Genomic DNA, 101,425 nt, shown 5'->3' on the forward strand with positions numbered 1-101,425 from the left:
CATGGAGGCACTACCAGGAGACAGGCCAGTACATCAGGAGACATGGAGGAGGCCGTAGGAGGGCAACAACCCAGCAGCAGGACTGCTAACTCCGCCTTTGTGCAAGGAGGAGCAGGAGGAGCACTGTCAGAGCCCTGCAAAATGACCTCCAGCAGGCCACAAATGTGCATGTGTCTGCTCAAACGGTCAGAAACAGACTCCATGAGGGTGGTATGAGGGCCCGATGTCCACAGGTGGGGGTTGTGCTTACAGCCCAACACCGTGCAGGACATTTGGCATTTGCCAGAGAACACCAAGATTGGCAAATTCGCCACTGGCGCCTTGTGCTCTTCACAGATGAAAGCAGGTTCACACTGAGCACGTGACAGTCTGGAGACGCCGTGGAGAACGTTCTGCTGCCTGCAACATCCTCCAGCATGACCGGTTTTGTGGTGGGTCAGTCATGGTGTGGGGTGGCATTTCTTTGGGGTGCCGCACAGCCCTCCATGTGCTCGCCAGAGGTAGCCTGACTGCCATTAGGTACCGAGATGAGATCCTCAGACCCCTTGTGAGACCATATGCTGGTGTCGTTGGCCCTGGGTTCCTCCTAATGCAAGACAATGCTAGACCTCATGTGGCTGGAGTGTGTCAGCAGTTCCTGCAAGAGGAAGGCATTGATGCTATGGACTGGCCTGCCCGTTCCCCAGACCTGAATCCAATTGAGCACATCTGGGACATCATGTCTCGCTCCATCCACCAACGCCACGTTGCACCACAGACTGTCCAGGAGTTGGCGGATGCTTTAGTCCAGGTCTGGGAGGAGATCCCTCAGGAGACCATCCGCCACCTCATCAGGAGCATGCCCAGGCGTTGTAGGGAGGTCATACAGGCACGTGGAGGCCACACACACAACTGAGCCTTGACTTGTTTTAAGGACATTACATCAAAGTTGGATCAGCCTGTAGTGTGGTTTTCCACTTTAATTTTGAGTGTGACTCCAAATCCAGACCTCCATGGGTTGATAAATTTGATTTCCATTGATCATTTTGGTGTGATTTTGTTGTCAGCACATTCAACTATGTAAAGAAAAAAGTATTTAATAAGAATATTTCATTCATTCAGATCTAGGATGTGTTATTTTAGTGTTCCTTTTATTTTTTTGAGCAGTGTATAATCTGTATGTAAACATAATGCATAATAATGACAATGGTACAATTAGGCAGTATGAGGCCAATGGTTTTAAGTTAATTGTCTTTTACATTCTTGTTCTTCCCTCTCCCAAAAAGTTGTTTAGAATAGATGTAACTCATCCCTCACCTTCCCTGCAGGCTTTATTCCTATTGGTTGACTGTAATTTGAGATACAAGATGCCCCAGCTGATTTAACCAACTCAACAACACGTGTTGTTGGCACCTCAGTGCTAGAAGTGTCACTACAGACCTCTTGGTTCGAATCCAGGCTGTATTACAACCGGCCGTGATTGGGAGTCCCATAGGGCGGCGCACAATTGGCCCGGCGTCGTCCGAGTTTGGCCGGTGTAGGCCATCATTGTAAATAAGAATTTGTTCTTAACTGACTTGTCTAGTTAAATAAAGGTTAAATAAAAATAAATAAAAAGCAGCCTCCGTTGGTTATGATAATGATGATTTGTGGCCACAGATGATTTGTTTCCGTTTATACCGATGTGGTTAGATGGGGTAGGCTTACAACAGCTCTATCTAGTGGTCGCGCCGGGGACAACAGTAACTGTTGTTGACAAACTGTAGCATTGTAGCTAAGCCTAACCCTAACCCTAACATTAACCTAATTCTCCTAACCTGCTACATGAATTCACCTGCGTTAGTTCTGCTGCCTTGAACCCAGAGCTTTCCTGGGTTGAACCCCAAGCTTTCCTATGTGGTTATGTGCAGTGGAGCTGATCAGGCTGAATTAACATAACACACTGTTATTGTAGCACATCCACATTCTCTCTTGGGACAGTTAAATCTGTGATGATAGCAGAGCAACAATAACGCTCCAACCAGGAACAAAACAAGTGTATTTATAGTCCCGTGTCTGTTATAGAACTGGTTCCAGACTCAATTATTCTGAACCAGAAAATATACGTCCTTTTGTTATTAAAATGCTGACTGTTAAAGTAGTAAAAAAATGTTTTATGTAACTGATTCTTTTTCACCAATACCAGGCCTCCCATTGCCAGTATAACAGCTAATGTTCTATGCAGTCCTAATTGTATTCCCTACAGTTGTGCTCTGCATCAGGGTTAAAATTCCTATTTATAGATTCATTAATTGACTTTTTCTTTCAGAGTGACGCTGTATTCTGAGATCCTCATGATGAAGTCAAGGACCACCTGCATTATGCTGATTGAGGTACTTCCTGCCCAATGTCCTTTATCATATTTGTACGATTGCGATTGTTTTATCTCAAAGTAAGACAATCAACACTTTTCTTGATTCAGATATTCCGGGCCTTTGGCGCTGTTCAAGGTCCTTCTGGCCATCTGGATCATGCCTACCATTGGCTGGCCTGGCTGCTTGGCCTGTCTACAGCACCCCTGCTGAGCTTTGTTACCTTCTGTTTTGTAAGTATTGTTACACTCTAGACCTGCCGTATCTATGGTTCCGAAACCAAATGGTTGAAATGCATCACTGAGGTGCATGTTACTGAACACATAGGTAGTGGATGAAGTGTGTTTCAGTATATGCATGTGTAAATGTCTGTATTCATGTCTGTGTGTGATACTGTGGCTGCCCAAGAGTGCCCGCTTCCATGTGCTTTCGGGAAATTGCTATGAAATCGTTAAGGCGCATCGTTGCTGACAACAGGAAAACCCTGCCCCATGGTGAACTTATTGCCAATAAACAGGTGAGACTGTATGATTGGTGTGGTGTGTGTGTGCATTCATGTTGGAAGTGTTAATCTGAGATCATCTTGCTTAGTTTATAACTGCGTTTGTGTATTCACAACACTTGCTTGGGTGTGTGCATTTTCCATATTTGCGAGGCAGGACGATCGTGGTAGGATCCAAGATCTCTTAACTCCTCATTATCGCAGAATAGCTATTCTCCTGTGGTTTATATGGTAAGTCCATTTTGCTCTCATTATTCTGGTATCTCATTAGCTCACCATCTCGATTCAACCAGTACATCCTCTCCTCACAGTTCTGAAATTGAAAACCAGTTGGGCCCTTCGTATGATCTCTGTGTTTGTATGGTTTCTGCCTCAGGTTTGCCAATGCCTTCTCCTACTATGGCCTGGTCCTCATGACCACTGAGCTATTCCAGGCAGGAGATGCATGTAGTGGTGAGTGATAGATGGTCTGCATGCTACTCTTTAAAATGTCGAAACTTCCCTTTTGATAGTCATAAGCAGAAACTCCTACACCGCCCTAACAATCAAACATGTAAAACAGTCTTGCAAAAGCACGCTCTTCTAGTTGCTCTTCTAGTACCTTTGACTTAATGTAAATGTTTTGTACATCCAGTCATCACACAAGCTGCCAAGAATGAGCCAAAATGCAACCTGGAATGCAACTACTTGACGTTAGACGACTACAAAAATCTACCGTGGACCACCTCCTAAAAGTAATTCAATAGAATGGAAGCTTGTGTTTTGCTGATATGTTGACTGTTTCTCAATGAGTAGAGCACGACGCTTGCAATGCCAGGGTTGTGGGTTTGATTCCCACGGGGGACCAATTCGAAAAAGTACCTAAATGTACAAAATGAGTGGGACATTCTGTATCTGTACGGCCATATCTGTTCATTTTTTATTCTGTCTCTGCAGGAGTTTTTGTGACGTTGTTTGTGATCGATCGGATTGGCAGGAAGAAAAGCATGGCGATGTGCATTCTGCCCCTGTACTCTTGTATTGGGAGGTAAGTGCTTTCTTCACCTTGGCCAGGTCCAAGATTTGAGAACTGTGGTAATCAAGGGCCTTAACTCTTAACTGACTCAGTTAACCCCTGATTGGCTGTAGAGACTACTCCCTTCTTCATTCCTGTTCTGCTGGCATTTCTCATACTCTCTCTCGCTACAGGGCTGCTCTCACAGTCTTCATCGCCAGAGCCTTCATCACTGGGGGATTCCAAGTTGCTTTTATCTGCACACCTGAGTTAAGCATATTTAAATTTTTTCCATCAGTAGATACTTGACATCTAAAATCTTGGATACTGCTGTTGAAGACATGAGGACGTTTTGTATCAACTATTCTTTCTTTAGGTATATCCCACAGCCACCACAGGTATGGGGATCAGGGCCTGCAATGGGATGGCCAAGGTGGGTGCCCTCCTAACTCCCTTTACGACACATTTAATAATGACCCGGTTTTAGATGGGGCGGCAGGGTACAAATCTGAGCTGACAAGGTACAAATCTGTTGTTCTGCCCCTGAACAGGCAGTTAACCCACTGTTCCTAGACCGTCATTGAAAATAAGAATTTGTTCTTAACTGACTTGCCTAGTTAAATAAAGGTTACATAAACAATATGTACTTAATTCAAATCTAAGATATCCTGCCCCCTCACCGAGGCCTGGGCCTGCAGGAGACTAGTCAAATCACAGCTGGTCAGGAAAAGACGTCAAGTGGCTCAGGTTTCACCAACACATGCCAGCTATGGATCAACCTATAACAGCTGATGAGGACAATAGGGTGTTGAGAGAAATGGATGCAACTTTATTATTCCCACTTCAGTCTTTTCAAGTCATGTCCCATGGATTCTACACAAAAAGGACATAAAATATATTTTTCAATAATTATTTAGATAATAATAACTTAAGAGAATGTAGATGGCAATAATGAATTCCTCCACATCATCTTCATTATAGCAATACAATGGGTGCATATCTGTGAAGGCGCAATATGAGTTCTAAAATGTGTGTACTAATTCCTTGCTAGTTCCTTGCTTAAATCTGTTAGCAAATAATATTCCCATGAATACATTTCATAATAAGTAGCCTTTGGTTTCCGTTGAGTGTAGTAGTCTCTAGTCTGGCCAGAGTCACCTTGACGACATTGGCCCAATGATAGCGCGCACGCAAACCGAAGCAGCCAATCATAGCATCCGGCAAAGTGTCAGAACAGAATCGCTTGTCATTTATGCTCTGCATGCAACCTGGCTGCGATGTATTTTGTTTGTCTGCACGATAAATGGTATATGACACAGATGGACAAAATTGCATACTTGCCTTTACAACTATTTACAAATGACTATTCTAAAACGAACTGTGAAGGATGGGCGAGTCAGAAGCCAGTGATGGGTTTATCAGGATGGTGAAATCAGAGGCAAGAAAGATTTAATGCGATCCTGAGCGTTTTCTCCTGTGCTACACAGGGTCAATCTAGGCGCATCTTGGCCCAGAGCAACGCGCCTACCTTCCCCCCATTCAAAGGTCTCCTCCTTTCCGTAGCAGTAGCCAGCCATGGCTCTGGTAACGCTACAGCGCTCTCCCACCCCAAGCGCAGCATCCACCGCCAGCACCAACGCGGGGGAGGTAAGTGAAACTGCGGGAGTTGTTCGCTACGTAGGCAGCGCCGTGAAGGAAACGCCGGGGATGTGCCCGATGCTCACGTCCCTCATCCACTAGGCCCAGCATTGCAGAGGACGCTTTCAGTTGTCAATATATTTTTTAGCAATTTAGTGACATATTATATCTAACACGGCAAGACTGTTTTGTATGGACATAATTTATTAGACTTTATGGAATCCATCCGTTTAGAATGGTGAAGTAGTCCAGCCCAGCGCTATTAGCTTCTAAACAAAATCTGAGCCGGTGATTAGTTACCAGAACAATGCATTAATTGCATGTGGCAGCATTTTATTTCTGCCTTCAGTTTTTGTGGTTTAAAGACCAATATGCGTTTATACAGCAAGGCAATTTAATAAAAGCATTATCTCAGGATTTTGCTTAGATTTTTAAGTCATTACATTTGTTTAAATTCCTTGCTTCAGCTTGCATATGGAATAGACTAATAGAGTGAGATTCATCAGTATTGTGCAGCTACTTGCCTAGTTATGTACACCATTACATCACTACTGAGTCAGGGATGTTGCTGTTGGTACCTGCTCGTTTCAATCACTGTCAAAATACTACTGTGGCAGGTGTGAGCTTATATTTCAAAACATATGAGATCATAGATAGTGACATGGTATGGCCAGTAGAGAGCGCTGATACACTTGCATTTAATATTGAATACAGTATATTACACGTTTTAAAACCTAACGTAAAGCATCTCCTTCATGTCCCATAAATTCACTGGTACATCACTCTGATCTTACTAATAAAGCACATGATGACTTTCAAAAGCAAATGAATCCATCATGGCTTGAATTCTATGGAGGCAGGCGCGCACACACACACACACACACATTGCTGTGCGCTGCAGAAATGATGTCATACTAATTACATCATTAAAGATACTGCTGCAGAAATGATTTTATACCGAGTTGGTGACCTACGTACCGTAGGTATATGTCTGTATACCTCTCTTTTATTTCTGAAAGTATCTAGATTACAATTGCTACTAGTGACTGAGTTAGTTTGAGCTATGCTATTAAATAGCCTCTTTGACATCAGATCCACAGATCAAGCGCAGTCTAGGCCTATGTGCTCTTTTCAACACTGTAACATGTCATGAAACGCAGAGAGAGAGTTTTATTCAGATCTCCTAATGCAACAAACAACCTCAACCACTCGGCCCTCAGGGAGCTACAGCATTGCTACTGGTACAGAAGGCCCAATGTCTAGCCTATATTTAGTTACTTGTCCCATGTAGATCAAGAGCATCACTTAGTGATGGTCTATATACCCATAACTCTAAAGGAAAGGAATCTCTGTCTCCACCAGTCAATGGGAATCTTCTGAGTCATTGTACTGTGACATTGTGATTAGGTATGGTAGCAAGGGGAGCATGGCAGGACATAGCAGGGCATATGGGTCATGTGCTGCTGTTGCGCAATGCATCCTACTGTACTGTCAGCACAGCCTTGATGGTAGGGTTTCTAGTAGGCCTACAGTGTATGTAACATTTCTGTCTTTCTCTTGCAGGAATTAGGGTGTGATGATGACCGGAGAGCAAATCAGAGGTAAGCCTCCCTCCCCTATTTTCTCCCTAAAAAAAACACACAAAAAACATATACAGTGGGGAGAACAAGTATTTTATACACTGCCGATTTTGCAGGTTTTCCTACTTACAAAGCATGTAGAGGTCTGTCATTTTTATCATAGGTACACTTCAACTGTGAGAGACGGAGAAAATCACATTGTATGATTTTTAAGTAATTAATTTGCATTTTATTGCATGACATAAGTATTTGATCACCTACCAACCAGTAAGAATTCCGGCTCTCACAGACCTGTTAGTTTTTCTTTAAGAATCCCTCCTGTTCTCCACTCATTACCTGTATTAACTGCACCTGTTTGAACTCGTTACCTGTATAAAAGACACCTGTCCACACACTCAATCAAACAGACTCCAACCTCTCCACAATGGCCAATACCAGAGAGCTGTGTAAGGACATCAGGGATAAAATTGTAGACCTGCACAAGGCAGGGATGGGCTACAGGACAATAGGCAAGCAGCTTGGTGAGAAGGCAACAACTGTTGGCGCAATTATTAGAAAATGGAAGAGTTCAAAATGACGGTCAATCATCCTCGGTCTGGGGCTCCATGCAAGATCTCACCTCGTGGGGCATCAATGATCATGAGGCAGGTGAGGAATCAGCCCAGAACTACACGGCAGGACCTGGTCAATGACCTGAAGAGAGCTGGGACCTCAGTCTCAAAGAAAATCATTAGTAACACACTACGCCGTCATGGATTAAAATCCTGCAGCACACGCAAGGTCCCCCTGCTCAAGCCAGCGCATGTCCAGGTCCATCTGAAGTTTGCCAATGACCATCTGGAGGATCCAGAGGAGGAATGGGAGAAGGTCATGTGGTCTGATAAGACAAAAATAGAGCTTTTTGGTCTAAACTCCACTCACCTTGTTTGGAGGAAGAAGAAGGATGAGTACAACCACAAGAACACCATCCCAACTGTGAAGCATGGAGGTGGAAACATCATTCTTTGGGGATGCTTTTCTGCAAAGGGGACTGGACGACTGCACCGTATTGAGGGGAGGATGGATGGGGCCATGTATCGCGAGATCTTGGCCAACAACCTCCTTCCCTCAGTAAGAGCATTGAAGATGGGTCGTGGCTGGGTCTTCCAGCATGACAACGACCCGAAACACACAGCCAGGGCAACTAAGGAGTGGCTCTGTAAGAAGCATCACAAGGTCCTGGAGTGGCCTAGCCAGTCTCCAGACCTGAACCCAATAGAAAATCTTTGGAGGGAGCTGAAAGTCTGTATTGCCCAGGGACAGCCCCGAAACCTGAAGGTTCTGGAGAAGGTCTGTATGGAGGAGTGGGCCAAAATCCCTGCTGCAGTGTGTGCTAACCTGGTCAAGAACTACAGGAAACATATGATCTCTGTAATTGCAAACAAAGGTTTCTGTACCAAATATTAAGTTCTGCTTTTCTGATGTATCAAACACTTATGTCATGCAATAAAATGCAAATGAATTACTTAAAAATCATACAATGTGATTTTCTGGATTTTTGTTTTAGATTCCGTCTCTCACAGTTGAAGTGTACCTATGATAAAAATTACAGACCTCTACATGTTTTCTTAAGTAGGAAAACCTGCAAAATAGGCAGTGTGTCAAATACTTGTTCTCCACCCTGTATTTGAATCTAGAGAAAGTTGTTTGTTTTCAAAGAACTCTTGCATTATGGTGACGTGATCTATATGAAAACATTGTTGCCCTCCCTAGGTGCCTGGCTAAATTACTACAGGCCTCTATGTCCAGCTACATATTGGGGGTCGAAGGTCAGCTATTATACATGACATGGCCAAAAGTATGTGGATACCCCTTCAAAAGAGTGGATTTGGCTATTTCAGGCACACCCGTTGCTGACAGGTGTATAAAATCGAGCACACAACCATGCAATCGCCATAGACGAACATTATCAGTTGAATGGCCTTACTGAAGAGCTCAGTTACTTTGAACGTGGCACCGCACCAGTCAACTGCTGTTGACTGGTGCTGTTATTGTGAAGTGGAAAAGTCTAGGAGCAACAACAGCTCATCTGTGAAATGGTAGGCCACACAAGCTCACAGAACGGGAATGCTGAAGTGCTTAGCGCGTAAATTCCAGGACTGGGTTACAGTAGGAAGCACCTAGGAATGTCCTGAAGAAATAACATGGACACTGGTGCTGAATTACACACATTGTAGATAAATATGAATAACGTAATACTAGTATTCAATAAATAGGCCCACACCTTAATGAGAGCTTGCAAAAGAGATGGAACATCTCACACCATTGCAGTCCATTACAGTTCACAAAGAATGTCTCCATCTGGGGACCCTTAAACACTGAGATGTAGGCCTAGTTGTATCAAGGGTAATAACGGTCCAACACTCAGTTACCATTCCCTTTAACCACCATTATACATTCCATCAAATCAGAAACACTATCCAGCTGTATTGCAGAGCTGGGAGGGGATAGCATAGGTGGAATCCTCTACTCAGCTACAGAAGGATGTGATGTCATGGTGTTGTTGTGCCGGGGATAATTTTGTTCTGGAGTTTCTTGGTAAGAGTTGATAAGACCTTTTTGGCCTTGCTGTTGTAGTTGGCCTAGTGTTGGCTGGACACTCAGTTCTCTAGTCCAGTGGTTCCCAAACTTTTTATGGTCCCGGTCCCCTTCAAACATTCAACCTCCACCTGCATACCCCCTCTATCACCAGGGTCAGCGCACTCTCAAATGTTTTTTCATCATTGTAAGCCTGCCACACACACTATGCAATCCATTTATTAAACATAAGAATGAGTGTGAGTTTTTGTCACAACCCAGCTCATGGGAAGTGACACCGAGCTCTTATACGACCAGGGCACAAATAATAATAATAAATCATTTTGCTCTTTATTTAACCATCTTACATATAAAACTATATTTGTTCATCGCAAATTGTGAATAAATCACCACAGGTTAATGAGAAGGGTGTGCTTGAAAGGATGCACATAACTCTGCAATGTTGGGTTGTATTGGAGAGAGTCTGTCTTAAATCATTTTCCACACACAGTCTGTGCCTGTATTTAGTTTTCATGCTAGTGAGAGCCTAGAATCCACTCTCACATAGGCACGTGGTTGCAAAGGGCATCAGTGTCTTAACAGTGCGATTTGCCAAGGCATGATACTCTGAGCGCAGCCCAATCCAGAAATCTGGCAGAGGCTTCTGATTAAATTCAATTTTCACAGAACCGCTTGTTGCGATTTCGATGAGGCTCTCTTGTTCAGATATCGGTAAGTGGACTGGAGGCAGGGCATGAAAGGGATAACAAATCCAGTTGTTTGTGTCATCGGTTTCGGGAAGGTACCTGCGTAATTGCGCACACAACTCACTCAGGTGCTTCGCTAAATCGCATTTGATATTGCCCGTAAGCTTGAGTTCATTTGCACACAAAAAAATCATACAATGATAGATGGAAAGACCTGTGTTGTCCTTGTTAATGCAGACAGAGAAGAGCTCCAACTTCTTAATCCTAGCCCCAAATTTGTCCCTCACATTGAATATAGTTACGGAGAGTCCCTGTAGTCCTAGATTCAGATCACTCAGGTGAGAAGAAACATCACCCAGACAGGCCAGTTGTGTGAGAATCTCGTCATCATTCAAGCGGTCAGACAAGTAAAAGTGATGGTCAGTAAAAACTTTAAGCTCATCTCTCAATTCAAACACCTGTGTCAATACTTTGCCCCTTGATAACCAGCGCACTTCTATATGTTGTAAAAGCGTTACATGGTTGCTGCCCCTATCATTGCATAATGCAGAAAATACATGAGAGTTCAGGGGCCTTGCTTTAACAATGATAATGTCTTTCAAGCTGTCAGGCATTCCCTTGGCAGCAAGAGCCTCTCGGTGGATGCTGCAGTGCACCCAAGTGGCTTCGGGAGCAACTGCTTGCATTCGCGTTACCACTCCACTATGTCTCCTTGTCATGGCTTTTGCGCCATCAGTACAGATACCGACATGAGCAGCAGCTACGTTTGGCTACATACAGACCGTTATTGGAATTCCCGCGAGAGAGTAATGGTTAATGTGATTGGATGTTAATTATTTGCCTAGGCTACCTGTAACTGACATTGTTGTTATTTCGCTGAACATTAGGTTGTTACATTTTATTTTGGGCAGTGAAACGAGGCTACTCAGGTGAGGGGGAAAAAAACTCACCCAAATGTATAGCCCCGTTGGAAAATATAAATGGACTGTTAGTATATATATATGTGTGAATCACATTTTTATTTGGCGTACCCCTAACAAGCATTGCGCTTACCCGAGTTTGGAAATACATGCTCTAGTCCAACCTGGTTGGGCCAAGGGAGTTTCAGCCGTACACAACAGTTTCCCCCATCCGCTAGACATGACACACACAGGGTGGGTTGAGATTATAACATTGATAAGGTAGATTACTTTCTTGGTGGTACAAGGCAGATAGAGGAATGTTTGAAAGGTGGTATAGGGAGCAATTTTGATTATGTCAAATCTTGCCACAGAGTTGCTTCTACTTGCAGAAAATGTAGGATGAGAGAAGGTAAAAACACAATAAAAAAAAATATTGATATTAGTGGTTTTGTGCCATTAAATATTTTGTTGTTAAAAGGCTAAAGCAAAGACATTTAACTTGATAGTGATAGATAGTCACCAGAGAAATGCTGCAGGGCGGAGCAGTCACACCATTGATTATTGGAAGTGGCCCAGTCCACATTAGCTCTGCTCATCTTGTCCTCTCTCAGACCCTAGGACCCAGTGATGTCACCAAGTCTACCTCTCTGGGGGCCATACTGTATCAGTCAGGCAGAAACCTGATCCACATTTACCCCCCAGCAGCCCTTGGTTGTCACAGTACCCTGGCTGCCTCAGCCAGACAGCCCAAGCACCAGACAGGGTTATGCAACAGCCAAGGAGAGAGGTTTGTGTGTGTGCAGACTTCAAAAGGGAAGATGTCCTTGGTGTGCGTCTAACGAGCATCTTGCGTAAATTGCTTCACACTGGCATTGGATATGTGTTCTGTGATGCAGTTATGGTTCATACAAAGTTGAATATGCCACTCAATGAGTAGCATGTTTCCTTTGGCTCAGTGGCTCATCAGAGATCCTCTGGGATCTTACATGTCAAATAGCATCCACTCACTCTACAGACGTGTGCTTTGTAGACTGAAGATGAGGCAAGCTAGATTCCCTGCCACCCAACCCAGCTAACGTGAAACATGCTTGAATGGTGCTTTTGTGTCGGGAGTTGCGGAGGGAGTTATGATTGCTCAAGCGTGTGCTGTGAGGAGGAGATGAGCTGCTGCTGATGGTCGGGAGTTGAGGCAGGAGGCAGAGCTGAACAGACGCAGCAGAATCTGAAGACTGATCCTCACAGCCCAGACGGACAGGAGGGAGAGACGGACGCACCAGACCAAGACAGGATACATCATCAGACTATTGAACCCAATCTGCACCTTTTTACAGGGGAAAAAGAAACCCAGGACTATATCACTTATTATACATTGGAAACCAAATTTGTTTTTGAGGCACACAATGCTTGTGAATGTATTTTTTGCACATGGATGTGCTAAGAAGCTATAAGGGCGGAGGAGATTTTGTGAGGAGGCCAGTAGACTCCAGAGAGCTACTGCGGGAGAGATCCAGAATCAGGATGCATCTTGTGGTGGAGCCTTCACAGGAAGCCATGCTTACCATGCTGCCTCACTTTGTGAAGAACACAGTCCTGAGTAAGAGAGAGATCTGGCGAATGTAAGTCCTCCACTCACTCAAGGACAGGCAATCCCGAGTGTATCTCTCACTGGCATTTCTACCTTGATAAGAGGTAGCACAATGGCGACAATGGTTTGAATGGTTGTCACTTGTAACTGTGCACCCTGCATTTTCTGTATACGGGTATTGTTTTTATGGCTGTCTATATTTCTTCTTGAGTGTTCTTTTTAGAAGTCTACTGTTCACAGCTGTCCTAATGTGAGTTTACACAGGCAGCCTAATTCTGATCTTTTTCCACTAATTCAACCAATCAACCAATCAGATCAGCTGTTTTGCCAATAATTGAAAAAATGATCAGAATTGGACTGTGTGTAAACTCGCCTTAGAAAGATGGGGACATGCTCTGATTGTTTTCAGTAATGGTGTAATGGACGGATCAACAGTAGCTGGAGCCTTTTCCATACAGCTTTGTCTTTTGGCCTATACATCCATCTGTGATTACTGCTATTCAGTTCATCCCATTTACAGTACATCAGACAACTTAAGATGAGCTGTTATGGTACCCTACCCAACTCTCTGACCTCTTGACTGAGGCCACCCTCATCTTTTTCAGGACATTCTGAAAAGGAACAATGCTACGTAACAGCGGGGCAGAAACAAAAGGTCTTGTGATGGACCCACTGTCATGCCATGCTTTGTTTGTGGTGGCAGAGCGAGAGGGCAGCCTGCCTGTTAACAAAGACTGGCTCTGTTCCTCCTGGTCAATGTTGTGGCCAGCAAACGCGCAGCTCTGTTCCTCCTGGTCAATGTTGTGGCCAGAAAACACCCAACTCTTTTCTTCCTGGGCATTGCTAAGTCCAAGGAAAAACTATATTTTATCCGGGGGTGGTCAGTGCCTCGAGCACAGGGGTTAGGGCAGTCGGGAGAGCCCATCTCTGGCCAGAGAAGGGTGGGATAGATGGTGATGGCTGAAGAAAGGCAGAGGAAATATTTCAGTGGTGGGCTCAATTATCTGCCCCAACGATAGGTCAGGGTACCTAACCACGTTCTGTCAGTTCATTATCTGAGGGAAATATTTTATAAAGGAAAGATCTGCTCACATTTACTTCCTGATGAATTTGGGAACATCCTTTCCTGCTAGTCACTAAACTTTGGAAAAGCAATTAACAGCCATCCCACCCTGCCTCTTCTTCCCACAGTAGCTCTGATCTCTGACTATGCACATTCTACATCTCCAGGTCATTTGTCTCCATTCCTGGACTAAAACAGCCTCACTCATTGACAAGTGAGAAGGATACTGTGGGTTGGACAGTTTAATTGAACCACATCAGCCTTAGGAGAGTCTGCAGCAGGGCATCCACATTCCACATGATCATTTTCAATTAATATGTTGCCTCCCTGACGTGAACGCACTGGTGATGGCATATTCTGTCAAATACATCATGGAAAGGAAAGTAGGCTATGGCTGGGTAGTTTTGTGACAACAGACATACTGTTCATCTGTGGATCTACTTAAATGGAGCACAACAAAACAGGGAAGAGAGACCAAGCAGGTGTAGGAAGGAGTGACTATTTCAAATGTCCTCTCAAATGTCTAGAGTAGAACGCCATGCTACTTACTATAGGTACTGTGGAGTGCAGTGTGCCACAGATGGTGCTTAAGCTGTTGAAGCAGTACAAGGATTTGTGCAAATCTCTATTCAGATATGCTGATGATCTGTTGCCTACTTCCAGTACAGTCTGTACTCTTTCTTTCACTTCGCTAATGAATGCTTCCCCTGTGTGTTACAACATCAGACCACTAGAAACCCTATTTTCCTGTCTGTTTCAGCCTCAGCGAGAGCTTCTTCATGGTCAAAGGAGCTGCCCTCTTCCTGCAACAGGGCACCAATGCACAGGGACCCAAGACCCCTACACACCACAAACACGCAGGTAAACACACTGGCACACCACAAACACGCAGGTAAATACACACTCTTGACACACACTGGGCCCATTGTTCATTGGCCCTGTTCACCCATGACTGCGTGGCCATGCATGCCTCCAACTCAATCATCAAGTTTGCAGACGACACTACAGTGTTAGGCTTGATTGCCAACAGCGACGAGACGGCCTACAGGGAGGAGGTGAGGGCCCTCTGAGTGTGGTGTCAGGAAAATAACCTCACACTCAATGTCAACAAAACAAAGGAGATAATCGTGGACTTCAGGAAACAGCAGAGGGGGCAGTCCCCTATCTACATTGACGGGACAGGAGTGGAGAAGGTGGAAAGTTTTAAGTTCCTCGGCGCACACATCACGGACAAACTGAAATGGTCCACCCACACAGACAGGGTGGTGAAGAAGGCGCAGCAGCGCCTCTTCAATCTCAGGAGGCTGAAGAAATTCGGCTTGTCACCAAAAACACTCACAAACTTTTGCAGATGCACAACAGAGAGCATCCTGTCGGGCTGCATCACCGCCTGGTACGGCAACTGCTCCGCCCACAACCGTAACGCTCTCCAGAGGGTAGTGAGGTCTGCACAACGGATCACTGGGGGCAAACTACCTGCCCTCCAGGACACCTACACCCCCCGATGTTACAGGAAGGCCATAAAGATCATCAAGGACAACAACCACCCGAGCCACTGCCTGCTATCATCTAGAAGGCGAGGTCAGTACAGGTGCATCAAAGCAGGGACCGAGAGACTGAAAAACAGCTTCTATCTCAAGGCCATCAGACTGACCATCACTAACATTGAGTGGCTGCTGCCAACACACTGACTCAACTCTAGCCACTTTAATAATGAAACAATTGATGTAATAAATGTGTCCCTAGCCACTTTATACAATGTTTACATACCCTACATTACTCATCTCATATGTATATACTGTACTCTATACCATCTACTGCATCTTGCCTATGCGGTTCGGCCATCGCTCATTCATGTATTTTTATGTACATATTCGTATTCATTCCTTTACACTTGTGTGTATAAGGTAGTTGTTGTGAACTTTTTAGGTTAGATTACTTGTTAGATATTGGTCAGAACTAGAAGCACAAGCATTTCGCTACACTCTCATTAACATCTGCTAACCATGTGTATGTGACAAATAAAATGTGATTAGATTTGTTCAGTGAACCGTGACAATGCCACTGCTAAAGTTCTATTTAAAGACAAGGTAATATTGTCTGAGGTTGGCTAGGCCTTTGTGATTGAGCCTGTGTTCAACCCATATTCACAGAAGGATTACCTGGCCATTGACTGCCCTCAAGGCAGGTACTTGTTTGCTTTTAGCTTTGATATGCTTGTCAAAGTAGGTCCAGATGTGACCCTAGAGCCTGCCTATGTAACAGTTTAACTTTAGTCCATTCCCTCGCCCCTACCCGGGCTCGGACTAGGGAGTGCACACATAGACAACTGACACAATCGTTACCCATCGCTCCACAAAAGCCGCGGCCCTTGCAGAGCAAGGGGATCCACTACTTCAAGGTCTCAGAGCGAGTGACGTCACCGATTGAAACGCTATTAGCGCACACCACCGCTAACCAGCTAGCCATTTCACATCGGTTACACTCACCCCCCTTTTGACCTCCTCCTTTTCAAGGGGCTTTATAGATCCTGCTTGTTTGATTTTTTTTCCCCCCCCATCAAGATGTTACATAAACTCACCAAGCTAGACTAACCAGCCTGCAGCACATATGATGTCACCTCAGTGGTGTGTGTATATGTACGGGTAGGCCTAGGTGTGTGTACCTGTGTATGATGCAGCATGCCTTATAGCAGGGTTGTTGTTGAGATTAGTTGGATTGGGGAGTCCTAACACACCCCACTCCTCCCCTATGATATGCAGGTTAATCACAAGATCAATGTGAGGATCACTCCAGATTTCTTGATTACATCACCAGACGTTCAAGTCCATGCTTAGCTCTGATGAACCTGGCATCCATTTATCTGTGGGTTTACATGTATGACAGACTGCTTCTGCATGTTTGTAAGGGTTTAGCCGAGGGTTGTACTTGAGATTAGATGTTATGGTACACCATTCCTATTTATTTACCCGTCTTGTCACGAGATGTTCAGGCTTTGCTCTGCAATGTGTAACTTCAATACAGACGTGTTGTTATGGCTGGTATTAAATCACCCTGCAGGTGGGCATAATCAGAGGTACCAGTCTAAGTAGGGGCCTGGATAGTAGAGCTGGACACAGTTATACAATATGTCTGATTATGAGGCTTGCTTGATCTGGATTATGGTATGCGGTTCTCTTCTCTCCCAGGTGACTTACCCCGACACCTGCAGGTAATGATTAACACCCTCCGCTCTGAGGACCACATTAAACTGGTGAGTCAGATCCCCATCTCAGATGTACTTACCATCCATTTTTATTGACAAACAAATGCTACACAGTGTAACTTGTTCTTACTGTACCCCAGGCTGTACGGTTAGAGAGTGGTTGGTCTGACCGTGTGCGGTACATGGTTGTGGTCTACACCAGTGGTCGACAGGACACAGAGGAGAATATCCTGCTAGGGATGGACTTCACCGATAAGGACAGGTACTCGTCTTTCCTCCTTAGCCAGCAGTATCACACTACACTATGGTTTGTTGTTATCATAGAGTAATCATCTATTCCGTTGCATAATTCCCAGTAAAAGCTGCTCTATCGGCATGGTGCTACCGCTATGGAGCGATACGAAGATCCATTTAGATGGAGATGGGTAAGTGCTACTCTTCTCCATACTGAGGATATAAAACATTAGGAACACCTGCTCTTTCCATGACAGACTGACCAGGTGACAGCTATGATCCCTTATTGATGTCACCTGTTAAATCCACTTCACTCAGTGTAGATGAAGGGGAGGAGACAGATTTAAAGAGGGATTTTTAAGCCCTGAGACATGGATTGTGTATCTGTGCCATTCATAGGGTGAATAGGCTAAACAAAAGATTTGAGTGCCTTTTGAACAGGGTATGGTAGTAGGTACCAGGCACACCGGTTTGTGTGTCAAGAATTACAATGCAGCTGGTTTTTCACGCTCAACAGTTTCCCATGTGTATGAAGAATGGTCCATCACCCAAAGGACATTCAGCCAACTTGACACAACAGTGAGAAGCATTGGAGTCAACATGGGCCAGCATCCCTGTGGAACGCTTTCGATACCTTGCAGAGTCCATGCCCCGACATATTGAGGCTGTTCTGAGGACAAAATTAGTGGGCTGCAACTCAGCATTAGGGAGGTGTTCCTAATGTTTGGTATACTCAGTCTATACCCTCACATAAATATACATGAAACTTTCCACAAAGGTACGGTATGTGTCACAGTGCATCCCACAGACATTAAGTTGCATATACAGTCGACCATGAAGTACCTCTGATCGTTTAGCCCTTCAAACAGCCCAGCCCTGTGACACAGAATGAGTTGCTCTGCCCTCCAGTGGGCAGTCCAGTCAACTACAGGCATTTTCAATTCTCCATGTGGCAGATGAGTTCTTGCTGAGCTGTTAGTCATCCCTCTCTGTGCTGGAGGAATGTTCCATTGGAATGTGTCCTGAATAGTCCCCTAAACCCTTGTAGCTCAGCCCCTGTTTGTGCACCCAGACCCCTCTCTCTAATCCTTCATCTTCTCTCTCCTCAGAGGATTTAGTGTGACCACAGGAGGACGATCGCATGTCTTCAAGCCTGTTTCTGTGCAGGCCATGTGGTAAGTGTCTGGTTGTTTTTGGGTTTGATACTGTATTTGGGTACTTCAAAATATAATTGTCTGGTGACCTTTATATTCCCTGAAACCATACAGTGACTGTACTCTACCATGTTGGTTCCATTTAAATATCAACAATCAACTTTGATACCGACCTCGCTGCCAGTTGTCCATGCACCATCTACTGGTCAATAGATGCCGCTATCATTACAATGTGCACTCATCATTTTCTCTGGGTTTGACAGGCTTTTAAATGTATTCTGAATTTCCTGCGTCATTAAAAATCAATGATGAAAAGACTGACTCTATAATCAGATAAGTGGAATAGCTTCTGAATAGTTGCTGTTGAGAACCTGTATTAAGACTGGGAGCTTCTTCTACCTGTGTGGCTTCAGGTCTGCGCTGCAGATCCTCCATAAGGCAAGCGATGTGTCTCGCAGGCACAACTACTTCCCCGGGGGCTTGGCCCTCACGTGGTTGGGCTTCTATGAGAGCTGTATCACCTCCGAGCAGAGCTGCATCAACGAGTGGAACACTATGACCGACCTGGAGACCATGCGGCCCGACTCACCTGCCATGTTCGTCGACCGGTAAGACCTGAATCGTCCATTTTCGTAAGATTCAATTAAGTCGTTTTTCTTATGATTCGTTCTAGTTGCAGTACCTTCTGAGATTGGTAATGTATGTCCATCAGGGTAAACCAGAGCCTTTCTTGTTTTAATCAAAAGTGATAAATGTGTTGGTTACATTCATAATTAATTCATTGATATATTGACATATGTTGTTATTCAGGCCAACGGAGAGAGAGAGAACCGAGTGTGCAATCAAAGCTAAACTACGCAGCATGATGATGTTCCGGGACCTGGAGAATGTCACTTCCAAGGAGGTATGTGTCGCCACTCACCAGGCTTTGTAGGGGCACACAGATCGGTTTGTTGGGGCAATTAACTCTGCATGAGATATAAGTACCATAGTGCAGCCTAATACCGGTTCTGTCCTCCCCCTCTCAGATCCGTGTGGAGCTGGAGCAGCATATGAGTTGTAACCTGAAGGAGTACAAAGAGTTCCTCGACAATGAGATGCTGCTGATCCTGGGTCAGATGGACAAAGCCACACTCATCTTTGACCACCTCTACCTGGTGAGAATCTTTCTCTAACTTTACATCCTGATTGTCTCTTTGTATCCCTGACACTAACTAGTAACTACACTCCTCCTCTCTAACCTCTGAACTACTGTCACAACTCTGTTACTGTAACCCTGGTGTAGGTAGTTTGACCTTTGTAACCTGAGCTTTGTAAGTTGTCTTGATATTCATTCCTCTGTGTTTGTCTTCTCTAGGGCTCTGAGTGGAATGCCTCCAATCTAGAGGAACTACGGGACTGTGGGTGAGTGGATGTCTCAAACACTAAAGCTATTTCACTAGAACTGCTCCCTAACCACCCCTGCTCCCTAACCATCAGCACTGGCTCACAAACAGTGTTTTATTATTCTGTATTCCCATACGAAGGACAATAGATGTATGTCAGGTCATTGATACATCTCTCCTTCATAAGACCTACCAATACAGAAAGGTTGGTTGTTGGAACACGGATAGCACTACTGAACGAGATACTGCCCCACTGGAACACAACCACTCTTGTCAAGAGGGCGCAACAGCGCCTCAACTTCCTACGGCAGCTGAAGAAATTCAGCATGCCACACCAGGTCCTCTCCAAATACTTCCACTGCACCATTGAGAGCATCCTGACCATGTTGCATCATGGCCTGGTACGGGAATTGCTCCGTCCACTATCACAAGGCCCTCCAGCGGATGGTGAAGACGGTCCAGTACATCACTGGGACTGTGCTCCCACCCATCCAGGACATCTACTTGAAACTGTGCCTGAGGAAGGCCCACAGCATCGTCAAGGACCCCACACACCCCAGTCATGTGCTGTTGACTCCCTTACCAAAGGAGAGACGGTATTGGAGCATGAGTTCTAATAACATCAGACTGCCGAACACTTGATCTGGACTTACCACCTGCGTTCTCTTACCACCTTACCATTCTCTGCACCTTAGCACACATGAACTCACATACCCACACACACAGATATATACTGAGTGTACAAAACATTTCCATTCCATAGACTGACCAGGTGAATCTAATGAAAGCTATGATCCCTTATTGATGTCACCTGTTAAATCCACTTCAATCAGTGTAGAGACTGGTTAAATAATGATTTGTAAGCCTTGAGACAATTGAGACATGGATTGTGTATGTGTGCCATTCAGAGAGTGAGTGGGCAAGACAAAATATGCCTTTGAACAGTGTATGATAGTAGGTGCCAGGCAGGCACATCAGTTTGTGTCAAGAACAAGAAAAATAAAGAAAAATCTTGGAATGAGTAGGTGTGTCCAAACTTTTGACTGGTACTGTATATGGTCCACCACCCAAAGGACATTCAGCCACTTGACAGAACTGTGGGAAGCATTGGAGTCAACATGGGCCAGCATCCCTGTGGAACGCTTTTGACACCTTGTAGAATCCATGACCTGACGAATTGAGGATGTTCTGAGTGCAAAAGGGGGTGCAACTTAATATTAGGAAGGTGTCATTCATGTTTTAGACACTCGGTGTACACATCAACATTTTATTTATTATTGTTGTTGCATTATCGAGAAGGAATCTGCCAGTAAGCACTTTTCGTTGGCCTGTGTATACCATGTGTATCCTGTACATATGGCAAATTAAAACTTGAAACATGTTTTTTTCTTCTTGATGCAGTGTGGGCTACATCCTCAACGTGACCAGGGAAATAGACAACTTTTTCCAGGGCACGTTCTCCTACCACAATATCCGGGTGTTTGATGAGGAGGCCACAGACCTGCTGGCCCACTGGAACGAGACCTACAACTTCATCGTCAGAGCCAAGTGAGTGCCTACTTGTCAAACAAACTAAACCCTACTTCTCAAACAGCTAACTGAAACACGTCTTGCAGCATGTGAAGTATTTACTGCAGAACAACAAAGGAAGTGTAGACTTAAATAGTGGGTAGTTCCTCTGTCTCTGGGTTATTTTATACACAAACTATGTGGAAAGCCTAGTCACTCTAGATTAGACTTCTTCAAAATTAACAGGGTTTAAATGTAAAACATTATTGCCCCACAGAAAGAACCAGTCTAAGTGTCTGGTCCACTGTAAGATGGGTGTGAGCCGGTCAGCCTCCACGGTCATAGCGTATGCCATGAAGGAGTATGGCTGGACTCTGGAGAAGGCCTACAACTTTGTGAAGCAGAAGAGGAGCATTGCTCGGCCCAACGCTGGCTTTATGAAGCAGCTGGCCGAGTACGAGGGCATCCTGGACGCTAGGTGAGTCAGGGTATACTGGGGTACTGTACTGGTATATGCAGGTTTGCTCTGGCATGTAACCAACTGTGCTACATGAGGAGCATCTGCCACTTATTCTTACTCCACTGCAGTCATGAGGTATTGGTTAGTGCTATCCTTGGGACGTCCCTAGGGTTGCGCATTTTGGGGAATATTTTGAGTTTTTTTTTTTTTATGTAAATAAATACAATTCCATGTACAGATAACTAGTTAAGCAGTTAGATTAAACAACTCCTTTGTAAGATAAATGTTTTCAAATGAAACATGTATGGAAACAAGTGAATTAACACTCCTCAGTTAGTAGGCTCAAGCAAGCTTAGACCCACATGGTAGCAAAAACTAGCAAGCAGAAATTGTTAACAAGTTAGACATGATTTAAACAGACTTTGCTGTAGGTTACTATTTAGAGGTAACAAAAAAATCATGTATGTTATATAAAATATATTCACCCCACCCAGTATTGTAATCAAAACTTACCAGAAAGCATGTAATCCGTGGCTCAGACAGAGTAGTAGTGTGGGCTCAATCGCATTTCATTAGTGTGCAAGATCTTGAGAATCAGCTGTACATGTGATGAAAGAATGCACTGTGCATGCAGAGGGTTGCAATTCCATTGAATTGGGGATAGTTTAACCAAAATATGCCACAAGACCTAGAATTGCCTTGTGCATCCCACAAAAAGGTTCATTGTTATAAGCTAACTTTTTGATGAATTTAAGCAAAATTCCCGGGCTTAACTTCCCCATAGAAAATTTCCGGATATGTAAAGGAAAGTTTCCAACCCTTTGCAACCCTAGACGTCCTTACCGCTTACCTTAACCACTATCCTAACATACATGAAGGGAACGTTTTGACATTTGCCATATGATCGGTGAGAAAAATTTGCGGACGGCGGCGGGCCGTGCAGCAGGGCCGGATCTTCCGGGAAGTCATCGAACAAAGTCTCTCGGACATTCGGTTTCCGTTTTATAAAATTTTCAAATGTTGGTCATTTTTCCACTATCCCGGTAAATCCTACCAGAGGGCGAATGGAATCATATTGCAAATGTACAAAACATCACCAATCACGACGTGGCCTTTTCTCCTAAACGGAAAAGACTTAGAAGACGAAACTTGGTGAGCATAGGTTTGGCATAATGGGCAGTTGGCCCCGAACAAGATGGTGTCGAGGCCACATCGTTTTTTGAGTTATAGCCATTTTTCTGGGATTAAAGGTCAAAAATTCAAATAGAGCGCTAATTTGACCTACGGTGTCAGGAAAAAAAGAACCAGCCATTTATCTATCGTAATTTAAGATAAATCGTACAATTGGTGATGTTCAAAATTATTATTATTATTTTTTTAAGTTACAGATCCAGTTGCAGCGTGTTCATACAAATCTTTTTGAAGTGTGTTTCGGAGCTCTGTGAGATTTCTGTGATTTTCTGTAATAACACACACTAATTCAACCCTCTGTAAATAAGTCAGTTCTTAACATAAAGACTTAACTTAAAACTCAAACTTCTATAATAAGTGCCTACCCCAAGGAGGATATGTGTTCACTTTCAGCTTCCTGTGTCAACCAGAAGTGCCTTAAAATGGTGTCATAGGTGCTGTTTCGAAGGGCTAAAAAGGTCTGATCTTTTCAAAACGTCATATGTGTGATTAGGCAACACTCATGAACTGTAAGTCAGTCAATTCTCCCAACAGATGTCAAAGAAAAGCGCTCTCTCTCTCACTCACACACACAAACACACACACACACAGCAAGGATGGAGTGACAAAGTGCGGTGCTTAAAGACACTCCGAGCCTGCAATGGCATTATCATAATCTCTAGGCTGTGCCGAGTTCAACGAGATGCCCCGCTAGACCGTAGCTTGCTCGGTCTGAGCTCAGCGACCATGAAAAAAGTAGGCCCATAATGAAGCCTGGCCCAAAATTGCAGGTGCTTTTGGGTGACAGCAGGAGAACAGTTAGGGTTAGAAGCACAATTCGACCTCAAGAACATTCCTGAGGTCCTCCCAAGCCTAACCTTGTCCATGTGGCATTAACCCTTAACAGTTAAAAGAAGGTGTTTACATCAAACAGTTTTCAATTACTTCTCTCCCCATAGGAATACATTGCCTGCACCCCTAAATTCAACCTGAAGCATATGTAGGTTATTAATGCCTTATGAACCTGTCTTTGATGACAACTCATCAGGCCACTATGAGGTCTACCTGTGTCGATTCTAAGCTTAGTGAAGCAACCGGAAGTGATTCAATTCACCCTAAAAGTGTTTTGATATATATATATATATATATATAACCTGCAATTGTGAAAATCACTGCATTCAACCAAGTGTAGATCAGTCAATTCTTAACATAAATACTTAAAACTCAGGATTCTGTAAGAGCATACCCCAATCAAGATATGTGTTTACTTATAGCTTCCTGTGCAACCCGGAAGTGCCTTACAATGGTGTCATGTGTGCTGTTTAAAAGGTCAGATCTTTTTAAAACTTCATATGTGTGATTAGGCAACCCTCGTGAACTGTAAATCAGTCATTTTTCCCAACAGATGTCAAAGAAAAGCTCTCTCACACACACACACACACACACACACAGCAAGGATGAAGTGAAAAAGTCTGGTGCTTAAAGACACATAGAGCCTGCAATGGCATTACCATAATCTCTAGGATGTGCCGAGTTCAACGAGATGCCCCGCTTGACCGTAGCTCGCTCGGTCTGAGTACAGCGACCGTGTAAAAAAGAAGGTCCAAAATGAAGCCTGGACCTAAATGTCAAGTGCTTTTGGGAGACAGAGAGAGAACCGTTAATGTTAGATGCAGAATTTGACCTCAGGAACATTGCTGAGGTCCTCCCAATCTGGGCAAGCCTACCCTTGACCATGTGGCATTAACCCTTAACCTTTCTGATCTCCCCATCCCGGATCCGGGATCGTGAATACAGACTCAAGCTCATTACCATAACGCAACGTTAACTATTCATGAAAATCGCAAATGAAATGAAATAAATATGCTAGCTCTCAAGCTTAGCCTTTTGTTAACAACACTGTCATCTCAGATTTTCAAAATATGCTTCTCAACCATTGCAAAACAAGCATTTGTGTAACAGTATTGATGGCTAACGTAGCATTTAGCATTAGCATTCAGCTGGCAACATTTACACAAAAAAACAGAAAAGCATTCAAATAAAATAATTTACCTTTGAAGAACTTCAGATGTTTTCAATGAGGAGACTCTCAGATAGCAAATGTTCAGTTTTTCCTGAAAGATTATTTGTTTAGGACAAATCGCTCCGTTTTCTGCGTCACGTTTAGCTATGAAAAAACCCCTGTATCCAGGATTGTGTAAATCTATCAGCAAGCTCATTAGCATAACACAACGTTAACTATTTATGAAAATCGCAAATGAAATGAAATAAATATGCCATCTCTCAAGCTTAGCCTTTTGTAAACAACACTGTCATCTCAGATTTTCAAAATATGCTTCTCAACCATAGGAAAACAATCATTTGTGTAAAAGTAGCTAGCTAGCGTTAGCATTTCGCGTTAGCATTTAGCGTTAGCATTAGCGTTAGCATCCAGCACGCAACATTAACAAAAACATAAAAGCCTTCAAATAAAATCATTTACCTTTGAAGAACTTCTGATGTTTTCAATGAGGATACTCTCAGTTAGATAGCAGATGCTCAGTTTTTCCAAAAAGATTCCTTGTGTATTAGAAATAGCTCCGTTTTATACATCACATTTGGCTACCAAAAAAAATCCCAAAATTCAGTCCTCAAAACGCGAACTTTTTTCCAAATTAACTCCATAATATCGACTGAAAACATGGCAAACGTTGTTTAGAATCAATCATCAAGGTGTTTTTCACATATCTCTTCATTAATACATCGTTCTTGGACACATGCTTTCTCCCCTGAATCAAATGGTAAAGTAGAAGCAGCTGGCAATTGCGCACCGAATTCGACGCAGGACACCAGGCGGACACTTGGAAAATGTAGTCTCTTATGGTCAATCTTCCAATGATATGCCTACAAATACGTCACAATGCTGCTAAGACCTTGGGCGAACGACAGAAAGTGTAGGCTCATTCGTTGCGCAATCACAGCCATATAAGGAGAGAATGGAAAACAGAGCTTCAGAAATTCTGCTAATTCCTGGGTGATGCATCATCTTGGTTTTGCCTGTAGAATGAGTTCTGGGGCACTTACAGACAAAATCTTTGCAGATTCTGAAACTTCAGAGTGTTTTCTTTCCAAAACTGTCAAGAATATGCATAGTCGAGCATCTTTTCGTGACAAAATATCGCGCTTAAAACAGGAACGTTTTTTATCCAAAAATGAAATAGCGCCCCTAGAGCTCTAACAGGTTTAACAGTGAAAACATGTTTTTTTCTTCTCACAGTTTTCAATGACTTCTCTCCCCATAGGAATACATTGCCTGCTCCTCTAAAGTCAACCTATGTGGGTTATGAATGCCTTATGAACCTGTCTTCGATGACAGTCCATCAGGCCACTATGAGGTCTACCTGTGTCGATTCTAAGCTTCCTGGAGCAACCGGAAGTGGTTAAAATCACCCTAAAAGTGTTTTGCCATACCCAACCTGCAGTTTGATAGAAATAGTGCATTCAACCCTGTGTAAATCAGTCAGTTCTTAACGTATAGACTTAACTCAGGATTCTGTAAAAGCCTACTGCAATGAGGGTATGTGTTTACTTTTAGCTACCTGTGCCAACCGGAAGTGCCATAATTGGTGTCATAGGGGCTGTTTCGAAGGGTTAAAAAAGTCAGATCTTTCCAAAACTTCATATGTGTGATTAGGCAACCCTCATGAACTGTAAATCAGTCATTCATCCCATCAAATGTTCATTAAAAACTCTCACACACACACACACACACACACAGCAAGGATGGAGTGACACAGTATGGGGCTTAGAGACAGACAGAGCCTGCAATAGTTACCTTTGTTCAAACTTGTAAACCGACTTCCATTGATCGTACATGGCAAATGGACATAACATCCTGATTTGGCATTTTCAAAACTTTCATATTGCATATGGAAATTTCTTATGGCATTTGGATTTTTAAAAAAGGGACTTTTGACTTCCTATGAAATCATATTGCAAATGGACCAAACGTATGCCTTATTGACAAGTAAAAAAGTTTTTAAAAAATGTTGATTAATCAAATATGACAAAAGTATGTTGATACAGTTCTTATACATGTGTAATTTACAAAAGAATCGAAAGAATTTCGAAAAACGGTCCAGAAAGCACTTTTTTAAGGGGGTGATACGTTTTTGAAAAGATGTTCAAATTTTCAAAATTTTACTCGTGTGTCTTGACTTGTTACATTTGCAATATGAAAAATTACGATGGAGCGCAGTCGCCATCTATTGGATTTTTGCAGTGTTACACTTGGCATTTGCTATATGGCATTTGCAATCAACTTTGAATGAAACGACGTCCAATTGAATGGTATTGGACATAGTGTATATGTTTTGTACGGTGCCGATATGTTCCCATTCATTTTTGTCCATTTCAGGGGGGTGTTCCCTTACTATAATCCTGACCTAACCCTAACCTTCATTTCAACTTCAATGGGTTAACATCAGAGTTGGGACGTCCCAAGGATCACAGGGAGCAAGGACCCTGAGATATTTAACCTCATTATGCTCAACCTAACTCGCTGCTTAGAGGTCAGGTCAAATGTGACAGTTAATTCACCACAGTGGCTGTTTAGAGGGGGTCAGGTAAGCAGTCTAAGGTTATTAGCTTATAATTAGGTTGGTAGATTGCAGATCATTGTGACTGAATGATCCTTAAGTTTTATTAGTGGCTAAGCATCTTGTTATGTCTGTATAAAGTACATGTACTCTGTACATAGTGATGGGGTTACAATAACCATAATGTGTTCCCCAGTAAACAGCGCCACAACAAGCTGTGGAGACCCGAGGGAGGGGAGGACATCCCAGATGAGGCGTCTGGCCAGTGTTGTGGTGGAGAGGATACCCCTGTGGAGGATGAGGCCTGGGGGGGAGAGGGCTGCAGCGCCTCCCCCTGCCGGGGCCTGGAGGTGGACGCCCTGGACCCTCTCAACTACAATTACTACTTCAGACGGCTGTCGGACACGGCCCTGGACAGCGAGCCCTCCACCCCAGTGCGCGGCCCTCCCTTGCTGGGCATGGAAAGGGTGTTCATCGAGATCGAGGATGTGGAGAGGGACGCCCTTCTGGAGGATGAGGGCTTCCCCATGGCCCAACTGGCTTTGCCCGGGGAGGGCACTGCCGCCCAAACCTGTGGGGGCCGCCTGGAGCCCCTGGAGGACATGAGGCTACGCCTGGAGTTCAGCACTGTGGAGGAGGAGGACGAGGAGGAGGCACAGAAGGAGGAGGCGGAGATGGCCGCCCTGGCCCGGACACCTGCAGGAGGAGAGGGAGTGACGGAGGACGAGGAGAGGAAGGATCAGGCCAACGTAAACCGCTTCAACAACGAGAACGCCAACAACAGTAACCGCCTGGCTGCCAAGCGCAGCTGCCCCGCTGCCTTCGACGTGAGTGGGACAGTAATTAATGCCTGTATCTATAAGAATTATGCTGGTTTGCTTACTTTTAACCTAAACTGGCTTGGGGTTAGGGTTCAGATATTAAGCCTATAATTGTAATTCTGTAAGTGTAATATTTCTGTCATTATTTGATCCCATTTCAGGTGGCATTGTAGGTGTCATAATCTGTTTTATTTGCTTCAAGATCTTAAATCAGGTAATGTCCTTGGTCCGTTACCCTGTCACTCTCTGTGCCTGACCATGCATTCCCTCCCTCTCTCTGTTTCTTCTGTTTAGGACAGTGCTAGCACAGGAAACCCTTACAAAGTGAAGCCCTCCTACCAGTCCTGTAAAGACTGCCTGCGTCTGCCACCAGGGCGGCGCTGTGAGCGCCCCGCAGGAGGCCGCAACCACCGCCTTAACCCCACACGCCACTGCGGGGTGGTCCCCACTATCTCCATAGACCCCCCTGGCACCCACTTCACCAACACACCCACCCCCCACTCCCCCTGTGCCCTCCCTGCCACCATTGCCCGCCTGGAGGCCTACCGCCAGCGGCTGGTGTCACCCATGAGCTGCGAGGAGCTGCCCCGAGACAGACACTGTTCCCTGGAGACGGAGGACATGGACGAGCTACAGGAGGAAGAGGAGGAAGAGCAGGAGCCAAAGCCAGGGAGGGAGGCGGGGACTGGAGTCATCACAGAGCTCACGTTTATGAAGCTCAGCTTGGAGGGGGAGAGGCCAGCGGGTCAGCCTCCTGGTGTGGAGTTGCAGCCTGCTGGGGTGGAGGTGGACCCTCCTAGTGGTGGAGTGGAGCCACAGCAGGAGCAGGAGGCCCTTGCCCAGCTACAGAGGACAGGGCTGGAGCTGGGGCTGGTAAGGCTCTCAGGACTGGCCATGGAAGGTCCACTCTCAGGGGCATGGCTGTCTGAGCAGATGGACCTGAGCTTGGCGGTGGAGGAGATGGAGGTGGAGGGGGATGTAAGGGTGCATTCTGAAACCCACATCCCTTCTACCAGCTGTGTGGTCACAGCCGCAGACCCCCAGATGAACACCACCCCAGTGTCGTACCCCCAGTGGTCCACCCAGACTTGGACCCCTGTGTCCTCCCCCCATGGCTCCACCCTCACCCGGAGCTTAAGCAGTGTCAGCCTCCACAGTAACTGCGGGGGACGCCCAGGCCTGGTCAGGCCGCGCACCCAGGAGATGGAGACCCGCATGAGGCTGGCCGGCCTGACCGTCCCCTCCCTGCTCAAACGCTCTAGCTCCCTGGCCAAACTGGGAGGCCTCACCTTCTCCACCGAGGACCTCTCAGACCTGGCTGATGATCAGGCCCAGCTGTTCTTCACCGTGCCCCCAGCCCTCTGAGCCCCCATCCACCCTCTGGAGCTGACTGTGTTTCCAGTGTCTCTCTTTCAGACAGGTTCCATGTGTCTAAACCACCTGACCGTGTAAGAGCAGTTTGAAGGAGCAGGGAGAAATTTGCCAGGTGTCCTGGAGACATGCCTGAGACATATTAGCAGCATGTTGGCTGGAAGAAAGAAAAATAACTAAAGATTTCCTATTCCTATTATAGACAGTATACAAAACATTAAGAACACCTTCCTAATATTGAGTTGGACCCCCTTTCCCCTTTTGCCCTCAGAACAGCCTCAATACGATGGGGCATGGACTCTACAAGGTGTCAAAAACATTCCACAGAGATGCTGGCCCATGTTGATTCCAATGCTTCCCACAGTTGTGTTAAGTTGGCTGGATATCCTTTGGATGGTGGACCATTTTTGATGCACACAGGAAGGAAACTGTTGAGCGTGAAAAACCCAGCTACTACCATACCCTGCCAAACTAAAAAGCCAAACTTTTACATTTATTTTTATTTTTAGGGGAATCTTTTGTCTTGCCCATTCACCCTCTGAATGGCACACATACACAATCCATAACTCAAATGTCTCAAGGCTTAAAAATCCTTCTTTAACCTGTCTCCGACCCTTCATCTACACTGATTTGAAGTGGATTTAACAGGTGACATCAATAAGGGATCACAGCTGGTCCGTCTGTCATGGAAAGAGCAGGTGTTCCTAATGTTTCGTTGAGTCAGTGTACATGTACTGTCTGTTTATCAATCCAAATAAGAGATGCTATTGGAGAATATCCACTTGAAGGAGCTCAATGAATGTGTGCAACTGAGCCTCTGTTTTGATTCATGTGCCCCTGAGCATCTCATGTTCCCCTGAGCATCTCGTGCCCCTGAGCAGACTGACTGTTGAAGATTGAATCCTCCTTTTCTGTATATTCCTCCCTTGCTACAAGCTGTTTTTGTGTCACCGAACAACAACTTCATCATATGAGCAGCTTCCTGCCTCTTCAAGCAAAGCAGGGTACCTCAGTCAGAACACAAGCATCTCAAGACTATTATGGTCCAATACTGTTTTTGTTGGCTTACCTCTCCTCAATGACTGGCTCAGCCAGCTCTCCTCCATTGAGGTACTTAATTTAATAATGTCTTGAAGTGGTCAAAAGTCCATTCATAACGGTCTAGTGTTACGCAAGCTGTCCTCATTGTCACAACTAGAGCTTCCTCATGGGGAGCAGATCAGTAGACTGACTGGACTTATCACACATGCTATGGATGATGGGAAGAAACAGAGAAGAAATATTGAAATTCTCTTCTGGATTAATTTCGGTATCTTTGAGGTAGTTTAGAGGGAGCATATACACTTTGGTTTAGTTTTGCCACAGCTGAACTTTCACTTCTGTGCAATGGTAATAGGTACAGTACTTCAATGATCTGATTTAAGAACTCATCATGTTTGTATGGTTTGATAGGATTTGTGGGCAACTGAAAGAGTTCAAATGGTTTTGGGACTGGATTTTACAACACTGCATTAATCTACTGTAGCACTGATAATTCTCTGCTGCCCCCCTCGTAGACCAGCTGTAGTCAAAGCCATAATGTCTGACACCATGCCTTTATCCATCGTCCCTGCATCACTCTCAAAAGGCAATCAAATACAGTAGGTTGATTCTCTGGCTGTTTAGTTTTGGCATTAACATGCTAGTACATACTCTCGTCCCCTTCTTGTTCACACCTTTGTGATACTGCACTGTAGAGGCTTCATTCAACTGTCAATGTGCCACAGCAACAGAGTAACATTAGACTGACTACCTTTCTTTATTCTGCAAAAAAAAGACTAATCCGTTCATCTGCATAAGCTACACAAGACAACACCTTTGACACTGAAGGCCCAGGCATAAACCTGGTACTGTGAAGTGGCCACTGGGTCGTTGCTATACATTGAAGCAGAACGACTGTTTGAACTGCTTGTTTTTGCTCTCCCATTTAGTGCCAGACCTGGGAGTGTCCCAGCAGCAAAGCCTAATGTGATTTAGCTGGAGCTGTTTGTGGCAGGAAGAAAGATGCAGCTTTTCTCAGCCTTTTCCATTCGTATGGCAATGCTATCAGCCAAACTAGGAAGTTGGGACAAAAACAAGCTGAGGTGTCGGAACAGACTATCTATAGTTGCTTAGAAAGGGGTTACAATTCTGGTTTCTGTGGCAGTCTGTGGAGAGAATATCACTAGCCACTAGGAATTGTTTTGTTTACAGCAGACATGAGCAACTTCCAAAGCTGTTGTAGAGCCGCAGTACAGTATGACTGGGGCCACTGCCATCATCCCACATGTTGTATCACCAATGTTACATTAACTTATCTTCCTTATTTATGATTGAGTATTTATTTGTACATGTTTTAATTATATAATCTAATATGCATTTGGTTGAGTTCTTTGTGGCCAGCCTAAGCTTCATTTGCCACACGGGTGTTATTATGCTTTGAAGTTGTTTTGTCTGTTATAACTACTGCATTTGGCATGTTGAGTGTGCAAGGATAATGTGTGATGGCAGTGTGTGTGCAGGCGCATGACAATATATAGATTTTATTACCACCGTGGTTGTAATATGAGTGCGATGGGAAAGGTGTCTGTGTGCAAAATAACTGTTACTCATATGTCATTGTCACTGATGCAATGGTCTATACTATACATCATGTAGACTGGATTGCTCTTGATTTGGGATAACAAAGAAAATGAAAATCTCTCTTAATCAGCTGAATATCGCAGCATGTGTTACATTAGTAACTTTTGTTAGTGTTTGTTACTCCGAGGTACTGGTCAAAGCAATTTGCAATTAATTTAGGTTCAAGTCACAATAATGGCTTGTGTTCTGTGGTCAATGAACACTGGCTGTGCTTAGACAGGCAGCCCAGTTCAGAATTATATATATTTTTTCTCACTAATTGGTCTTTTGACCAATCATGTCAGATATTTTTGAGAGCTAATTTGATTGGTCAAAAGACCAATTAGTAAAAAAGAGATCAGAATTGGGTTTCCTGTTTGAACGCAGCCCTTGTGGCTTTTGAGTTATTGCACTGTATGAATTTCCCTGTGTTCACTGGTGGGTTTTCAATGAGCAAAGAGATTCCCTCACAGGTAATACAATTATTTGAATGGAATAGGGATTTGTCTCAAACTGACCACTGTCCCTTCACTTTTAATCCAGTTCAGGCTAGTCTACCACTTGTGGTTAGTGTGGTCACCATTTAGGCGTGATCATTTGGTGCGCGTTATTCAAGCCTACTGTTATACTACCTTCATGTGGCTGTTATAAGCTTGATGTAATTTATGACATAATGGGTTATAAAAGTTTACAGAATATCCTATAAGTTCAACTTTTTATTTCATGATACTGTGATGATACAGGGTTGTGATGAAATTATTATGTTTGGTTAGCCAGTTGTGCTCAGCTTTAGGCCATGCTCATAGCAGTGAACAGTAGGCTGTGTGGTGGATTTAAGTGCTGTCAAAATTAGCGTCTTCACCAAATGCTCCACCACTGATGCTATGCTTAAAGCTACTGCACTAGGTTTGATTGTTTGCATCATTTGTTTTTGAGTGTTTTATATTTCTACATACGTGCCTTAACCATGGCCTAGCTACATCGCAGGCTTAACCCTGGCCTTAGCTCTGGCTGGCCTAGCTACATCGCAGGCTTAACCCTGGCCTTAGCTCTGGCTGGCCTAGCTGCATCGCAGGCTTTGCAGAGTCATTGTGAATGGAAAGGCCACTTGCCCTCTGCCCCTATAATAATAATCCTGTTGCTCACACAAACCCACAAAGTACACATGTTCACACACAAGCTCTCTCTCCCACACGTGCATATGCTTGTCAAGCTCATCAGTTGCTAGGGTGATCTATTATTGAAACCAAAGTTTGAGGGGTTTATTTGGACATATAAGCACAGAACCAAGTCTTATCTACAGTGCCAGGCATTTTAGGGTTCGTTCACCTGCCCTTACTGACAATCCTTTAACTGGTCAATGCTTTGAGAGCGATGGAGAAAGCTGGATATGGAGACATAGGAAGAGGGGGATACTTACAGTAGTTCATGTCAAGAGTACAAGTTGCCATCTTTCCTTGATGTTCACCCCTTACAATAAGATGTTTTTGCATATAAGCCAAGGCATGAATGAGTGAAACCGCCTAAAACATACATAATCAACTTGAGTGATTTTTGTAACATTTTTATTTGTTTAAGCTGTGACTTATTGTTTGCACTGGTTGTGTTGTGATGCCCTTTATCTTTTTTTAAATTTATTTCTTAAACATTTTGTTAAGGATGTCCAGTCAATGTGCATCATGGAAATAAATCATTTCCTCTCTTTTCTGGCCTGTACTGGATCATACTGAATGGAGAGGAGACAATCATCATGTAACACTTGCATTGCAAATACATGCACACAGACCATTGGTGTATTTATTGAGTTAGTCAAATTAGGTAATTGTGATATCACGGGATGGGCAGGGAGGAGAATGGGAGACTGGTGACAGTGGAAGAAGGATCCCTCCAACAAAAATACTCTGTAGTCCTTCAGGGCAATAGGCTAGACAGACAGGCCAGCAGGCCTGCTGCTTTCACAACTCAAGACAGGTGAGTGCCTCCCTACCTCTGCTCCTCAGATGACAGGAAGCAAATGCTGTAACATAACAGACGCAGACTTTATGTTGTATGTGTGTTCAGTGTTGCCCTTTTTATTATACAAAATAGTGTATTTGGTGGAATGTGAAGCTAGTCAGGTGATGTGTTGATAATACTGGACCTGGGTTTGGGTTAAACAGATGAGAATAGCAATGTTAGTCTCAATTCTCTGGAGAAGCGACCAGAGCAGCATATTATTTGATGATATTCTGAGTGACAAACATATTTTAGCATCCACGTGTCAGTCAACTTGGTGCATGTGCCTCAGTTACAGTGGGGCAAAAAAGTATTTAGTCAGCCACCAATTGTGCAAGTTCTCCCACTTAAAAAGATGAGGCTTGTAATTGTCATCATAGGTACACTTCAACTATGACAGACAAAATGAGAAAAAAAATTCCAGAAAATCACATTGTAGGATTTTTTATGAATTTATTTGCAAATTATGGTGGAAAATAAGTATTTGGTCACCTACAAAAAAAGCAAGATTTCTGGCTCTCACAGACCTGTAACTTCTTCTTTAAGAGACTCCTCTGTCCTCCACTCGTTACCTGTATTAATGGCACCTGTTTGAACTTGTTATCAGTATAAAAGACACCTGTCCACAACCTCAAACAGTCACACTCCAAACTCCACTATGGCCAAGACCATAGAGCTGTCAAAGGACACCAGAAACAAAATTGTAGACCTGCACCAGGCTGAGAAGACTGAATCTGCAATAGGTAAGCAGCTTGGTTTGAAGAAATCAACTGTGGAAGCAATTATTAGGAAATGGAAGACATACAAGACCACTGATAATCTCCCTCGATCTGGGGCTCCACGCAAGATCTCACCCCGTGGGGTCAAAATGATCACAAGAACGGTGAGCAAAAATCCCAGAACCACACGGGGGGACCTAGTAAATGACCTGCAGAGAGCTGGGACCAAAGTAACAAAGCCTACCATCAGTAACACACTACGCCGCCAGGGACTCAAATCCTGCAGTGCCAGACGTGTCCCCCTGCTTAAGCCAGTACATGTCCAGGCCCGTCTGAAGTTTGCTAGAGAGCATTTGGATGATCCAGAAGAAGATTGGGAGAATGTCATATGGCCAGATGAAACCAAAATATAACTTTTTGGTAAAAACTCAACTCGTCGTGTTTGGAGGACAAAGAATGCTGAGTTGCATCCAAAGAACACCATACCTACCTGTGAAGCATGGGGGTGGAAACATCATGCTTTGGGGCTGTTTTTCTGCAAAGGGACAAGGACGACTGATCCGTCTAAAGGAAAGAATGAATGGGGCCATGTATCATTTAATTTTGAGTGAAAACCTACTTCTGTCAGCAAGGGCATTGAAGATGAAACGTGGCTGGGTCTTTCAGCATGACAATGATCCCAAACACACCGCCCGGGCAACGAAGGAGTGGCTTCGTAAGAAGCATTTCAAGGTCCTGGAGTGGCCTAGCCAGTCTCCAGATCTCAATCCCATAGAAAATCTTTGGAGGGAGTTGAAAGTCTGTGTTGCCCAGCAACAGCCCCAAAACATCACTGCTCTAGAGGAGATCTGCATGGAGGAATGAGCCAAAATACCAGCAACAGTGTGTGAAAACCTTGTGAAGACTTACAGAAAACGTTTGACCTCTGTCATTGTAACGTTCTGAGTGTAGTGGGTGAGAAGTCAGGCGCAGGAAGCAGAGAGTTCAGGGGAGTGCTATTTTAATGCACCACAACGGTGAACATAAGCCAACCCCACGAAAACACAGGGCGTAAACAAAACAAACGCCCCAAACAGGGGGACTTAAACGGTCCAGAAAAGACCCACGAAATGGGAAAGCACGTAACTCACAGACGTGCACACAAGTTTACACAACACAGAAGGTCACAATAATTAATCCCGCACAAGGAACCAGGCGGGCCGGCTGACTAAATAAAGCCTCACTAATTATACAGAATTCAAAACAGGTGCACTCAATGAACACATAAGGGAGGGGGAGGAAATAATCAGTGGCAGCTAGTAGGCCGGCGACGACGACCGCCGAGCGCCACCCGAACGGGAAGGGGAGCCACCTTCGGTCGGAGTCGTGACAGTACCCCCCCCTTGACGCGCGGCTCCCGCAGCGTGCCGACACCGGCCTCGAGGTCGACCCGGAGGACGAGGCGCAGGGCGCTCCGGATGGAGGCGATGGAAATCCCTCAACATTGACGGATCCAAAATGTCCCCCACCGGTACCCAGCACCTCTCCTCCGGACCGTACCCCTCCCAGTCCACGAGGTACTGCAGGCCCCTCACCCGGCGTCTCGAGTCCAGAATGGCCCGTATCGTATACGCCGGGGACCCCTCGATGTCCAGAGGGGGAGGAGGGACCTCCGGCACCTCACCGTCCTGTAGGGGACCAGCTACCACCGGCCTGAGGAGAGACACATGAAACGAGGGGTTAATACGATAATAGGAAGGGAGTTGTAATCGATAACACACCTCGTTTATTCTCCTCAGGACTTTGAAAGGCCCTACACACTGCGGCCCAAGCTTCCGGCAGGGCAAGCGGAGGGGCAGGTTTCGGGTCGAGAGCCAGACCCTGTCCCCCGGTACAAACACGGGGGCCTCACTGCGGTGGCGGTCAGCACTCCTTTTCTGCCGTCCACTAGCTTGTTGAAGGGATTCCCGGACGGCCCTCCAGGTCTCTTTGGAGCGCTGCACCCATTCCTCCACCGCAGGAGCCTCGGTCTGGCTCGGATGCCACGGTGCCAGGACCGGCTGGTACCCCAACACACACTGAAAAGGGGACACATTAGTAGAGGAGTGGCGTAGTGAGTTCTGGGCCATTTCGGCCCAGGGGATGTACCTCGCCCACTCCCCTGGCCGGTCCTGGCAGTACGACCGCAGAAACCTACCCACCTCCTGGTTTACTCTCTCCACCTGCCCATTACTTTCGGGGTGATAACCGGAGGTCAGGCTGACCGAGACCCCCAGACGCTCCATGAACGCCCTCCATACTCGGGACGTGAACTGGGGGCCCCGATCAGAAACGATGTCCTCCGGCACCCCGTAGTGCCGGAAGACGTGGGTGAATAATGCCTCCGCAGTCTGTAGGGCTGTAGGGATACCGGGCAACGGGAGGAGACGGCAGGACTTAGAGAACCGATCCACAATCACCAGAACCGTGGTGTTCCCCTGAGACGGGGGAAGATCGGTCAGGAAGTCTACGGATAGATGTGACCATGGCCGTTGTGGAACGGGGAGGGGTTGTAACTTCCCTCTAGGAAGGTGCCTAGGAGCCTTACTCTGGGCGCATACTGAACAGGAGGAGACATAAACCTTAACGTCCCTAGCCAAGGTAGGCCACCAATACCTCCCCCGAAGGCTTCCTATTGTCCTCCTCACCCCAGGGTGACCCGAGGAGGGTAGGACGTGAGCCCACCGAATCAGTTGGTCCCGAACACCAAGCGGCACGTACTTCTGCCCCGCCGGACACTGAGGAGGCGCGGGTTCAGCCCGTAACGCCCGCTCGATGTCCGAGTCCACCTCCCATACCACCGGTGCTATCAGCTTTGAGGCGGGAAGGATGGGAGTAGGTTCGGTGGACCTATCCTCTGTGTCGTAAAGGCGGGACAGTGCATCCGCTTTCACGTTCTGGGAGCCCGGTCTATACGATAAAGTGAACCGGAATCGGGTAAAAAATATGGCCCACCTTGCCTGACGCGGGTTCAGTCTCCTAGCTGCCCGAATATACTCCAGATTTTGGTGGTCGGTCCAGATGAGAAAGGGGTGCTTAGCCCCCTCAAGCCAGTGTCTCCACACCTTCAGAGCCCTGACCACCGCTAACAACTCCCGGTCACCCACATCATAGTTACGCTCCGCTGGGCTGAGCTTCCTCGAGAAGAAAGCGCAGGGGCGGAGTTTTGGTGGCGTACCCGAGCGCTGTGATAGCACGGCACCCACCCCAGCCTCGGACGCATCCACCTCCACTATGAATGCTAGAGAGGGGTCCGGATGGGCCAACACGGGTGCATCCGTGAACAGCGCCTTCAACTTGTTGAAAGCTCCGTCCGCCTCTGCTGACCACCGCAACCGCACCGGACCCCCCTTCAGCAGTGAGGTAATTGGAGCCGCTACCTGGCCAAAACCCCGGATAAACCTCCGGTAGTAGTTGGCAAAACCCAAAAACCGCTGCACCTCTTTTACCGTGGTCGGAGTCGGCCAATTACGCACGGCCTTACTGCGGTCACCCTCCATCTCCACCCCCGAGGTGGAAATGCGATAACCCAGAAAGGAGACGGCTCGTTTGGAGAACACACACTTCTCAGCCTTGACGTATAGGTCATGCTCCAGCAGTCTACCAAGCACCCTGCGTACCAGAGACACATGCGCGGCGTGAGTGGCTGAGTAGATCAGAATATCATCGATATAAACAACTACTCCCTGCCTGTGCAGGTCCCTGAGAATATCGTCTACAAAGGATTGAAAAACGGCTGGAGCATTCTTTAACCCATACGGCATGACGCAGTACTCATAGTGGCCCGATGTGGTACTAAATGCGGTTTTCCACTCGTCTCCCTTCCGAATACGCACCAGGCTATACGCGCTCCTGAGATCCAATTTTGTGAAGAACTGCGCTCCCTGAAATGATTCCACTGCCGTAGCAATGAGAGGTAGTGGGTAGCTGAATCCCACCGTGATGGCATTTAGACCTCTATAATCAATACACGGACGCAAACCTCCCTCCTTTTTCCTCACAAAAAAGAAACTCGAGGAGACGGGTGAGATGGAGGACCGAATGTACCCCTGTCCCAGAGACTCCGTGATATATGTCTCCATAGCCAACGTCTCCTCCTGGGATAATGGGTACACGTGACTCTTGGGAAGCGCAGCGTATCTATCGCACAATCCCTTCCCGGTCGATGTGGTGGTAATTTAGTCGCCTTCTTTTTACTGAAAGCGATTGCCAAATCGGCATACTCGGGGGGAATGCACACCGTGGGACCCTGGTCTGGACTCTCCACCGACGTGGCACCGATGGAAACTCCCAGACACCTTCCAGAACACTCCTCTGACCACCCCTGGAGAACCCCCTGTCTCCACGAAATTTTAGGATTGTGCCGGGCCAGCCAGGGAATCCCTAGCACCACTGGAAACGCAGGCGCATCAATAATGTAGAGACTGATACGCTCCCTATGATTCCCCTGCGTTACCATGTCCAGTGGAACCGTGGTCTCCCTGACCACCCCTGACCCTAATGGCCGGCTATCTAGGGAGTGCACGGGAAAGGGAGAATCTATCGGCACAAGCGGAACACCTAATTTAATAGCGAGTCCGCGATCCATAAAGTTCCCAGCTGCGCCTGAATCGACTAGCGCCCTATGCTGGGAAGAGGGGAAAAATTTAAGGAAAAAAATCAAGACAAACATGTGACCAACAGGGGGTTCTGGGTGAGTTTGGTGCTGACTCACCTGGGGTGATCGAGAAATGTTCCGCCTGCCATCTCGACTCCCAGACGGACCCCCCCAGCACCGATCGGCCGTGTGTCCTCTCCGACCACAGCTGGTGCAGAGGGAGCCTCCTCCTCCGGTACCCCTCGGCACAGTCCCTCCCAACTCCATCGGAACGGGAGTGACGGTGCTGGGTGGTGGAACACACAGGACCCTCTCCGAACGCCCGCGGGCAGCCAGCAGATTGTCCAGTCGGATGGACATGTCAATTAGCTCATCCAGGGAAAGAGCGGTGTCCCGACACGCTAGCTCCCTGCGGACGTCCTCCCGGAGACTACACCGGTAATGGTCGATAAGAGCCCTGTCGTTCCACCCAGATCCTGCTGCCAAGGTCCGGAACTCCAACGCGTAATCCTGGGCGCTCCTCTTCTCCTGCCGGAGATGGAATAGTCGCTCTCCCGCTGCTCGGCCATCTGGAGGGTGGTCAAACACTGCGCGGAAGCGGCGGGAAAACTCTGGGTAGTGCTCCTTCGCTGAGTCTGGGCCATTCCAGACTGCGTTCGCCCACTCCAGAGCACGACCCGTGAGACAGGAGATGAGGACACTCACCCTCTCCGCTCCCGAGGGAGTGGGTCTGACGGTGGCTAGGTACAGTTCCAGCTGGAGTAAGAACCCCTGGCACCCCGCCGCCGCTCCATCATAGACCCTCGGGAGCGTAAGACGGAGGGTGCTGGAGTCGGGAGATGGGGAGTCCTGAGGGGGGGGAGCCGAAGGTGGAGAGAGGAGACCACTTCTCTCCCATCGGTCCATTCTCTCCATCACTTGATCCATAGCCGTTCCGATCCGATGGAGAACGGTGGTATGATGTAGAACCCTTTCCTCCATCGATGGGAGGGGATTGGCTGTTGCTCCTGCTGACTCCATTCCTCAGGGTGCGGGATTCTGTAACGTTCTGAGTGTAGTGGGTGAGAAGTCAGGCGCAGGAAGCAGAGAGTTCAGGGGAGTGCTATTTTAATGCACCACAACGGTGAACATAAGCCAACCCCACGAAAACACAGGGCGTAAACAAAACAAACGCCCCAAACAGGGGGACTTAAACGGTCCAGAAAAGACCCACGAAATGGGAAAGCACGTAACTCACAGACGTGCACACAAGTTTACACAACACAGAAGGTCACAATAATTAATCCCGCACAAGGAACCAGGCGGGCCGGCTGACTAAATAAAGCCTCACTAATTATACAGAATTCAAAACAGGTGCACTCAATGAACACATAAGGGAGGGGGAGGAAATAATCAGTGGCAGCTAGTAGGCCGGCGACGACGACCGCCGAGCGCCACCCGAACGGGAAGGGGAGCCACCTTCGGTCGGAGTCGTGACAGTCATTGCCAACAAAGGGTATATAACAAAGTATTGAGAGAAACTTTAGTTATTGACCAAATACTTATTTTCCACCATAATTTGCAAATAAATTCATTAAAAATCCTACAATGTGATTTTCTGGATTTTTTTTCCCCACATTTTGTCTGTCATAGTTGAAGTGTACCTTTGATGAAAATTACAGGCCTCTCTCATCTTTTTACCTATGCTTCACAGGTAGGTATGGTGTTCTTTGGATGCAACTCAGCATTCTTTGTCCTCCAAACACGACGAGTTGAGTTTTTACCAAAAAGTTATATTTTGGTTTCACATGTCTGTGTTCAGTTTATGTCTCAGTTGTTGAATCTTATGTTCATACAAATATATACACATGTTAAGTTCGCTGAAAATAAATGCAGTTGACAGTGAGAGGGTTTTTTTTTTCTGAGTTTATGTTTAGTCACTGTCCATGTTGTAGTCTACCAAATCAACACCCTATGAACATAAAACATGTATTGCTACATATACTGTTAAGGGCAGGGTGTCACATTTCTGTGTCATAGCGCCAGGCCGCCAGTTACTGTGAAGACACACAGTGGGCATTCATATTTAAAAGGCCTATGCACATTCCAGGTTGTGCCATGGTATAAATGACAAGTGTTTACTTCAGATAATAAACCGACCTTAGTGTGATGGTCAGTTGAGGACATAATAATTTCTATTTTTGTTTGTAACCTAGAACTACTAAGAAACAGCATGCCATTTTAATGCCTGTTGAGCTTTGTTCCTCTCAAATAATCTCGCCTCGTTCATCCATCACGTCAGTCGTAAGACTCTGTCCTGATCAGTTACCAGACTGACAATCCTGTTCCAAAGTCAAAACCCTTATGACTCTGATCTGTTTTCAAGTTGACCTTTCCCTAGTCCTCATTGTCATAACAATCATAAACAATTGATTGGTTTAATTCTGTCGAATGCCTTACTGTAATATTCTAAGAGTGTGCTTAGATCATGCTCTTACTGAAGATATGATATCTCAGTATCCCTTACTGATTCATTTTCAATGGGAAATGGACATCAGTTTTTTTCTGTTCATGTTCCAAACAGCCCTCAGTGTGTGACCTTGGCATCAGGCTGGTGACTGATCTATTATCCCAGTTGTCCTGTTTCCTTTTTGGCCCTGGCATGTGACTCACCGGCAGCAGTGAGAGCCACTTTAATTATAGCGCCACAACATTCCAGCAGGACAGAATGAGGAGGGATAGAAATAGTTAACTGGAGAGGGGGGGGGGGGTAAATTATTTTATTCCTATCATCTATTTATATACAGAAATATGGAAAGTGAGCGAGAGGTACGGGGTGAGTGAGTCAGACAGGGAGAGGCTTGGCAAAAGGCCTTATGTCAAATTAAGAGACACGCAAGCAGCATGCTACTGTTCACTCCGAGTCGTTCCTTGACCACTGCTGTGTCTTGACGTGTATCTCTCTTCTCCTATAGAGAAAAAAAAGAACAACAACGAATGGGTCAGAAACTGAACAAAGGGTTGGAAAAGGAAGGAGTCTCAACAAATGCCTACAATGGAGGAGAGCAGTCAAAGCAGGGGGGAGAAGAGGGCCTTAAGGCACAGTTGGAGCCCAGTGAACAGGGCAGCGGTTGTCGTAACGCTGGGCCTGGGAGCTATGGGATAGCAGAGCAACTGATTGTCAGCAGCAGCCTGGCCACTGAGCAGGGAGACGATGAGCTCACTGCGACCCCTGCCCTGACAAACACCCTCATTAAGGAGCCAATGAGCCCCGCTCTAGGCGAAGAACAGAGCCCTTTGACCATGGGGGGAGGGAATGAGGGAGGGGACAGAGAAGACAGGGCTGTCACACATAATACAGATATGCCAGAATGTATCCTGAGCTCTGAGAGGAGCACACAGTGCTCAGAGCCCAAGAAGAAAGCTGCGGATAGTAAGAAAAGGGTGAATACTGGGACAGGAGCTACAATGGAAGCACAAGTGATGAGTAAATGCCCTGCTGGTGGTGGGCACAGAGACTCAGATACAGAGGATATGACAGATAGGTCTAACACAGAGGACTTGATCTCAGAACCTACCAAGGAGGTCTTTGTACTTCTGGAGAAGGATGAATCGGGGTTATCGTGTGATGTGAGCAGCGCGATCGCTGATAGCAGGGACAAAGAGAAAGAAAAGAAACAGCCTTCTGTAAAAATAATAGTGGAGGAGGATACGACTTCTGCCGCTAGTGTAGATAAACCTCAAGACCTTCCAATGTTGCCTACTGACCCACAGAGGAACGTTTATTCTGCTGTGGATGATCTGAGGCTCAGTGAAGACAGACTTCATAGCGGAAAGAAACAGCAGGAATCACAGACAGCCTCATCTTTGGGCACCGAAACAAGCAAAACACAAGTAACATGGGATGAGGATACAAGCAGCACTGTAAACACTTATTGTGTTCTTTCCGGTAAAGGCAGCAGTGGTTGCGAGGCACAAACCTCACGTTCACAAACAGACTGTTCGGAAAGAGCAGATCCACATTTGGCTGAACCGGCGGGCATCGGGTGTCCCCCAAAGAAGGCTGAACGAACTGAAGCCGTCAAAGCTATTTCGGAAAATGAGTCTGGAATTACTGCAGTTTGTGATCTCAAAACGGGCATTCAAGGCAAAGAACCAGACCTCTTGAGTATTGAATCAACTCATGCCAATTCCAAGTCAACTGATATAAATAATACATTCTATGATGATATAGACTGCACTCATAAGGATTTGGTCCTATTGAATATAGAGGAAGAGCTTGATGAGAAAACAGAAGCATTAATTGCGCTTAACACAAAAATGAAGCCGGAGAAATGCTGGGAAAAGACAAATCCAGTTAAGAGTGGTTCACAAACTGAGAAAGAGCAGGCCACAGCCCCAGATGAGCATCCACAGGTGAAAGACACACAGAAAAGGGAAGTAAAAAGAGACCGTGTCACAGACAACAGGATTGGGCCATGTGAGTCAAACCAGTGTGAACCTGAACTACACATGTCACCTTCAACAGGTGTCCCAGGAAATACAAAACCACCACATCCTCCTCAGCCCCCACCAAGGCCAAACGCCAAAGGTACAGACAAAAGACAAACAATAAAATCTATTCATTCACAGTTTGATAATGTAGAGAGCAATGATGGAAGTGTCTCCTTACAACAGCAGACTACAACTTATACTGGAAAAGCAAAACCAGTATCCTCTTCCCCTGACACATGCACCTCCATCACCAACCATCAACATTTAGCTGATGACTCATTAGAACAACGCAATGTGATTCCCTCCCCTCCTCTCTCTGTGCCAAAGCTAGAGGATAGTGATGGGCAGAGACAGGTTGTTCCCATGCAGAGGGAGAGAGAACCTGTCTGTTACACTCATGTCACCACCCCACCACCCATCACTCACCTTCTGCCTGAGAGGGAGATGGCGAGCACAGTGCCAACACAACATAACAACAGTATGGATTTCACCCAGACAGAGGACAGAACAACAGGTGCCTCTATAGATCCATCTGTTCCAGTAGAGAGGCCTAAACCGAAGGGGCCTCCTCCACCTGTCCCAAAAAAGCCCCAAAATCCCTTTAAGATTCCAGCTACAAAAACAAGCTCTATGGATGAACAGAAAAGAGGTGATGATTATCATCACAAAGAGGAAAAGAAGAAGAGGAGACAACCACATCAAGTCAGCAAAGGAAATACTTGCGACACAGCTTCTCGGGATATGTGTGTGTTATGGGATGACACAGGTTCTTCTTACACTGTACCATCCAACATGTACACACCAGATCATTTTGATTCATTGGATGATTTTTCACAACAACAAAGGGCACCAACTAGAGAGGAAAAGTATAGAAATATCATAGATTTTGATGCTTGGGCAAGAATGGTGAAACTTGCTGCGGAAGAGGAGAAACCAAAACAACTTGACATGTTGGATGGACGACCTTTTTTGGAAAAGCAGGCTAAACTCAAAGGCCCACCACCTCCTGTACCCAAAAAGCCCCAAAAGCCAGAGCCAGAGGAGATACGAGAACTAGAGCTGTCCTTGTGTGAGAGGATGGAAGATGAAGATGATGACCCTGAACCCCAACCTGACACGGTCAGCACAGATGTCCGTTGGAAGAACCTTGGTGACCACAGAATCCATAGTGGTCTTGGTGAGCCTACCGATCGCGAATCTGTGGCTGAGCTTGAAACTGAGACATACAGGCCTGTGGCTGAGCTCATAAAGGAGACCAACCAGATGCACCAGAGAATCAGGCATGCAGACCAGACAGACCCCCTCATGGCCAAGTCCATGATCAGGCATGCAGACCAGACAGAACGCTTCATGGCCAAGTCCATGATCAGGCACGCAGAGCGGACAGAACCTCTCATGGCCAAGTCCATTGACGGGGCTGTGGACCTGGGCCAGAGCCTGAAAGTATCACAGATGCAGAGCCTGAAAGTATCACAGATGAAGAAAGCCTTCGATTTCACTAAGAAGCCTGCTGAAAAACCACCAGAGACAAAGCCTGAACCCAAAAAAGGTAATAAAGTGCTTAGGATCAAATACTCTCTCTGGCTGTCTCTTTATTTATGTCTCCCTCCCTTCTGTTTCTTTCTTTCTTTCTCTCTTTATTTTCTCCCTCCCTTACTCCCTCCCTCTCTTACTTCCTCCCTCCCTCTCTTACTTCCTCCCTCCCTCTCTTACTTCCTCGCTCCCTCTATCTGTGTGTGTGTCTCTTTCTCTCTCTCACACACAAACACACACACAGCCATGTGAGGATCTTGAGTTGTAAAAAGCTATTGCAGTCTGGTTTTGAGCATTGCTTGCAAGTCAGTGAGTCATACTTGTCCTTTGTAACTATGGAGCGTACTGTACGCATGAGAATGTGTTAGTCAGGCCTTTGGGTTCAGTCGTACTGTAGATAGAACAGTCCTGTGTCCCGTGTGGATCAGTTCATAGAGCATAATTGCTTGCAACACTAGGGTTGTGGGTTCGTTTCCCATTTGGGACCAGAATGAAAAAAAGTACACAGAGAGTATGTACTCACTACTGTAAGTCACTCCGTATAAGAGCATCTGCTAAATTACTAAAATGTTAATGTAATAGAGTACCACAGTATGAGTCATAAAACCCATAAAACCTAGAGGTCAAACAGGGAAATGGTTCCAATTGTTTTTCCACCATTAATTTTTCCCATAGGGGATTTTAGAAACACTTAAAATAGGTCTGTGTTTTGTGTAGGCTTACCTTGGTGTGACATCTGATAACTGAGTATTGTTTTTCTTGAAAATAATGGCACATTATTGTACTCTTTTCTCTAGGACAAGATTACTTTAATCAATATATGTATTTACCCCATCCCCCCCTGTGAACTGTCTTGTGCAAGTTTTAAATTGACACATTACCTGCTGGCAAAGATATCAGCTAGAGGTGACGTGCAGGAGCTTGCAGGGATTTAACGTTTTGCATGATGTCTAGTTTGATGCTTATTAGCATTTTCAAATCTTAAGAGTAAATAGAGACGAATATATTGATAAAAGTCACCTTGTCCGAGAGAGATTTACATGGTTAGCAAAACATCACGCCAGGTTAAGCCTACACGAAACACAGCCCTTATTTTAAGTGTTTCTAAAATCCCCTTTGGGTATTATGACACCTCCACTGTGGGATTATATTGAACAAATGTACATTGAACAGGCGCAAACATCTGAGAAATGTGGTAAACTGGGGGGATTTTTATTTATTTTTTTATAATGTGGAGCTGCCTGCCTTGTCATTCTCAGAATCACCACTTACAGGCGCACTAAACATTATTATTATAAGCCTACTTATGACAGTGTTGGTGATGCTTTCATAGACTCACTTAATCATTTTCAATTGAGAAAAATAAATTATAAAACGGTATCTTTATCATATAAATAAGATAATTGTTATACTAAAATTCTTCGTATGTAAGAGGCGGGGATGGAACAGGGCGTTGCTTCCGGTTCATAGAATTACAGTCTGGAGGGAAAGAAGAATACTCGAACGGCTAAACGAGTGTAACAAGGGAAAATCGTAACGGACGAGGGCTAAACTACCATATTCATGTGTTCATATTGATTACCTCGCTTTCACGGAAAATTTCGCATAGATTTAGGAGGTAAGGAAAATAGACCGCTCTGTATTTGCAGTAAACATCTTGCTGCTAGCTAACCAACCCGGCTGTGCACCGTTAATGAATGGTAACAGCCTGAGCCATGGATAAAATATGCACTTTTGTTATAATAGCTCACTGGCGGTGTCTATCATGCTCCAAATTCTAGCCGATAGTAGTAAATAGTCAATTCATGAGTGTCTTTATCGATACATTCCTTAGACATCGCTTTAGCAAGTCTTGTTAAACTATCATTTATCCTCCTGGGTGATGATCTGCCTTTGAAAATTATTACTAATGAATTGCACATAGGGAAGTAGCTAGCATTTTAGCTAGCCACACAATGCATGGCTATTGTCCACCTTTAGCGTATGGAATCAAGAGTAGCCTGCCTAGCTATGCTCTATGGTCAAATCTGTTGGTTTATTATTACACTGTACGTCAATTTCTGCTTTGACCAATCACCTGTATTAATCAGAAGCATACAGATTACAGTAACCTACAGGACCCAGTCATCTAGTTAATTCAATAATAGCTAGCTAACGTTACACGTTGCTTAGATCGCTAGCTACATTCTTTGGTAGCTGCTGTTAACAACGCGGGTGTATTTAAATACACTAGCGTTGATTTCAATTGTATTGGGTTGCACAAAAACAGTCCGCGTGAAGCCAGAAGTTAAATACAATTCAATTTCAACTTACTGTGCCAGTGGGCAGGAGGCTTGGTCATTATGATGGGGAAATGTGATACAAAATATTTAAAGGAACATATTATTAAACAGACTTTCCAAAGCTGGTCTGTTGTAGACCCACCTCTTCTCCTGATTACCTCATGTCAAAATAAAAGTTCTGCACATGCGCTATAATATGTGGACAAAAAAGGAATAACTTGTTTTGACATGAGGTAAGCAGATAGGAAGTGGGTCTACAAAATACCCACGTTTGGAAAGCCTGTTTAATAATGGGATCCTTTAGATATTTTGTCTCAAACCCCCCCTCATAATGACCAACCATCCTGCCCACCGGTACAGTAGGTTGAAATTGAATTTTATTTAACTTCTGGCTTCCCGCACACTAGCGTTGCACAAAAATAGTGCATGTAAATACGGTAGTCTGTGGCAGTCAACTGTGTGTCCAATGATATCCAGTCTAGTAGGTCATACACTGATAATAGATGCCACTGTGGTGTTGTCGCAGTTCAATCTGAGACTAGAGTTATCAGTCTGTCTACTGCACCTCTTTTCTTGCCAGGAAAGCGTAAGCATATGGCCTACCATTGACTGACCACAATTGTCATCATTTTGAACACGAATGCATACATTTTATTACATAATATTGTCATATGGTCTACCTCACAATACCTAGGGCTTACTATAGCAAATGTTTTGCATTGCTCGTATAAATTGATCATGATCAGTTTCTATGGGTTTAGTTGCACTTAGACATGTATCTATCATCTATCTACATCCTATCAGGGGTGAGAAAATACATGATCCACCTCTGTTCAGCAGCTGAATATATTTGACACTAGAACTGGCTGACAGTTTTACAATATGTCACAGTTAAGTCTGTCAGCCAGTTCTAATAATGGACCATCGTGTTCTGTTTTTCAAACCCTGCATGTCCTTCTCTGGCTGCATGATGCAGTTGTAGTGATGCAGGCTGTGGTCAAATAGCCACAGTATCATAGGAATAGTTTATGTCCTGTACCCAAGGCTTTGACCCAGGAGGATATTTGATCCAGGGGAGATGGGTCTTGCTGCGGTTCCTGCTCCGAGAGGGATCGATGTGTGACTAGAAGGGTCTTCAGGACAAATGGATGCTTGCCTATGTTTTGGCTAATTTGATTTATATGGAATATATATAAATAAATAGTGTTATTTGCTAGGCAGATGTTTCAGTCACTGGCCCCATTTCTTCAGAAGGATGCAAACCCATGACCTGAGTATACTTTATAAGTTGGGAGATGGGCTTGGTTGAGCTCAGTCAGAAGAATGTAACTCCGTAGCTCTAGAGCGAGGACAGCCCAATGATACATGTACCAGCTCCTTAATAAAAACGACTGATTAAACACTTTTATGACTAAAAGACTATCTCTTCCCTCAGCATGTAGTATTCTCTGATTTATCTCTTCACCACAGGGTCAGCTTCTGTGTTATTCAGACCAGTTCTTTCTGTCTGTACTACCATTCAAAATGAGAGTACGGAGACCCCAACAACAAACTATCAGATTCTACCCAGTGCTTACATTGGGTCAATTGATGGGCTATTCACTACATTCTGGTTATCCTTACAAGATTGCGAGGCCATCAATGAACATTCTGAATAGATGTTGAAGGTAGCAGCATGTGGGTTAATACTAGTGCTGGGAATTGTCTGGGATCTCACGCTATGATGTGCCGATACGATATGTATTATGATTCTCACAGTTATATATGTATTGCAATTTGATGTTCCAAACATATTGCTCACTATATTTCTGCTGCAGAGAGACTAGAGAGAGCATGAGAAAGAGTTTTGATATGTAATTGAAATAAAAGTGCTGAAAACATGTTGCCCCCCACAATCACTAGTTAATAATACTACTAGAATGACTCTGATGGCGGACATTTGTGCTGTCCTATTCCTTATAATCTCGTCTATTATCACAGTCTGCCATGCGCATGGGCTAAAGGAAGGATAGAACTTCTGCATCCACTTCCTGTTAAGGAAACAACGCTATGTCTGCAGGAAACCATCACTCATTCAAAAAACAACATTCCTTATGAAGTATGGTGGGAGGATCAACAATTATTCAATCCAAATGCCAACAATAATTCATGTTTTTACATGGGTGGCACACTGGCAAAATGCCTACTGCACACTCCTCAAGAGGATCCACCAGGTCAAAGTTTTAGATTTTTCGGTGCTGTATTGTGGCTATGCACTGCTTTCTGTTCGGGGCTATGGGAGACCGATACAAAGAAGCCTTTGATGCTGAACTGTAATTGATCAAGATCTTCCTGCAGTAGGGTCAGCTCCTCTGATTAGAGCCTGCTCCCTGTGAGGCGTGATGGGAATCTATCATCTGTTTTGTTTGGAAACCAACCAATACGCTAGCTAAATTGAGCTCACTTGTCAAACTTTTTGGCCAGCTTACACCAACATTTAGCCTGCCAAAGTGAACATTTGGGAAATGTGAATAAAGGCTGGCTAAGTAGGCTAATAAGAAAGTTTGTCAAAATAACTATTAGGCTAATGCGGCAGGTAGCCTAGTGGTTAGAGCGTTGGACTAGTAACCGAAAGGTTGTATGATCGAATATCCGAGCTGGTAAAAACCTGTTCTGCCCCTGAACAAGGCAGTTAACCCACTGTTCCTAGGCTGTCATTTGTTCTTAACTGACTTGCCTAGTTAAATAATGGTTAAAAAAAATAAATAATCCTAGGTTCATAGTTCATACACACAAACTCAGCCAGCACCTTGTTTGATCAGATGCACAGAAAAGTAGACGTCTACAAAGTCTGCCTCTTCTGACAGCTCTGCCATCGAGCTTGGGACAGCTTAGCTTAGCCCTGGTCTACCATTTGAGGCAGAGATGGGTATGTTATGAGACATGAATTAGTCAATGGCAATGTCCCATTAAGCTTTTAATGTGTTCTGTCTGGAGTGGCTTCACATCAACTGAGCATCAATTTGGGTAGTGAACAATGACCACACCAGTTTGTTTTTAGTATAATGTACACTCATAAGAGGGGGTCTAAAGATACATTTGAAGTTTGTAATGAACAAATACATGTGAACTAGTGCTGCTGAAGTGTTTAAAGTAGCTACTGAGAGGTCTGTCATAAACTGTGTCACTATCTGTTGCCTTTAGTATGCTGTTAACTTTATGCCCTTAGTAACCCTGTTCTAGCATCTGTCTGACATCTCTCCCTGTCTGTCTCTCCTTCTGATGGCAGATATGTTCAGGCGAGTGGTGCGAGCGAGTAAGTTCCGTCATGTCTTTGGCCAGGCGCTGAAGAACGACCAGTGCTATGATGACATCCGCGTCTCCCGGGTCACATGGGACAGCTCCTTCTGTGCCGTCAACCCAAAATTCGTCGCCATCATCATCGAGGCCAGTGGGGGCGGAGCCTTCCTTGTCCTCCCTCTGCTAAAGGTGAGTGTGTCACTATCAGCCAGCCAACTAGGCAGCATCATGGCTTCTTCTGTCTCATCAGGCTTCGAACACTTCTTCTCACTGTTGGCCTAGATCTCAGTATTAGTTACATTCAATCGCTCCATTCTGTTTCGGTGTGATTTGATTATTTGTTATTTCCTACGTTTTTGGTTACTGACAGAGCCTATATGCAATCATGGAAATGAGATAACAAAATTTAATTACTATGCTATTTTACTATGCTGGATATGTATATGTGCCAATCAATTCATTATCTGTTTAGCAGAATGTGAGGGTGCACTTTAGTATCAGTGAAAATGGGAGCATTTCAGGCTGCACAGGGCTCTACACTGACCTTTGTGCGCCTATTTTGAAAAATGTAGGCGCACGCAAATAAATTTAGGAGCACAATGAAAAATATTTGAGAGATTAAAGCTAGAATCCTTACTTTTTTCCAGGCACGCTCGTGCTCCTAAAATATAAACACTATGTAAAGTGTTGGTCATGAGCTGAAATAAAATATCCCAGAAATTTTACAAATGCACAAAAAGCTTATTTTATCTCAAATTATGTGCACAAAGTTGTTTACATCCCTGTTAGTCAGCATTTCTCATTTGCCATGATAATCCATATACCTGACAGGTGTGGCATATTAAGAAGCTGATTAAACAGCATGATTGTTACACAGGTGCACCTTGTGCTGGGGGAAATAAAAGGCCACTCTAAAATGTGCAGTTTTGTCACACAATGCCACAGATGTATCCAATTTTGAGGGATCATGCAATTGGCGTGCTCACTGCATTAATGTCCACCAGAGCTGTTGCCAGATAATTTAATGTTAATTTCTCTACAATAAGCCGCCTCCAATGTCGTTTTCGAGAATTTGGTAGTATGTCCAACCGGCCTCACAACCGCAGACTAGAGGTCGACCGATTATGATTTTTCAACGCCGATACCGATTATTGGAGGACAAAAAAAGCCTATACCGATTAATCGGACGATTTTTAAAATGTATTTGTAATAATGACAATTACAACAATACTGAATGAACACTTATTTTAACTTAATATAATACATAAATAAAATCAATTTAGCCTCAAGTAAATAATGAAACATGTTCAATTTGGTTTAAATAATGCAAAAACAAAGTGTTGGGGAAGAAAGTAAAAGTGCAATATGTGCTATGTAAGAAAGCTAACGTTTAAGTTCCTTGCTCAGAACATGAGAACATATGAAAGCAGGTGGTTCCTTTTAACATGAGTCTTCAATATTCCCAGGTAAGAAGTTTTAGGTTGTAGTTATTATAGGAATTATAGGACTATTTCTCTCTATACCATTTGTATTTCATATACCTTTGACTATTGGATGTTCTTATAGGTACTTTAGTATTACCAGTGTAACAGTATAGCTTCCGTACCTCTCCTCGCTCCTACCTGGGCTCGAACCAGGAACACAACGACAACAGCCACCCTCGAAGCAGCGTTACCCATGCAGAGCAAGGGGAACAACTACTCCAAGTCTCAAAACGAGTGATGTTTGAAATGCTATTAGCGCGCACCCCGCTAACTAGCTAGCCATTTCACATCACATCGGTTACACCAGCCTAATCTCGGGAGTTGATAGGCTTGAAGTCATAAACAGCAGAGCTGCTGGCAAAACGCATGAAAGTGCTGTTTGAATGAATACTTATGAGCCTGCTGGTGTGCCTACCGTTGCTCAGTCAAACTGCTCTATCAAATCATAGACTTAATTATATTTAATATGACCATTAATATGGTCGAATCCGGAAACTATCATCTCGAAAACAAGATGTTTATTCTTTCAGTGAAATACGGAACCATTCCATATTTTATCTAACGGGTGGCATCCATCAGTCTAAAAATTCCTGTTACATTGCACAACCTTCAATGTTATGTCATAATTACGTACAATTCTGGCAAATTAGTTCGCAATGAGCCAGGCGGCCCAAACTGTTGCTCATACCCTGATTCTGCGTGCAATGAACGCAAGAGAAGTGACACAATTTCACCTGGTTAATATTGCCTGCTAACCTGGATTTCTTTTAGCTAAAAATGCAGGTTTAAAAATATATACTTCTGTGTATTGATTTTAAGAAAGGCATTGGTGTTTATGGTTAGGTACACGTTGGAGCAACGACACTCCTTTTTCGCGAATGCGCACTGCATCGATTATATGCAACGCAGGACACGCTAGATGAACTAGTAATATCATCAACCATGTGTAGTTTTAACTAGTGATTATGATTGATTAAGTTTAATGCTAGCTAGCAACTTACCTTTGCTTCTTACTGCATTTGCGTAACAGGCGGGCTCCTCGTGAGGCAGGTGGTTAGAGCGTTGGACTAGTTAACCCTAAGGTTGCACGATTGAATCCCTGAGTTGACAAGGTAAAAATCTGTTGTTCTGCCCCTGAACAAGGCAGTTAACCCACCGTTCCTAGACCGTCATTGAAAATAAGAATGTGTTCTTAACTGACTTGCCTAGTTAAATAAAGATTGAATAGAGGTGTAAAAAAATATATATATATATATTTAATGGCTAAATCGGCATCCAAAATTACAGATTTATGATTGTTATGAAAACTTGAAATTGGCCCTAATTAATCGTCCATTCCGATTAATCGGTCGACCTCTACCGCAGACCACGCATTGTGTGGGGGAGCGGTTTATCAATGGCAATTGGATTGTCTCTATGGCAATTTGAATGCACAGTGATACCGCAACGAGATCCTGAGGCTCATGGTCGTGCCATTCATCTGCTGCCATCACCTCATGTCGCAAGGATCTGTACACAATTCCTGGAAGCTGTCAGTTCGTCCATGGCCTGCATACTCACCAGACATGTCACCCACTAAGCACGTTTGGGATGATCTGGATTGACGTGTACGACAGCGTGTTTCAGTTCCCGCCAATATCCAGCAACTTCACACAGCCGTTGAACAGGAGTGGGACAACATTCTACGGGATTTAACCAACAGCCTGATAAACTCTATATGCGAAGGAGATGTGTCGCACTGCATGAGCCAAATGGTGCTCACATCAGATACTGACTGGTTTTCTGATCTACGCCCCTACTTTAAAAAACTATTTATCTGTTACCAACAGATGCGTGTCTGTATTGCCAGTCATGTGAAATACATAGATTCGGGCCTGATTTAAATAAATTAATTGACAGATTTTCCTGTATATGAACTGTAATTCAGTAAAATGTTTAACATTGTTGCGTATTGTGTTTTAGTTCAGTATATTTTGGTCTTTAGTACAGGGCCGACAAACACATTTTTTACCTTCTCCCCTCCCTCTTGCCTCCCATTTTACAGTAATCAGTTAGTTGTAATTTTGGATAGAGCAGACATTTCCTTATATATTTTGTTAGCTGCATGTGTGACAACTCCCCCAGTTCTAATTATGATATCATTTACAAAGATTATATATTTTTCCAAAGATAATGTTTTTTTTTTATCAATTAGTGTATTTGTTTTGTCTTTTCTGGTGGATTAAACTGCAGTTTGTATTAAAAGTAGTCCTATTTTGGAGATTATTTCATTTTGAAAGAAGTAAGAGGTTGTAATCTGAACAAATGGGAAAAGGCCCTTTTTGATCATAGGATGAGACATTTTTACTAATCTGCGGGAGAACCAGTTCGGATTTAAGTATAACTTTTGTATGACTGAAGCCTTTAATGAGAGGTTCAATGCTTTAATATTTAATCATTTTAGCCCTCCGAATTCATAGTCATTTATAAATTAATGTTTGTAAATAACCATGTACACTGAGTGTACAAAACATTAGGAACTCTCGCTCTTTCCATGACATAGTCCGACTAGGTGAATCCAGGTGACAGCTATGATCCCTTATTGATGTCACTTGTTAAATCCACTTCAATCAGGGTAGATGAAGGGGAGGAGACAGGTTAAAGAAGGATCTCTAAGCCTTGAGACAATTGAGACATGGATTGTGTATGTATGCCATTCAGAGTGTGAATGGGCCAGACAAAAGATTTAAGTGCCTTTTTGAACGGGTTATGGTGGTAGGTGCCAGGCAGGTGCACCGGTTTGTGTCAAGAACTGCAAAGCTGCTGGATTTTTCATGCTAAACAGTTTGATTTCTGTATCAATGGTCCACCACCCAAAGGACACCCAGCCAGCTTGACACAACTGTGGGAAGCATTGGAGTCAACATGGGCCAGCATCCCTGTGGAATGCGTTCGATACCTTGTAGAGTCCATGCCATGAATTGAGGCTGTTTTGTACTCGATATTAGAAAGGTGTTCCTAATGTTTTGTACGCTCAATGTATAGTCCTGCCTTGGGTTTTTGATGATCGTAAAGAATATGAATGAATGGTACTGGAAGAAAGTAATAGTTAAGAAATGCCAGGCATGTACATGAACAACAAATGATCTACAGTGCCTTGGAAGTATTAATACTCCTTGACTTTTCCCACATTTTTGATACGTTACAGCCTTATTATAAAATGGATTAAAGACATTTAAAAATGCTCAGCGATCTGCACACAATACCCCAAATTGACAAAGAAAACCTTTTTTTTTTTTTTGCAAAAAAAAATATACAAATGCCTTATTTACATAAGTATTCAGACCCTTTGCTATGAGACTCGAAATTGAGCTCAGGTGCATCCTGTTTCCATTGATCATCATTGATGGTTCTACAACTTGATTGAAGTCCACTTGTGGTAAATTCAATTGATTGGACATGAGGTTGAAGAAATTGTCCGTAGAGCTCTGAGACAGGGTGGTGTCGAGGCACAGATCTGGGTAAGGGTACCAAAAAATGTCTGCAGCATTGAAGGTCACTAAGAACAGTGACCTCCATCATTCTTAAATGGAAGAAGTTTGGAACCACCAAGACTCTTCCTAGAGCAGGCCGCCCAGCCAAACTCAGCAATCAGGGAGAAGGACCTTGGTCAGGGAGGTGACCAAGAACCGGATGGTCACTCTGACAGAGCTCTAGAGTTCCTCTGTGGAGATGGGAGAAACTTCCAGAAGGACAACAATCTCTGCAGGACTCCACCAATCAGGCCTTTATGGTAGAGTGGCCAGACGGAAGCCACTCCTCAGTAAAAGGCACATGACAGCCCACTTGGAGTTTGCCAAAAAGCACCTACAAACCATGGCCTGCTCAGACCATGAAAAACAAGATTCTCTGGTCTGATGAAACCAAGATTGAACTCTTTGGCATGAATGCCAAACGTCAGGTCTAGAGGATGCTTTAGTCCAGGTCTGGGAGGAGATCCCTCAGGAGACCATCCGCCACCTCATCAGGAGCATGCCCAGGCGTTGTAGGGAGGTCATACAGGCACGTGGAGGCCACACACACTACTGAGCCTCATTTTGACTTGTTTTAAGGACATGACATCAAAGTTGGATCAGCCTGTAGTGTGGTTTTCCACTTTAATTTTGTGTGACTCCAAATCCAGACCTCCATGGGTTGATAAATTTGGTTTCCATTGATCATTTTTGTGTGATTTTGTTGTCAGCACATTCAACTATGTAAAGAGAAAAATATTTAATTAGAATATTTCATTCATTCATATCTAGGATGTGTTATTTTAGTGTTCCCTTTGTTTTTTTGAGCAGTGTATTTCAAATATGTTTTTAATATTTTTAATCTCAATTTCCATCTATGGACTGAACATACACTCCTGCAACCCGCCTCACCCAATGTGTTATGGATCTGCTATTTTTTATACTTTAGAAACGGAACCCCCTTCAGAAGCATGCCAGCCAACTAGCTACTCACTAGAAGTCAGTTAGCCACTGCTAGCGGTAATCACCGTTAACTCTGACATCTGCCAGCCTCAGCCTGGTCAAATTCCTGCCAGTCTGCACAGCACGATATCAACCCAGAGCATATCGGACTGCTTTTCTCTACCGCATCTCCGGATTCCTACCGCAAGCTTTGAACCTTTACTCCGGATAATCGCAGCTAGCTAGCTGCTATCCGAGTGGCTACTCCTGGCTAATGTCTCTGTCCTGAAGCAAGCACCAGTTAGCCTGGATCTGGGCCCAGCTCCAGGCTAGCCGAAGAGATCCATCAGACTTCAATGCCTCTTTTGCCATTTGGCCTGGCCTGGACCCTTTGCTGCCGACATGGAGCCCAGCCGATCCATCACGACTGGTCTGCCGACATCACCGTCCGGGGGGTTTCAGCAGGCTCTCCCATTGCGACGTCCTCCTGAGGCCCATGTGCTAGCCCCGGCCTGCTAGCTGTCTGTATCGCTGTGCCTCCAGCTCACCTAGCTACTCACTGGACCCTATGATCACTCGGCTACACATGCCTCTCCCTAATGTGCCTTGTCTATTGCTGTTTTGGTTAGTGATTTTTGTCTTATTTCACTGTAGAGCCTCCAGCCCTGCTCAATATGCCCTTTTGTTTGATTTTTAACGATCTTCATCAGAATGCACTCCCAGGAATCCTAGTTCCACAATAAATGCTTGATTTGTTCGATAATGTCCATTATTTATGTCCAAGTAGCTACTTTTGTTAGCGTGTTTAGTATACAAATCCAAACGCTTGTGCAGGTCCATCCAAACGTCGGACAAAAACTTAAAAAAGTTATATTACAGGTTGAAGAAACTTGTCAAACTAAGTATAGAATCAATCTTTAGGATGTTATCATAAATCTTCAATAAAGTTCCAACCGGAGGATTCCTATGTCTGTAGAGAAGCCATGGAACTCAGGTCGCTATCATGTGAAATGCGCATGACCAGGACCTGGCTCTCTGCCAGACCACTGACTCAAACTGCTCCCATCCGGCTCCACCACACAGTAGAAGCCTCATTCAAGTTTCTAAAGACGGTTGACATCTAGTGGAAGCCTTAGGAAGTGCAACTTTATCCATATCCCACTGTGCATTCAATAGGGGCTGGGTTGAAAATCGACCAACCTCAGATTTCCACTTCCTGTTTGGATTTCTTCTCAGGTTTTTGCCTGCCATATGAGTTCTGTTATACTCACAGACATCATTCAAACCGTTTTAGAAACATCAGAGTGTTTTCTATCCAATACTATTAATAATATGCATATATTAGCAACTGGGACTGAGGAGCAGGCCATTGACTCTGGGCACCTTTCATCCAAGCTACTCAGTACTGCCCCTGCAGCCATTAGAAGTTCAAACAATTGTTGGAAAAATTACTTGTATCATGCACAATGTAGATGTCCTAACCGACTTGCCAAAACTATAGTTTGTTAACAAGGAATTTGTGGAGTGGTTGAAAAACGAGTTTTAATGACTCCAACCTAAGTGTATGTAAACTTCCGACTTCAAATGTATATAGATGCCTTTTAACCTAATGTTGTATTTTTATTCCTTCACAAGCCAACCCTTGGTCTTTGCCAGTAGGACTAGGGGGCTCACAGTTCATCGTTTCTCCCGTCTTTGTTACGGATCTCCAACAGTCATACTGAATGTCCTCTTTCTCTCTCCAGACTGGTCGCATAGACAAGGCCTACCCAACAGTATGTGGTCATACGGGTCCTGTCCTGGACATCGACTGGTGCCCTCACAATGACCATGTCATCGCCAGCGGCTCAGAGGACTGCACAGTCATGGTACATACAGACAGTTTTCCCTGCTTACATCTTTAAAATGGTGACCCTATGTTCAAGATGCTGTCTAGGCCCAGGTATGAAAACCTACCTACTACACATGTTCGGACTCTGTGGATGCACCTTATGTAAAAAAGGAAAGCTCTTTACCCCTATAGATTTTTTTTTCCAGTGAACTCTGACATCTCTTAAGAAGACTATGATCAATAGCCCTGTCTGGGTCTGTCAGTGTGCTGCACATGCTAGTGCTGCAACCTTAGCCTCCCTGGTGTGCTCTATACACAAAGCATGTGTCATAGCGTTATCGGATCCACAGCCATAACTGGATGGTGGGGCAGTGAGGTCATCCTATCAGAATGTCTTGTGTCCTTATTTGGTCTTAGACAAATAAATAATGTCTGCAGCAAGAGACGGACAAGTCCACAGAAGGGTCCATACAATATTTTATCTAAATGTATTTAAATGATAGACCTTAAAGATGGAATACAAAAACATTTTAGTAAGGTCTGCTCTCTGAAACGTATGTTATGCAGGTGAAACATGAAATGTTATGCAGACTTTATTCCTTTCCCATCCTTGTTTCTGCCCCCATCAGCTCTCTGCTGCCATCCTTAGACTAAACACTGTTAGTACATCCTGCTAACATTAGACAAGCACATCCATAGTATACTGACACCTAGCTAAGGCTGATTGTCTCAAGGGGTTGAGGAGAATTGAACTCTTGTTTGTTCATGTCCGTAGTTATAAATGAGAAAATGGATATAAATAAGTAGAAGGCAATGGCATCATGACTAACTTCATCTCTCGCTGTCTCCAGGTGTGGCAGATCCCAGAGAATGGGCTGGTCACCCCGCTGGCTGAGCCTGTGGTGGTGTTGGAGGGGCACTCGAAGAGGGTGGGCATCGTCACTTGGCACCCCACGGCCCGGAACGTCCTCATGAGTGCAGGTAGATACAGGTTTAATACCCTGCTCTCACACAAATATAGTGTCTGCAGGAGTATGGCACTTTCAGCGGGGAGTTAATTTGTCACAACAGCTCTCAGAATACAACAGCTCTCAGAATACAACAGCTCTCAGAATACAACAGCTCTCAGAATACAACAGCTCTCAGAATACACAGCATTTTATATATTTTCCACTCTACTGTGGGACTGTACTCTGCTATGAGGCAGTAGCATGTGGATTTCAACTAGTTTATTTGTGTCTGTCCCACCAGGCTGTGACAACCTGATCATCATCTGGAACGTGGGGACGGGCGAGGCCATGATCCAGCTGGAGGACATGCACCCTGACGTCATCTTCAGCGCCTGCTGGAGCCGCAATGGAGCCCTCATCTGCACCGCCTGCAAGGACAAGAATATCCGTGTCATTGACCCCCGCAAGGAGAAGATCGTGGCTGTGAGTGGGCTGGGGACTCTAGGGGAGATACAGTGCCTTGTGAAAGTATTCACCCCCCTTGACGTTTTTCCTATTTCGTTGCATTACAACCTGTCATTTAAATGGATTTTTATTTGGATTTCATGCAATGGACATACACAAACTAGTCCAAATTGGTGAGATGGAGAAGAAACGGAAAAGTGGTGAGTGCATAAGTATTCACCCCCTTTGCTATGAAGCATCTAAATAAGATCTGGTGCAACCAATTACCTTCAGAAGTCACATAATTAGTTGAATAAAGTTCATCTGTGTGCAATCTAAGTGTCACATGATCTGTCACTTGATCTCAGTATATATACACCTGTTCTGAAGGGCCCCAGAGTCTGCAACAATACTAAGCAAGGGGCACCACCAAGCATGTGGCACTGTGAAGACCAAGGAGCTCTCCAAACAGGTCAGGGACAAAGTTGTGGAGAACTACAGATCAGGGTTGGGTTATAAAAAAATATCAGAAACTTTGAACATACCACGGAGCACCATTAAATCCATTATTAAAAAATGGAAAGAATATGGCACCATAACAAACCTGCCAAGAGAGGGCTGCCCACCAAAACTCATGGACCAGGCAAGGAAGGCATTGATCAGAGAGGCAACAAAGAGTCCAAAGATAACCCTGAAGGAGCTGCAAAGCTCTGCAGCGGAGATTGGAGTATCTGTCCATATGACTACTTTAAGCCATACACTCCATAGAGCTGGGCTTTATGGAAGAGTGGCCAAAAAAGCCATTGCTTAAAGAATAAAATAAGCAAACACGTTTGGTGTTCGCCAAAAGGAATGTGGGAGACTCCCCAAACATATGGAAGGAGGTACTCTGGTCAGATGAGACTAGAATTGAGCTTTTTGGCCATCAAGGAAAACGCTTCGTCTGGTACAAACCCAACACCTCTTATCACCCCGAGAACATCTCCACAGTAAAGCATGGTGGTGGCAGCATCATGCTGTGGGGATGTTTTTTTTGGGGGGGGAAATTGGTCAGAATTGAAGGAATAATGGGTAGCGCTAAATGCAGGGACATTCTTGAGGGAAACATGTTTGTCTCTCAGACATTTGAGAGTGGGGCGGAGGTTCACCTTCCAGCAGGACAATGACCCTAAGCATACTGCTAAAACAACACTTGAGTGGTTTAAGGGGAAACATTTAAATGTCTTGGAATGGCCTAGTCAAAGCCCAGGCCTCAATCCAATTGAGAAACTGTGGAATGACTTAAAGATTGCTGTACACCAGTGTAACCCATCCAACTTGAAGGAGCTGGAGCAGTTTTACCTTGAAGAATGGGCTAAAATCACAGTGGCTAGATGTGCCAAGCTTAGAGACACACCCCAAGAAACTTGCAGCTGTAATTGCTGCAAAGTGTGGTTTTACAAAGTATTGACCGTTTTCTTTTTTTTCTCATTTCTTGTCTGTTTCACAATAAAATATAGTTTGCCTCTTCAAAGTGGAAGGCATATTATGTAAATCAAATGATACAAACCCCCCAAAAAATCTATTTTAATTCCAGGTTGTAAGGCAACAAAATAGGAAAAATGCTAAGGGGGGTGAATACACTGTATTTTGGCTTGATAATCACTCTTGTAGCACTGTCTCTCACATAAACACACACACGCACACGTCATTGGTGCTGAAACATGCGATCCTCTCTGATAGACGTGTTGTGTTTCAGGAGAAGGACAAGGCCCACGATGGAGCACGGCCCATGAGAGCCATCTTCCTAGCTGACGGAAACATCTTCACCACCGGCTTCAGCCGCATGAGCGAGCGGCAGCTAGCCCTCTGGAACCCCGTATGTCACCTCCCATCCAGACCCACACGGACACACACACATGGAAATCTGCCGATGTGCCCTTGCGCAAGGCACTTAACCCTAATTGCTCCAGGGTCGCCGTTAAAAGTGGTAGACCCTGGCTGTGACCCCACTCTCCGAGGGTGTCTCAGGGAGAGTTGGTATATGCAAAAATAAACATTCTCAATTCACACGTGTAAAAAAGGACAAATATAAGCACACACCAAATTATTATTTGTTATACACATACAGACAGACATTCATGCACTCATAGATGCACAAATCCTTATCTAAATCAAATCAAAGTTTTTATCACGTGTGCCGAATGCAACAGGTGTAGACCTTACAGTGAAATGCTTACTTACAGGCTCTAACCAATACTGCAAAAAAGGTGTTACGTGAACAATAGGTAAGTAAAGAAATCAAACAACAGTAAAAAGACAGGCTATATACAGTAGCGAGGCTATGACAGTAGCGAGGCTACATACAGACACCGGTTAGTCAGGCTGATTGAGGTAGTATGTACATGTAGATATGGTTAAAGTGACTATGCATATATGATGAACAGAGAGTAGCTGTAGCGTAAAAGAGGGGTTGGCGATTGGTGGGACACAATGCAGATGGCCCGGTTAGCCAATGTGCGGGAGCACTGTTTGGTCGGCCCAATTGAGGTAGTATGTACATGAATGTATAGTTAAAGTAACCACATGAAATGTATATTTTGTGTTGACAGAAAAGCATGGAGGAGCCAATATCAGTCCACGAGCTGGACACCAGTAATGGAGTGTTGCTGCCCTTCTATGATGCAGACACCAATATAGTGTACCTGTGTGGGAAGGTGAGGATGATATACTTGTTAGAGATGTTGTCTCCCATCTGAATAGAGGATTAGTGTGACTTCGGTCTTTCTGGGAGGATTTCACAGGTTTTAATAGTAACCTCTCCTATGTTCAGGGTGACAGTAGCATCCGGTACTTTGAGATAACAGACGAGGCTCCATTCGTGCACTACCTCAACACCTTCTCCAGCAAGGAGCCCCAGCGAGGTATGGGCTACATGCCCAAACGAGGACTGGACGTCAACAAGTGCGAGATTGCCAGGTAACAACCATGCACTCAGTGATGGCTTTGAGACCTTCTCCTTTTGTCCATTAGAGGGAGGACATGTTGCAGTATTTGAGAGAACAGTCCTAATGCCTTTGATTCTGCGGCTGTACATCCTCATCATGTTTTGTCTATTTTACTTGCAGGTTTTATAAACTACATGAGAGAAAATGTGAGCCAATCATTATGACAGTCCCCCGAAAGGTTTGTGTCTTTCTTTTACTCTTTGAATATTTTTTTTTTTACATTTAAGACATTGATGCTGTAGAAAAGAGTGCAATTGTTGTTCAAATCGGGCAAATCAGGCAATATTAAGAATAGAGCCACTGACTAGAGTACAGTCCTAACTGATACCATTATGTCTTTCCTTCTCTCCGTCCCACACATTCAGTCGGACCTGTTCCAGGATGACCTGTACCCGGACACAGCAGGACCAGATTGTGCCATCGAGGCGGAGGACTGGTTTGATGGGAAGAACGGCGAGCCCATCTTGATCTCCCTGAAAAACGGCTATGTCCCCGGCAAGAACCGCGACCTCAAGGTGGTCAAGAAGTCTAATGTCTTGGAGGGCAAGCCAGCCAAGAAAGCAGCAAACACCTCGCCTGCCGAGAGCAAGGCCTCTCCACATCCATCTATAGTGAGTAGGACTGAACACTTTCAGTAACAACTGTCAAGCTATATTAAGACAATATAGTGAATAAAACTGTACTTTTAACACAGGCAATAGACAAGATGTGTTAAGATAAACTAAGAAAATCAGCTGCAGTAACACAGTGAATAGATTTGATTCTCAACAATTGATATCAGAACAGTACTGGAACATTTTCTGTTAAGTCATTTTAGCTACCAAATGGTTTGTGAAACAATATATCTTGTCATTATTTAACTGGTTGTCCTTTCTATGCTTTATTGCAGCAAAATGAAGGGAAACTGGAGGAGCTACTGCGAGAGGTCAAGTCGCTCAGGGACCTCGTCACCCTACAGGACCGTCGAATTGCCAAACTGGAGGACCAGATGTCCAAGGTCGCCATCTAAGACTCAGCCCCCGCTCAGGACCATTCATTGATTGGGAGATAATCGAGTGAACAGGGCCAGTCACTGCCAAAATTTGAGAATTCGGCTTCATCATTCCGCTTGGAATCTTCCCAGCGACGATCCCAAGCACACATTCCAAGATGAACTTTGTTTTTTATCATGTCTACCCCTCACACTTACCTCTAAAATACTTAGAGAAACAACTGTTGCAATTCATAGTCCACCTTTTTACTGGGGATGAAACGCATTTAAATAACTGCCATTTTTTGGTTGATTGAAAAGTCTTACCATTTTGTTATTGTTTTAAATTGTGGTCAAGAACATTCTGATGGGAAGTTTGTACTTACTGCAATACTCTCAACAATCGTATGTAGCCACCAGTATTGCCATATTCCCTTGATTTTTGTGCTGCCAAAAAAATGTTTGTGTGGGTGTGGGTTTTCATTTATTTTGTCTTTTCTCCTGTTTTGCATTCCAGTTACAGACTATAGGGTAATAGAATGATTTAGGCAAAGAGAATAATTATCTTTGAACCAACTATAGCTGTTACATTGTTGCAATAGAAAGAGAAAGATATCAGATTTTTTCCGCCACGCCAGCTGCTCGTATTAAGCATCAGGTCACTGAATGTGAAGGAAGTCTGACGATATTGTTAGTTCTTCTGGGTGTAGATTTTAACTGTGGGGGTGTCGGCAGACAGTGGCGTGAACTGCAGCTCTCGCTGGCATAAATGTAGTGGTGCCTCTGTCACGCTGTGGAGGGTATTGGGGCTCAATCTGAGGTCACCCACTCCGGTGCATGTTGTGGCATTGGAAAGGGACCTCTCTCAGCATTTCTTTCACTCAACCATCTAGTTCATGTAGTAAGGTGCATGCAATAAAGATTTTACACATGGAAATGTCTTCTCCACAATTAATCCCTTATTCTTTGTTTGCGCTAACCTCTCTTTCTACCCTTTTCACCTCTGTCTGTCTTGCTGGCTTGAATTAAATGATTCACACACTGAAACCGGCAGAGCAATGCACAGTCTGATAGACAGATCTCAAGTGGGATTTTAGAAACCGTAATGTGAATATACAGTATAACATTATCTTTTGATAATACCACATAATCTGAAATTATCATAAATGACAACCAGGACAATTCAAGATCCAATAATTAGTCTTAAGTACAATAATGAAAGATCCTTTGTTCCATCATCAGAGCGCCAGTGGCACAGTCTAGATGGGAAAAAACATTTAAACCATGGAGTAGGGGTTTTCATTGCTTTGGCGGGCCCATAAAAGTCATTTTCTGCTCCTGGCTTCCTGTTGGGGGTTGTTCTCATCACGCAGCATGGAGGGAAGGGGGGTCAGAGGGGCTGTGTCTGGCATCCAGACACACCGGCAACCAGTGGGCGGATGAGGGGATGAACGTGGACTATGGGGATTTTGTAGATTAGATGGAGTTATATGAAAGGCTAGAAGTGGAGGGATAACAGTTCAAGGAAGATTAAGTGGATTTGGTGGGAACTTGTTTTTTTGGGGATATGTTACCTACTGACACAACATTTACATGAGTTAATGGATAAGGATTACTGAAAAGCTTACCAGCACACATTTTACTCCTGTATTTCCTCTCTCTTGACCACCCACCTCCTAAAATAATTTGCTGGGAAAACAGCCTGTTTGAAGGTCACTGGGGGATAAACGTCCTCTTTTGTAGCTGTGTTTGTGTGGCTACTCAACTTTGTTGTGTGTTAAAATTCTGGTGTATCAAATTCCCATGCTGTCTCTGCAAAATAACATTTTGAACAGTTTAGGTTCTGTGGGGGAAATATAATTTGTTGTTTTTAATGGATCAAATGTCATGTTTATCAGTCTGACAATTTAGTGAATATAGTGCTCAAACTCCATGCAGACAAGATTATTTTGCTTTACCTGTCATGCATTGTGTGATGAAGTAAGCCTATACCAAGAAAACTATTTCAGCCTGCAACTAAACTAGTGGTTGTGATGAATCCATTATCCCTGAGACAACTACCTCTGTGAAGGGGGTTAGAGAGACTCCAGAGCAACATCCGTTCACAAATTACTCACAAGACGAGAACAGGAAGTGGTGGTTTCCATGGAGACAGGTTTCAATACTTGCTGCCACATTTCCACAGGAGGTCTGTAGTTTACACTGCACAGCAATGATGCTGGTTACAGGAGGTCTGTAGTTTACACTGCACAGCAATGAGCCTGGTTAGAGGAGGTCTGTAGTTTGCACTGCACAGCAATGAGCCTGGTTAGAGGAGGTCTGTAGTTTGCACTGCACAGCAATGATGCTGGTTACAGGAGGTCTGTAGTTTACACTGCACAGCAATGATGCTGGTTACAGGAGGTCTGTAGTTTACACTGCACAGCAATGAGCCTGGTTAGAGGAGGTCTGTAGTTTGCACTGCACAGCAATGAGCCTGGTTAGAGGAGGTCTGTAGTTTGCACTGCACAGCAATGATGCTGGTTACAGGAGGTCTGTAGTTTACACTGCACAGCAATGATGCTGGTTACAGGAGGTCTGTAGTTTACACTGCACAGCAATGAGCCTGGTTAGAGGAGGTCTGTAGTTTGCACTGCACAGCAATGAGCCTGGTTAGAGGAGGTCTGTAGTTTGCACTGCACAGCAATGATGCTGGTTACAGGAGGTCTGTAGTTTACACTGCACAGCAATGATGCTGGTTACAGGAGGTCTGTAGTTTACACTGCACAGCAATGAGCCTGGTTAGAGGAGGTCTGTAGTTTACACTGCACAGCAATGATGCTGGTTACAGGAGGTCTGTAGTTTGCACTGCACAGCAATGAGCCTGGTTAGAAGAGGTCTGTAGTTTCCACTGCACAGCAATGATGCTGGATACAGGGGGTCTGTAGTTTACAGTGTAACTCTCCCAAGCACCACACGTTCTTCCTTATTAGACTCCAGACATCTAGCGTCTACCACAGAGGGAAATATCTGAGACACACCCATTCCACTTAAATATGACTCAGCACCTCAGACACTTCTGTTGATAATTCCATTTCGAACCCACTTCAACTATCATATGAGAGAGAGAAACTTTGATATTTCCAAAGTATGATATGGACTGTGAATTGGGTGGATTTTGGGATGTAATTAATGATCTACTTTTGTGTGGATAAATGTCTGCTGAATGTAGTTCTCTGAGTTTCACATTCTTAGAGCACAAACAACATTTCATCTTGATGTTCTGGTGCCATTTTGGACATTTGATGTATTGATTGGGGACATTTTTCTGGAGGAATGTAACAGGGTTTCTGGGTGATTTGTGATGTTTTACTTGTGCTTCCCATGTCTGTATTTTTGTATTTGAATCTGTATATTTTTGGGTATAATGTGTATATTTACGTTGTATATACAGGGCACATTTGTAAAAGAGACCTAGGTCTCAATACGTTTTCCCTTAAAATAAAAAATAAAAATGAATTAATACAAATAAATTGAATCAGATTATCCCCTGAACCACTTCAAATCAGGGAAAGGTAACAAACCTCTGGGCTTGTCAGTTTCACACTTGAGTCAGTGCGAAAAATGTAACTTCTGCAGAACAGTGCGCATTTCCTGTTTCTTCATATCAGGTAGAGAGCTCTGTTGTGCCTCTACCATCAGCTCGTCAAGGCATGCCAGCATGTGCTTAACTCCAGGATCACCAATTTGAGCCTCCTATCCTTCCACGACTTCTACTACACTTCCCCATCAGTGAGGTAAGACTTCAGAATTACTGACAGTAAGTGCCTGGGACAATAGAGAGGTTTTGAATACTGGATGCTGAGTGTAAAATCTGCCTTTTTCATTGGTTCCAGAGTTTGAAGATTTTTGCTTTTCTCGAGGTGCCTCCGATTTGTTTTATTCTTTAAATTATTATTTATATTTTATTGATGCTACCAGAATTGTTTGTAAATAATAATACATACTTTAAGTCTCATTATAAAGCCTATGATACCTATGAGTTCCTGTTTCATCCGTTGCGTGGGTGTGGTGCTAGTTATGAGTAACATACTGTTTCACCATGACATGTTGACGATGTCACCACCCACAGTGGCATGTCGCTTTGTCACAAACAACAGTTTCCCTAGGCCAGTTAAAACATCCATTAGTTGCATTCCACGTCAGCATTGATAGTCTTGTTCCTGACGCCCCTGCCATATCGCAACAGATCTTCGGATATAATTTGATATCCAATAGCATACTACATACAAGCAGTAATGTGTGTACTGATTTCTCATTTCAGAGTTGGCACCATGATGTCATGGTATAACAAGGTGTATCCTGTTCTGTTATGGAGCCTGTTTCTGTTGTATTCTGAGGGATCTCAGAACTTCACACTCACAGAAGACAGAGGCAGTAACATGAGCATCGCTACAGCAGTAACACAAAAGAGCAGTTCGTCTATGGTGGAAACCCATACGGTGATGTACAACAGCAGTACCCGTGAGGTAGGCGGTGCCATTACTGTGGGTGTTAACGCCTCAGAGGCAACCATGATGACCAGCTTGGGTCCAACCCTTTCTCCCTTAGCAATGCTCACTTCATCAGGTACAACCCCATCTCCCCTCACCACCAACCAACCCACCAGCCAGACGTCCTCTTCCCATGGGCCATCTAGCACATCTGACCTCTTGTCCACCACCACTCCCAGCTCTACCATCTGGTCCTCCATCACAGAACTTAACACCACATCTGAGGTGTCCTCCACCACTGGGCCCTCCTCCATCTCTGGACCTTTCTCCACCAATGTCTCAGCCTCCACCCCAGGGCCTAGCTCTACCATTGTCTCATCCTCCACCCCAGGGCCTAGCTCTACCATTGTCTCATCCTCCACCCCAGGACCTAGCTCTACCATTGTCTCATCCTCCACCCCAGGGCCTAGCTCTACCATTGTCTCATCCTCCACCCCAGGGCCTAGCTCTACCATTGTCTCATCCTCCACCCCAGGGCCTAGCTCTACCATTGTCTCATCCTCCACCCCTGGGCCTAGCTCTACCATTGTCTCATCCTCCACCCCAGGGCCTAGCTCTACCATTGTCTCATCCTCCACCCCAGGGCCTAGCTCTACCAATTTCTCATCCTCCACCAATGAGACTTTCTTAACCACTTTTCCACCCATCTCAACCTCTGACAATTCTACCAACTCCTCTTCTGGGGTCCTGATTCCCAAGATAATAACAGAGAAGGTCCCCATCTTGATCACCAAGACAACGACCACCATGACAACGTTACCTTCTAAAAAAGATCCATCAGGGGGAGGGGGTCTGCCCTGCTCTCCTACCCGACGGGATGGTCTGGTGAGCCAGTGTCTGATTGCCATTGCCTCCCTGGCTGCAGTGGCCACCTTCTTCATGGTCAGCTGCATCATCCTCTGCACCAAGTACTCCTCCAGGAAGCATCGCTACAGAGTGGGCACAAACAATCGGGGCACTGAGATGGTGTGTATCTCTGCCCTGCTCCATGATGACAATGGTTCCCATTGGAGACCCCACATCCCCAAGAGCAACGGAGCCCTGCTGCCTGGAACAGAGTTGGATAGTGACGAGGAGGGGGGAGATGATGTAACCCTCCACAGCTTCCTCCCAGACAATGAGCAACGAATCTAGAGTGTAGATATGCAGACTGTGTCAGACTCTGTGAAGTGCTATATGGTCCAATTACACAGGGTACACAACTCCAGGCCTGAAGGTTAATGGTCATCGCAGCCATCTTAAAGTTCATCAAGGGAAAGGATTAAAAACAGAGACTGTGGGGGCGTATAAAACCTTTGTAGTTTGCCTACTTACTCTGGGTTAAACGACCACTTTTCTTCAATTGATGAGACTTTGAATTGTACATCTGACTGGTCGACTGCTGTCAATATACAAGCTGTTGCTCTTAGAATATATTTTAGCGTCCTCTTTGAAGTTGTTGGTTGGGCCTCGCTGCACATCCATCTACTGCAACCAGTAGAGGAAGAGACAAAAACCACAAATGGAGAACCAATGATACGTTACTTTATTGTGACATGTTTACAGCAAACAGTGACAAAGTTTGGAGAAGTCAGGTGGTCAATCATCCTCAAACGTAATGCAACCCAATGCAGCCTCTGAGTAGTTCTAAGTGAGATTGAGTTTTTGCACCATTGCACTGACATGATTCTGTTGATAATGAAGTTCACCTAATAGGAAGAGAACAGTGATGTAAAAAAAAAAAAGGTTTGCTACACAGACAGTTTATTGGAGAGATTTAGGATTCTACAATTGATTTATGGATCTGGAAGTAAAGTTCATGTTATTTTTTAAGAGAATCGTTCCTGCACATACACACTTATAGAGCTATAAGAAAACCCAGACTGCTTATGATGACTCACTGTTCGTTTGGTCACTGGGTGGATGGGGATATTTAGAGCTCTATGTGGTCAGAATCTTATAGCCTTCAACGTTCTGTGGAAATACATGATACAAAAAAACAAAAAACATCATTATTTTATTTTATTACATGCTTCAGAAAATATGTATCCTTGTGAGCAATTTCATTTATTTGTTTTCTGCAAAAAAGCTTGTTCTTCTGGAAGACTTGTTAGGTCTTGATAACAAAACCATCTGCCTTGATGTACAGTGAGCCAAAACATAGACTGTATGAAGTATATAAAAATATGGTCAGGGTCATGTGAGATGCGATGAAATGTCCTTTACAGGGTGTTAAATAAGTCTGTAACCTTCTGTATTGAGTGTCTGTGTAGACAGTTCCAGACGTTCGGCAGATGTTTCTTGTGTCCTTGTCTTGCCATGATATGTCATAATACAAAGATACAGTATCATTGCTAATCCCAGACCCCCTTCAAGCCCTCAGATGTTTGACTTCTTTTTGACTTTTTGGGGTTTTCCCTCCGTGTGAGAGAGGGACAGGTTTCCTAGAGTCCAGTCAAACACAATGAAGAGGCTCCACAATTTAACGGAAAATTGATCACAAAGGACTGGAACAAATTAATAGATCATAACGAAACTGTAAAGAAATGACAAAGTGATATTAAACAACGAGCAGCTGGCTAATGATTGTGTCTGTGGTGATTCAAGTCCAATGACATTTCAGTTTTTCAAACATGAACCCTCTAGATTTGTCACTATAAAACTATGCCCTATGGTTTGTAATATGCGCCAATATTTCCCTTTGTTTTACTATGTACTCATAATAAGTAGATAACACAAGCAGACCAAATAAAAGGCTGGTTTATTTTTTTTACATGCATTCAAGGCCCCTTTCTGGCATCAATACCAAAGTTCATTCTTTGCAGGAGCAGAGATTTGCATCTTAGTCCACATGCTTCATACGAATCAACAGGGTGTATATTATAAAACTGGAATCAAATGTTCATGCCAGGGAAAGCTGACTCTGAGGGATGTAGACAGAGCATATAAGACAAATGGAATCATAGACCAGAGACTAGACTAGAGTATGTACTCCGTAACCACCTCACTATCATTATGACCAAATAAAGGTTGGCCAGTCTTGATGAATCATCTCAAACATTCTGAGCTGTAGCTGTGTTTACTCTATTAACATGAATATCTCTCTCTGTGTGTGCACACACTCACTCACACACACACACACACACACACACACACACACACACACACACACACACACACACACACACACACACACACACACACACACACACACACACACACACACACACTCTTGCTTGCTAGCTCTTTCTCTCTCAATTGTGGCTACACATTGAGCATGTTTAACTATTGTAATGGCCATTTTTATGTTTGTGCTTTTCTTTTTAACCCTTTTTCAACCACAATTTCATGGTATCCAATTGGTAGTTACAGTCTTGTCCCATCGCTGCAACTCCCATATGGACTCACAAGAGGTGAAGGTCAAGAGCCGTGCATCCTCCGAAACATGACCCAGCCAAGCCGCGCTGCTTCTTGACACAATGCCCGTTTCACCCAGAAGCCAGCCACACCAATGTGTCGGAGGAAACACCGTACACCTGGCGACCATGTCAGCGTGCATGCTCCCAGTCCATCACAAGAGTTGCTAGAGCGTGATGGGACAAGGACATCCCGGCCGGCCAAACCCTCACCTAACCCGGACGACGGGCCAATCGTGCGCCGCCCCATGGGTCTCCCGGTCGCGGCGGGCTGCGACAGAGCCTGGACTCGAACCAGGATCTCTAGTGGCACAGCTAGCACTGCACTTCCACTCGGGAGGCCATGTTTGTGCTTTTGTAATTACCAATTTCTGTGTTCATGTAAGTGACTGATTGAACGCCTGGAAGAAATCCTCACTGTAATTCTGCAATTTGGCAGTACGCCCAGAACCTTGTTTTGAGAACGATTCCATCAATAGAACACCCTGCTCATTGTTTTTGGCAAGGTCCTTGGCACGTGCCCCAACCCCCTACCCTCTTACTAGGCTGTTATGGGTGGTATGTCCACACAGAAAAAATGCCCCCCTTCCTGTGAGAGACAATCACACTGTGGAGCTGCATGTCTGTTAAAGTGGCTGGTCTGCTGTAAGTCATCAGGGTGTCAGAGGTACAGTGTCGGGTCCAAAAGAACTTTAGCCATAACTATAACCACTTGGGATCGTCACTATGCTCTTGGAAAAAAGGGTTCCAAAAGGGTTCTTTGGCTGTCAGCATAGGATAACCCTTTTTGGTTCCAGGTAGAACCATTTTGGGTTCCATGTAGAACCTTCTGTGAAAAGTGTAACCAAAAGTGTTATTTTTACCTGTAATCAACAATGGTTTTTCAAAGGGTTCTCTTATGGGAACAGCCAAAGAACCGTTATAGGTTCTAGATATAGATAGCCCCTATCTAGAACCTAAAAGTATAGCTTCGGTGAGTAGAATGTGTATAATATGGGAGAGTGAATAAGGTACAGTATGTGACAGAGTAAGGTATGTGACAGAGTAAGGTATGTGACAGAGTAAGGTATGGGACAGAGTAAGGTATGGGACAGAGTAAGGTATGGGACAGAGTAAGTGCAAGTGAATTCAATACATTCCGAAAGGCCTTGACAGAGTTATTGTTAAGGAGGCCCAAAATGTTTCAGGGGGTTAAGTGCATGTAAGAAGACAGAGGGGGCAAGCCAAGTGACAAACAATTTATCCAATAACATGTCTGTGGTTAGTCGAGTCTCTGTCTATTCCCCAGTTAAAACCCAGAGTGGTGATTGTCTCCTCACTCTGAGCTCAGCCAGCCTGCTGCAGTGTTGACTCTGGCCTTGAGCATCCAGAACAGGGACCGGAGAGCCGAGTTGATCCGAGCCCCTAGGCCCTGCCCCCCCATCACATTAGAATACTGCCTAACAAGAACAATCTGTGTGGAGCCAAGGAGCCCAGTCCTTTTCTGGGAAGCAAGGCAGCCAGAGAGGGAGGAAGGGAGGAAAGGAGAGGAGAGGGGGAAGGAGGGATTTGTCCCGATGGCAAAGAACTTTACGTTTTATTTTTTTCTGTGCCGATCATAGAAACCTCCAGTCTGAAATCTGAAACTGTAGAATTACTGTTGGAGGAGGTGAGTCAGGCACGTTTTCCCATCCTCTCAGTTCATTTTCCCATCCATTTTCCTCAAACTCTAAAGCATCCACAGTTCTAGAGGAGCCTTTTCTGTGTGTGACCACTTCTGTGGATGGTGAGTACAGACACTTTCATTTATTCACTTTATTTTATTCTTCTTTCTTTACTGTACATTTTACCCCATAGGGTTTATTTCCAAAAGAGAAATAACGTTCTTATCAAACATGAGTTAACTTTAGTGGACAGATATTACCTCACATGATTGCAGTGCAGTTTAGCTACCGTGACAGCATCATGACTTATGTCTCCAGGCTAGCAGCTCGCCAATAGAGTTCTCCAATAGATTCTCTGAATCCGAATGGGTTTCCCATATTTGAATGAGCTTGTTCAGATAAATGTGTGGTGAACAGAGATTTTATTTTTGAAAGAAGGTATAACTTGAATTCGGACTAAGTCTTGCATTATTCAGTCATTTTAAAATGTTTGTACGCCATTGATATTCGACACAATGGCTGTGCTAAATATAGGACTGTTCAAAAATGTCTGGTCATCCATAGGGACTAATTCCTCTGTAACCATTATGTGTGTGCACGCATCCGTGAATGTGTGTATGTGTGTGAAAGTATACACTGAGGGAAAGGGGGATACCCAGTCAGTTGTACAACTGAATGCATTCCTCTGAATCAGAGAGGTGCGGGGCGGCCTTAATCGACATCCACGCCCGGGAACAGTGGGTTAACTGCCTTGCTCATTTTTACCTTGTCAGCTCGGAGATTCGATCCAGCAACCATTTAGTTACTGGCCCAACACCCACCAAGTGAATGGGTGATACATTATAAAGGAACTCCCACCCCCCCCTTCCTGAAGAGTGCAATGGTTCATGTGGCCCAACTTGCACACAGATGGAGTGGAAAAATGGGGGGAAGGAGTGGGTCGGCTGGGATGATTTACAAGGACCAGGCCAGCAGTCAACTCCTGGGTCACATTCAGCAGGGCACAATTGTGGAATGTTCAGATATAAATATATTGTGTAGAGCAGACCTGCCTCTCTGACATGTTGAGTAAGGATTCATGACAGCTCTATTAATGACATTTCTATCTGCAATGTTCAGTTAGTTTAAAGTTTGGCTATTCTCTGTCATTGCGAAATTAAAAGGAGGCCCTTCCTTTTATTGCTACCATACACTGTGCAGGGCTGTTTAGTTTATTGCTTTAAGCAACATTTAATTTCAGGGAAATAAGAGGGTCATGATGTATTTCTGGGAACCAGCATGAAAAGGAGCTGCTCACCGATTTGACAGCTCCAACGCAGTTACACCTCCGAGATCGACTTAACAAAAACAAAAACAGTTTGTGGTTACTGTGGGTTAAGGCAAAACTGATTGAATTCAGGCCTTTGTGTGCATATGTCTGTGTGTGTGCAAGTCATGTGTGCATTGTGTGTGTGCCTGTGTGTGACATGCTATGATTGGAATTCAGACCTTAAATTCTGCCTGCCTTTCATCAGCTCTCAGCTGCTATCTGGGTCTTAAAATGCCATCTACAGCTATAGACATTCTATCAAGAATAGAAATGACTCAGAAGGCATTTTCATTCATTGTTGATGAGTGAAGCCTTTACAACGTATTGTGCAACACTCACAAAAAAAACTCTAGATGTTAGCTGTCAATGTTAGACACAAGAACAGCTATATGAATCGAAACACCTGTCGATCAAAATCTGTGCAATTTAATAACAGTGGAAATGCAATTTGACAACAGCCACACTGACACTGTATGTTCTTGTTTTGTTTTCTGCAGGTCCTATAGGAGATGACGTTCCTCATGGCACTTCATCTGATTGGTCTGTTGGTGACGCTGTGGTCCAGCAGCCCCAGTCTGGCCACACCCCTCCCTTTCAACATTTCATTGGAGGGAAGTGCAGAGGGGGAGGAGCTAGACAGCCTCATTGACACCCCTTCCCCACCTGCCACCAGTGGCCCTGCCTCGGAGTCCTCAACCACCTCACATGGCTCCACCCACGTAGAGCACTTATTACTCAGGCAAATGGTTCACTTCCTGCAGGATAACCTGTTCCTCATCCTAGTTTTCTTCACACTCTTCATCACTATCTTCCTCATCCTCTGCTGTGCTTGCATCATGAGCCGCAAACGAAAGATCAATGCCTACTACCCCTCGTCCTTCCCCTCTAAGATGTACGTGGACCAGAGGGACAAGACCGGAGGTACCAAGCTTTTCAACGAGTTGCCAGAGAAACCCTCCAACCGGCAGCAGGCTGAGCCAGTGGACTCCAGCAAGAAGCTCCATCATGACATCATGAAGGCAGCCAAGAACCTCCGTACTCTCTCCAAGCCTCCCTTGGGAGAGCAAGAGGGAAAAGACCCCACACAGATATCTGCAGCAGCAGAGAAAAGTCATGAGGTGAATGTTCAGGCTGTGGGAGAAATAATAGAGAAAGACAATCAGCCATCAAATCCACCAGAGCTGAGTGAGGAGGAGGTATGCCAGCTCTCAGTCAATGAAGCCCAACATAGCAGCTGCCCTGAGCAGTCAGAAATCCTTCCGGAACAGACAGGCCTAAAAAAGGATGATGAGTCATTCACATGAGCTGAGTCTCCATCTGGCCAAGGGCACTCACAGGCTCAGCAGGAAAAGGACAGGCAAGAGGACTCCACTGTCACACTGTCTATTCCGTTGATCACTGGAGAGAAAACAGCACTTTTGCTATGCTCTCGACACTATGTTTGATCTCAATGGTTTGGACCAATTTTGCATGAGTGACAATCTTTAAGGCAAACCTGTCAGCTTTGTTTACTGCTCTTTGGATTTACCAAATTATGTCTGTTCAGTTATATGTAATCATATACTTGATTTACTTCTGTTTCCCAGTAGCCATCTTTCAATGTATCTCTCTCTAAAAGAACAACACTATGTAACCTGCCATCTTTCAATGTCTCCCTAAAAGAACAACACTATGTAACCTGCCATCTTTCAATGTGTCTCCCTAAAAGTACAACACTATGTAACCTGCCATCTTTCAATGTGTCTCTCTAAAGGGTTAACACTATGTAACCTGCCATCTTTCAATGTGTCTCCCTAAAAGAACAACACTATGTAACTTGCCATCTTTCAATGTGTCTCTCTAAAGGGTTAACACTATGTAACCTGCCATCTTTCAATGTGTCTCCCTAAAAGAACAACACTATGTAACTTGCCATCTTTCAATGTGTCTCCCTAAAAGAACAACACTATGTAACCTGCCATCTTTCAATGTGTCTCTCTAAAGGGTTAACACTATGAAACCTGCCATCTTTCAATGTGTCTCTCTAAAGGGTTAACACTATGAAACCTGCCATCTTTCAATGTGTCTCTCTAAAGGGTTAACACTATGAAACCTGCCATCTTTCAATGTGTCTCTCTAAAGGGTTAACACTATGAAACCTGCCATCTTTCAATGTGTCTCTCTAAAGGGTTAACACTATGAAACCTGCCATCTTTCAATGTGTCTCTCTAAAGGGTTAACACTATGAAACCTGCCATCTTTCAATGTGTCTCTCTAAAGGGTTAACACTATGAAACCTGCCATCTTTCAATGTGTCTCTCTAAAGGGTTAACACTATGAAACCTGCCATCTTTCAATGTGTCTCTCTAAAGGGTTAACACTATGAAACCTGCCATCTTTCAATGTGTCTCTCTAAAGGGTTAACACTATGAAACCTGCCATCTTTCAATGTGTCTCTCTAAAGGGTTAACACTATGAAACCTGCCATCTTTCAATGTGTCTCTCTAAAGGGTTAACACTATGAAACCTGACCATACACCCCTATATATGCTGTCTTGTTTGATGTTTCTGTGTTTTTATTTGTACAATGGCCAAAGTAATGGTGCTGCATCTTGTTTTTCTCCCTCTTCCATTCTTTGATCGGTTAGTGAGGTGTTTATCCTAGGTTAGAGATCATTTTCAGGGCAATTTGAGGTTGCTTTTTCTTGAAGAACAAATATGGATAAGTACAGGGCAAGTTAGCCTATTTTAGAATCCCAGAGTTAAATACTTACACACTCCTCTTTAACATGTAGGCTCAGCATTCCCGAACAGTCCCATTACAAGTCAGAATGTTGAACACACTTTAATTAAATGTACTTCTTGTCCACCGATTTTGTCCTTATGTCAGAGATAATCTGATACAAAATATCCACATAGAAGCATTATCAAGCTTTTAGAGACTATTGCATTTTTTTTACAGCGACTGAGTAACCATGGTAACAGTCTAATGTTTAGACAAAGGTTAAGTTCACCATGAGCACCTCATGGTGCAGCATCTGCCACAACTTGAACTCAGACAGTATGTCTCCAACATTAAGGGAGGTATATTTACATTATAAAACCTGTGTGTAGTTAGTCAAATGTTTATCCTGTCTCTTGAAACACTTCCATTAAAGGGCCAATCTGGAGTTCAAAAAGCCATCACCCCACCATTGGTTTTGGTAAAGAGCTGAGAGAACTAGAACCACTCAAAGTCATAGACAGAGCTATGGATACAAGGACTGGACATCCATAAGCTCAAATTGATAATTTTAACCATGTTTTGAAGCTATACAGTATGTTTACATTTACAAACATTGGGAGATAAACAAGTGTATATTTTGGGTTTTGATGGGGCGCAACAGTTGAACTAAGCTCATGAAGTATTTAGAAGTTCTATTCATCAAGAATCAATGGCTATATATATATATATGCATCATTCATTTAAAGCTGTAATATGTAACTTTTTGGGCAACCTGAGCAAATTCACAGAAATTAAATCAAAATCAAATCAAATCAAATCAAATCAAATTTATTTTATATAGCCCTTCGTACATCAGCTGATATCTCAAAGTGCTGTACAGAAACCCAGCCTAAAACCCCAAACAGCAAGCAATGCAGGTGAAGAAGCACGGTGGCTAGGAAAAACTCCCTAGAAAGGCCAAAACCTAGGAAGAAACCTAGAGAGGAACCAGGCTATGTGGGGTGGCCAGTCCTCTTCTGGCTGTGCCGGGTGGAGATTATAACAGAACATGGCCAAGATGTTCAAATGTTCATAAATGATCAGCATGGTTGAATAATAATAAGGCAGAACAGTTGAAACTGGAGCAGCAGCACAGCCAGGTGGACTGGGGACAGCAAGGAGTCATCATGTCAGGTAGTCCTGGGGCATGGTCCTAGGGCTCAGGTCCTCCGAGAGAGAGAAAGAGAGAAGGAGAGAATTAGAGAACGCACACTTAGATTCACACAGGACACCGAATAGGACAGGAGAAGTACTCCAGATATAACAAACTGACCCTAGCCCCCCGACACATAAACTACTGCAGCATAAATACTGGAGGCTGAGACAGGAGGGGTCAGGAGACACTGTGGCCCACTCCGAGGACACCCCCGGACAGGGCCAAACAGGAAGGATATAACCCCACCCACTTTGCCAAAGCACAGCCCCCACACCACTAGAGGGATATCTTCAACCACCAACATACCATCCTGAGACAAGGCTGAGTATAGCCCACAAAGACCTCCGCCACGGCACAACTTAAGGGGGGGGGGGGGCGCCAACCCAGACAGGATGACCACATCAGTGACTCAACCCACTCAGGTGACGCACCCCCTCCAGGGACGGCATGAGAGAGCCCCAGTAAAGCCAGTGACTCAGCCCCTGTAATAGGGTTAGAGGCAGAGAATCCCAGTGGAAAGAGGGGAACCGGCCAGGCAGAGACAGCAAGGGTGGTTCGTTGCTCCAGAGCCTTTCCGTTCACCCTCCCACTCCTGGGCCAGACTACACTCAATCATATGACCCACTGAAGAGATGAGTCTTCAGTAGAGACTTAAAGGTTGAGACCGAGTTTGCGTCTCTGACATGGGTAGGCAGACCGTTCCATAAAAATGGAGCTCTATAGGAGAAAGCCCTGCCTCCAGCTGTTTGCTTAAAAATTCTAGGGACAATTAGGAGGCCTGCGTCTTGTGACCGTAGCGTACGTGTAGGTATGTACGGCAGGACCAAATCACAGAGATAGATAGGAGCAAGCCCATGTAATGCTTTGTAGGTTAGCAGTAAAACCTTGAAATCAGCCCTTGCTTTGACAGGAAGCCAGTGTAGAGAGGCTAGCACTGGAGTAATATGATCAAATTTTTTGGTTCTAGTCAGGATTCTAGCAGCCGTATTTAGCACTAACTGAAGTTTATTTAGTGCTTTATCCGGGTAGCCGGAGAGTAGAGCATTGCAGTAATCTAACCTGGAAGTGACAAAAGCATGGATTAATTTTTCTGCATCATTTTTGGACAGAAAGTTCCTGATTTTTGCAATGTTACGTAGATGGAAAAAAGCTGTCCTTGAAATGGTCTTGATATGTTCTTCAAAAGAGAGATCAGGGTCCAGAGTAACGCCGAGGTCCTTCACAGTTTTATTTGAGACGACTGTACAACCATTAAGATTAATTGTCAGATTCAACAGAAGATCTCTTTGTTTCTTAGGACCTAGAACAAGCATCTCTGTTTTGTCCGAGTTTAAAAGTAGAAAGTTTGCAGCCATCCACTTCCTTATGTCTGAAACACATTCTTCTAGCAAGGGCAATTTTGGGGCTTCACCATGTTTAATTGAAATGTACAGCTGTGTGTCATCCGCATAGCAGTGAAAGTTAACATTATGTTTTCGAATAACATCCCCAAGAGGTAAAATATATAGTGAAAACAATAGTGGTCCTAAAACGGAACCTTGAGGAACACCGAAATTTACAGTTGATTTGTCAGAGGACAGACCATTCACAGAGACAAACTGATATCTTTCCGACAGATAAGATCTAAACCAGGCCAGAACTTGTCCGTGTAGACCAATTTGGGTTTCCAATCTCTCCAAAAGAATGTGGTGATCGATGGTATCAAAAGCAGCACTAAGGTCTAGGAGCACGAGGACAGATGCAGAGCCTCGGTCCGATGCCATTAAAATGTCATTTACCACCTTCACAAGTGCCGTCTCAGTGCTATGATGGGGTCTAAAACCAGACTGAAGCATTTCGTATACATTGTTTGTCTTCAGGAAGGCAGTGAGTTGTTATCATTCTCATTGAAAGTAAGTCTAAAAAGCAGCAGATCTGTTCTATGCTTCCCGTTCTTGTGTTAGTTTTAGAGGCTTTGACTTTCGGTTTTGTACAACAGCTTCAAACAATATTTTTGCTTACGTGAAACGTATTTCACAGCGGTTTAGATGTTACAATGATTCTCTACACTACATTTGCTTTCGTCACAAAGTGAAATTAGGCAAACTATTACAATTTCAGCAACCAGGAAATGGCAGAGCAATTTCTGCATAGTGCAGATTCCAAAAGTAGATGTAGCAACTCCGAAATGACCAATTAAGTGACAACCGTTGCTCTGCTGCAGAACCAGGTCCTGTGAAAGAACTTGGGAAAGCACCAAACATAGCAGTCTACTCTACTCGTACTGTGCCATTACAATACAGGCTGGTTAGTCGTGTGTGGTGTGGTTGAAAACATGACCAGACACATACCAAAAATGGTTGTAGAAGTGCTGCTTTCTTTATTTTCAGTCTTCTTTGGTTGAATATGGTAGAAATTGTGAAGACAGTAGAGATTCTAAAATGTGTTGTGTTTGGTATTTGATAAAAGCAGAACCATGATCTGCATTTATGGATGAAGTCAATGTATTTACATGGCTCCGGATAAAGTATGCCAACGATGCCATCTAGTGGAGAATACAAGCATTGCTCTAATTTCTGGTAGTCTGCACACTGCTGAGAACAAAAGACAATACCTTAACCGGATTATAGAGACCTTGCATGACAAAAAAAAGAAAAAGACATAACATACTACGTACACGTCTTACTTTATTAATTTGCATTACAACCAGGAAGTCTGAAATGTGACAAAAGAAGCCAAATAGATACCTTAACAGTTTGCTGTCATTTTATATCTCCTGCACTGCATTTCCTCATTGCCTTCAAAACATTTGTGCTACATGGGTGTTGATGGGACACCTTTAGAAATCTTATTCAATACTTCACCACAGCATCCATAATCATTTCCCAATGGAAAATACCCCCAAACCATGACAAAACCATGACAAAACCATGACAAAATAAAGCGAATAAAGACAAAGCAAACTTGTCTCGGCTCACTTTGCATTTCTCACTCCTGAAAATAAGGCTTACTTTGTACCAATCACCCGATCAGTGCCCTTAAATTGTGCGTTAACGTGACAGGCTACAGAGTAGACTGGGAAATCACAGAATGCCACAGGGGCCTGGTGTGTATACTGTGTTGTCTATGTACGTTGTATGGGTGGACATAACCTGGGCTCATTTAGGATGCCCCATATATAGAAGGATGGAGGAGTAGGGAGCCAGGACTACATTTGAGTGTCTCCTTGGCAGTAGGGTGCAGGACAAGGGTGTCCAGGACTACGAGAGAGAGAGTCCTCCCTTAGTTGCTGGCTTTGACAGCCTCAATCTTGCCATCCTGCTGTTTGAGACGGTAGTCATTCAGAGCAGCTCTGATGGCATCCTCTGCCAGCACTGGAGAAAGGGGCAAAAATTTCACATGGTTGTAAAATAGATTAAAAAGTAATGTATGGTTTAGAAATTCAGCTTGTTAGACAGGGCAGAACAGTATTATATATCAGACTGAAATAAGAGCTTACTGGAGCAGTGAAGTTTGACAGGTGGAAGACTGAGCTCTTTGGCAATGTCAGTGTTCTTTATTGTCAGTGCTTCGTTAATCTGAAAGCCAAAAAGAGGGAAACATTTCACCAACCAAGAAATAAACTTGATCCAACCATGTAATGAAAGGAAAAAACAACAGTGTGGTGGAAATGACTGTTGAATTGAGAAATTGAAAACAGAGCAACAGAACAGTAACACAGGAAGCAGGGGAATTGTCATGGATGCAGAATGTTCACTCACGGATTTGCCCTTCACCCACTCTGTTACCAGGGAGCTGGAGGCAATGGCTGAGCCGCAGCCAAACGTCTTGAACCTGGCATCCACAATCTTCCCCTGATCGTCCACCTCAATCTGTAGATAGGAGATTAGTCACTTTATGCAACTGTCTTTTGTCCACATAACTGAATAAACAATTCCGTAACATTACAAAATACATACACTTTGTAACTAAATAAATAGAGCCTGCTGCTTCTTGCTAAGTCCCATCTGGGTCATCTGCTTCTTTGGAACACAACCAAGACATTGTGACCTCATTCAAAATCCAAGGTCAGCAGAGGATGCCATGGTGAGACAGGAAGTAATGAGGACAGGGGACCAACGTACCTGAAGCTTCATCACATCTCCACAAGCTGGGGCTCCCACCAAGCCTGTCCCCACATTCTTGGAGGTCTTGTCCAGGGATCCAACATTCCTTGGGTTCTCATAGTGGTCCACTACCTAAACATGGCAACAAGGAGACAAAAACATTTTATTACTTAACTCAAGTTTATAAATGACCCCATCTAGGTAATATTCCCTGTGCATAGCTACAAACATTCACATAATATCATCCTTAAATGAATTCCAACTGTCTCCCAAAAAAGCAGGCTCAAGGCTGAGAGGGCTGTTGCACTCCCGTTATGCAATGGGCAGTTTCAACATTATGTAAGGGAAATTAAAATAAACAGATTAGGACAGGACTCCACTGTCCACAACAGTAGCACTTCTTGCTGCAACCTCCCTCCCCCCAGACGTAATCACCGTGATGCAGGTCATTCTCTGCATTATTGAAAAATGCTATGTGTCTAAAGAGCCTAAATATTTGGTGAGTTTGTTAGTGGCCAGTTGGTAGTGATAACGGTTGTTTTATTGACTAGCCTAAATCTCATAACTGTGGGAGCAGCCTTAAATTAACAAGCTCATGTTCCTTTTGGCCAAAGATGGCTTACAAGACAGTCATACATGTTCAGAATGAGTGATGAAATGTTAGCCTAAATCCAAATGGACAATTCAACCAAACAGATGGCATAATTAATAGGTTATTGTGTTCTTTAACACATGTATATAATACAGGTTCAACAAAAACCGAGAGTTACTGTGGAAATATGATCTTATTTCACACGTTCTGTAGAAAAATCCAGAATCAATGAAACTGCGTATTGCCATCGCAGGTAGTACACTGGTGCTACCGCTATGCTGCTTCAGAGATTTGACTGACACCTGTAGCGTAACTGACGTTAGTGTTACCAAACAGCTAATTTAAGGAATTAGCTAAAACAGTTTAGGAAGAAACAGATTAACCTTCAGGTATAACTAGCTACATCAGTAAAACCTGCATCAACCGAGACAGAGCTGGAGATTAAAATTAGATTGGCGGAAAAATAGCATTTTTAGAAAGAACATTATCTAACATGTTAGCTAGCTAGATGTACGCTATAGAACTAGTCAAGGCATGTGACGCATGTTGTTAACTAAGCTAGCTACTTCGACCTCTACTTTAAAATATATTTCATCTAGATACTCTCAGAGAAACAAATACATAACTAGATAATCAATGCCAAATGTACTTTTAGCAACTAGCTAACGTTAGCTTAGGTTCGTTGTCAAAACAAGCTTGCAGGGAATTCACATTTAACGAGTTTACGACCTAAACAGGGACACGTGGTTTAATTTATCAGCCATCAAACATAGCTAGCTATACAGGTTATTTTACCTTCTTGTGGTAGGCGGCTTGGACCGTATATTCCGGGGAAGTGATCCTTCTCATCACAACAAGCGGGGTGATACACTTCTTTGCAACTAGACCCGCCATGTTCGCTGTTTGTCTGAAATGACGCAGTCTGGAAGAGTGCGAGCGCATACCCTTATCATGCGCATGACAGTGTGGGAGGAGCTTTTGGACTGATCCCAGTGAATGACAGAAAAGTGCATGGAGTTTTATATAATATTCAAATATATCACATTTTTAGTGTAGAAATATTCAGCAAATATATCTAAAGGTTAGGCATGAGCCCTAAAGGCAAACACAGGGTAGTAGCTAATTAACCATAAGGAATGATATTGTGTTAGAAAAACAAAAGAACGTATGTGTTATGTATATATGAGTTATGTGACAGTGGAGAGTACATTTTCGAGGTAGGAGACCGTTACCTTTCATGTCAGAAAATCTAAAGATACACACAAAACAAACTAACCTTGCAGGTGTATTTCATCTCCTGAGGTTAACACAGGAGAGTGATATTGGTCACGTTTTAATTATAGCTCCCCAGCTGTCTGAAAATAATGCGAAATAATATTAGTAGTGCTCTCCATGGTGCTGAACATTCAAAGCGTGTGATGTGGAAGCCCACATCTAGGATCCCCTTCCCCATTCCGTGATGCAGTTGTGACAAATAAAGAAAGAAAGAAAGAAAAAGTGAGCCATTGGTCAAAAGGCAAGGGTGTAAACTGAGGGAACACTCTCAGTAGGCTGTTATAGATGCTGTCACTTCACACTAACACAGAAGGTGAGTCTTTTATTTTTCATGTTTTTATGGAAAAGTGCTTAAGGTAAACTCTCACGTTTGACAAAGACAAATATTGAGAGGCTATTTGAGCACAGGTCTTGCTGTAATGTTATGTTTTCAATGTGTGGTCTGAGCATTTGTATGTACAGTGCATTAGGAAAGTATTCAGACCCCTTGACTTTTTCCACATTTTGTAACGTTACAGCCTTAATCTAAAAGTGATTAAATTGTGTTTTTTTCTGTCATCAATCTACACACTATACCCCATTTGGGGGGTTTCTCCCATTCTTCTCTGCCGATCCTCTCAAACTCTGTCAGGTTGGATGGGGAGCATTGCTGCACATCTATTTTCAGGTCTCTCAAGAGATGTTTGATTGAGTTCAAGTCCGTGCTCTGGCTGGGCCACTCAAGGACATTCAGAGACTTGTCCCGAAGTCACTCCTGCGTTGTCTTGGCTGTGTGCTTAGGGTCATTTTTCTGTTTGAAGGTCAACCTTTGCCTCTGTCTGAGGTCCTGAGCGCTCTGGAGCAGGTTTTCATCAATGATCTTTCTGTACTTTGCTCCATTCATCTTTCCCTCGATCCTGAATTGTCTCCCAGTCATTGCCGCTAAAAAACATCCCCACAGCATGATGCTGCCACCACCATGTTTCACTGTAGGGATGGTGCCATGTTTCTTTCAGACATGATGCTTGGCATTCAGGCCAGAGAGTTCAATCTTGGTTTCATCAGACCAGAGAATCTTATTTCTCATGGTATGAGAGTCCTTTAGGTGACTTTTACTGAGGAGTGGCTTCCGTCTGGCCACACTACCATAAAGGCCTGATTGGTCCTTCTAGAAGGTTCTCCCATCTCCACAGAGGAGATGGGAGGAACTCTGGAGCTTTGTCAGAGTGACCATCAGAGTGACCACCTCCCTGACCAAGGCCCTTCTTCTCTGATTGCTCAGTTTAACCGGGTGGCCAGCTCTAGGAAGAGTCTTGGTGGTTCCAAACTTCTTCCATTTAAGAGTGGAGGGCACCGTGTTCTTTGGGATCTTCAATGCTGCAGAAATGTTTTCGTTACCCTTCCCCAGATCTCTGCCTCTACACAATCCTGTCTCGGAGCTCTATGGACAATTATTTTGACCTCATGACTTGGTTTTTGCTCTGAGATGCACTGTCAACTGTGAGACCTTATATAGACCGGTGTGTGCCTTTCTAAATCATGTCCAATCAATTGCGTTTACCAAAGGTGGACTCCAATCAAGTTGTAGAAACATCTCAAGGATGATCAATGGAAACAGGATGCACCTATGCTCAATTTCGAGTCTCATAGCAAAAGGTCTGAATAGTTATGTAAATAAGTTATTTCTGTTTTATATTTTAAATATATATTTGCAAAAATGTCATGATGGGGTATTGTGTGTCGATTGATTTTTTTATTTTTTATTTTATTTAACCTTTATTTAACCAGGCAAGTCAGTTAAGAACAAATTCTTATTTTCAATGACGGCCTGGGAACAGTGGGTTAACTGCCTGTTCAGGGGCAGAACGACAGATTTGTACCTTGTCAGCTCGGGGGTTTGAACTCACAACCTTCCGGTTACTAGTCCAACACTCTAACCACTAGGCTACCCTGCCGCCCGAGGAAATTGTTTTATTTAATCAATTTTAGAATAAGGCTGTAACATAACAACATATGGAAAAAGGGAAGGCGTCTGAACACTTCCTGAATGCACTGTATTAGATGACAATCCTGTTATTCTATTTTGGGATTTCAAAAAAGCATTTGATACTGTTAGTCATGAGTTTATTTTTGATGCATTGCACTATTTAAAATGTGGTCTTTTTTATCAACACAATTAAAACTCTTTATAATGGTGGTAAAAGTTATGTTAAACTTTCCTGTGGATCCTCACCTAGATTTGATATTCCTTAAGGGATTTGTCTGTGCTGTCCAGCATCACCATTTTTATTCCTATTAGTATCACAAATTATTTATTCAATGGTCACCAAATGTCATTTTGAAGGAATTATTGTGTGTGATAATGAGGTGAAGATTTCCCAGTTAGCTGACAATACAACCCTGTTTTTTTTTATAAATTAAAATCAGGTTCCAGTAGCCCTACAACAGTAGAGCTTTTCTCTGAAGTGTCAGGTTTGGTATTGAATATTGCAAAATGTACATTTTTGCACTTAAAGATGCAGTGAGTCCTATAATATGTGAGATTTCTGTCAAAGATGTTGTAACCTACTAAGGTGTCAAAATGACCCAAAATACTAATGAAATGAAATACATTTATGTAAATCCCTTAATTGAATTTATAAAAAATAAATGTTATTTATGGTTGCCAAGAGATTTATCTCTTCATGATAGAGTCTGTCAAAGGCAAAGGGTTTATCTCGAGAATCTTATCTTTTTACATCTTTAGAGATTCACAGTCTACATGTACCACTCTCCACAAATTATTATTCAATTTCATTTGGAAAAATAATGTTTTAGATTTTAGACTGTTTAACCGACTGCAAAAGTGAATTGTATTTAGAGGTATCTCAAAAAACCTTACAGTTTTGGAATATAATACCACTTTTTTTTCTCCAGAAAATTGGGTGGCTTAATTTTTTACTTCAAATCAAATCAAATCAAATCAAATCGTTCAGAGCCATCGATGTGTCTGCTTGGGGGGGGGGATATATACGGCTGTGATTATAATCGAAGAGAATTCTCTTGGTAGGTAATGCGGTCTACATTTGATTGTGAGGAATTCTAAATCAGGTGAACAGAAGGATTTGAGTTCCTGTATGTTTCTTTCATCACACCATGTCACGTTAGTCATAAGGCATACGCCTCCGCCCCTCTTCTTACCAGAAAGATGTTTGTTTCTGTCTGCGCGATGCGTGGAGAAACCCGTTGGCTGCACCGTTTCGGATAGAGTCTCTCCAGTGAGCCACGTTTCCGTGAAGCAAAGAACGTTACAGTCTCTGATGTCCCTCTGGAATGCTACCCTTGCTCGGATTTCATCAACCTTGTTGTCGAGAGACTGGACATTGGCAAGAAGAATGCTAGGGAGTGGTGCACGGTGTGCCCGTCTCCGGAGTCTGACCAGAAGACCGCCTCGTTTCCCTCTTTTTTTACTTCAATGCCCTTATGCTGTGCGTAAACTTCCTGTAAAATTTGCAACATTTCATAAACAAGATCTAATGTGCTGGTCCTTGTTATACAAGCACAACTTCTCTCCACACAAATGTTTTATTTGGAAAAACAGTGATATTAGATAGAAATGAAAAATAAATAAAACCATATAGAAATAAAACCATATTTATCCATAATTGGTTTGCCAATAACATATTCGTGGTTAATCAACTTATACATGATAAGGGTAGTCCTTATACTTACAATGAATTATTAGCCAAATATTACTTTGTTATGTTGTGTAAGGAATATGACATTTTAATGAAAGCTAATCCCAATAGAATCCTTACTTTACTGAAGGGTCGATCAAGCGTTTCATTACATGCACTAAATTACAGTGATAGTGTAGAAATGCATCAACACATTACATCAGAAATTTAACAACAATTTAGTCTGAGAAATTATTAACAGGAAGCTTACCACTGCTGCCATTTTTTCAATGGGAATCTTGATGTGAAATGGCAATGTGAGTGGACTAATCCACATAAATATTTGATAACTGATAAAGTAAGAGAAGTCTCTTACAAGACCCTTCACAGATGTTTTCCTTGTAATAGTCTTATTTCGAAATATTGAATTAATGCTGAAGAGGAATGTGGCTTTTGTGAATTGGAAAATGAGACTATATAGCATTTATTTTGTGAATGTTTGCATAGTGAAATATTTTGGATGAATATGAAAATTATATAAGTGATAAGATCAGTAAACTCGCGTCATACTCGTTGCCAAACCCACTGGCTCCAAGTCATCTACAAGTCTCTGCTAGGTAAAGCCCCACCTTATCTCAGCTCACTGATCAATCAATCAAATTTATTTTATATAGCCCTTCGTACATCAGCTGATATCTCAAAGTGCTGTACAGAAACCCAGCCTAAAACCCCAAACAGCAAGCAATGCAGGTGAAGAAGCACGGTGGCTAGGAAAAACTCCCTAGAAAGGCCAAAACCTAGGAAGAAACCTAGAGAGGAACCAGGCTATGTGGGGTGGCCAGTCCTCTTCTGGCTGTGCCGGGTGGAGATTATAACAAAACATGGTCAAGATGTTCAAATGTTCATAAATGACCAGCATGGTCGAATAATAATAAGGCAGAATAGTTGAAACTGGAGCAGCAGCACAGTCAGGTGGACTGGGGACAGCAAGGAGTCATCATGTCAGGTATTCCTGGGGCATGGTCCTAGGGCTCAGGTCCTCCGAGAGAGAGAAAGAAAGAGAGAATTAGAGAGAGCATATGTGGGATGGCCAGTCCTCTTCTGGCTGTGCCGGGTGGAGATTATAACAGAACATGGCCAAGATGTTCAAATGTTCATAAATGATCAGCATGGTCGAATAATAATAAGGCAGAACAGTTGAAACTGGAGCAGCAGCACAGCCAGGTGGACTGGGGACAGCAAGGAGTCATCATGTCAGGTAGTCCTGGGGCATGGTCCTAGGGCTCAGGTCCTCTGAGAGAGAGAAAGAGAGAAGGAGAGAATTAGAGAACGCACACTTAGATTCACACAGGACACCGAATAGGACAGGAGAAGTACTCCAGATATAACAAACTGACCCTAGCCCCCCGACACATAAACTACTGCAGCATAAATACTGGAGGCTGAGACAGGAGGGGTCAGGAGACACTGTGGCCCACTCCGAGGACACCCCCGGACAGGGCCAAACAGGAAGGATATAACCCCACCCACTTTGCCAAAGCACAGCCCCCACACCACTAGAGGGATATCTTCAACCACCAACTTACCATCCTGAGACAAGGCTGAGTATAGCCCACAAAGACCTCCGCCACGGCACAACTTAAGGGGGGGGGGGGGGGGCGCCAACCCAGACAGGATGACCACATCAGTGACTCAACCCACTCAGGTGACGCACCTCCTCCAGGGACGGCATGAGAGAGCCCCAGTAAAGCCAGTGACTCAGCCCCTGTAATAGGGTTAGAGGCAGAGAATCCCAGTGGAAAGAGGGGAACCGGCCAGGCAGAGACAGCAAGGGTGGTTCGTTGCTCCAGAGCCTTTAATGCTTTGTAGGTTAGCAGTAAAACCTTGAAATCAGCCCTTGCTTTGACAGGAAGCCAGTGTAGAGAGGCTAGCACTGGAGTAATATGATCAAATTTTTTGGTTCTAGTCAGGATTCTAGCAGCCGTATTTAGCACTAACTGAAGTTTATTTAGTGCTTTATCCGGGTAGCCGGAAAGTAGAGCATTGCAGTAGTCTAACCTGGAAGTGACAAAAGCATGGATTAATTTTTCTGCATCATTTTTGGACAGAAAGTTCCTGATTTTTGCAATGTTACGTAGATGGAAAAAAGCTGTCCTTGAAATGGTCTTGATATGTTCTTCAAAAGAGAGATCAGGGTCCAGAGTAACGCCGAGGTCCTTCACAGTTTTATTTGAGACGACTGTACAACCATTAAGATTAATTGTCAGATTCAACAGAAGATCTCTTTGTTTCTTGGGACCTAGAACAAGCATCTCTGTTTTGTCCGAGTTTAAAAGTAGAAAGTTTGCAGCCATCCACTTCCTTATGTCTGAAACACATTCTTCTAGCAAGGGCAATTTTGGGGCTTCACCATGTTTAATTGAAATGTACAACTGATCACCATAGCAGCACCCACCCGTAGCAAGCGCTCCAGCAGGTATATCTCACTGGTCACCCCCAAAGCCAATTCTTCCTTTGGCCGCCTCTCCTTCCAGTTCTCTGCTGCCAATGACTGAAACGAACTGCAAAAATCTCTGAAGCTGGAGACTCTTACCTCCCTCACTAGCTTTAAGCACCAGCTGTCGGAGCAGCACACAGATCTATGAAACCTGTACATAGCCCATCTGTAAATAGCCCATCCAATCTACCTCATCCCCATACTGTATTTATTTATTTATCTTGCTCCTTTGCACCCCAGTATCTCTACTTGCACATTCATCTTCTGCACATCTACCATTTCAGTGTTTAATTGCTGTATTGTAATTACTTTGCCACCATGGCCTATTTATTGCCTTAAGTCTCTTATACTACCTCATTTATACATGCTGTATATAGATTTTTCTACTGTATTATTAATTGTATGTTTGTTTATTCCATGTGTAACTCTGTGTTGTTGTATGTGTCAAACTGCTTTGCTTTATTTTGGCCAGGTCACAGTTGCAAATGAGAACTTGTTCTCAACTAGCCTACCTGGTTAAATAAAGGTGAAATAAAACAAATAAAATAAACCTATGAGCATTACCAAATGTGATATTTTAAAACATTTCCTAATTTATTTCAAATGTTATATAACACAACAAAAATATATAATGACAAAAGTATTAAAGAAGTGTCTACAGTATGTCAAAATGTAACTTATCTATAGCATAATATACTTTTTTTGTGTCTCTCTGGATGTATTTATTATTTGTATTGTTTTTGTTATGTGTGATATCTGTACATTGTTTTGTACAATGTTTGTGTAATGCATAAAAATAAAAAAATAAAAAAAACTCCCCCAAAACATCTTGGATGCAGTCTCCAGTTCTTACTATACCTCGGTTGTTCGAGAGGATCAAAACCGCAATGTATCATGGGTAAAATGTGACTGACTGATCTACCAATGATAATTAGTCTTTATTTATGATGCAAGGTGATTTGTAGATTAGTCCGTTGGCAGCCTCCCTGCAGTTATTTTGATGCTCTTGAACACAGCCACCTTTGGTGTTTTTGGGTCGCCTTGTTAACGGCCAAAAGCACAGTTTAGGACGAGATTTACCATTGAACTACCTGCTTTATGTATCTTTTTGGGGATCTGACTAAATTCACATGGAAATGTGAGTTATAAATCTGTCATTCTCATTGAAAGCAAGTCTGAATGATAGATCTGTGTTTCCCGTTTTTACGTTTTGTTCACCAGCTTCAAACAGTTGAAAATATAATATTTGGGGTTATGGAAAAGATCATTCACAGCGGTTTAGATGGTACAAGTATTCTCTACACTATACTTGCTTGTTTTGTCACATAAACTGAAATTAGACGAACTATTCGAATTTTAGCAACTAGGAAATGCCGGAGCGATTTCTGAATTGGTCATCTTTAATCATATTTATCATATCATGTAATCGCTTTTGCCACATTCCAATTGAGGTGGGAAATAAACTACAATGTAGGAAATTAATATTATTTGTAAATCAGTCAGACACAATTTACCCATGATACATTACGGTTTTGAGCCTCGAACACGGCCATTGGTAACCAATCGGCGTAGCAGCAGATACACAAGTAATCACCAAACAACTTCTAGATGCTAACTATAGTGATGATATCAGCTGAAACTTGAACGAATAGGTGGCTTTCTATCTAGATATCTGTACCCACGACACCGAAGATTTGTTTGAAAAACGCAAGGAGGTAGTCAATTATGTGATTTGATGTTACGCCGATAGCTCGCTAAACTAGTAGCAACATTTATTCTAGAAACGCGCAACGTTAGCATACTGGATCTAGCTGCTACGTTAGTTAATGTGGTAACTTTTCTAACGCCACTGGAGTATTGTTAAGCAACATTTAGTGTAAATCATAACGCAAGTTTGACTTTGGCATATCTCAATTCTCATCTGTTTGGATTAATTTACACATACTAATCTACAAGCAAGGGGGCGGCTAGATACATCACCCCACTTTACCTCCTGATCTGCGGAAACAATGGCTAGTCCTGCCCCTCCACCAGCCACTGTCTCGACCGCCACTGAGAACCCCAGCAGCTCGACTGCTGCTGGGGAGGGTGGCAATCAGGACAGCACCTTCGAATGCAACATCTGCCTGGACACCTCCAAGGATGCGGTGATCAGTCTGTGTGGGCATCTCTTTTGGTAAACACCCTCTTGTCGTGAGACTGTTCTGTATTTGTGATTGATTGAGGGACATTCTTCCTTATCTGGTACTTAGGAGAGGGTATTGTGCACATAATTCAATATAGTAATTGAATATATATTCTCTCTCCCATCCTTTACATTCCTTGTATCACCTAGTTGGCCCTGTTTACATCAGGTAAGTCAATTGATACGTCATTTATTTTACACAACCACTGTCATCAGCTGCCACCTGACCCTTTACCAATGGATGTTTTACTGCTACTCTGAATATATCATGCAATCTTAACCCCCCCCCCCCCCCCCATGTTTATGCAGTGGTTAGAGACCAGACCTAACAGACAAGTGTGTCCAGTGTGCAAGGCAGGCATCAGTCGAGACAAAGTCATCCCACTATATGGCAGGGGAAGCACAGGCCAGCAGGACCCACGGTGGGTTGATGTACTCAACATGAAAGCAGGGAGCTCAGTTTGCATACAATCCTCAGTTATTACTCTGAATTCCACATCCCAAACTACTGTTGTCAACAACTTGTCTCTCATTGTTAGGGAGCGAACGCCTCCTCGACCACAAGGACAGAGGCCAGAGCCAGAAAATCGTGTAAGTACTGTGTAATACAACCACTATCACCAAGCCATTACTCTCACTTTTCAGACTGTGCACAATTATTTAGCAAGGATGTTAGCAAAGCTCAATACAGATAGTTCTACTGTGTATCACTTGTGTTTGCAATGTTGGCTGCTGTATTGCACTACCCATTCATGATGAAACTATGACACGGGATGCTGTAGTGAACCCGCCCATAGCTGAATTCATTAGCAGAATTAACTTTCTCACTGGGACCTATTAAGCGCTGCCTGAAGAGCTCTATTTGATCCCTTGAGAATGACGAAACTTATAGCACTAGCGATTGCGTCACATCATCTCTCCCTCGAAACACCTGTTAAAGTCAAGTTTTTTGTACATATGGAATAGTCATGTTATAACCCTGGGTTGGTGCAATGTTATTGTAAGGTTCTCTTCCCATCACAGGGATTTCAGGGGTTCGGCTTTGGAGACGGAGGATTCCAGATGTCTTTTGGCATTGGTGCCTTTCCATTTGGCATTTTCTCTACAGCTTTTAACATCAATGATGGAAGACCACACCCAGGTACTTTAGCTGTGTAGGTTGAGCATTGTGTATTGTAACAATGTTTCATCAAAAATGTATTGTGAATGGCCCCCTCTACCTTGAAAAGCATTAATTCATTCTCCACTGGTTACCCCACACAGCTGCCCCTGGGACCCCCCAGCACATGGATGAACAGTTCTTGTCCCAACTCTTTCTAATTGTGGCTCTGGTGATTGTGTTTTGGCTACTAATCACATAAATGTCTGGGCGGCCAGGACTAAGGCTCAATTTGGACAGTTCTTAATACTCTGTTTCCAGATACTTGTTTGATTTTGTACTTTTCCACATTCTAAGTATTGTCCTCTGAACTTGCTGTTGGTTTATTTTCAGTAATTGAGATTAAACTGTTTGATTACATCTGTACTATGAATCCTACAGAAGTCTTAAAATGGCCCTACCTCTTCATTTCCATCAATGGTGTGTTTAATAGACAAAGTTTCCTTGGCTGGCAATATAGAACCAGATTTTAAAAGAAAAAAATGGCAAATCAGTAAATGTAAGGTATCACCCTCTGTGTTTGTATGGATGTAGATTATGAGCAGTATGACCTGTTTCTGAACTGAATATCAATTCGGGAAGAGATGCATAATTGGCGATAGACTTTTAAATTGTTGACACAATTGCCTTTTGAGTAACATTACCAGTATGCAGCCATTTTAACAATACAGTAAGTAGGACATTGTGTGGTGTCAGCAAGGGAATAGTCCAAAGGAGCAGTATTGATATGGGTTTAAGTTATTGAATAATTAACTGGTATGTCCTCTGTTGCCATAGGAGCTATTTTGTTAACTATTTCTCATGTTTCAGAAAATAAGCTTACAATTAAAGGAGCTATTTTTGGTTGAAGGATAGTCATTGTCTGCCACTAGTAAGACTATTATTTAGTACAAATGGAAATGTAGAATTCTAATGCATATGCTTATATAATAAAGAACTTGGGATGTGCAAAAGGTGTAGAAGATTTTGATTTCTTCAACCTGACAACTATCAAGATGAATGTCATTAGTAACAGAAGCTGTTATTTGATGTGCTCCCTCACTAATTGATTTTTACTAATAAAAAGTTGAATATAAAAAATTGATTATTAAAAATAGCATAAGCATCTGTAATAGACTGTTTCAAGTCCTCTCAGTAGGATATGAAGCAAACACCTTCGTATGGGTAGTCAATGTTTCTCTAATCAGGCTGCAACCATTTAATGCCATTCAAAGAAACATAACAGCCCATTGTATTTTCAATTGGGTTAACTTGCATTCATAACAGAAAATGCTTTAAGATCTATTAAAAATAATTGATTTGGTTGTTAATCAACTCTTGTGAAAAATATAAAAGTATCTCTCAATATTATTCTAAAAACAGATGAATAACTTGGCTCTTCATGTTTTAGGAGAGAAATATATTTTACAAAAAAATACTTTAGGTCCAAAAAAACATTAGAACTTCCACTGAGAACAACCCCTGTAGACCCTACAAAAATGAATGAGTTATGTCTCTGGCTCTTCTTGTGACTCTGGCCCTTGGTCTTCTTGAGGCACGGGCTCTGGCAGTTCATTGGACACTGTCACCAGTGGGTCTTTGACAGTCAATGGCTGATCTACACTAAACTCTGCCTCATACATTATCTGTTGGATCTTAATTTTGGTCTCACATCTTTTTTGTGGAGCTAGCCTCTTCAAGGCAGGAACGAAGCTGAGAAGAAACATCTCATCCTCGTCACACTGTCGGTTAGGGATCATGGAATCTGATCTGTGATCTTTCTCTTTGGCCAGCAGCCTCCTGTTCTTTGTGGAGAGCTTGGCAGGAGTGCTTGAGGAACATGGTGAAGCAGGGGACTCTTGTCGTGTCTGAGGCCTCTTCCTGGTTGTGTATGTTGATAGCTGGGGAGCTGAGGATGGCTGGGGCGCTGGGGATATTTGGGCACCTGGTGGTAGCTTGGCCAGGAAAGCCAGCTGGGCCATCTGGGTGCCTTGTTGCGCTGGGGACAGCTGGGTCACAAAGGCTAGCTGCGACATGGTCCCAACCTGGGTTGTAGGGGTTTTCATGTTGTTTACCAGGGCTGTGTTGAGTGTTTTGACAGGTTTGAGCTCACTCTGTGTGCTTTTATTGATTGTATCAGGGCTTTCCTGGTTGTCATGGTCTGCATTGCCATTTCTAGGTTTAATGAATGGTTGAAGAAAGTTCAGAAGTTGTCTGTATTTCCATCGACTGGTGGTGCGCTCCCCTGTCTCCTCCTTACTCCTTTTCTCCTGTCGTACTTCCTTGAAGTATCGGTCTCTTAGATTCTTCCATTTCCTTTTGCACTCTTCAGCTAAAATGGATAAATCAATGATATCAATTATGCAATATGGATTCATCATACTCAAGACTTAATTTGATGCATTTCATATTGAACAAGCTAAACATGGAGAATATTTGACTAAATGGATGGAAACAAATATTTACAAGTAGCTAGTATGATTAACAATGTATTTTTGGCCAATGAGTCAGAAAAAAACGGGAGCATTCAGGTGATTGAACACATCTCTCCATCCCAATAAGGGGGCTCGATTAATCTCACCGGGGCGTCAGGGCTGCCTCCCGGGTGTGAGGTACGTGCCTCGCTCTGTCCGACTGCAAAGTCGGCAAAAAAAATGGACGTGAGTATAGTAGGATTGTGTTTTCCCGTGCAAAAGTTATTGCTTTGGATAAAAACGCGTTATCTGCCTAAGCAACGAAAACGAATTAAACATTTGATGGAAAATATGTTTCTGGACTATGTACCCTGTTGAAAACATGACCAAGCCGACCCCGCTTTCGCACGATGATGTGACCGGCCATTGTCCGGGCCAACCCCGGCCAGCGTGTAATAAATAACTCCCTCATAGATGGAACCTAATCGGGTTCCTACTTATAAACTGTAAATGTGAGGCTCTACCATTGAGTTGGTCGGTAAATTATAAAAATAAAAAAAAACAAGTGCAGTGTTCTCCATTTGATGGCATTTGTTAGTTAATTTAATTAATGCGTGGAAGATGCGAGGCCAATCTACTCGTGGCTCATTGCGCGGGTGGGGAACACGGAACATTTTTCCCCTCGTGCCGCGGTGTCTGCAGTCTGCGCTGCGCTCACGAATTCGTCTGCCTCCCCATTGACGTAAATATGATTCACGCGGTTCTTGCGGCGATGTACCATTAAAACTCACCGTATACAGATGCTATTCACGTGATAAAAATGTATAAAATACAACAAACGCCATAATTTCTAAACTTGCCCCATTTCGACAAACAAGTCAGATTGCTTAAAACTAGCTAGCTCGCTAAGATTAGCACAAACATTTGCATCAACGCAACTTGATGATTTGTAGAAACACCATAGCTTACCTGGAAGAGCTGTCAACGCGCTGATTCTCCGCCAAGCAAGGGATCTTGTCTCACCATTGCGGTAATCTGGCAAAGTTGTATTATACAGCTCAGGAAAATTAAAAACGGACAATATCAACTTTTCGTCCATCTTGACTTGAGAATGCGGTCGGTCGCGCGCGGAAGCGACGGTCCCCCGCCTTTCCGCGTGGTTACGTCAAAGCGGTATGTACAGAATATCGCGAGCCGATCCGCTACCGCATGCGTGTCCGTGCGCTGCCCGTCCTACTTATTCTGTCATATCCCTACTCATCACAAGAGGGCAGTACAATCCCGTGTTCTGAATAGTTTTAGACCGAGGACAACCAATCAAAGCACATAGCAACCTTATAAACCATCTCTGGAACACCTGTTTTGAATGAGTGCTCATCAGGGACAACCTAACTCTCATAAATATACATAATATAATATATACCAGACATTAGGCTATAGCTAAATAAATGTGGATTATAAATTAAGTGCAAACTAACTATGGAAGAAATCTGCAAATGCTGTGTCTCATTTCAAGTAGTACTGTTATTTGAATTTTCTAAATATCTGATTGTGTGACATGACAACTGTCATATCAGCCCAGACATTAGTGGAGATACTGGAAAATTATATAAAATATAATGCGATGGGATGTTTGATTAAGAAAGTATAATTTTGTCAAAATCACAGGCACAAAAAGTAACCATTTACCTAATACTGTAGGCCACTACTAGCATTTATTCAACATACAGCCTATACCACTGAATAACCATAATTAAACTCTGTGTAGATACATCTTCCATTGCTCCTACAACTCTTCATTGTGTGAAGTCAGCCTGCTGCTGTCCTGAGACCTTTTTCTGTACCATTCCCATTATTTGAGCCTCCACACATTTTAGTTTTTACATGCTGTGTTCAAAAACAGCATTTGAAAAGGAAAGAGAAAGGGCATCATTCCACAACACATCTATTCGTCCTGCTCCTCTCACACCTCTGGGGTACCTGCTAGTCCATTAGGGGTACCTGCCTGATCCATTAGGGGGTCCACACCCAACCACCCTCCCTGTCCCCCTCCCCTTCCTTCTGCACCCTGTCCTCCTCTTCAGCAGGTTGGACACAGACTGCCATCGTATTCTCATCCATTATTTCACAGGCCTGGTTGGAGAAACCAGAGAGAGGTAGGCAACTTTCGCTCACTTGCCTCTTGTTCCTGCTGCCTCTTGAGCTTCTGGTCCTTTGGTATAAAGACACAAGTCAGGCCGCTGTTTAATATCCATTCACATAATTGTTGAATAGATCATCTCAATTTGCTTAATTTGGCTCCAAACTGATGTTCACTGCCAATCCCTCTCTGAACTAATTGAATGATAACAACTGAATCCTTGTATACGAAATGAGTAGCCCCCTGTTATAAAAGGCTGAACTACTACACTTTGATGACCTAAGATCATAAACATGCAAACGGCCAATCAGATTGGCTGGCTAAATATAGATCTCCATGAACCGTGCAGTGATATCTTATAGCATAAAAATGTGCACTGGGACCACCTCTATACCTGCTCAGAGTCGCAGTGATTTGTATCTCTGATTCCTTCCTTGTTCCTCTTCATTGCTATGCATGTTGAATGTCTGAGGAATTAATTTCCCACCTTCAGCTGACCTCTTATAGAAGTAACCGGCTATTATGCCTGATCCCAGCAGTACGATGATTGCCATTAGGATGTTGCTAAGAGAACCTGAAATTTTGAGATACACATACACTACATATCACAGTGAAAGACCTTATCACTAAGACATATCTTACCAAGACTATGATCTATTCTAATATTTGATGTTGAAAGTGTATTTCTGTGCATTTTGACAAAGGAGAGTAATTGAGTGCTGCATCAGATGACCTGGCCTCCCCAATTTTTGACCTCAACCCAACTGAGATGGTTTGGGATGAGTTGGACCGCAGAGTGAAGGAAAAGCAGCCAACAAGTGCTCAGGATATGTGGGAACTCCGTCAAGGCGGTTGGAAAAGCATTCCAGGTGAAGCTAGTTGAGAGAATGCCAAGAGTGTGCAAAGCTGTCATCAAGGCAAAGGGGGACTACTTTGAAGAATCTAAAATATATTTTGATTTGTTTAACACTTTTTTGGTTACTACATGATTCCATACAGTTGAAGTCGGAAGTTTACATACACTTAGGTTGGAGTAATTGAAACTCATTTTTCAACCACTCCACAAATTTCTTCTTAACAAACTATAGTTTTGGCACGTCGGTTATGACATCTACTTTGTGCATGACAAGTAATTTTCCCAACAATTGTTTACAGACAGATTTTTTCACTTATAATTCACTGTATCACAATTCAAATGGGTCAGAAGTTTACATACACTAAGTTGACTGTGCCTTTAAACAGCTTGGAATTCCAGAAAAGGATGTCATGGCTTTAGAAGCTTCTTGGCTAATTGACATAATTTGAGTCAATTGGAGGTGTACCTGTGGATGCATTTCAAGTCCTACCTTCAAACGCAGTGCCTCTTTGCTTGACATCATGGGAATATCCAAAAAAATCAGCCAAGACCTCAGAAAGAAAATTGTAGACCTCCACAAGCCTGGTTCATCCTTGGGAGCAATTTCCAAATGCCTGAAGGTACCACGTTCATCTGTTCAAACAATAGTACGCAAGTATAAACACCATGGGACCACACAGCCGTCATATCAGGAAGGAGACGCTGGTGGAAAAGTGCAAATCAATCCCAGAAAAACAGCAAAGGACCTTGTGAAGATGCTGGAGGAAACAGGTACAAAAATATATATATTCACAGTAAAACAAGTCCTATATCGACATAACCTGAAAGGCTGCTCAGCAAGGAAGAAGCCGCTGCTCCAAAACCACCATAAAAAAGCCAGACTACTGTCTGCAACTGCACATGGAGACTAAGATTGTACTTTTTGGAGAAGTGTCCTCTGGTCTGATGAAGCAAAAATAGAACTGTTTGGCCATAATGACCATCGTTATGCTTGGAGGAAAAAGGGGGAGGCTTGCAAGCCGAAGAACACCATCCCAACCTTTAAGCACGGGGGTGGCAGCATCATGTTGTGGGGGTGCTTTACTGCAAGAGGGACTGGTGCACTTCACAAAATAGATGGCGTCATGAGGAGGAAAATGATGTAGATATATTGAAGCAACATCTCAAGACATCAGTCAGGAAGTTAAAGCTTGGTCGCAAATGGGTCTTCGAAATGTACAATGACCCCAAGCATACTTCCAAAGTTGTGGCAAAATGGCTTAAGGACAACAAAGTCAGGGTATTGGAGTGGCCATCACAAAGACCTGACCTCGTACCTATAGAACATTTGTGGGCAGAACTGAAAAGGCGTGTGTGAGCAAGGAGGCCTACAAACCTGACTCAGTTACACCAGCTCTGTCACGAGGAATAGGCCAAAATTCACCCAACTTATTGTGAGAAGCTTGTGGAAGT

At 43.7% G+C, this 101,425-nt stretch overlaps 7 protein-coding genes across 13 annotated transcripts; 5 read left to right on the forward strand and 2 right to left on the reverse strand.

Annotated features, from left to right (window-relative positions):
- The first annotated feature begins 5,071 nt into the window (after positions 1-5,071).
- On the forward strand, positions 5,072-34,088 carry LOC110537186 (protein phosphatase Slingshot homolog 1-like). Of its 4 annotated transcripts, none has more exons than XM_090191993.1 (15): positions 5,072-5,473; positions 7,028-7,065; positions 14,618-14,718; positions 17,046-17,110; positions 17,203-17,324; positions 17,419-17,487; positions 18,406-18,471; positions 18,864-19,058; positions 19,261-19,354; positions 19,479-19,607; positions 19,808-19,854; positions 21,237-21,383; positions 21,622-21,822; positions 27,748-28,378; positions 28,667-34,088. In XM_090191993.1, exons 1-15 carry the CDS (start codon positions 5,402-5,404, stop codon positions 29,735-29,737), a joined length of 3,048 nt encoding a protein of 1,015 aa, XP_090048119.1. In that variant the 5' UTR covers positions 5,072-5,401; the 3' UTR covers positions 29,738-34,088. The 4 variants fall into 4 exon arrangements, with proteins under 4 accessions (XP_090048119.1, XP_090048121.1, XP_090048117.1 ...); XM_090191995.1 differs by having other exon boundaries at positions 5,075-5,473; positions 28,672-34,088; XM_090191991.1 differs by lacking the exons at positions 5,072-5,473; positions 7,028-7,065 and adding an exon at positions 12,385-12,825.
- Positions 34,089-41,608: 7,520 nt separating this feature from the next.
- Positions 41,609-65,315, forward strand: LOC110537187 (coronin-1C-A). 2 transcript variants are annotated; one of them, XM_021623035.3, is made up of 11 exons: positions 41,609-45,734; positions 51,269-51,468; positions 58,942-59,064; positions 59,879-60,008; positions 60,279-60,460; positions 62,160-62,279; positions 63,013-63,117; positions 63,234-63,379; positions 63,529-63,586; positions 63,774-64,019; positions 64,298-65,315. In XM_021623035.3, the coding sequence occupies exons 1-11, from the start codon at positions 42,689-42,691 to the stop codon at positions 64,415-64,417; spliced, it is 4,476 nt and encodes a 1,491-aa protein (XP_021478710.3). In that variant the 5' UTR covers positions 41,609-42,688; the 3' UTR covers positions 64,418-65,315. The 2 variants fall into 2 exon arrangements, with proteins under 2 accessions (XP_021478710.3, XP_036793091.1); XM_036937196.2 differs by lacking the exon at positions 41,609-45,734 and adding an exon at positions 46,976-47,336.
- Positions 65,316-67,438: 2,123 nt separating this feature from the next.
- On the forward strand, positions 67,439-71,472 carry LOC110537189 (uncharacterized). The gene is made up of 2 exons (XM_021623036.3): positions 67,439-68,154; positions 68,682-71,472. Exon 2 carries the CDS (start codon positions 68,692-68,694, stop codon positions 70,042-70,044), a length of 1,353 nt encoding a protein of 450 aa, XP_021478711.3. The 5' UTR covers positions 67,439-68,154; positions 68,682-68,691; the 3' UTR covers positions 70,045-71,472.
- Positions 71,473-71,979: 507 nt separating this feature from the next.
- LOC110537190 (transmembrane protein 119) lies at positions 71,980-78,778 on the forward strand. Of its 2 annotated transcripts, none has more exons than XM_021623037.3 (2): positions 71,980-74,070; positions 75,755-78,778. In XM_021623037.3, exon 2 carries the CDS (start codon positions 75,767-75,769, stop codon positions 76,559-76,561), a length of 795 nt encoding a protein of 264 aa, XP_021478712.3. In that variant the 5' UTR covers positions 71,980-74,070; positions 75,755-75,766; the 3' UTR covers positions 76,562-78,778. The 2 variants fall into 2 exon arrangements, with proteins under 2 accessions (XP_021478712.3, XP_021478713.3); XM_021623038.3 differs by having other exon boundaries at positions 73,623-73,953; positions 75,755-78,107.
- Positions 78,779-81,802: 3,024 nt separating this feature from the next.
- Positions 81,803-84,746, reverse strand: iscua (iron-sulfur cluster scaffold protein a). The gene is given in 5 exon segments (NM_001171861.2): positions 81,803-82,509; positions 82,635-82,713; positions 82,897-83,007; positions 83,260-83,373; positions 84,629-84,746. Coding segments are annotated over 5 exon segments (495 nt in total). The 5' UTR covers positions 84,728-84,746; the 3' UTR covers positions 81,803-82,417.
- A 7,488-nt stretch (positions 84,747-92,234) lies between these two features.
- LOC110537192 (E3 ubiquitin-protein ligase RNF185) lies at positions 92,235-95,537 on the forward strand. 2 transcript variants are annotated; one of them, XM_036937198.2, is made up of 7 exons: positions 92,243-92,378; positions 93,197-93,416; positions 93,576-93,594; positions 93,735-93,847; positions 93,965-94,016; positions 94,449-94,566; positions 94,689-95,537. In XM_036937198.2, exons 2-7 carry the CDS (start codon positions 93,250-93,252, stop codon positions 94,784-94,786), a joined length of 567 nt encoding a protein of 188 aa, XP_036793093.1. In that variant the 5' UTR covers positions 92,243-92,378; positions 93,197-93,249; the 3' UTR covers positions 94,787-95,537. The 2 variants fall into 2 exon arrangements, with proteins under 2 accessions (XP_090048123.1, XP_036793093.1); XM_090191997.1 differs by having other exon boundaries at positions 92,235-93,416.
- Positions 95,538-95,758: 221 nt separating this feature from the next.
- LOC110537191 (uncharacterized) lies at positions 95,759-98,167 on the reverse strand. Its single transcript, XM_021623040.3, has 2 exons — positions 97,947-98,167; positions 95,759-96,895 (listed from the first exon to the last, which is right to left on the reverse strand). The coding sequence occupies exons 1-2, from the start codon at positions 98,074-98,076 to the stop codon at positions 96,072-96,074; spliced, it is 954 nt and encodes a 317-aa protein (XP_021478715.1). The 5' UTR covers positions 98,077-98,167; the 3' UTR covers positions 95,759-96,071.
- Positions 98,168-101,425: the final 3,258 nt, after the last annotated feature.

Source organism: Oncorhynchus mykiss, chromosome 12, assembly GCF_057628025.1.
Source record: "Oncorhynchus mykiss isolate SJ-2025 chromosome 12, ASM5762802v1, whole genome shotgun sequence".
Classification (NCBI taxonomy): Eukaryota; Metazoa; Chordata; class Actinopteri; order Salmoniformes; family Salmonidae; genus Oncorhynchus; species Oncorhynchus mykiss.

What these genes read in the sequence shown, in the direction of transcription:
- LOC110537186 (XM_090191991.1), top strand. Translation starts at nt 12,620, where the DNA reads ATGTATTTTTTGCACATGGATGTGCTAAGAAGCTATAAGGGCGGAGGA. An exon ending in CTGAGGACCACATTAAACTG is followed by an intron (nt 17,111 to 17,202) that starts GTGAGTCAGATC and finishes ACTGTACCCCAG; the next exon opens with GCTGTACGGTTAGAGAGTGG. An exon ending in GAGGAACTACGGGACTGTGG is followed by an intron (nt 19,855 to 21,236) that starts GTGAGTGGATGT and finishes TTCTTGATGCAG; the next exon opens with TGTGGGCTACATCCTCAACG.
- LOC110537187 (XM_021623035.3), top strand. Translation starts at nt 42,689, where the DNA reads ATGGGTCAGAAACTGAACAAAGGGTTGGAAAAGGAAGGAGTCTCAACA. An exon ending in AAAGCCTGAACCCAAAAAAG is followed by an intron (nt 45,735 to 51,268) that starts GTAATAAAGTGC and finishes TTCTGATGGCAG; the next exon opens with ATATGTTCAGGCGAGTGGTG. An exon ending in GAACGTCCTCATGAGTGCAG is followed by an intron (nt 60,009 to 60,278) that starts GTAGATACAGGT and finishes CTGTCCCACCAG; the next exon opens with GCTGTGACAACCTGATCATC.
- LOC110537189 (XM_021623036.3), top strand. Translation starts at nt 68,692, where the DNA reads ATGATGTCATGGTATAACAAGGTGTATCCTGTTCTGTTATGGAGCCTG.
- LOC110537190 (XM_021623037.3), top strand. Translation starts at nt 75,767, where the DNA reads ATGACGTTCCTCATGGCACTTCATCTGATTGGTCTGTTGGTGACGCTG.
- LOC110537192 (XM_090191997.1), top strand. Translation starts at nt 93,250, where the DNA reads ATGGCTAGTCCTGCCCCTCCACCAGCCACTGTCTCGACCGCCACTGAG. An exon ending in ACAGGCCAGCAGGACCCACG is followed by an intron (nt 93,848 to 93,964) that starts GTGGGTTGATGT and finishes TCTCATTGTTAG; the next exon opens with GGAGCGAACGCCTCCTCGAC. An exon ending in GGCCAGAGCCAGAAAATCGT is followed by an intron (nt 94,017 to 94,448) that starts GTAAGTACTGTG and finishes TTCCCATCACAG; the next exon opens with GGATTTCAGGGGTTCGGCTT.
- LOC110537191 (XM_021623040.3), bottom strand. Translation starts at nt 98,076, where the DNA reads ATGGACGAAAAGTTGATATTGTCCGTTTTTAATTTTCCTGAGCTGTAT. An exon ending in CGCGTTGACAGCTCTTCCAG is followed by an intron (nt 96,896 to 97,946) that starts GTAAGCTATGGT and finishes TATCCATTTTAG; the next exon opens with CTGAAGAGTGCAAAAGGAAA.